This window comes from Rhinatrema bivittatum, chromosome 7 (assembly GCF_901001135.1).
Source record: "Rhinatrema bivittatum chromosome 7, aRhiBiv1.1, whole genome shotgun sequence".
NCBI classification, from domain to species: domain Eukaryota; kingdom Metazoa; phylum Chordata; class Amphibia; order Gymnophiona; family Rhinatrematidae; genus Rhinatrema; species Rhinatrema bivittatum.
The window spans coordinates 31,579,326-31,712,127 of NC_042621.1; the positions used below are offsets into that span (position 1 = coordinate 31,579,326).

The 132,802-nt window shown below is 47.2% G+C and overlaps 1 protein-coding gene across 2 annotated transcripts; it reads left to right on the forward strand.

Moving 5' to 3' along the window:
• Positions 1-33,945: 33,945 nt before the first annotated feature.
• CA7 (carbonic anhydrase 7) lies at positions 33,946-121,489 on the forward strand. 2 transcript variants are annotated; one of them, XM_029610625.1, is made up of 8 exons: positions 33,946-33,985; positions 36,229-36,426; positions 75,183-75,301; positions 92,790-92,885; positions 94,276-94,338; positions 108,686-108,841; positions 120,186-120,319; positions 120,635-121,489. In XM_029610625.1, exons 1-7 carry the CDS (start codon positions 33,946-33,948, stop codon positions 120,312-120,314), a joined length of 801 nt encoding a protein of 266 aa, XP_029466485.1. In that variant the 3' UTR covers positions 120,315-120,319; positions 120,635-121,489. The 2 variants fall into 2 exon arrangements, with proteins under 2 accessions (XP_029466485.1, XP_029466484.1); XM_029610624.1 differs by having other exon boundaries at positions 120,186-121,489.
• The last annotated feature ends 11,313 nt before the right edge of the window (positions 121,490-132,802 follow it).

The window sequence follows — 132,802 nt, forward strand, 5'->3', positions numbered from 1 at the left end:
CACCAGTAGAAACGGTTTAACAAATCTAACGTCCCTATCCAACCAGCATGGCCCCCAGTGAGGGAGTCATGGGCCCAAGCGAGGATTGCTGTCCTGGAGCGACGCGGAACGACACTCTTCCCTTGGGAGGACACCAAGGTTGCAGCAAGGCTGACTTTTTCAGGGTCCAAGATATACTGAGGTGTATCCGGGGTCTCTTCAACCTCAGAAGAGCGTGAGAGCGCGTCAGCTCAAACATTCTTAGAGCCGGGTCTGTAGCTTAAGGTAAAGTCAAATCGATCAAAAAACAGCGACCATCGGGCTTGTCGGATTCAGGCGTTGGGCTTGCTTCAAGAATGCTAGGTTTTTGTGATCAGTGTAAATCATGACTGGGTGGTTGGCTCCCTCCAACCACTGTTTCCATTCTTCCAGGGCAAGTTTCACGGCTAGCAACCCTTTGTCACCTACACAGTAGTTGCTCTCAGCCGGGGAGAATTTCTTTGAGAAATATGAACAGGGTAACAGCTGTCCAAAATCAGAGTACTGGCTCAGGATGGCCCCCATGGCCACATTGGAGGCATCAACCTCCACCACGAAGGGCCGGCTGGGATCCGGATGACGAAGGCAGGTATCTAGTAAGAAGGCTTCCTTGAGGGCCTCAAAAGCTTGGCAGGCAGAGGGAGGCCAATCCACCGCGTTAGCCCCCTTTCGGGTGAGGACAGTTAACGGAGCCACAATACGGGAGTAGTTGGGGATAAAGTGACGGTAGAAATTATAAAAGCTGAGGAAGCGTTGCAACGCTTTAAGACCCCTGGGCCGGGGCCAATTCTTAATAGCCGCCACTTTCTCAGGATCCATTAGAAAGCCTGCTGCAGAGACTATGTAGCCTAAGAACGGCAGGGAGGTCTTCTCAAAACTGCACTTTTCCAGTTTCGCGTATAGGCCATGCTCCCTAAGTATCTGGCGCACTTGGCGGACATGTTGACGATGTAACGGCAGGTCCTGGGAGAAGACTAACACGTCATCGAGGTAAACAATTACACAGGTGTTCAGAAGGTCCCGCAACACCTCATTCATCAGGTGCTGGAACACCGCCGGGGCATTACATAAGCCAAAAGGCATCACGAGGTACTCGTAATGCCCGTCTCGGGTATTAAACGCGGTTTTGCACTCATCTCCGGGACGGATTCTGACCAAATTATAGGCTTCTCGTAAGTCCAACTTTGTGAAAATCTTCACTCCTTGAAGCCGATCAAGGAGCTCCGGGATTAACGGGAGCGGATAGTGGTCTCGCTTGGTAATCGAATTTAGGCCTCATAGTCTATACACGGCCTCAGTGAGCCGTCTTTCTTGCTGACAAAAAAGAAGCCCGCCCCTGCAGGCGACTTGGATGGGCGGATAAACCCCTTGGCCAAATTCTCTGCAATGTACTCGGACATGGCCCGGATCTCAGGTATGGATAAGGGATAAACCCTTCCTCGAGGGGGCACGGTACCAGGTAACAAGTCAATAGCACAGTCATACGGACGATGCTGCGGAAGGATCTCCGCCTTGGTCTTGGAGAATACATCGGTGAAGTCCTCATAAGGTGCAGGGGGACCCACAGCTGAGTGCATCAACGGAAGTGAGGGGGTCCTAGGCACCTTCATACAATTAGCTAGGCAGAAGGGACTCTATTTAACAATCTGTAGCGTATCCCACTGAATCGTGGGCGAGTGTTTCTGTAACCACGGCAACCCTAGCACCACAGGGTGGACAGCCTTATCCAACACTAGGAAGGCTATCTCCTCCAAAAGGATCGCCCCGGTGCGGACCGTAATGGGTGCCGTGGATAGCTGGACAGGACCAGGAAGGAGCGTCCCCTGGATCGAGGTAATTTGTAACGGGACCTCCCGTCTATGCGTAGGGTTCTGCAACTGGGAGACTAAGTCGTGCAGGATGAAATTACCTCCGGCTCCAGAGTCCAGGAACACCATCGTCTCAAAGGAACCTCCGGGGTATTCCAGAGTAACAGGAACAGTGCTTTGAGGAGCTGTAGCACAGCCTAGGAGGAACTCCTCCCAACCTCCTAGGCGTTGGCGTTTTCTGCACGCTCCTGGCAGCGTGCCAAGAAGTGGCCCTTCTGGCCACAATATAAACACAACTTCAATGAACGGCGACGTTGTCTTTTACCAGAGAGAAAGCGGGGCCCATCCCAGCTGCATGGGTTCGCTGGTGGGGACGTCTGGACGAGAGCTCTTAGGAGAGGGCGCAGGTCTCGGCCCATAAGCCGGACTATGACGCGAAGAGCGCTGCTCCTTGGTCCGTTGTTCTAGGCGGCGGTCGATGCGTGCAGCCATCTCGATCAAGGCATGAAGGTCTTCCGGCAAATCTCGAGCCGCAATCTCATCCTTAATGCGACCGGAAAGGCCTTCCAGGAAGATGGCCTTAAGACTACCATCCTGCCAACCTACTTCCTAGGCTAAAGTCCGAAACGCCATTGCATAGTCTGCCAAGGAGCGAGTCCCCTGACGAAGTTGCAGCAGATCAGATGTAGCCGTGGCTACTCAGGCGGGCTCATCAAAGGCCTGGCGAAAGTTCGTGATGAACAATTGTAAATCCGTTAGAGAAGAATCATTGTTTTCCCAAAGGGGAGAAGCCCATATCAAGGCTTTCCCATCGAGCAAGGACAGGATGTATGCCACTTTCACCGCATCCGAGGGAAACTGCCGAGGCAACAAGGAGAACCATACAAAACATTGGTTCAGGAAGCCGCGGCAGGTCCTTAAATCACCAACGTAGCGGGAGGGTGCTGGCAGCTGAGTCACCGACGAATCTTGGCCCTCGGATGCTGGTTCTGGGGCAGAAGAGGCCCGGGCATCCAGTCAGGCCGACAACTCCCCTACCGAACCAGTGAGGACCTCGAGGCATTGTTGCTGATACTGCAGCTGCTGGGCCAACCCTGGCGGGTCCAAAGGAACAGGCGCATCCGCCGAGTCCATGGCCTTGCAATCTGTTGTGGGAGTCTCAGTTTAGTGGACCCTTGGGCCGACCTGCTGGAGACTAGGAAGAGATGGACAATGTCTCTAATGAACAGCGGGCCTGGAGGCAGATGTTCAGGTGGGACGTAAATGCTCTTCACCCTGGAAGCTGGTGCTCCCCCGGGAGGAGCCCGTAGGAGCCCAGCCACTGGGACTTAGGCGGGTTGTGGATCAGGACAGGTAACTGGAACCAGATAAGGACAGTAGTGATACTGTAACTGGGTACAGGTTCTGGAACCAGGCAGCAACTGTAGCAAGACTCGGGTACTGGAATCAGGCAGGAACTGTAGCAAGACTCGGGTACTGGAACCAGGCTGGAACTGTAGCAGGACTCGGGTACTGGAACCAGGCAGAAACTGTAGCAGGACTCGGGTACTGGAACCAGGCAGGAACTGTAGCAAGACTCGGGTACTGGAACCAGGCTGGAACTGTAGCAGGACTCGGGTACTGGAACCAGGCAGGAACTGTAGCAGGACTCGGGTACTGGAACCAGGCAGGAACTGTAGCAAGACTCGGGTACTGGAACCAGGCTGGAACTGTAGCAGGCAGGCAGGAACCAAGCAGGTACTGTAGCAGGAACGGAGCAACGTAGCCAAGCGGGTCACTCCGGGGCACAGCGCAACAGGAAACCGGAATGCTAACCCGTTGCAAGGCAAAGGCTGGATGACCGCGGCCGGCTACCAAGGCCGCGGCGTCTGACGTCAGGAATTGGGCGGAGTCGGCACTGGCGGGAAACGGGCTACAAAGGTGCCCAAGTGGCGCGCGCAAGCGCCTAGGAACAGGGCATCCACCGGAACCTTCCCGGCGGCACTGCCCCAGCGGGGACGCCGCCAAACAGGCCACAGGCCAGGACTCCGGAGGCGGGAGCAGGTCCGGGAATCAAGAGGTAAGGGCCTGGCCGAGGTGCTTGCGGCCAGGACCACAACAATTACATTGATTAGTGATTGCTAGGGCAATAGTTCAGTTAGCAGGCTATAGTGAACACAACATCAATTCTTTTTAGAAATGACCTCCAGTGAGGCAATAGGGACTACTCTGCCTGTTGCTGGTGTCTCTCTTGAAACAAGAATTTTGCAGCATCAGCTTCGAGGTTAATCACCACTCCCAGAAATTGGACAAAAGTACTGTTAAACGAGCAAATAAATCTCATTAAAATATCTGGAATATGGATGAAAAGTTAATTATTCTCCTATCTGGCTGTTAAGAAAAGTAGAGCTGCATCTTCAACTCATGTACTTAGCCATTAACTATATGGGCCAACTAGCGTACCCGGCCACGCGTTGCAGTGGCAGAGTCAGGTTCTTTACCCTCCCTCCTCCTTCCCCTTGCTCATTTACCTCAGTCACTCATCCTCCTCCCCCTTGGTCACTCACCCCCCCTTCCCTCCCCTGTCCCCACTCCAACTCTCTCCCCTCACACTCACCTCTCCTCTCATTCTCCCTCCCCTGACACTTACCTCCCCCCTCATTCTCCCTCCCCTCACTGTCACCTCCCCCTGCCTACTGCCTACCCTTCAGATCAGAAAACCTTTGTCTTTCTATTTCTGTGGGAACCCCCCCACCCCAAACCTCCCCCAATCCCAACCCTTTAAATCAAATAATAACCCCCCACCCTCCTGCCCCCTCCCAAGACCTGGGAAATTAAAATTGTTGGTGCTACCTGTGGTCTGTCCCTGGGCATCTGTGCGCGTTATGCAGCCAAATAGGGGAATGCCTAACCAAATTTGCACTTCCAAATTTGTTTTGTAGTCTGGGGAGGGCTATTTTGGTGCGTTCCCGAGATCGTGCAAGTTTAGTGTATGTATTTGTGTGTGAACCTCCCCGTTCCCCCAAAAAACAACCCTATGAGAAAAGTTCTCTTAAACTAACCACTCCACACTCTCCTGCCCCCCCCTCCCCCAGCCCTGCGAAAAACAGTAGTCCGCCCCCCCAGAGTTGCTGAATGAATGAAACCTGCCCCCCCTCGTGACCCCTCCCCAAGATGTTCGCAATAAATTCATCACCACCCCCTACCCTCCAGACCCCCCCGAGACCTGATAAAAATGTCAGTCGGTGGAGCGGGCATTCAGGAGCAGTCCGGGAGCGATGTATTGGCGTTGGTCCGTCGGCTGCGAGCACTGAAACGGGTTCCGACGGCCCTTTGCCCTTACTATGTCAGTGGGGTGGAGCAATGGCAGCGGTAGGTCCTCTGACATAGTAAGGGCAAAGGTCCGCCGGCTGCCAGTCCTGTAAATGGTGCCAAGGGGCCCTCGCCCTTACTATGTCACATGGGCTACTGCCGCCATTGGTGTCCCCGAGTGGCATAGTAAGGGAAAGGGCCGTCGGCGCCATGTTGATTGCTGGCGGCCGACGGCAGTAGTGCAGGAGATGTGTCCCGGACTGGTCCTGGACCCCCGCTGGAGCCTCCCGGACTTCTGTCAGGTTTTGTGTGTGTTGTGAGGGCCTGGGAAGTAAATAAATTTGGCATGTGTGTGGGGGGCGTGAGGAGGGTGGTGGGTGTATTTTATCTGTAAAGAAAATAGTTATCTTCGAGCAAAAAAAGTGCGCAAATGTGTTAAAATTGAAGTGAAACGTGGACCTGGATTGGCGAAATGATTAGTGTAGCGTCTGTTAATGTAAGGAGTAACAGATGGCACTTACGTCCAGCAGATGTCGTTGTTTTCTGGAAAAAAAATTTTAAACCTATTTTACCTGTCACAGGTGTGACATATCTGTAATTTAAGTACAGAAGAACCTTCCTGTATGCGAAATGAAGGTTGTGTCCAAATTTGAAAGCAATCAGTTCAGTGGTTTTTGAAATTAGCGATTTTGTCCAAACTATTTAACATTTTTATTTATATAGATGGTGATGGCCCCTGTGAGAGGACTGCTTGCTATTTCACATACAAGCTTCCAAAGCTTGTCCTGGTTTCCCCACAACCAGTTGCATTTTCAATATATCCACAATGAATATCCATAAGATACATAAGCATATACTGGATCTTCAGTGCAGGCAAATGTATCTCTTGCACATTCATTGTGAATATCCTGAAAACCCAACTGACTATGTGAGCCACAGAACATGTTTGAGAAGCCCTGGCCTATGGCATTGTAACATGAAATAAACTGGATGGACTAGATGGGCTTTAGAGTCCATATCTTCTCTCATATTCTCTGCTTCCATAATCAAGTGTTCCCATAACTTTTGGAGGGAAAACACCAGCTGCATCTGGAGTACACAGGAACTTCACAGTTCTGCAAAAGCATGGTTAATCCAATAGTCCTAGCAAAGGCATAGCAAGGGTTTCCAGCACCCAGAGGCCAATGCATTTGTGTTGTCTCCCCTGCACCACCCTCCCATTACCCGCCAGCGCATCACCACACAGCACCAGCACATAGGTTCTCCTTTCACTGGGGAGGGTGGGAGCCCCACCAACACATAACCACAGGGTGCCACCATGCAGGGCCAGTGATAACTTTTTTCAGCCCTTTGTAAACTATTACTGTGCTGGCCCCTCCTCATTGTTTTATTTTTAACAGTTAATTTGTATTTTTTTTTCTAATCGGGGGTCAGTGAAAGGGTATTAGGCACCCTAAGTGAATCTTACAGCTTTGTGCCCAGCCTTTCCCCCACCCCACACAATTTCAAATTATGTACTATATAATATAAAATCTTGCATGAAAAAAAACATTGAAAATACAGTCTTTTGAAGTATAAATATCACAACAGTATCTATATTATATTTACATGCATTACTATGGTATCAACCAGAAAACCCTGCATAAAAGCCAAAAAGACCCTTGTAATTCATTTGTTATTAGGACTATTATAACACATGTTGGGTGTGGGTTTGGTCCTTAGAAAGCCATGAGCAAACTAATTGCAATTACAATATAATAAACCTCCCATTCCAAAACAGCACTAACTGCCAGCACTCAAACAGTTGCCATCCTATGAAAAGGTGACCCTGCAAACATTACACTACACCCTAAAACACCAATATACCTCCTATTAGGAAAGCAGAACAAACCAAGCTGCTATAGATCCCTACATAGAAATGACACATTAGCAGAATACTTAACCTCAATCACACATGCAGAACACAGACTCTCACCAAATAAAAAAGTATAGACGTGAACTGTAAACTTTAAAGAAAATGAAACCTTCCTCCTATCCCTTCAACCAAATCCCCAGTAAACTGCTCCTGATGATTCCAGACATCATTTCCAAAACACTGGTGGACATCATAAACTGTTCACTATCTCAGGGAATCTATCCAGATGACCTCAAACTGGCCTCCCTCAAACCACTCCTAAAGAAACCAAATCTGGATTCTAAAGATCCGAACAACTTCCGCCCAATTGCCAACCTTCCCTTCATAGCAAAGATCATGGAAAAATTAGTTAATACACAACTATCGGACTACATCGAGGATCACAAACTTCTATTCCCCTCCCAATACAGTTTCCGAAAAGCATTAAGTACAGAATCCCTTCTCATATCCCTGACAGACTACCTCATCATGGGCCTCGATAAAGGTCAATCCTTCTTACTGATTCTACTGGACCTCTCGGCAGCATTTGACACCGTTAATCACTCCATCCTCCTAAACCAGCTGTCGAACATCTGAATAACAGAAACCGCATTTGCATGGTTTAAAACATTCCTCAACAACAGAGGCTACAAGGTCAGAATTAACAATAAAGAATCACCCCGCTATGACTTATCCATAGGAGTTCCCCAGGGTTCTTCCTTATCCCCCACGCTCTTCAACATTTACCTTCTTCCGCTATGCCAGCTGCTAACCAAACTGAATCTAAAACACTTTCTATACGCTGATGATGTTCAGATCTTGATCCCCATTAAAGAATCCATTACGAAAACACTTGAATACTGGGAAAATTGCCTCCAAGAAATCAACTGCCTCCTCGCCAGCTTAAACCTGATTCTAAATGCATCCAAGACCAAACTCCTGCTCATCTCTCCAGAAAATAGTAATATCACTTCAACTCCACCACCTAACCTACACCCCACCCAAGTGAGAGACTTAGGAGTGATATCTGACAATCGGCTGAATTTAAAATCATTTATCAACCGAACAACCAGGGATTGTTTCCATAAACTCCAGATACTTAAAAGAATAAAACCTCTCTTTCATTCTCAAGATTTCAGAACGGTTCTACAAGCAATTATCTTTTCAAAGATAGATTACTGTAATTCCATCTTATTAGGTCTCCCATCATCTTACACCAAACCGCTTCAGATGGTCCAAAACGCGGCAGCCAGAATACTGACAAACACCAGGAGAAGAGACCACATATCCCTCATCCTAAAAAACCTACACTGGCTGCCAATTCATTTCAGAATTATTCACAAGTCCATCACCATTATATATAAAGCCATCCATCAACATGCTCCACTAGACCTACAAATCCTGCTCAGACAACATACCTCCTCAAGACCCATTAGAGAAGCATACAGAGAATCACTTCATGTACCTCATACAAAAACCTCGCAGTATCTAACATTGAGAGATTGGGCCTTCTCAACAGCTGGACCATCGATATGGAACTCCATTCCGCCTGATCTCCGACAGGAGCCTTGCCTTCCAACTTTTAGAAAAAGGCTTAAGACTTGGCTGTTTAAACAAGTCTTTCCAGACTCCAACTAAATCTCAATTCATCAACATCCATAGTCAGCCACTTCAGAACATTGTAAATAATTCTCCTCTCTTATGTTAAATTCCTATAGTCTTTCCTTCTCTTCCCAGTTTTGTTCATCCTTTGTTTATTGTAACTTCAGTGTTTCCTCTCACTTGTTCCAGTTTCAATTACTGTTTACACCCCCTGTTAATTGTAAACCAGCATGATGTGATTGTATCATGAATGCCGGTATATAGAAATCCTAAATAAATAAATAAAATAAAAGTCAGACTCCATATGTAGTGCACCAATGGAAAAACAGAAACAACTCCATTCCTCAGAAAACATAATTCAATAAAATCAAGAAATATAAAGCATCAATCATAATAGTAAAACCATACTAATAAAAATTAATATTTCAAAACAGTGGATGAACAGAATAACATCCAATAATTAAAAACTCATATTTTTTTAAATTTCCCAAACACCAATACAATATTTCAAAACAGCATTCACATCAAATAACATCTGATTAATTAAAATCAATAAAGATAAAAAAAAGTAATCACTCATTCTTCATACCTGGGAACTTTTGAATTTCAGTCTACCTGAGATTGTCATGGATTAATGGGAGGGGAAGGAAGGTGCTCACAATTTCTCCTCTCTCATATACACACATGTTCATTCTCATGCTCACACAGACATACACAAATGCTCTTTCAAAACTCACACACGGTCATAGACACACACACACACACACACACACACTCTGGCTGGCTCCTTTTCGCTCAGGCACATGCACGCTGGCTCCACTCCTTCTCCTCCACCCACACACACATGCCGGCACCACTTCCTATCCTACACACCAGTGACGTGTGGTGACATTTATAGTAGGGGATTCAGTCTCGCTCCCTCGGCCCTCTTTCCACTTCCAACCCCTGCCCCCCCCAACTCTCAAGTCACCAGCAATCTCGCTCCCTCTGTCCCCTTTCCGCAACATACAAAAGACTGTTGGAAACCATATGGCATTAAAACTTTTATATTATGTATTGGATGTGGGCTTGGCCCTCAAAAAGCCATGAATAAACAATTACAATATAGTAAATCTCCCATACCAAAACAGCACTAACTGCCAGCACTCAAACAGTAAAAACCTTATGTATAAAAATGCAACAATGCAAATGCATCAGTCCTTTAAACACCAATATACCATCTATTTAGTAAACAGAACAAGCCAGGCTGCCTAAAAATACCTGCAAAGTACTAGACTGAGCTTATAAAACTACATAGGCCCCTTTTTCAGATGTCAGATCAGAGATATTCACATCTAAAGACAGGTCCTCTATTGTCTCAGTGACTCACATACATAACTTTGGGATAATACTTACATACAGTAGCTCCAAAAAAAGCTATCACAGCCTGCCAAGAATATTTATTTAGAGGTCTTGTTTACCATCATTCCAAGTGAAAATCACTAGTTCACCACAGTTCATGTAATAAGTAATAAGTAGTAGAACCTTGCTTTCTGTTTACATATCCCATAGTTTACCCCAAGAGACAAATCTGCTATATCATAACAACACTAATTCCCAGGACTCAAACAGCAACAACCCTACCCAGGAAAGAGCACCACTGCAAATATCACATCAATAGAACATTTTAAAACAGTAGATGTATCAAATAACATCTATCAATTACAACTAATAGTGATTTTAAAAATCCTCTGCTCTTCATATCTGGGAATTTTTGATGTCCAGTCACCTTGAGATTGTCCTGGATTAGTTGTGGGGGAGGGTATACAAACTTTATCCTCTTTATCTCCTTCATATACACACTCTGACTCACACACACATACTCAATGGCTCTTTCTTTTTCACAAACACACACATTCCCACATACAAAGGCACTCTCTTCCTCACACATACAAAGGCACTCTCTCACACTCAGTGGCTCTCTCTTCTTCACACACATACACACAAAGGCACACTCTTACACTCAGTGTGGCTCTCTCTTTATTATATACATACACAGACAATCTCATACTCAGTGCCTCTCTCTCACACACACACAGAAACTCTCTCACACTCTGGCTTTTACAAACATAGGCAGTCTTGCACACAAAAGCACTCTCTCACAGTGGCTTTCTCCTTCTCACATACACACATACACTCTCACCCACCCACTCAGGTGCTCGCTTACACTCAGTGGCCCTCTCATCCCCCCAGGCACTCTCTCACATTCAGTAGCTCTCTCTGCCTCACACACACAAATATACATACATAAAAAGGCACTATCTCATACTCCATGGTTCTTTCTTCCTCACACACACATATACACTTCCTCAGGCACTCTCTCATATTCAGTGGCTCTCTCCACACAAACACACACATACTTAGGTACTTTCTCACATTCAATGTCTCTCTCTCCCACACATATACACACACACACATATTCGGGCATTGTCTCACATTCAGTGGTTCTCTGCATACACACACACATACAAACAGACACAGGCACTCTCTCACTGTTACACTTGCTGGTCATGGGAACCCGAGACCAGCATCACTCACCTAACGCTGTACTAGGTTGATCGGGCCAGCACAGGTCTCCTAATTGCAGCTGAGAGCCGCCGCCACTACCATGACCACACTGACCCCGCAGCCCTGAGCCATCAGCCGCCGCCGCAGGATCCCTCTTCTTCGCGTCTGAATGCCGCCAACATTACCCCATCTCCTCACAGCCTGAGCTGCTGGCCCGACGCCACCAACTTCCTCCACCCTGCATCCCCCTAGCATGCGCATGCCTCTCCTTGTTATTTAAAGGGCCCACAGTGGGAAAGTGCCTGTGGCCCTTCTCGATGACATCACCATCAGGGGACTATATTAGGCTGCTTCCAGCCTTTGCCTTGGCAATAGGTCTCCTCTCTTCTGTGAAGTGGATTGCCATCCTGAGTTCATTCCTCGGACTGATCTTGGCCACAACCCTTGCCTGGAAACTTAACCATGAGCCTCGCTGCTTGCCTCGACTCGTACCTGGATCCTGAGTTCAAGCTTCACTGGCTCAGCCTGACTTCAGTCTTCACTACAGCGTCTTCTCTTCCTTCTGGACATCCTTCTCTGTAGAGGCCCCACATAAGTCCAGCCGGCCCTGGCACCCAAGGGCTCAACCTAAGGGGAATGTGAGCTGCTAGTGGTGAAGCTCCAGGGGGGTCTCTGCTTTCCATCAGCCTCACCAACTCCTCCTCGGTCCAAGGGTCCACTAGCATAACACTCACATTCAGTGGCTCTCTCTCCCTCACAGACACATAGAACTCTCTCACACTCGGTGTCTCTCCCTCACACTCAAAAAGGCACTCTCTTACTGGCTTTTACACACAAGCACACTCTCTCACACTCAGTGGCTCTCTCTCCCTCACATACCCACACATACTCAGGTATTCTTTCCAATTTAGTGGCTTTCTGCACACACACAATCTCTTATATTCAGTGGCTCTCTGCATGCGCGTGCACACACACACACACACAAATAGGCACTAGCACTCTCACATTCAGTGGCTCTCTGCATACACACACAGATACTGCACTGGCTCACCTACAGTGGCTCTCTACACACATGCACACACACAGAGGCACTGGCACTCTCTCACATTCAGTTGTTCTCTGCAGACACACACACACACACACACACACATACATACACACACATACACAGGCATTCAATGTCTTGCTGGATCTCAGACACATGTGCTCTCTCACTCACCCACTCACTTGCTCATACAGGTTCAGGGCCTTCTCTCTTCATCATGCCACCGGGTCGCAGATCCTCTCTTATTCAGCCCCCTCAGTGGTCTGCTGGGACTTGACTTCAGACACCAATGAGATGGGCTCCGCTGGTGGCCGCTGAGTTGCAGGGTCTCCTGTCTTTTTCATCCACTGCAGGATGGGCTCTGCAGCTGCACCCTGTCAGATCACAGGCTCTTTGTGGCATGGACCGTAGCAATCATGTTGATGCAACATGAACTCCTGCTGCCATGGGGCCGATCTCATGTTAAGCTGCAAGATTGGCCCCATAGCAGCAGGAGATTATATTGACTTCTGTTGATGGCTGTGGGAGTAAGGAAGTGGCAACTGAATGCAGCATCAGCTCGGGCCGGGGTTTGATTTATTCCTGCCCGACTTGGAAAAAAATACAAAGAAAACCGATCACTGGCTCTTTCTTTATCCACGCGGCCGCCTTCCGCCCACCCTCCACTGCTGGACCCGAAGCCGGACCTAGACGCCGGACCGCCGAGCCTCCTCCGTGCCTGCAGACGCCTCGAGGCCCGCTTCCCTGCGACGACGTCACCTGCAGCGCCAGGTAGGGACGCTTTAAATCCCTGACCTGATCACCGGCTCTTTCTTTATCCATACAGCCACCTTCCGCCCACCCTCCACCGCTGGACCTGAAGCCGGACCCATACACCGGACCGCCGAGCCTCCTCCGTGCCTGCAGACACCCCGAGGCCTGCCTCCCCGCGACGACGTCACCTGCAGCGCTGGGTAGGGACGCTTTAAATCCCTGACCAAATCACCGGCGCCGCGCACCTTTGGCGCGCGATTAAGTGGCAGGCCCCTTAGTGCGCCCCTTCGTGCTCCTCCTTCAGGCTTTTCCTGACTCTCGTCTATCAGCTGCCATGACCGCCGAAACCCACAAACCATAGGAAACTTCCCAACGAAGCAATTCAGCACCTGTGACGGCACTGAAACATACCGGAAAGGACCCCCTCCAGGACCTACTTACGGACCCGACTGCAATGCATCGACCTTGCCTCCTCTAACTCACTGACCCTACAATAGGCTTGCGCAATCCGTTCACACCTGCCAGGTCTCCTGCAGCGTCACCAGAAAGGGGTCAGAGGGAAACTCCTCTTAACAGCGCCCACCGAAGGAGCGCGACAAGGGGGACCCCCCTTTGTGCGCCTCCTCTCCTTCCACTTGCTACTCCCTGTTATTGCTGTTAAGGATAATCTACACTTTGCAGTCTTTACCTGGACTCATTCGGACTCGCCGGACTTTCATTTGCTGTTCTGCTCTCTAGTCTGAACTCTTCGTTGTTTAGAAGTCTCCCTCACCTTGGCACAGACCAAAGGATAATCTGTCACCATAGCTGATAATAATTCCTTTCCCTCAGTTGATTTACAGTCTTGTCCCTCCTGCCCCCACCCCCCGCCCCTTGATTTGACCTCTATTAACCGTATCTCTATCTATCGCTACCTGCACCTCCCTATCCCATTATGGCAAGCTATCCTGTCCCGCGCATTCACTTCCCCATCCGTAAACCCCCCACCTACCCTCCCCTAAATAACCATCCAGCCCCAGATAAGTCCCTTCTCCCCATTCTCCTCTCTCCCCTAACATAATTTCTAGGACTCACCATCTTGTCTATCATCCTTTTCAACGCACAATCACTCTCCAAAAAGACCACAATTCTTAATGATCTTTTAATAGACAATAAGCCAGATATCTGTGCCATCACAGAGACATGGTTTAAGGACTCTGACATTGTCCTCATTAATCAACTACCCACTCAAGAATATGAGATCTACACTATCCCAAGACCCAAGAAACGAGGTGGAGGCCTAATCCTAGCTGTCAAGAAGCACATCAAACTCAAACAAATGAGCATTAACACACCACCCAAACTGGAGATAGGGTTGTTCAAATCCCAAGAGCTGCAACTCTGCCTTGTCTATGCCCCCCCAGGCCTCTTAGAACTCAACCCCTCCCCCCTCATTGAATTCATCTCAGACAATATCAACATAGAAATTCCTGCCATTATCTTAGGTGATTTCAATCTTCACGTACATGCCTCCCCCCTCTCATCGTCCTGCGAAACCTTTCTCAACTCTCTCTACGCTATGGGCTACAATAAACTCATCTCGGCTCCCACTCATAGAGCGGGGCACTCTCTAGATCTCATTTTCATCAACTCCTGCATCCAATCCATCAACACACCATCATGCTCTCCCGTTCCCTGGTCAGACCACTCCCTCATTGAAACCTCACTCTCCATAAAGACACATATTGAGCACAAGCCTGCCACTACCACCATTATATACAGAAAATCTTGCCCCAGCGAAGATTTGATCTCTGCCTTCTCCAAAGCTCTGCCTCACCTTCAATATACCAAGCCTAATACGGCCCTCACGTCATGGAACACTCTTACCCTTGACATTGCTAATGAACTATGCCCTATCACTAAACGGGAACTGAATCCGTCCGCAAAAAACCTAAAACCTTGGTACAACTCCGATTTAAAACAAATTAAAAATACCACTAGACAGAAAGAAAGAGCATGGTGCAAAGACCCTTCCCCACATAAAGCCTCTTCCTTTAAATCTGCCCTACACCAGTACAAACTAGCCACCCTTAATGCCAAACGTGACTTTTTTGCATCCAAAATACATGACTACTCATACAACCCTAAAGCCCTATTTTCCTACGTTGCTGAACTCACTAAATATGCCCCTCCACCAATATCTGATAACGAAGCTAACAGTAAATGTGAAGAATTGGCCCTCTACTTTCACAACAAGATAGCTAACATCCTCCGTAGATTTCCCTCGAACACCCTCCCTTGCTCCTCAGGTCCCTGCCCCACTTCCGTCCCCCTAGATGCCCTCGACCCCACCTCCTCCAAAGAAATTTAATCTATCCTCAAAAAGATTAAACATTTCCACAGACACTATTCCTACTAAGGCCCTCCTTGCAACACCCAATATCATAGCCAAACCTATAGCCGACATTATAAACTGCTCCCTCACCACAGGTATTGTCCCGGACCCCCTTAAACACACAGGGGTAGATTTTAAAAGAAGCGCGATCAGCCTACTTTTGCTTGCGCATCAGACTCAAGCAAAAGTACGCTGGATTTTAGTAGATACGCGCGGAGCCGCGCGTATCCACTAAAATCCCTGGATCGGCGCGCGCAAGGCTATTGATTTTGTATAGCCGGCGCGCGCCGAGCCGCGCTGCCTAACCCGTTCCCTCCAAGGCCGCTCTGAAATCGGAGCGGCCTCGGAGGGAACTTTCCTTTGCACTCCCCTCACCTTCCCCTCCCTTCCCCTACCTAACCCACCTGCCCGGCCCTGTCTAAACCATCCCCTTACCTTTGTCGGGGGATTTACGCCTCCCGGAGGGAGACGTAAATCCCCGCGCGCCAGCGGGCCTCCTGCGCGCCGGGCTGCGACCTGGGGGCGGGTACGGAGGGCGCGGCCACGCCCACGGACCGCCCCGGGCCGTAGCCACGCCCCATACCCGCCCCCAAAACGCTCCCGACACGCCCCCGAAACGCCGCGACGACCGGGCCCGCCCCCGACACGCCCCCGACACGCCCCCCTCCGAAAACCCCGGGACGTACGCGAGTCCCGGGGTCTGCGCGTGCCGGTAGGCCTATGTAAAATAGGCTTACCGGCGCGCAGGGCCCTGCTCGCGTAAATCCGGGCGGATTTACGCGAGCAGGGCTCTTAAAATCCGCCCCACAGTGGTTAAACCATTACTTAAGAAACCATCACTAGACCCTAAGGACCCAGCTAATTTTCGACCCATATCCAATCTCCCTTTCATCTCTAAAATCCTGGAGAAGGTAGTCAACTCCCAGCTCTCGGATCACCTTGAAAACAATAAGATACTACACCCCTCCCAATTCGGTTTCCGTAAACATCTTAATACTGAAACTCTCCTTCTCTCCCTTACCGACTACCTTCTCAGTGGCATGGACCAAGGACACTGCTACATCCTTGCCCTACTGGACATCTCCGCTGCCTTCGATACTATAAGCCACTCCCATCTTCTTTCTCGCCTTTCTGACATTGGTCTCTCTGGCTCAGCTCTCCAGTGGTTCACCTCCTACCTCTCTAACAGACAATTCTCTGTTAAAGTAGGCAATGCTGAATCCACCTCCCACGCACTCTCTCAAGGTGTCCCCCAAGGATCCACTCTCTCATCTACCCTTTTCAATATCTACCTTACGCCACTCTGTCAACTGCTTTCCGACCTTGGCCTCAAATTCTTTCTATACGCTGATGACGTGCAAATCATCATACCCATTCTAGACTCTTTATCTGATGCCCTAAAACTTTGGGAGAACAGCCTTCTCTCTAATCTCCACCTTGCGCTGAACCCTTCCAAAACGGAACTGATTCTCATCTCACAGCACCTACCCCCTAAACCTGCCTTTGCTAATGACCCAATATACAATACCTTCCCCACCCAGCACCATGCCCATAATCTTGGAGTACAGATCGACCAACAATTGAACCTAAAAAAACATATTAATGCAACCCTTAAGGAAGGTTTCTATAAGCTCAATGTCATAAAAAAATTAAAACCACTGCTCCATACCAGTGATTTCCATACTGTGGTTCAGGCTATCCTCTCTTCTAAAATGGACTATTGTAACTCACTCTTCTTAGGCCTCCCCTACTCCACCTTAAAACCCCTCCAAATGCTGCAAAATGCAATTGCCAGAATTGTCTACAATACTCGTAAACATGAACACATCACCCCCATCCTCAAGGATTTACATTGGCTCCCTATCCCCTTTCATATCCTTTACAAAACCCTTAATATTATACACAAAGCCATATACACCCACAACTCTGACTGGCTAGACGAACCATTCCAACATACTCGCTGCATTCACCCCACTAGAACCACCAACAAAAAGACCCTCCATGTCCCCTCCCTAAAAAAGGCACACCTTACATCCACCAGGGAATGTGTCCTTTCAATAGCCGGACCCACACTCTGAAATACACTACCTACAACCCTCAGACTTGAGCCTAGCGCTACTAGATTCAAAACTAATTTGAAGACTTGGCTCTTCAAACAAGCTTACCCACAATAGTTTCCTGCCCTCTTTCTCCTTAACCCTATACAGTCCTTTGTATAAAGATTTTTAGCGTATATTAGTCTGTTACATTGTTACACTATTGTACTACTACTGTTTTATTGTTCCGTTGTTCTTTTGCAAATGTTATGCCTTTTTTTGAACTCAGCAGTCCACTGCTTGCTTTCCTAGTTCCTCATTGCAACTTTGTTCCTTTCATCCCATCCCCGCTACCTGTTATTTGTAAATTTCTCAACCTTTAGTTCTATGTAAACCGATATGATGTTGCTACTAATATCGGTATAAAAAAAGCTTTAAATAAATAAGTAAATAAATAAAAGGAAATAAAGGAAATCGGTCAGGGCTGGGAATTCACTGAATCCCTTGAAGGCCCTGACCGCACAAAACTACTAACTCACATAGATTGACTCCACTCCCTCTCCTCCACACACACACACACTGGCTCCACTCCCTCTCCTCCACACACACACACACACACACACTGGCTCCACTCCCTCTCCTTCACACAAACACACACACACACACTGGCTCCACTCCCTCTCCTATACACACACACTCACACACACACACACACACACTGGCTCCACTCCCTCTCCTACACAAACACACACACACACACTGGCTCCACTCCCTCTCCTAAACACACACACACACTCACACACACACACACACACTGGTTCATCTTCCTCTCCTCCACATACACATGCTGGCTTCATTCCCTCTCCTCCACTCACACACACACTCACTCACAGGCTGGTTCCACTCCCTCTCCTCCATAAACACATACACACACACACACACACACACACACACCCTGGCTCTAGCCCCTCTCTATCAGTTGGGCCGCCAGTGGGATGGGATCCCCTGACAGCTGCATTTCTTCTCCTCTTCTGCCGCCAGGTGGGATGGGATCCTCCAATGGCCATGGGCCTCATCGACCTTTGCCACGGGGCGGGATGGGCTCTGCCAGCAGCTGCGGGTCTCCTCCACCTCTGTCGCAATTGCCTCAGATACAAACTTAATGAATTTTAAAAGCCTGGTGTGCACCCTAACTAGAAGATATAGGCACAAGTTGGACCGGCGCGCACTGAGTGGATGTTAAAAGCTGCCCAAGTACACACATATTTGCCACCATGCGCACAATTAAAAAGTTGCAAAAAAGGGGCGGGGAGTGGGTGTGCTCTGGGTGGGGCATAGGCTTTCCTGGATTTCACATTGAAATCTGCACGTAAATCCTTATGCGCAGAGGCCATGTAACTTTATTTCTGTTATAGATGGTATGTAAGTCATAAAACAAAAAAAAACAAAAACACATCAGTAAGGTTTTAAGGGTCAGGGCTAACATGGGAGAAGGAAGGCTATTAAACTGGGGTTTTTTGGAGGTTCTATTCCTTACCTGGGCGAACTGGGAAAGAACTGGCAAAACTGGTAATGGCGTGGGTGTGTGTGTGTGTATTTTAAAATCTCCCCACTTATGCGGTATAAGCAGCATTTGAGCAAATAGACGCGTATCCACTTAAAATTCTGCACATATGCACGCAGTCAGGCTATTTTATAACATATGCACATATATATGCATATGTTATAAAATGCCCGAGTCCCTGAGTGTGGAGTGACAAACCTGTGCACACCTGTTTAAAAGTACTGTACCTGATTGTGAGCCCTCTGGACCCAGGGAAATACCTTTAGTACCTGAATATAATCCACTTGAAGCACCTGAAGCACAGAATATAAATCAAATAAATAAATATTTAGTTCAGTAAAAAAGTTTCACAACTTGTTTGTTGACCTTTATTATTACATTGTGCCATTCAAGGTCTGTGGGACTTTTGTCCAGTTCTTACATTTGGCATTTTTTGGCAAAAGTCTCACAGTACTTTTTATAGAAATTTTGGTCTTGCGGAAATGGACCCTTGGACTGAGGTGAGGTTGGTGCTACCCACAGGGAGGAGCCCTGCAGGTCCTCACCGTTGGCAGGTGGAGCTGGCTGGAGCAGAGGCCCAACAGGAACTTCACCAATACCAGCCCCTTAGATTGAGCCTTCAGGTGCCAGGGCTGAACTTAGGTGCGGGCCTCTTTGCAGAGATGAATCCATTGCAGAAGAGACATTTGGGCAGTGGGAAGAGAACAAAGTCAATGCAAGCAGAGGTTGGGGAAGGCAGCAGACAGCAGAGACGAGAGCAGACCGAGGTCAGGGCGGGCAGTGTTCAGCAGAATGAGAAGTAAGCAGAGATCACAAGGCAGGCAGAAATCCAACATGGTCGAGAAGAGGTCAGAAGTCAAGCTAGGAATCCAAACGAAAATGAAGCCAGATGTCCAAGCCGAGGTCAAGCCGAAGAGTCAATCTGAGGAAAGGAAAGCAAGGCAGAATAACAGGAAGGTACCGAAGACTAGGGACCACCAGACAAGAACACAGAAACTCTGAAGAAGCAGGAAGTGACCAGGAACACAAAGACGAGGTATTGGAACAGAAGCAGGATCAGGAATCAGGAACGTCATGGCAAACAGGAACTCCAAGGTGTCTGAGGCAGGGCAGAGCAGGCCTTACATAGGAAGAGGCCTGTGAAATCACCCAGGGGTGCCGCGAAGGATTTCCCACTACGGGCTCTTTAAGAGTGCCCTAGTCGTGCGCGCAGCTGAGTGGTGTCCCTAGTGTGGTGCGTCAGGCCTGCACGGCGGCTGGTCACATCTTCAACCGGGGTCCAGCCATGGTATAGGCGGGCCCCTGTGACCTGGGGCTAGAAGTACGAGTGGCTAGTCACAGGATGGACCCGCAACTGGCCAAACGCAACAGTACACCCTCCCCTAAAGTCCCCCCAAGGAGACTGGGTTTCTTGGGGTGTGAAGCGTGGAATGCCCTTAGGAGGTTCTTGTCCATTATGTTTGAGGCAGGCTCCCATGTATTTTCCTCTGGGCCATACCCCTCCCAGGAGATCAGGCATTCCCATCTTTTGTTCCGACACTGTATGTCCAGTATCTCGTTTACTTGATTGACCTGGTTTTCTTCAGTGGATACCTCTTGGAGTCTGGGTACCTTCCAGGATGACCATGTGAGGACTAAGGGCCTGAGGAGGAAGACATGGAAAACATCATGGATTCCCAAAGAAGCAGGTAGGCGCAGTTGATAGGTCACAGGCCCCACCTGATGTGAAACAGGGAAAGGTCTGATGTAGCACGGTATGAGCCTCACGGAAGGCATTCTGAGTCGGATATGGCAGGTACTCAACCAAATCCTGTCCCTAGGTCTAAATTGTGGCGCGGGGTCACTGGTGAGCATCCATTGCCTTTTTGTCTCTTTGTGCAGCCTTCTGAAGCATCTCTTCAGTATGAATCCAGAGTTCCTTGAACTCTTGAGCGGTTTATTGGGCTGCTGGAGAGGGAACAGACAAAGGGACTGGCAGCGGAGGGGAAAGCTATTTCCCGCACACAATCTGAAATGGTGATGTTCCCATGGCAGAGCTAATATGGGAATTGTATGAGAATACCACCGATGGAAAGAGGGTAGCCCAACTGTCCTGGTGTTTGGCATAGGCCCTCAGGAAAACTTTCAAGATCTGGTTAATTCACTCTGACTGGCCGTTGGTTTGAGGGTGGTAGGCAGTAGTTCAATCAAATGTGATGCTGAATTTCCACGAAAGAGAGCACCAGTACTTGGCAGTTTGGTCTGAGACGATATGCTTGGGCAAGTCGTGCAGGCGAAAAATGTGGGTGGTAAACAGCTGAGCCAGTTCAGGTGCTGAGGGAAGGCCAGGAAGGGGAACAAAGTGAGCCATTTTTGAGAATCAGTTGATAACGACCCAAATAGTGCTGCAGCTGTTAGAGGGGGAAGATCCACCACAAAGTCAGTGGACAGATGGGTCCAGGATTCCCTGGGGGCCGGCAATGGTTGTAACAGTCCCCAAGGTCATCCCACCAATGATTTTTGCTGTGCCCAGGTAGGACAAGAGTTCACATAGGCCCTGACATCTCTCTGCATCTGGAGCTACCAGTAATACTGCTGGAGCAGCGCGAGAGTTCGGGCCCGCCCAGGGTGACCTGCAACACAGGAGTTGTGGGACCATTCCAATACCTTCTGTCGGAGCCGGCATGGAACAACTGTCTTTTCTGGAGGGACGGTCACAGAAGTGGCCAAGAGAATCCAGGCCAGATTGATAATGTGCCTGGGGGGATCAGACGTGTCTTCTGCCTCAAAGGATCCAGTGGGAGCACTGAGAGGAGAGGATCACCTTGCTGGTGGCTGAAATAAATCAGTAAGTTTTGCTTGGGAAATTTTTTTTTTAAGTATTGGGGAGAAATAAACTATTGGGGTATATTTTTTTTGTGTGTTTGTGCATTTAAAAACTCAGTAAGGCAGCTAATAAGCAGAAGTTAGTGTGTTTGTATTAAAAAAAAAAAAAAAAAAGGTAGCCAGAAGCTAGAAATAAGCTAGGAGCAGTGTATACCTAAGTAAAAAGGTTGAAAAGTTCAGTTACTCACCTTGGAAAGGTGTTAAGGTAGTGTGATTTGGTTTGATTAGGTATTAACATTTGTTAATCAAGTCACAGTGAGTCACTCAGGCTGACTAACTGAAGTGTTAAGTTGTGTGATTGATTTGATTAGGTACCATCATTTGTTAATCAGGTCAGCAGTGAGTCACTCAGAAAAACTAACTGTAGTGTAAATCTCCAAAGGGATTGTTTTGCACTAATATGCCTTAGAAGCAATGTATATATTGCAAGGGAAGAGCTCAGTAACCGACAATCCAGTGGGAGCACTGAGAGGAGAGGATCACCTGGCTGGTGGCTGAAAGGAATCAGTAAGTTTTGATTGGGAAAATTTTATTGTATTTTTTAAAGTATTGGGGAGAAGTAAACTATTGGGGTATATTATTTAGTGTGTTTGTGTTTTTAATAGTCAGTAAGGCAGCTAACAAACAGAAGAGAAATTAGGGAAGCTAACCAAATTGGTAATGCAGTAATAATGGGAGATTTCAATTACCCAGACACAATGGTGCAGGATAAAACTCTCACTTCCACTGAAAATTGTAAACAGTTACATTTATTCAGAAGAGTTCAAGTGACAGATATTCATTGCGGCAACTCCATCAGTAATACCAAAGATTTCTTAAAGTCCCCCGACACGGTCCCGTGTTTCACGACTGCTGCATCGGGAGGGACCAAGTAACAGTATCAATCTGAAATATAACAAATTGTGTAAGAAGTGGAACAACTGAGGCTACGGTGAAACATACAGTACAAGCACATACCTTTAAAAGTGATCTCTGGAGCGCAAGCGCCCTCAAAGTTGACAGCCATTTAAAGCACATAAAGGCGCGAAAGGGAACCTCTCGCGAGATGCAATCAGATCCAGCTAGTGACAGATCTCTTCTCTCAGTAAAAAAGGTGCCACTCAATCTCTTTATTGAGACCTTTGGGGGAGACAGTGTCAAGGGTGAAAATCCATCTCTGCTCCCTCCGATCCAGTATCCCGGGGAAATCCCCTCCCCGGTAGGGGCGTGGGACCACCTCTAGCACTAGGAAGGAGAGAGCAGAGATGGATGGCCGCATTGTGACCAGTGGGTGACCAGGGGCTCATCCACTCTAAGGGACCTGATGTTCGAACAATGTTCTATTATTCTTGTTTTAATCATGCGAGAAGTTTTACCTATGTACAAGAGGGCGCAGGGGCATTTAATAACATAAATCATCCCTTTTGTTGTACAGTCAGATTGGGAATAAAGTTTAAAAACGCGTCCAGTCAAAGGATGTACAAACTCTGTAAAGGTGTCTGTATGACTGCACATTGTGCAGTGTCCACAGGGTCTGTGCGAGCCCCTCTCACTTAACGGATAAGCTAGGTGGGAGGCTGCCGTATGTACGAGACGATCCCGTAAATTTCTCCCTCGCCTGAATGTAAAGCGAAGGGGGCCTTGAAACAGGTCTGTGAGCGATAGGGCTGACCAATGGCGCCGTATCATATTCGCTATCATTCTTCCTACAATTGAAAAGGGCAAAATACAATTATTTGCCGTGTCCCCTGAGCTGGGAGGTGGTGTAAAAAGCCATTCCCGGTGTGTGTATAAAGCCCGTTTAAATGCCTTCTTTATTACCCGTGCTGGATAACCTCGATCCAGAAAACGGGCAGTCATAGTCTGGGCTTGAATGATAAATTCAGCTCGAGTGGTACACAAGCGACGTAGCCTTAGAAATTGGCCCGTGGGTATATTGTCTCGAAGGGCCCTAGGATGACAGCTATGGTAGGATAACAGAGTGTTGTGGTCAGCTGCCTTTCGGAACAGCGTAGTCTCAAAGTGATCTCCTGCCCAGGAAATCAAAATGTCTAGAAAGGATATCTGCGTGGGGTGAATACAGAAGTTGAACTGAATGTTGGAATTTAAAGAGTTGACCCAATCCAAAAACATAAAAAACAATGTCAGAACCAGTCCAAACAACAAATACATCGTCGATGTAGCGCAACCAGAGGTGAATGAATTGCGACCAGTCTGATGGGTAAATGTGTGTCGTTTCAAAATTGTCCATATACAAACATGCTAAACTGGGGGCCATAGTGGCCCCCATTGCAGTCCCCTTTATCTGTTGATACACAGTGTCTTGAAACTGAAAGAAATTCTTTGTCAAAGCTAATTCAGATAGCTGGGTAAGGAATGACGTGGGGATACGCCGTGGTAATGGACGTGTGTCTAGAATCTTTTCAATGACCAAAAGGGCCTCACTTTGCGGAATGTTTGAATAAAGTGAGACTACATCTAAAGTTACCAGAAATATTTTAGGCAGAGGGACTTCCAATTGAGATAATATAGAAATTAAATGGGATGAATCCCTAACATAAGAGCGGATGTTAGGCACAAAAGGTTTAAGGAAAACATCAACGAATTGAGACAAAGGCTCAAGCAGGGAGCCAATGCCTGAGACTATGGGGCGACCGGGGGGCTGGACTAATGTCTTGTGGATCTTGGGAAGTGTATAGAATAGAGGCATAATGGGGTGGGTTGTGACCAGAAATTTAGCTTCCTTACTGGTAATAATATGACCATCTAAAGCTTGTTGGACAAGTTGTTTAACGTCCTGCAATAGGGGTTCGGTAGGATCCTGAGAGAGAGGAGTATAAAAGGAAGTATCACCAAGCTGTCTCAGTGCCTCAACCTCATAATCTGTTTTATCCTGGATCACAATTCCTCCCCCCTTATCAGCTGGCTTTATAACTATAGACCCATCTTTAATAAGGTCCCCAAGGGCTGTGGCCTCATCTTTAGATAGGTTATAACGTATATATTGTTTCTGCGAGAATATATCAGAAGCATCTTTACACACTAAACGTTCAAAGGCCCCCAAAGCCACATCCCCTAAGCCCGGGGGAGTCCATTTGGATTTTACATGGACCACCGACATGTCAGAAGATGGTGGAAAATCTGCAAAAAACAACTTTAATTTAAGCCGCCGGAAAAACCGGTGCAGGTGTACATGTAAATCGAAATTATCCCCCTTACTTGTGAGGACAAATGATAGTCCCTTGTGCAACACACTCAATTCAAGTACAGTCAATGGGCGTGAAGAAAGGTTGAACACAGTTTCCAAACTCACTGCCAAAGATCCGCTTGAGAGCGAGGTGTGCGGGACGGTCGTGATAGGTTCTGTGAAGATGTGACCCCTCGGGGTCATAAGTTGCGAGTGTCTCGCTGCGTTTGGCCGGAATCTAAAAAAGACGCGGCTATGGAGGAATAACGAGAAGAGGCAGATGCAGGTAATGTTGAAGATGAGTCGTCCTGTGGAGCCACGCAGGTACGCTGCGGGCTGATTTGAAATCAGTAAAATATAGTAAATTCCAGTGGGACGAGGCGGATTATAAAACAGGGTATGTTTACAAATGGATGGCACAAAAGCCATCCAAAAAGGTGACTTTTGCAGAAAGTTCATCCTCCTCGCGGCGCTTCAACTGCCCTGGATTCCACACACTCTTTAGTACCGCAGCGTACCCGCGTGGCTCCACAGGACGACTCATCTTCAACATTACCTGCATCTGCCTCTGTAACTGTTTACAATTTTCAGTGGAAGTGAGAGTTTTATCCTGCACCATTGTGTCTGAGTACTTGAGGATGTGCAAGGTTTATGCTTCAGTGGATTATCAGATTTCAATTACCCCAATATTGACTGGGTAAATGTATCATCGGGGCATGCTAGAGAGATAAAGTTCCTGGATGGAATAAATGACAGTTTTATGGAGCAATTGGTTCAGGAACTGATGAGAGAGGGAGCAATTGTAGATCTAATTCTCAGTGGAGTACAGGATTTGGTGAGAGAGGTAACGGTGGTGGGGCCGCTTGGCAATAGTGATCATAATATGATCAAATTTGAATTAATGACTGGAAGGGGGCCAGTAAGCAAATCCAGGGCTCTAGTGCTAAACTTTCAAAAGGGAAACTTTGATAAAATGAGAAAAATAGTTAGAAAAATACTGAAAGGAGCAGCTACAAAGGTAAAAAGTGTGCAAGAGGCGTGGATTTTGTTAAAAAATACCATCCTAGAAGCACAGTCTAGATGTATTTCACAAATTAAGAAAGGTGGAAGGAAGGCAAAACGATTACCAGCATGGTTAAAAGGTGAGTGAAAGAGGCTATTTTAGCCAAAAGATCTTCATTCAAAAATTGAAAGAAGGATCCAACAGAAGAAAATAGGATAAAGCATAAGCGTTGGCAAATTGAATTAAGACAGTGATAAGACAGGCTAAAAGAGAATCTGAAAAGAAGTTGGCCATAGAGGCAAAATCTCACAGTACAAACGTTTTTAAATATATTCAAAACAGAAAGCCTGCAAGGGAGTCAGTTGGACTGTTAAAAGATCCATGGATTAAAGGGGCACTTAGAGAAGATAAGACCATCTCAGAAAGATTAAACAATTTCTTTGCTTTGGTGTTTACTGAAGAGGATGTTGGGGAAATACCCATTCCAGAGAAGGTTTTCATGGGGTAGGATTCAGATGAACTAAACCAAATCACGGTGAACTTAGAAGATGTGGTAGGCCTGATTGACAAACTGAAGAGTAGTAAATCACCTGGACTGGATGGTATACACCCCAGGTTTCTGAAGGAACTAAAAAATGAAATTTCAGATCTATTAGTAAAAATTTGTAACCTATCATTAAAATCATCCATTGTACCTGAAGACTGGAAGGTGGCTAATGTAATCCCAATATTTAAAAAGGGCTCCAGGGGCGATCCGGAAAACTACAGACCAGTTAGCCTGACTTCAGTGCCTGGAAAAATAGTGGAAAGTGTTCTAAATGTCAAAATCACAGAACATATAGAAAGACATGGTTTAATGGAACAAAGTCAGCATGGCTTTATCCAAGGCAAGTCTTGCCTCACAAATCTGCTTCACTTTTTTGAAGGAGTTAATAAACATGTGGATAAAGGTGAATCGGTAGATGTAGTGTATTTGGATTTTCAGAAGGCATTTGGCAAAGTTCCTCATGAGAGGCTTCTAGGAAAAGTAAAAAGTCATGGGATAGGTGGCGATGTCCTTTCATGGATTACAAACTGGCTAAAAGACAGGACACAGAAATTAGGATTAAATGGACAATTTTCTAAATGGAGAGGAGTTGGCAGTAAGAACATAAGAAAATGCCATACTGGCATACTGGCATCTCTTTGTGCAGCCTTCTGAAGCATCTCTTCAGTATGAATCCAGAGTTCCTTGAACTCTTGAGCGGTTTATTGGGCTGATGGAGAGGGAACAGACAAAGGGACTGGCAGCGGAGGGGAAAGCTATTTCCCGCACACAATCTGAAATGGTGATGTTCCCATGGCAGAGCCCAGGATGCTGGGCTTGATGGACCAAGGGTCCATCAAGCCCAGCATCCTGTTTCCAACAGTGGCCAATCCAGGACCTAAGAACCTGGCAAGTACCCAAAAACTAAGTCTATTCCATGTAACCATTGCTAATGGCAGTGGCTATTCTCTAAGTGAACTTAATAGCAGGTAATGGACTTCTCCTCCAATAACTTATCCAATCCTTTTTAAACACAGCTATACTAACTGCACTAACCACTTCCTCTGGCAACAAATTCCAGAGTTTAATTGTGCGTTGAGTAAAAAAGAACTTTCTCCGATTAGTTTTAAATGTGCCCCATGCTAACTTCATGGAGTGCCCCCTAGTCTTTCTATTATCCGAAAGAGTAAATAACCGATTCACATCTACCCATTCTAGACCTCTCATAATTTTAAACATCTCTATCATATCCCCCCTCAGCCGTCTCTTCTCCAAGCTGAAAAGTCCTAACCTCTTTAGTCTTTCTTCATAGGGGAGCTGTTCCATTCCCCTTATCATTTTGGTTGCCCTTCTCTGTACCTTCTGCATCGCAATTATATCTTTTTTGAGATGCGGTCACCAGAATTGTACACAGTATTCAAGGTGCGGTCTCACCATGGAGCGATACAGAGGCATTATGACATTTTCTGTTTTATTCACCATTCCCTTTCTAATAATTCCCAACATTCTGTTTGCTTTTTAGGCTGCCGCAGCACACTGAACCAACAATTTCAATGTGTTATCCACTATGTCGCCTAGATCTCTTTCTTGGGTTGTAGCACCTAATATGGAACCCAACATTGTGTAATTATAGCATGGGTTATTTTTCCCTATATGCATCACCTTGCACTTATCCAAATTAAATTTCATCTCCCATTTGGATGCCCAATTTTCCAGTCTCACTAGGTCTTCCTGCAATTTATCACAATCTGCTTGTGATTTAACTACTCTGAACAATTTTGTGTCATCTGCAAATTTGATTATCTCACTCGTCGCATTTCTTTCCAGATCATTTATAAATATATTGAAAAGTATGAGTCCCAATACAGATCCCTGAGGCACTCCACTGTCCACTCTCTTCCACTGAGAAAATTGTCCATTTAATCCTACTCTCTGTTTCCTGTCTTTTAGCCAGTTTGCAATCCACGAAAGGACATCGCCACCTATCCCATGACTTTTTACTTTTCCTAAAAGCCTCTCATGAGGAACTTTGTCAAACGCCTTCTGAAAATCCAAGTATACTACATCTACCGGTACACCTTTATCCACATGTTTATTAACTCCTTCAAAAAAGTGAAGCAGATTTGTGAGGTAAGACTTGCCTTGGGTAAAGCCATGCTTTCTTTGTTCCATTAAACCATGTCTTACTATATGTTCTGTGATTTTGATGTTTAGAACACTTTCCACTATTTTTCCTGGCACTGAAGTCAGGCTACCCGGTCTGTAGTTTCCCGGATCACCCCTGGAGCCCTTTTTAAATATTGGGGTTACATTTGCTATCCTCCCGTCTTCAGGTACAATGGATGATTTTAATGATAGGTTACAAATTTTTACTAATAGGTCTGAAATTTCATTTTTTAGTTCCTTCAGAACTCTGGGGTGTATACCATCCGGTCCAGGTGATTTACTACTCTTCAGTTTGTCAATCAGGCCTACCACATCTTCTAGGTTCACTGTGATTTGATTCTGTCCATCTGAATCATTACCCATGAAAACCTTCTTCATTATGGGTATCTCCCCAACATCCTCTTCAGTAAACACCAAAGCAAAGAAATCATTTAATATTTCCGCAATGGCCTTATCTTCTCTAAGTGCCCCTTTAACCCCTCGATCATCTAACGGTCAAACTGACTCCCTCATAGGCTTTCTGCTTCGGATATATTTAAAAAAGTTTTCACTGTGAGTTTTTGCTTCTACAGCCAACTTCTTTTCAAATTCTCTCTTAGCCTGTCTTATCAATGGCTTACATTTAACTTGCCAATGTTTATGCTTTATCCTATTTTCTTCTGTTGGTTCCTTCTTCCAATTTTTGAATGAAGATCTTTTGGCTAAAATAGCTTCTTTCAGCTCCCCTTTTAACCATGCCGGTAATCGTTTTGCCTTCTTTCCACCTTTCTTAATGTGTGGAATACATCTGGACTGGGCTTCTAGAATGGTATTTTTTAACAATGACCACGTCTCTTGGACATTTTTTACTTTTGTAGCTGCTCCTTTCAGTTTTTTTCTAACAATTTTTCTCATTTTATCAAAGTTTCCCTTTTGAAAGTTTAGCACGAGAGCCTTGGATTTGCACACTGTTCTTCTTCCAGTCATTAAATCAAATTTGATCATATTATGATCACTATTGCCAAGCGGCCCCACCACCGTTACCTCTCTCACCAAGTCCTGTGCTCCACTGAGAAGTAGATCTAAAATTGCTCCCTCTCTCGTCGGTTCCTGAACCAATTGCTCCATAAAGCTATCGTTTATTCCATCCAGGAATGTTATCTCTCTAGCGTGTCCCCATGATACATTTACCCAGTCAATATTGGGGTAATTGAAATCTCCCATTATTACTGCACTACCAATTTGGTTAGCTTCCCTAATTTCTCTTACCATTTCACTGTCCGTCTCACCATCTTGACCAGGTGGACGGTAGTATACCCCTATCACTATAGTCTTCCCCGGCACACAAGGGATTTCTACCCATAAAGATTCAATTTTGTATTTAGTCTCATGCAGGATGTTTATCCTGTTGGACTCTATGCCATCCCAGACATAAAGCACCACACCTCCTCCCGGGTGCTCCTCTCTGTCATTGCGATATAATTTGTACCCCAGAATAGCACTTTCCCATTGGTTATCCTCTTTCCACCATGTCTCTGAGATGCCAATTAAGTCTATGTCATCATTCACTGCTATACATTCTAATTCTCCCATCTTACTTCTTAGACTTCTGGCATTAGCATACAAACATTTCACAGTTTGTTTTTTGTTTGTATTTTCATTCTGCTTTTTAATTGATAGGGATAAGTTAGCATTTTTTAGCTCAGGTGAGTTTTTAGTTACAGGCACTTGGACTATTTTTCTAATTATTGGAACCTCACTGTTGGGATGCCCTAATTCTAATGCATCATTAGTATCCTTTGAAGATACTTCTCTCCGAACCATGCGCTGCTGAGCGACTGTCGGCTTTCCCCTTTGTTCTAGTTTAAAAGCTGCTTCAGGCAGCAAAACACTGCATGGAGCGGCAGTAGCCACAGAGGCATTCACGGAGCGGGATGCCAGTGGCCAGTGGTTGGTGTTCCGCCTTCACGGAGGGCTGCCATCTCCAAAAAAACTAAAACAAGAAACAAACAAACAAAGCAGGGGTGGGTAGGAGTATGGGGCAGGGGTGTGGCCTGCTTGTTGCAGCGGTTGCTACCCCTGTTTGAGCTGGATGTTCACTGGGATGCAGATACAGCGCTGCTCTCTGCATGGTGGAGGGGTGGAAGGGAGTTGGGGCCAGAGGGTACTGGAAGCCAATAGTGATGGGTGGGAGGGAGAAAAAGGGTGGAGGGAGAAAAAGGGTGGGAAAATAAATAAATAAATAAATAAATAAATAAATGAATGGATGAACTGCGTGGCTTGCTGGGCAGACTGGATGGGCCGTTTGGTCTTCTTCTGCCGTCATCTCTATGTTTCTATGTTTTTAAAGGTTAGCGCCAGCAGTCTGGATCCACCCTGGTTAAGGTGGAGCCCAATCCCTTCAGAAGAGACTCCCCCTTCCCCAAAAGGTTCCCCAGTTCCTAACAAAACTGAATCCCTCTTCCTTGCACCATCATCTCATCCACGCATTGAGATTCCGGAGCTCTGCCTGCCTCTGGTGACCTGCGCATGGAACAGGGAGCATTTCAGAGAATGCTACCCTGGAGGTTCTGGATTTAAGCTTTGTACCTAAGAGCCTAAATTTGGCTTCCAGAACCTCCCTCCCACATTTTCCTATGTCGTTGGTGCCCACATGTACCACTACAGCCGGCTCCTCCCAAGCACTGTCTAAAATCCTATCTAGGTGACACGTGAGGTCCGCCACCTTCGCACCAGGTAGGCATGTTACCAGGCGATCCTCATGCCCACCAGCCACTCAGCTATCTATATTCCTAATAATCGAATCACCAACTATTACGGCCAACCTAATCCTTCCCTCCTGGGCAGTAGGCCTTGGGGAGATATCCTCAGTGCGAAAGGACAATGCATCACCTGGAGAGCAGGTCCTTGCTACAGGATCCTTTCCTGCTGCACCTGGTTGGTGCTCTCCCATCATGAGACCTTCTTCCTCCAAGGCAGCACCAGGGCTGCCAGTCTGAAGTTGGGACTTGACTACTATGTCCCTGAAGGTCTCATCTATATACCTTTCTGTCTGCCTCAGCTCCTCCAGGTCTGCCACTCTAGCCTCCAGAGATCGGACTCATTCTCTGAGAGCCAGGAGCTCTTTGCATCGCATGCACATGTACAACTTCTCACCGGTGGGTAAAAAATCATACAGGTGACACTCTATGCAAAAGACTGGGAAGCCTCCCTCTTGCTGCTGGACTGCTGCCTTCATCTCAATTTTGATCAGTTCCTAGTTAAGTTTTAGGTTGCTATGGGAGTAGGAATGTGTCTAACGTCCTTTAAATGTATTAGTGAATTCACTATGTGTCTGGTAGTGGCCTACCGGGGTCTGATCGAATTCTCAATAAACTATTTGTTGATGGTTTTTTTGGGGTTTTTTTTTGTGAAAGTGGCACCTGCCTATAAATTAAGGGATGAGCTAGGGGTGGGTGGGCGAGTGGTGGGAGGGTTGGGAAATCCAAACAGTCTAACTTCAGTTAGTCAGCCAGAGTGACTCACTGCTCTCTTGATTAACAAATTTTGGTCCCTATTCAAACACAATCACACTACCTCAACATCTTTCCAAGGTGAGTAACTGAGCTGAACTATTCAACTTTTTTCTTAGGTATACACTGCTCCTAGCTTATTTCTAGCTTCTGGCTACTTTTTGGGGGTTTTTTCTTTGTGGGTTTTTTTTTTTCAATACACTCAGTTTGTATTAAATACAAACACTCAGTTCTTTAAAAGTCTGCAGAACACTCAGTTCTGCAGACTTTTAAAAATAAACACACTACCTACTGCTTACTAGCTACCTTATTGACTATTTAAAAATACAAACAGTCTAACTTGATTATTCACTGCCTCGGGGATCTGTACTGGGACCCATGTTTTTCAATATATTTATAAATAATCTGGAAAGGAATATGACAAGTGAGGTAATCAAATTTGCAGATGATACAAAATTATTCAGAGTAACTAAATCACAAGCGGATTGTGATAAATTGCAGGAAGACCTTGTGAGACTGGAAAATTGGGCATCCAAATGGCAGATGAAATTTAATGTGGATAAATGCAAGGTGATGCATATAGGGAAAAATAACCCATGCTATAGTTACTAGAGATATGATTCGACTGAACCTTTTGGTTCGGCCTTCGTTATCGACCCACCACAGGAAATTTTGTTTCCTGCAGTTTGGCCCGATGTTTTTTCAGCTGGCCCGAACCGAAAAAACCCCAACACCCCAACCCTTCAGATTTAATTAATTACAATCCCCCACCCTCCCGACGCCCCCAAAACTTGCCTAAAGTCCCTGGTGGTCCAGTGGGGGGCCCGGGAGCGGTCTCCCGCTCCCGGGCCATCGGCTCCCAGTAAACAAAATGGCACCGGTGGCCCTTTGCCCTTACCATGTGACAGGGGCTATTGGGTCCATTGTCCGGCCTCTGTCACTTGGTAGGAGCAATGGACAGACGGCGCCATCTTGAAAAATGGTGCGAGCCATCCACCAAAAAAATAAGAAAACCACACAAAATTTCATGGCTTTTCCTATTGTTTCGGGGACGCCCCGAACCGCGACAAAATAGGAAATATCATCTATATTTCCTATTTTGTTGCAAAAGAATGCACATCCCTAATAGTTACACAATGTTAGGTTCCTTATTAGGGGCTACCACCCAAGAAAGAAATCTAAGCATCATAGTGGACAACACATTGAAATCGTGAGTTCAGTGCTCCCTTCCCTATTTTTCTGCACCCTGACGTCTTACTCCAGTGAAGAGGTATCTACTGACTCTTTACGATCTGAATCAGTTCTCATTTACCGTCTCACATTTATCATGGTGGACCAGCTGGGCTTCCTTATAACTCCCTTTTTATGAGGAGGGGGAGAGGGGCACAAGTTCTACTCCCTTTCCTGAATTCATAGGAGCCTTTAAAGAACTTTGATGACAAGAGACCAGCTCCTCTGTGCTGCAAAACCAAATCAAATAATTCGCAGGGTTTGGAAGGTGCACATGATCATTAGGATGATTTTCCAGAAGCCAAAGATGCTCTGCAGTGCTTCCCAGAGGCAATGCCACCTATGAGAGGAACTCCCCTGTGCCTCGGCTGCTGCTGCTGCCGGTGCGCTAGATCCCCGACACAGGCGGTAGGAGCTGAGCCGATCCCTCTCTGGGCGGGGGAGGAACAGAACGGAAGACTTTTCCTTCCTGGCGGTCCCTTTAAGAGGCTGACGGGCCATTATAAAGGCAGGTAGAGCTGCAGCCTCGCAGCCTTCCTAGCCCAGATCTGAGCTCCAGCCGCATCATGACCGGGCAGCACTGCTGGGGATACGGAGAAGACGATGGTAAGGACCCCCTTCGATCTCTCCCCGTCCTCGGGGGCCGGAGTGCTGATGGATGAGCCAGCAGCCAGCCTGCAACACCTTGGACGGGAGAAGTGACTCTTCTAGCAGTACCTTTAGCCTCAAAAGCTTTTCCGTGTCCCCCGCCCCCAAAGAAAGATTAATCAGGATTAATTGGTTTGCTTTCTAGGAGATGATTTGGATAGAGGATACATGTACCAGAAAGCTGCGTGTAGATATCCCATTTCATTGAAAAAAAAATCTATCTGCATCCTGATTACGAGTCCTCTGGATCCAGACGGTGAGGTTAGAAACGTCCCCCTGGCTGTCTGTCACTGTGGGAGAATTTGAACCCAGTTTCCCACATTCAGATTGTTGAGCTACTCCCGGAATAGTAACAAAAATGTGGGGTTTTGGGGTCAGAATGGGGGGGAGGGGTGGAAATCACCTGAGACCCTGCTCTATCTGGCGTTTTAAATGCCATTAGTGGGATTCTGGACTGATCATGTGTGTCCCATCAGGAACTCTGGACGCAGTTTATAAGAAAGATTAGAAGTGGAGGCAATTTAATACTTGACAGAAGAGAGTTCGGGCTTTGCGTGTTTGGTGGGGGAGAGGAGTCAGATTCTGTGCTCTATGTCATTCATTTTTCCTATAGCAGAAAAGAAGAATCTTTCACTTAAATCACAATCTCAGCTATACTTGATCTAATTCTTTTTTTTAAATTAATTTGGCCCTTAAAGACATTTTGCATTAGGAAACCATGTACTTGTAGATAATCTTTTATGGAGTGGACTAGTCTAGTGGTTAGAGCAATGGGCTATGCCCCAAGAAACCAGCGTTTGAGTCCTGCTGTTGCTCCTTGTGACTTAGATTGTAAACCCTCTGGGGATAGGGAAATACCTACAGTACCTCAATATAATCCACTTTGAAGTAGTGCAAAAAGCAGAATATAAATCTAAATAAATACAAATGGTAACATAAACAAAAAAAGAACCACAATTGTGAAAAGATCATTTGCATCTTCTGGCCATAGAGCAGCACATATAGACAAATGGTTACATGACAGCACAAGTCTGAAAGGCACAGACAGCAGCAACCCTCCCGTCAAGGCATTGACCATAAGTATTCACAATTCAATCCCTTGTATTCCTTGGCTTGTGCTTCCGGCAGGAGAGAGGGGTGTGGAGATGGGATGGAGGGGAGGTTGCTAGCTCCTTTCCTACTGGTGTTTATATATCTTTGTGCAGTCTTCAGAACCACAAAGCTAACCTCCTTCTGTGATGGGCCATAAGCATGACCTGAGTGAATTCTCTCTAATATAAATTCTAAAGGTGGTCTTATTCAGGAACCGCAGGTAATAAATCCAAAGAAAGAAAGAATTGAATTCTGCATGTTTAGGAAAGCTGCACAGATGATCAGTAGCTTGGGTTGAAGCCTGAAAGATTGGTGCAACTGCTCACAAATTACAAACGTGTGCTAATTCAACTTTTATTTACATCTGTAGCTGATCTAAAATCTTCAATACTGTACAATAAATAAATAAAACAATCTATAATTCCTGCTCAAAGGAAAGATTCTTACCTACCAATAAGTTATTATTTCATCAAGTGGAGTATGAAATGTTTAAAATCTGGGACAGAAAGAAATTTCCAGGTTACATTTGTCATAAAATTCTACACACTACATCCTGGACATAATAATATTTTGTCTTCTTAGATAATCAGTTTCATTAGAGATGTCCCAATTTCCCAATTCAAATTCTTGAGCAACTACAAGATCCCTCTCTGGCGGCTCATGAGATGCAGTTTAAAACAGGAATATTATGCTAAAAATGCCACTTTTCTGCATGGTGCCATGCCAATTTCATTCCTAGTGCTGCATTACGTTATCTTTACAGCGATGCTTTATTCTGGCCACGTCCCTTTTCCTGAAATAAAATCCCATTTCCCTGCAGCCAATTATAACTAATAGTTCAGGTGCCCAGGATGCTGCTGGCAGAGGTTTATGATAAGGCATTCAGATTTACCAACTTCTGGTGAGGATGGCTAAAAAAGGAGGAACTTCAATCAAAAAAGGAACTTCACATGCTGCTTTCCTCTCAAGAGGAAGATAGGAGTCAGAAATAGAAAAGGATTTTCTCTTTCTAAATGCTAATTGATGTGTTTTTCATAACCCAGATGCTTGAATCTATTTTCTGCATGCAAAAGTGAACTCACTGCATTCTCCTTTCTCTCCGCTGAAAGGTCCATCTGAGTGGTACAAGTCATTTCCTATTGCCCAAGGAGATCGCCAGTCTCCTATTGATATTGTTTCTTCTCAAACAACTTATAACCCCAACTTGAAACCCCTGGTGATTTCCTATGAGCTATGCACATCTCTTAGCATCTCCAACAACGGCCATTCTGTTATGGTGGACTTTGAAGACCATGATGACAAGACAGGTAATATTAATTCACTGCAAATGATTGCTTTGATTATGCAAACCTTTGGTTGGGAGGAAGGATTGAGGTTAAAGGTAGGAGACTGTACAAAACCTTTCTTTCATTCAAAGTAAATTCTCTAAGAATTGTAGACTATTCAAGGTTTTGTTGTGCAGTGGCAGCTGCAATCACACCACCAACAAGGAGGCAGGAAGAGCAAAGCTGTTTTCCTCAGCATAGCCAAAAAATTGCTAGCTCCTCTGGTGCACTGCAGAGGAGCCCTCACTATGTCCTGGAATCTAAGAGAGGGGATGAGGAAGAGTGGCAAGTAGACTGTGGTGCTCTGCTGACCCATAAGTTCATGCTTAGGGAACTTTCAATGCCACCACCTAAGTTGCTCCAAGATACTGTGCTTGGGAGGCAGAGTCTACTGCAGGTCCAGACATCTTGTCCAATGCCAGATTACCCAATAGGCACAGATTAGGGGTCCCCTGCCCTTTTAGGTTGATGGTTACATAGTTTATATAAGTCAGTCTACAGGGGCAGGGACCCTCTGAAGTCTTGGTATCTAGGGCCCCAGAGGGTCTTAATCTGCCACTGGTCTTGTTTTCCTCTCCTCTGATGATCTCTCTTTTGCCTCCCAAGCATTGCTGCTCTCTTCTTTACCCTCAGGTCTATTTCAAATGCTCTTTCCTCCCCTCTCTCTCCAGTTCTAGGGGTCTCCCTCCCCAATTCCGGTATTCTCTCCCATTCCACTGGTTGCTGTTGTACCACCTATTTGTTGAGCCCTCCCCACCCTGATAGCGTTCTTTTTACTAGAATTTTTCCAGAAGCAACAAAGGTTGTTCATCATATATTCTGTGAGGACACAACAAACAGCCCTGGTTTACAGTACAATATTTGCAAGATGGCAATGAGCAATGTCATTTGCATGAGAAGCCACCTGCACGTAAAACAGCAAAGCATATTACAGGAACACTTGCTGAACTCCACTGGCTTCCAATTGAACAAAGAATACAATATAAAGCACTTTGTATAATCCATAAACTAATCCACGATGATAAAGCCGACTGGCTTAACACGGCACTGCGCGTGCATGTACCACAAAGAAACCTGAGATCTGCAAATAAAGCTCTACTAACTGTCCCCTCTGTCAAATCAGCAAATCTCACGCAAGTAAGGGAAGGAGAACTGTCACTGGCTGGTCCTGTACTCTGGAATACCATGCCACTCGAAATAAGACTACAGACAAATCTGAAATTATTCAAAACTAATCTGAAAACCTGGCTTTTTAAACAAGCATTTTATAAAGATAAAGAAAAGGAGAAAAACAGTTGAGCGATAAGGATGCACCAAGCTAGAAGTTTTTAGTAACCTACATAAGCATATTAATGTTAAAATCAAACTGCCTAATTTGTTCCTAACAATCAGGTTTAACTTACACACCTAGTTATTATTTTAAATTGTTACCGTACTATGATGGCACAAGAGGAATTTGTAATCTATACCACCCATATTTCTCTTTATCGTGCCCTTCTGTAAACCATTGTGATGGTATTTAACTTAACGACGGTATAGAAAAATGTTTAATAAAAAATAAAATAAATACTGTACAAGAACTGACTAACACCAACTAGTCTATACCTACATCACTTTAAGGAACACTTATTTTTCAGGGTGACAATCTGGGATAGAGTTTTGTTTTTGTTTTGTGGATGATTGTATTTGAGATGCTTGCTTTGGTTTTGTAATTTTTAAAATTTTTTGACAGTGGGCTCCCTATCATAGTTATGGCATGAGCAATGCCTAAATAGGGGTTGGCACAATGGCCCCATGGCAGAGCTTTACAAGAGATATGGGACTGATTACCTTGTGCTTGCTGGTGGATGTGGCTGGTGTGGTGACAATATGTACAGCCCCTAGGGCAGAAGGGAGTTCCAGTTATTGAACAAGGGTGGCATCTGTTGGCCGGACCTGGGTTGCAAATCTACTAGATTTTGGAGGGACTGTTATATAAGCTATGTAAGCATCAACCTAAAAGGGCTAGGGACCCCTAATCTGTGCCTATTGGGTAATCCAAGCACAATATCTTGGAGCAACTGAGGTGGTGGATTGAAGGTTCCCTAAGCATGACCTTATGTAGTCAATATGGTAACTAGACTAGATGGGAGGGGGTTTAAAATTGTAGGAAACCCCTATAGTTGTTGTGAATGAAGGCTCTTGGCACATGGCACCATAGCCTTGGTAGAGACTGGATCCAATTGAGCTAGAAGCCCAAAGAAGCAGGAGGAAACAACTGGGTGGAAACAAATTCTTTATCCCCTCCCCCCTTCAAAAGAACCAAGTAGAATGCAGAGGATGAGCTGCTGCTTTCAGAAAAGCTTTGGTTTAGGCTGTAAAATATACATTTAAAAAATTCAAAATTGAAACTAAATAAATCAATGTTGTATTGGAGATATCTGCTTTATAATCAGCCCCAGAATAGGAAACATTTTGTTTGATGACTACCTTTTAACTTCATGTAGTGATGTGCTGGAGGAAGTTCCTAGTGGCTGTAAGGACAGTGGACCCTTATGTTGTGGCACGGTTGAGCAACCTAGTAGGCGAACCTACTAGGCCTATGCCAGCAGCTGGCAAATTCACCCTGGTCTGGGACTAGGCTGAAGCTTCACCTATACCAGCCCTGTTCCCTGCAGGTTGAGCCTTTGGGTGCCAGGGGCTGGGAGGACTTAAGCAAGGGTCCCACAGAGCATATAGGGTGAGATAGTCCAGAGCAAGGCTAAGATTTGGACAGGTTGTGACAAGACAATTACCAGGAGCTAGCTGGAGGTCAAAGCAGGCAGCAAGCAGAGTGTAGACAGAGCTCATAGCTGAGTTAAGAGGCAGGCGGCAGGCAAGGGAAATCTGGGTCCAAAGCAGTCCAAAACTGCCCAAGGCAGAAGTCAATACTGAATAGAGAAGGACTGGGTCATCCCAGTCCCCCTTCATTCCAATCCTGAAGAAGAACTGGGATGAAGGGGGACCAAGGTCAGAGCAGGCTGGACCGGGCAAGACAGGCTGACCAAGGCAGGACAGGCTGTGTTGTGGGAGTCTTAGTTTAGTGGACCCTTGGGCCGACCTGCTGGAGACGGGGAATAGATGGTCAATGTCTCTAATGAATAGCAGGCCGAGAGGCAGATGTTCAGGCGGGACTTAGATGCTCTTCACCCTGGAAGCTGGTACTCCCCGGGAGGAGCCCGTAGGAGCCCAACCGCTGGGAATTAGGTGGCTTCACCCTTGGAAGCTGAAGCCCCCCCGGGAGGAGCCCGTAGGGGCCTGGCCGCTGGGACTTAGGCGGGTTGTGGATCAGGACAGGTAACTGGAACCAGACTAAGACAGTAGCAATACTGTAACTGGGTTCAGGTTCTGGAACCAGGCAGAAACTGTAGCAAGACCCGTGTACTGGAACCAGGCAGGAACTGTAGCAAGACTCGGGTACTGGAACCAGGCAGGAACTGTAGCAAGACTTGGGTACTGGAACCAGGCCGGGACTGTAGCAGGTAAACAGGAACCCAGCCGGTACTGTAGCTGGCAGGCAGGAACCAAGCAGGCACTGTAACAAGCAGACAGGAACCAAGCAGGTACTGTAGCAGGCAGGCAGGAACCAAGCAGGTACCGTAGCAGGCAGGCAGGCAGGCAGGAACCAAGCAGGTACTGTAGCAGGAACGGAGCGACGAAGCCAAGCGGGTCACTCCGGGGCACAGCGCAACAGGAAACCGGAAAGCTAACCCGTTGCAAGGCAAGAACTGGACGGCTGCGGCTGGCTTATCAAGGCCGCGGTGACTGACGTCAGGAATTGGCGGAGTCACCACTGGCGGGAAACGGGCTAGAAAGGCGCCCAAGTGGTGCGCACGCGCGCCTAGGAGCAGGGCATCCTCAGGCACCATCGCGGCGGTGCAGCCCCAGCGGGGACGCCACCAAACAGGCCGCAAGCCAGGGCTCCGGATGCGGGAGCAGATCCGGGAACAAGGAGGTAAGGGCCTGGTCGCGGTGCTCGCAGCCAGGACCGCAACAGTACCTCCCCTCTTACGCCCCCTCTTAGCCGGTCCAGGTTTACTTGTGTGATCCAGATGGAACTGCCGTAATAAGTCCTTGTCGAGGATATTACGGGCCGGTTCCCATGAGTTATCCTCGGGTCCGCAACCCTCCCAGGCAAACAAGTATTCCCATCGGCAACCCTCCCAGGCAAACAAGTATTCCCATCGGCGTTGGTGAAACCGGCTTCCCGATGAGCGGCTTTTGAACAGCACAAGTAGGGCATGAGCCCACAAAGGCTTGGACGTCCTGTCTCACCGTTGGCCACCAGTAGAAACGGTTTAACAAGTCTAAAGTCCCTTTCCAACCAGCATGACCCCCCATGAGGGAGTCATGGGCCCAAGCGAGAACTGCTCTCTGGGAGCAACGCAGAACGACGGTCTTCCCTTGGGAGGACACCAAGGTTGCAGCAAGGCTTACTTTCATGGGATCCAAGATATACTGAGGTGTGTCAGGAGTCTCTTCGACCTCAGAAGAGCACGAAAGCGTGTCAGCTCGAACATTCTTAGAGCCAGGTCGATAGCATAAGGTAAAGTCAAACCAATCAAAAAACAGCGACCACCGGGCCTGTCTTGGATTCAGGCGTTGCGCTTGCTTCAAGAATACTAGGTTTTTGTGATCAGTGTAAATCGTAACCGGATGGTTGGCTCCCTCCAACCACTATCTCCATTCCTCCAGGGCAAGTTTCACGGCTAGCAACTCTTTGTCACCAACACAGTAGTTGCTCTCTGCTGGGGAGAATTTCCTTGAGAAATAACAGTGCAACAGCTGTCCAGAATCAGAGTACTGGCTTAGTACGGCCCCTACGGCCACATTGGAGGCATCAACCTCCACCACGAAGGGCCGGCTGGGATCCGGATGATGAAGGCAGGTGTCTAATAAGAAGGCTTCTTTGAGGGCCTCAAAAGCTTGGCAGGCAGAAGTTGGCCAATCCACCGCGTTAGCCCCCTTTCGAGTGAGGGCAGTTAATGGAGCCACAATACGAGAGTAATTGGGAATAAAGTGACAGTAGAAATTGGAGAAGACGAGGAAGCGTTGCAACGCTTTAAGACCCCTCGGCCGGGGCCAATTCTTAATAGCCGCCACTTTCTCAGGATCCATTTGAAAGCCTGCTGCAGAGACTATGTAGCCTAGGAACGGCAGGGAGGTCTTCTCAAAGCTGCACTTTTCCAGTTTCGCATACAGGCCATGCTCCCTAAGTATCTGGAGCACTTGACGGACATGCTGACGGTGTGATGGCAGGTCCTGGGAGTAGACTAGCACGTCGTCAAGATAAACAATTACGCAAGTGTTCAGAAGGTCCCGTAACACCTCATTCATCAGGTGCTGGAACACCGCCAGGGCATTACATAAGCCGAAAGGCATCACGAGGTACTCGTAATGCCTGTCTCGGGTATTAAACGCGGTCTTCCACACATCTCCGGGACAGATTCTGACCAAATTGTATGCTCCCTCACAAGTCCAACTTTGTGAAAATCTTCACTCCTTGAAGCCGATCAAGGAGCTCCGGGATTAGTGGGAGCGGGTAGCGGTCTCGCTTGGTAATCGAATTTAGGCCTTGATAGTCTATACATGGCCTCAGTGAGCCATTTTTCTTGCTGACAAAAAGAAGCCTGTCCCTGCAGGCTACTTGGATGGGCAGATAAATCCCTTGGCCAAATTCTTGCAATGTCCTCGGACATGGCCCGAGTCTCAGGTATAGATAAGGGATAAACCCTTCCTCGCGGGGCATAGTACCAGGTAGCAAGTCAATAACACAGTCATACGGACGATGCTGCGGAAGGATCTCCGCCTTGGTCTTGGAGATTACATCCGTGAAGTCCTCATAAGGTGCAGGGGGACCCACGGCAGTGTGCATCAACGGAAGTGCGGGAGTCTTAGGCACTTTCATATTATTAGCCAGGCAGAAGGGACTCCACTTAACAATCTGTAGCATATCCCACTGAATCGTGGGCGAGTGTTTCTGTAACCACGGCAACCCTAGCACCAAAGGGTGGACAGCCTTATCCAACACTAGGAAGGCTATCTCCTCCGAATGGATCGCCCCGGCGCGGACCGTAATGGGTGCCGTGGACATCTGGACGGGACCAGGAAGGAGTGTCCCCTGGATAGAGGTAATTCGTAATGGGACCTCCAGTCTATGTGTAGGAATCCGCAACTGGGAGACTAGATCGTGCAGGATGAAATTACCTCCGGCTCTGGAATCCAGGAATGCCATTCTCTCAAAGGATCCTCTGGGGTATTCCAGAGTAACAGGAACTGTACATTGAGGAGCTGTAGCACAGCCTAGGAGGAGCTCCTCCCGACCTCCTAGGCTTTGGCGTTTTCCGCACGCTCCTGGCAGCGTGCCAAGAAGTGGCCCTTCTGGCCACAATATAAACACAACTTCAACGAACGGCGATGTTGTCGTTCTTCAGCAGAAAGCGGGGCCCGTCCCAGCTGCATGGGTTCGCAGGTGGGAGCGTCTGGACGAGAACTCTTAGGAGAGGGCGCAGGTCTTGGCCCACGAGCCGGACTGTGGTGAGAGCAGCGCTGCTCCTTGGCCCATTGCTGTAGGCGGCGGTCAATGCGAGCAGCCATCTCAATCAAGGCGTTGAGGTCCTCCGGCAGATCTCGAGCCGCAATCTCATCCTTAATGCGTCCGGAGAGGCCTTCCAGGAAGATGGCCTTAAGACTACCATCTTGCCAACCTACTTCCTGGGCTAAAGTCCGAAACTCCATTGCGTAATCTGCCAAGGAGCGTGCCCCCTGACGAAGTTGCAGCAGATCAGACATAGCCGTGGCTACTCGGGCAGGCTCATCAAAGGCCTGGCGAAAGTTTGTGATGAACAGTTGTAAATCCGTTAGTGAAGAATCATTGTTTTCCCAAAGAGGAGAAGCCCATATCAAGGTTTTCCCATCGAGCAAGGACAAGATATATGCCACTTTCAACGCATCTGAGGGAAACTGCCGGGGCAACAGGGAGAACCGTACAAAACATTGGTTCAGGAAGCCGCGGCAGGTCCTTAAATCACCAGCGTAGCAGGAGGGTGCCGGTAACTGAGTCACGGAAGAGCCGTGATCCTCGGGGGCCCTGCCAGTGGGAGGCAAGGACTCCAGGTGCGAGGATAGCCATTCCACCGTGGCTGCCAAAGTATCAATGTAGCTCTGGTGCTGTAGCATCTGCCAGGCCATCCCGGGCAGATCCGAGGGAGCGGGTGCATCCACTGAGTCCGTGGCCTTGCAATATGTTGTGGGAGTCTCAGTTTAGTGGACCCTTGGGCCGACTTCCTGGAGATGGGGAATAGATGGTCAATGTCTCTAATGAATAGCAGGCCGGGAGGCAGATGTTCAGGCGGGACTTAGATGCTTTTCACCCTGGAAGCTGGTACTCCCCCGGGAGGAGCCCGTAGGAGCCCAACCGCTGGGACTTAGGTGGCTTCACCCTTGGAAGCCGAAGCCCCCCCCCCCTCCCCCCCGGGAGAAGCCCATAGGGGCCCAGCCACTGGGACTTAGGCAGGTTGTGGATCAGGACAGGTAACTGGAACCAGACTAAGACAGTAGCAATACTGTAACTGGGTTTGGGTTCTGGAACCAGGCAGGAACTGTAGCAAGACTTGGGTACTGGAACCAGGCCAGGACAGAGCAGGTAAACAGGAACCCAGCCGGTACTGTAGCTGGCAGGCAGGAACCAAGCAGGTACCGTAGCAGGCAGGCAGGAACCAAGCAGGTACTGTAGCAGGAACGGAACGACGAAGCCAAGCGGGTCACTCTGGGGCACAGCGCAACAGGAAACCGGAAAACTAACCTATTGCAAGGCACGAACTGGACGGCCGCGGCCGGCTTATCAAGGCCGCAGCGTCTGACGTCAGGAATTGGGTGGAGTCACCACTGGCGGGAAACGGGCTAGAAAGGCGCCCAAGTGGCGCGCACGCACGCCTAGGAGCAGGACGTCCTCAGGCACCTTCGCGGCGGCGCAGCCCCAGCGGGGACGCTGCCAAACAGGCCGCAAGCCAGGGCTCCGCAGGCGGGAGCAGGTCCGGGAACAAGGAGGTAAGGGCCTGGTCGCGGTGCTCGTGGCCAGGACCGCAACAGGCTGGGCAATGCGGGCAAGGCAAGGCAGACTGGACAACACAGGCAAGGCACAGCAGACAGGAACAAAAGCAGCATTAGAAATCACAGCAGAATAAGGAACCAACTCAGGAGCAGCACGTACTGCGTCCGAGCAGGGAGACCTGTTACAGAAGCAATCCTGTGGGGTATGGCTGGGTCTTTTATACCCAGCAGCGTGATGTCATCACTGAGCACCAACAGCCGGGTTTCCCATTGCAGGGATTTCATAAGGCATTGTACCATGTATGCGCATGCCTATGGGAGGCCCAGGAGCAGCATTGCCAATGGTATCAAGCCAGCATGCCTGACTCTTCGGAAGCCTTCGGTGCTATCAGTCATGGGACGACCCTGTGACCGGCAAACATTACAGTGACTCTTGGGAATCTCTTGTTGAATTTTTTTATGAAAATATAGATCAAGGGAAGAAGCGATGGTGGGACCCAGCTGTCAATACATCTCTAGATTCATATAAAGTCAAACTGTACAGGAATACTTCCTATATATATTGTGATGGATTAAGTGGGGATTGGGGGTAGGGGTGATGGATGGGACAATCACCTGGGATGAAGCCTTGAGGGGGCACACATAGGGTTAGATTAAGTGTAATGATAAGCAGTATTTACTTTTCAATGGGAATAGGGGTTTATTTATGGCCAGGGAACCTCCCTGGGCTTCAAGGCACCCTTAATCCATCTCTAAATATAAAATACCTCAACCAGCAAGGAATCTGTATAAAAAAAAATCTTTTTCCAAGTCCAAAATGGCCACTAAAACTTAGCACTTGGTCTGCCTCCAAATGATTACTCTTCAAGCAGCTTGGAATGCATAAACGTATTGGTTTAGAAAAGTTGCTGAAGAAAGATAGTGTGAAGTGTTGGTCCTCCATACTTCCTGGAAGTGCTAGACACTGATGCTCAAGCTTGTCAAGGCCTATGGAAGCCACTCTTGCACTGCTGACATAGGAAGTTTGTGATTTCAATGTAAAGGGAAGGCACAGACGGTCATCGTGTCATGATCACACAGCAGTGCAAGAGTAGCTTCCTTAGGCCTTGACAAGCTTTAGCATCAGTCTCTAGCACTTTTCCAGGGAAGCATGGATGACCAACACGACACACTATCTTTCTTCAGCAAACTTTCTAAACCAATACATTTATGCATTTGAGAGGAGGAGGACAATTGCTGAGCTATTAACAGTCAGCATCTGTGGCACCCGAGTGTCGTTCCCCCCCCCAATACCCCTCATGAACACAGTACAGGAGCAGTACTAAGTTGGAGCGTGCTTGGGAAAAAATTAATTTCATGTTATTATGTTATTTTCATGTTGGATTTATGATGTTTCTATCATTTTGTTATTCCATTTCTATCGTTTCATTATCTTCTTTATATTGTTTCATTTGTTTTGTTTTAATGCATTCTATTTCTTTTTTTTATAAATGTTTTATTGGATTTTAACAGACAAAAGAACTGACTTTACAATGACAAATCATAATAGCAAGTAACACCCCTAACCCTCCCACCTAAACCCTGAGTATTCCCACTCACCTTCCCATACATCCAGGAGCTGCAGAAAGTAACACATAGGTAGCATCCTTAAAGGAAAACAATAATCAGTTAACTAGCAGATGGCTTAGAGGTATCCACTGGCAGATCATACATGTACCTTCTCTGCCATGCAACTGGAAGTTGTTTAATAAATGGTTCCCAAAACCTAGGAAAGGCAGATTGCCTGCCCCTCTTCATCATAGTCCAGGACCGATAGTCCAAATTCAAGAGATCCATCATTTCTGCAAACCAGAAGTCATAAGAACATAAGAACATGCCATACTGGGTCAGACCAAGGGTCCATCAAGCCCAGCATCCTGTTACCAACAGTGGCCAATCCAGGCCATAAGAACCTGGCAAGTACCCAAAAACTAAGTCTATCCCATGCTACTGTTGCTAATAATAGTAGTGGCTATTTTCTAAGTCAACTTAATTAATAGCAGGTAATGGACTTCTCCTCCAAGAACTTATCCAATCCTTTTTTTAAACACAGCTACACTAACTGCACTAACAACATCCTCTGGCAACAAATTCCAGAGTTTAATTGTGCGTTGAGTGAAAAAGAATTTTCTCCGATTAGTTTTAAATGTGCCACATGCTAACTTCATGGAATGCCCCCTAGTCTTTCTATTATCCGAAAGAGTAAATAACTGATTCACATTAACCCGTTCTAGATCTCTCATGATTTTAAACACCTCTTTTAGATCCCCCCCTCAGCCGACTCTTCTCCAAGCTGAAAGTCCTAACCCCTTTAGTCTTTCCTCACAGGGGAGCTGTTCCATTCCCCTTATCATTTTGGTCACCCTTCTCTGTACTTTCTCCATCGTAACTATATCTTTTTTGAGATGCAGCTGTTGCGGTCCCGGTCACGGCACTCGCGACCGGGACTTTACCTCGTTCCTTCGGGCTCCGAGCTGGGGGGCTCCGCGGCGGGTCTCCAGGCTCCGACCCCGACTTTTGGGCGACAGCCGCGCGGCATGGGCAGGCCGGTAAGGCCTAGCTTCGGCGGCGCCTCCACGAGGGAGACGCCGTCGACCCACTGTAGCTAGCCCCTCCTTCCTTAGGCGTGCGTGCGCATGAAAGGCCGGGATTTAAAGGGCCTTTCCCGCCTTTGGGCGCCCCGCCTCCTCCAGTGATGTCAGACGCCGGCAGATATTTAAAGCCGGCGTCTGCGCTAGTTCAATGCCTTGCAACAAGGTTGCTTCGGATCCTCGTTGCTGTGTGCCTCTGGAGTTCCTGCCTGTGGTTGTTCCAGTCCAGATCCTTGGTTCCTGTTCTAGTCGCCTGCTTCAGTTCCAGTCTCAGTCTTGGGTTCCGGTTCCAGTCCTGGTTCGTAGGATCTGTCTTCGGTTCCAGTTCTGTTCCTGTTCCAGGTCTTCTGCCTACCTCGGTTGCTTCTTCGGTTCTGACCTCGGCCTGCTCCCGCCGCCTCCCGTCTGCTACCTGCCTTGACCTCGGATCATCTCATCAGATTTCGCCTCTACGCCTAAGTCCCTGCGGCCCAGACTCCTACGGGCTCCTCCCGGGGGGGTCTCGGGTCTCCAGGGTGAGTCATCTTCTCTTCTCGCCTAAGTCCCAGCGGCCCGGCTCCTACGGGCTCCTCCTGGGGGGAGCAAGGGCTTCCAGGGTGAAGAGTCTTCCCACCAGTCCGCCCAGTATCCGCCTCCCGGCTTCTTTCCCAGCACGGAGACTGTACCCTTTCTCTCCTTCAGGCCGGCCCAAGAGTCCACTAAACCTCCTCAACAGTTTGCAAGGCCATGGACTCGGCGGATTTGTCAGGTCTTCAGGCCATCCCTGGAATGGCCCAGCGGTTACAACAACAGCAGCATTGCTTGGATGTCCTCGCCGCGACAGTAGAGCGGCTGGCTATCCACCTGGACGCCACCAGCCTCCAGTGATAAACATTGGCTCAACTACCCAGTTGCCGGCTCCGTCACACTACGCTGGAGAAGCTAAGACCTGCCCAAGGTTTCCTGAACCAATGTTTTATACGGTTTCTCTCTGCTCCCTCAGCAGTTTCCTCCTCCTGATACGTGAAGGTGGCGTATATCCTGTCATTGCTGGATGGGAAGGCACTAATTTGGGCATCTCCACTCTGGGAATGAAATGACCCCTTGCTTGATAACTTGCCGCAGTTCATCACCAATTTCAAACAAGCCTTTGATGAGCCGGCTCGGCTATGCCACGCCCACCTCTGAACTACTGCAATTATGCCAGGGTTCCCGCCCTTTAGCTGATTATGCCACGGACTTCCGCACGCTTGCTCTAGAGGTAGGGGTGGGCGTGACGACAGCCTCCGGGCTGTATTCCTGGAGGGGACTGGCCGGGCATATCAAAGACAAGACTTTAGCCGCCCACGATCTCCCAGAGGACCTCAACGGCCTCATAGAGGTGGCGGATCGCATTGACCGCTGTCTCCAGCAGAGGGCAGAGAACTACGACCGGCTCGACACACCCTGTCTCTTGCTCCAGTGTTTCCAGACCACTATCTTCGAGCTCCCCCTCCAGGGGCAAGCACGCCCCGACTCTGCCACTGAGGACCAATGCAGTGGGACACACCCCATTCACCGCAGAGGAGAGACAGCATCGCCGACTCTGGGCCTTTGTCTTTACTGCGCCAGAAAGGCCATTTCCTCGTTCGCTGCAAGAACGGTCAGAAAAATGCCAGAACCTAGGAGGTCGTGAGGAGCTACTCCTAGGTTGTGCCAGCACTGCTCCTCAATGTACCCGTACCCATCACACTGGAATACCCGGGTGGATCACTGGAGAACCACTCCTTCTTGGGATTCGGGAGCCGGGGACAACTTCATTCTGGAGGAGTTGGTACGTCAGCTACAGAATCCCTCTCTGCCTCGAGAAGTGCCTCTGCGGATTCACCTCACCCGGGGAACACTCCTTCCGGGAAAGATCTCTGCTTCCCGGTACCCGTAACCTTATGCAGCGGGGCGATCCACTCGGAGGAGATTGCCTTTCTTGTTCTGGAGAAAGCCGTCCACCCCGTGGTGCTAGGATGCCATAGTTACAGAAGCACTCTCCGATTATCCAATGGGACACATTACAGATCGTAAAGTGGAGCTCTTTCTGCTTCTCTAACTGCTTAAGGGTTCCGAGAGCGCCGTCCTTCCTCTCTTGCATACCACCCTCGCTTACCCACGCTGTATGCCGAGTTCTCCGACGTATTTTCCAAGACAAAGGCGGAGATCCTACCTCAGCACTGGCCGTTCGATTTGCCATTGAGCTCTTGCCAGGCACGACACCCCCTCGGCGAAGGGTATACCCTTTATCTCTACCAGAAACTCAGGCAATGTCCGAATACATTTCAGAGAACCTGGCAAAGGGATTCATCCGACCTTCTAAATCCCCAGCAGGAGCGGGCTTCTTTTTTGTAGGAAAAAAAGACGGATCGCTAAGACCATGCATTGACTATCGGGGTCTCAATGCCATCACCAAACGGGATCGTTATCCACTCCCACTGATTTCCGAAACTCCTGAATAGTTTACAGGGAGCCAGGTTCTTCACAAATTGGATTTGCGGGGCACATATAATCTTGTTCGCATTTGACCAGGGGACGAATGGAAAACTGCCTTTAACACCAGGGATGGGCACTATGAGTACCTCGTCATGCCCTTCGGATTATGCAATGCCCCGGCAGTATTCCAACACCTCATGAACGAGGTACTTCGTGATTTACTAATACTCTTCTGTCATCATGTATCTGGACGATGTGTTAATCTACGCTCGTGACCTGCCTTCACATCGTCAGCATGTCCGACAGTGTTACAAATACTCAGGGACAATGGATATACGCGAAGTTGGAGAAGCGTTGCTTTGAGAAAGATTCTCTTCCATTTCTGGGATACATAGTTTTTGCCACTGGATTCCAGATGGATCCTGAGAAGGTGGCTGCCATCAGAGACTGGCCTCGGCCAAGAGGCTTAAAAGCATTACAGCACTTCCTCGGCTTCGCAAATTTCTATAGACATTTCATCCCCCTACTCTCGCATAGTGGCTCCGCTCACCGCTCTCACTCGGAAAGGAGCTGACACAGTGGAGTGGCCGGACTCAGCCTGCCGGGCATTTGAAATCCTCAAGGAGGCATTTCTACAGGATACTTGTCTCCGTCATCCTGACCCCTCCGTCCATTTGTAGTGGAGGTGGACGCATCTAACGTCGCTGTGGGGGGCTGTGCTGAGCCAATATACTGACTCCGGTCAACTCCTACCCTGCTCATATTTCTCCAGGAAATTCTCTGCTGCCGAGAATAATTACAGTATCGGGGATAAGGAGTTATTAGCCATCAAGCTCGCCTTTGAGGAGTAGAGACAGTGGTTGGAGGGAGCCACCCATCTGGTTACGGTATATACAGACCATAAAAACTTGGAGTTCCTGTGCCAAACACAATACCTGAATCCAAGATAGGCTCGCTGGTCCTTGTTTTTCAATCGTTTCAATTTCACACTCCGTTACCAGCCTGCCTCCAAGAATGTGCGAGCAGACGCACTGTCTCGCACAACAGAACTGGAGGAGAAGGAGGATCAGCCACAATATATTTTGGACCCCGCAAAGATCAATCTTTCCGGGACCACTGTATGTTCGCTAGGAAAGACGGTGGTTCCCCGACTTTCTCGGAGGGGGGTCTTGATCTGGGCCCACAACTCTCTCACTGGGGGTCACGCCAGCCGTGAGAGAACCCTTGACTTGGTAAATCGCTTCTACTGGTGGCCAACCATGAGGCAGGACATCCGCACCTTCGTGGACTCCTGTCCCACCTTTGCTATTCAGAAGCCACGAACTGGGAAGCCCTGGGGGTCTACTCCAACCGTTGCCTATTCCAGTGGAATCCTGGACCACATCGCCACCGATTTTGTGGTGGACGTTCCAGCCTCAGAAGGGAATACAGTCATCTGACCAGTTCTCCAAAATGGCCCACTTCGTGCCACTGCCCAAGTTACCTGTGGCTCCTGAACTAGCGTGCTTGTTCACACAACATATCTTCAGAATCCACGGTCTTCCACAGAACATCGTCTCTGATCGCGGGCCCCAGTTTACCGCCCAGTACTGGAGGGCCTTATGTAAGAAATTTAATTTGCAACTCAACCTGTCCACTGCCTTTCACCCTCAAAGCAACGGGCAGACGGAACACAAACTGCTCCCTGAAGACATTTCTGCGCTCCTTTGTCAACGAGAGACAGAATAATTGGGCAGAATTGTTACAGTGGGCTGAGTTCTCATATAACAACCATACCCATTCAGCCACAGGAAGTTCACCCTTTTTGACCGTTTATGAGAAGCAGTTGCGGCCGCCTCTACCGCTGCCGACTCCTAGGGCACTTCCAGCAGTTCAAGCGTCCGCCCAGCAGCTACAATCTCTTTGGACATCCATCCAGGGGAGACTTGCCAAGGCAGCCAGGGCCATGAAAAGATGGGCAGATCATCACCGGCGATCAGCACCCACCTTCCTTCCTGGAGATCGGTGTGGCTCAGCACAAAAAACATTCAGCTCCGGATTCCATCCCGAATGCTGGCCCCGAAATACTGTGGTCCTTTACGCATTGCCGAACGTGTGGGGGCCGTCTCTTACCGGCTACGTCTACCCTCCTCGATGCATATACATAATGTATTCCATGTTTCCCTGTTAAAACCTCTCATCCTCTCCAGGTATCATCGCCAAGCTCCTGATTCCATGGACCCCTCTGTACCCGATGAACCTACCTATCAAGTGCGGGAGGTTCTGGATGTCCGGTTCCATCTCCGACGGTGGGAGTACCTACTTGCCTGGGAGGGTTGTGGTCCTGAGGACAACATATGGGAGCCAGCCCGTAACATCCTGGATAAGGATCTACTGCGCCAATTTCATCGTCAGCATCCCAGTAAACCTGGGCCTTCTAAGAGGGAGCGTAAGAGGAGGGATACTGTTGCGGTCCCGGTCGCGGCACTCGCAACCGGGACCTTACCTCGTTCCTTCGGGCTCCGGGCTGAGGGGCTCCGTGGCGGGTCTCCAGGCTCCGGCTCTGACTTTTGGGCGACAGCTGCGTGGCACGGGCAGACCGGCAAAGCCTAGCTTCTGTGGCATCTCCACGAGGGAGACGCCATCGACCCGCTGTAGCTAGCCCCTCCCTCCTTAGGCACACGCGTGCGTGAAATGCCAGGATTTAAAGGGCCTTTTCCGCCTTTGGGCGCCCCACCTCCTCCAGTGACGTCAGACGCCGGCAGATATTTAAAGCCGGCGTCTGCTCTAGTTCAATGCCTTGCAACAAGGTTGCTTCGGATCCTCGTTGCTGTGTGCCTCTGGAGTTCCTGCCTGTGGTTGTTCCAGTCCAGATCCTTGGTTCCTGTTCCAGTCGCCTGCTTCAGTTCCAGTCTCGGTCTTGGGTTCCGGTTCCAGTCCTGGTTCGTGGGATCTGTCTTTGGTTCCAGTTCTTCTCCTGTTCCAGGTCTTCTGCCTACCTCGGTTTGCTTCTTTGGTTCTGACCTCGGCCTGCTCCCACCATCTCCCGTCTGCTACCTGCCTTGACCTCGGATCGTCTCATCGGATTTCCCCTCTTCGCCTAAGTCCCAGCGGCCCGGCTCCTACGGGCTCCTCCTGGGGGAGCGCGGGCTTCCAGGGTGAAGAGTCTTCCCACCAGTCTGCCCAGTATCCGCCTCCCGGCCTCTTTCCTAGCACAGAGACTGTTCCCTTTCTCTCCGTCAGGCCGGCCCAGAGTCCACTAAACCTCCTCAACAGCAGCGACCAGAATTGTACACAGTATTCAAGGTGAGGTCTCACCATGGAGCGATACAGAGGCAGTATGACATTTTCCGTTTTATTCACCATTCCCTTTCTAATAATTCCCAACATTCTGTTTGCTTTTTTGATTGCTGCAGCACACTGAACCGACAATTTCAATGTGTTATCCACTATGACGCCTAGATCTCTTTCTTGGGTGGTAGCTCCTAATATGGAACTTAACATTGTGTAGCTATAGCATGGGTTATTTTTCCCCTATATGCATCACCTTGCTTGCACTTATCTACATTAAACTTCATCTGCCATTTGGATGCCCAATTTTCCAGTCTCAGAAGGTCTTCCTGCAATTTATCACAATCTGCTTGTGATTTAACTACTCTAAACAATTTTGTATCATCTGCAAATTTGATTACCTCACTTGTCATATTTCTTTCCAGATCATTTATAAATATATTGAAAAGTACAGGTCCCAATACAGATCCCTGAGGCACTCCACAGCCCACTCCCTTCCACTGAGAAAATTGTCCATTTCATCCTACTCTTTATTTCCTGTCTTTTAGCCAGTTTGTAAGCCATGAAAGGATCCAGTTAAGCAAGATACATTTCCAAGCAATACAAGGCCCCTTGGTCAAGAGTTTGCAAGCAGTAATACTACAACTCACTTCATTTGTAAAGATTCCCAAGACAGAAATAGAAGCATGCACAGGGACCATATACCCCAACAATGTAGACAAATACTTCAGTACAGATTCCCAAAACTATAAATTGGAGGACACTTCCAGAGTCCATGACTTAAAGATGCATGGGCCTCAGAACATTTAAGACACTGAGGAGAAGAACTAAGTTTAATCTGAAATGCCCTATTAAGAGAGATAATTACCTGTGTATCACCCATAAATTCTGTTCCTGCAACCCAACCAAAGGAATGGATTTGTAAAAATCAGCAATTCCATCTAAAAAATCCTCATCCTCAAGCTCCAACCCCAAGTCCAAATTCTATAACTCTGCTAATACTCCAAACATTTTATAAGAGGTAATGGAGTGCAAAACTTATATAGGCTATCAAGGACAGCTTCCATCCCCGAAATAAAGACAAAAGCCTTTGAAATGAGCCCGATAAACAAGGGGTCTTATAAGGCCCACAATATTTGGAACTGAAACTCACAATTTGGAAATAGTAAAAGATTTGACTGGGCTCAAAACTAAATAACTCTTGGCATCTTGGAATGGATAAGCTTGCTGGCATTGATAGTCAATAAAATCGTGAAATGTATTATGACCCACATGAGTCAACTGTACAAAAAAATCTACTATCCTTCAAGGCAAAAACTATGGATTATCATACAAGAGTAACCATTGAGAGATCTTCCATGAGAGTGACATCCTCCGCCTTATGGCTTTCCACCCAAATTGCATATATTTCACCAAGATATTTTGGGACAAATGAACTGGAAGGTCCTTGGAACTCGCGTGGAACAGAAACCAAAAATCATAAGGAGAGGCCACACATTGCTCCGCATGTACGTCCACAAAACAGTGACTACCCAGAAGCAAATCACACCCTTAATGAACAAATTGCAACAGAAACAGAACTGACATTAGAAACATCCCCAAGAGTCAGCATAGTAAATATCAGAGACCAGAAATACGATGAAAATCCTGAAAATGACCACATATGTGAGTATGCTAATCCACATCATATGGTCCCCACGGCGAATGAGGGTTTTCAGCAATCCCACAATCCAAACTACAAGAAAACAGCCAGTCTGTCCAGGTGAAAAGGAGAATAAAAAACCCGAACACCATATCTGACCCAGATCTTTAAAAGAGCTGGGTATAATAGTGAAAATTAGAGTTGCCAGTTTACCAGGTCTGAGTAGATTGGCATAAAAGCCCCCCACAGCGAAGAACACTTTGGGTGAAAAAATCTTGAAAAATCATAACATTCCCTCATAGCTCAGATCCCACTTCCGATGATATGCTTTATAAGGAGTACTTTGTAGGTATAAATGAGAAATTTTGCCACCACTACCCTTGGTTTTTTTATTGCCTGCTGCTGCTACACCCACATGGTGCGCACACTCAACTTTAAGACAGCTTACCAAGGCCAGCAGACCAAATTTCAAAGACAGCCAGTTCTCAAGAATTTCTTGCAGCTGAGCATCTGAAATCTGTTCTGAAAACCCCATAAATAAGACGTTAGACCTCCAAGATCTATTTTCCAGGTCATCTAATTTTGCATTCTGTGAGGTCACCAACTTTTCCAACGAGGCGGGTTTTATCTGAAGGACCGTGGTATCGTCTTCTACCACGCTCACCCAGCCCTCTACTGTGTCTAGCCGAGAGACAGGTTGAGGCTTTAACCTCTGCCATCTGAGCAGAGAGCTCATCAAATCAAGAATTTAATGCAGCAACACAACTGCCACGGTCAGGTTCGTCAGCATAGAATCGCTCGAAGCAATAGAGGGAACTGGGTCAGGGCATGGTGGCCATTTTACCTTCTGGTGCACTCAACTTCTCCCTCTCCTTTCTAGTGAGCTGCGTTGATATCCCACAGTTAAACTCCACAAACAAATCTGGCTCACCCACTTTAAAAGGAAGGTAAATGGAGGGTGTAAAACAGGAGAGAAGGGCTCCATTATCCCGATGTTATGGGATACACAGGCGGAAGGCACCTGGAGCTCAAGGCAGAACGTCCTCCCCGCTCATCGCATCACATGATCTCGCGTTCTATATTTTTACAACTCATATGCTTTATTAAAAGTACATAGTATAATGCCATAACGACACAAAAGGACATTTTATTCTTTTTTTAATCATTTCAGATGAGAAATGACACAAAATGGCATAATCAAAATTGTTGATAATTTCATGTCTTTTTAAAATGCCAGTGCCTCCCTAGCACTGAATCTAGGTAGCTATTATGCTGCAATTTACAGAAATGTACCTCTATCCCCCTCTTTTGTAATCATTTCCTTGCTCAGGTTATCTTCCTAGTAACCAATATTCCTCCTTGCACTTATAGGATTGTGCGTGGTCTATAATTATAGGAGAAGCCTTGAAGTGAGCTGGAGCTTAACCATTTCACGGGGGAGAGGGGGCGATAGAAATAATTTCATCATTTTCAAAGGGAAGGAGGGTTATGTTATCACCCCATGTGTCTCTCCCCCACTAATAACTCTCCTAGAAGGGTCCCAAGAGAAGTCAGAGTATATTTTTGCACATCCACAAATACCCACACACCCTAGTCGTGCAGAACAAATTTTTATCATGTTTGGGGGTGCACAAGCATCATGACTGAAGAACATTTTGGGGGATCCATGGACTCTACTCCAGAAATGCACATGCACAATTAAGCCACCTAATAACATGCCGGCTTTACCTCCAACCCACACTAATTTTTCAGTATGACACAGATGGTCTACGAAGATAATCAGATTTTGAAGGGGCAATCCACATGTTCCTTGTGTTTGACCCACACTGGGTTTTGAGGAGATGTCAAGGGAGCCAAGAGGAATCAGACACAGGTATTTTTTTTCTGGCTCTACATAGGAGTGTGCATGCATTTCAGAAAGCAGGCTCTATTACTTCTACGTGGAACACCTAGTTAATGTACAAAATTAGTGAACATAGTTATCTCGTGATCTCTGACCTCTCTCCACTTACTTCTGCTGACTTCTAAGCAAGAGTGCTTGAAAAAAGTGTTCATTTGGACAGATCAAGTCCTATCTCATTTTGTCACTTCATACTTAGACAATCTGCTCAACAAAGTACAGAATACATTTTTTGATACATGTTGACAGCTATTTTTGAAATGGAAAAAAAATTCAGATTTTGTACTAAACAATCCAGTGGTGTTGGCACAGCAACCAATAAAATACTGCTTTTTTTTTGTAGCTAGACATGTGAATATAATGATGCAAATCTATTGCAACTGCCATTGTTGGGCACAAAATTCACATATTCTGCCAATGGACTTGAGGTCATGTGTGCTCATTGGGACCAATATTTTTGTCTAGCTTCCATTTAAAGGTATTCTGGTGGCCTTACATTTTCCATTATACTGAATGACCCAGAATCTTTGCCAATGAACTACTTATGGATGATAATTGTGAACAGGTGACCTGAGGTCAGTTGGCTGCCACCATGTCAAAGGAGAGTGCACTATTTGTTTATAAGAGCATATGAATGGATTATTTTTAAGCTTTTATGGCTCAGGTCAGGTATAGGGTCTGTGATATGAGCTGAGGATATTCTCTTTATAGTCTTTTGACTGAGATTGGGAGCCTATAGAATATGGTGGAGATAAAACCCTATCACCCAGTTCCTCTAGGGACATGATTACATTTTGCCCATAGCCAAACCAAGAAGATTAAACCTCCTGTGAAAAAAACCCCAGCGTTTACATTTTCACATGCACACACTTCAGTAAAACTGAACAAACTATGGTTTTTGCATCCTTCTTTTTCTTCCAGGCCTCACCAGGTTACATACAGACACTACTATATGAAAAGATTCTAGATATAAACATATTTTGTAATGCAGCTACTTGCCCAGTCTTCTTCTTGTACTCTATAATCAGCAAGGGGATTTTGTTCAGTGACTATGGGACCCATCCTCACTGAAGATCATGTGCGTGTCTGTGTCCGACAAAAACTCCAATGAAAGAATATTACCTAAAGATTTTGTTTTCCTGAGAGAACAAAATGAAAGAAATCTGAAATACATTCCTGCAATATGTTAAATTCGGAGGCCTTGCTGTGGCTTGAAAGTTGCATTTTTAACTATAAAACTTTTAGCAGTTTGAGTACTATATTACACCTGTCAATTGTAGTGGAAATCCAACATCACAAACCAAAGAACCAGTTATGGGACAAAACCAGGATTTGGAATAAAGAACGGTCACCTGGCCCAGAGTTTCCTGCTCCTGTCCTGGGTGATCCCTTCGCTCATCAGGTTGTTAGGATATCTATAATGAATATGCATGAGATCAATTTGCATATGCAGTCTCCACTCTATGCAAATGTATCTTATGCATATTCACTGTGGATATCCTGAAAACCCAAATGGTTATATGGTGCCCAGGACACATTTAGGAGCCACTGACTTAATCTTCTGCCTGTGCCCTCCCACTTAATAAACCTCCCCTGCTGTGCTCATTTTTCCCCTGTGCATTTTTTTGGATTCTGGAAAGGAGATGTTTTTTCATGCAGCAGAAACAGATGAAGCTAAAACAGAAAAAAATTTATCTGGTTAATAATAAGACGTTCATGAAATGGAAGATGGATGGTTTGTTAAAATGCCATCGTTGAATACACATGGAGAAGGCCAGGGCTACTGACTTTTAAATTTGTGGCAAGGTGCAAACACCCAGCTAAATGGAAAGATCTTTCAAAATCAAGTGAGCAAATTTTTGAAAGCAGGGACTGTTCAAATCCTAGCTTTTTGTGTTTTCTATAGGTTGGGGAGGTATTGTATGCAGGAAAGAGGGAATTTTTCAGAAGTGAAACAGATAGGGCTGTCTGCTAGTTTCACTGCTATAGGGTTACTCAGGTTGTAAGGCATGAATAGATAATTATATGCATCTTAATGAATAGAGTCCACTGAATGTTGGAACATACTGTACGTTCTGACAAAGCCGGGTTCAGTGGCAGGTGTTTGTATTACTTTCAGGGAAATACTGACAACGTATAATGAATGCATTTGTTCAAAGCAGCTCTGCGTTCCTTTTGGCATGGTAGGGCTTGATCCACCCAAAATCTTCCTGGCTTCTGGTAGGCACATGTAACGGACAATATAGTTCCGTTACCGGTAAGCCCTGATAGGACAGTTAGAGAGATTATTCAGAGGCGGGTCAATTCGGTACTGCCCCTCCTTTTGAGGGTGCTGGGATGGTTGTCCCACTCTATGGGTTTATAAGCAACTCTCTATAGTGAGCCTGGGGTGTGGCTTGTTTTCTGAAGTTAGAGAAGGTGTGTAATAGTTTTCTTGAGTTGGATTTTTTGGGCTTTCTCTGGGGCTACAGCAAACCCTGCTGGGAGTCTGCGAGACAGGTCAGCGGTCTGCCCTGCTTATCCACTCCCTGGTGGGTAGAGTCAGTATCCAGGGGAAGTTTTGGGCTTTTTATAGATTTTAAGTGGAAGGAAGCCTGGTGAGACCCTGCGCACCACCTGGATTCAGGGAATGGGGAGCCCTCTTTTGGGGGCTGTGTAGGTTAGGGAAGACCTGCCACTCTACATCCTCAGCGAAGAAGGAGGAAAGTGATGAACTGGTGCTAGGACCTTCAAATGTTTGCATCATATTTTGGAAGAAGAATTTAATTAAACGATCTGGGAGGTAGTTTTGACTGCCCTTCCTACCCATCAGCAAGACCCTCAGAGCTGCTTATTCTCAGCTTGGATTCCTCCCATCAGGGATCCCAAGAGAAAGAAAAGTAAAGAACTAACTGTGAGAAACAAGACATTTAAGATCATTGAGGACATGTATCTAGTCTACAGTCTTCATGCCCCTGGGGAGAGAGAGGAACTTACTCTCTGTGCAGTGAGTGACTGTTTGCCATCGTCACCAGATTTGGAAGGGGTTTTCTTTATTTCAACAAGGATTCCCTGCCCATCCGGGGATTCCACTTGTCCACGCTTTGGATGGTGGATGGTCCAGTATTCTGGTATTCAAGACCTATGCACAGATTGAAGGAAGAAACTGTAATTTCAATGCCACTGTGCTGCTGAGGACTCTGTTAAGTGTGCCATTTGCCAATTCTGCTTCACCTTTAGTATTTTAATTTGGACAGAAACAAACATTTCCAGTGTTTTATTGGCATGTATGCACACTGAACAAAAGGGAAAGAGAGTTAAAGAGAACTACCCTTAGTACTTGGGGCTCTGAAAGGGAAACCTTTCCCCCATCCAACCAAGGATCCAGGCCCTGGAAGTAAAAGTCTGTGGTCAAGCGAGTCTGGTGAGGTTCCAGCCCCAAAGAGACAGTAAAAATGTTTTATGGCCCTGCACCTGGGGATGGGGTTACACTAATATCAAGAAAAAACCCCAAGTACTCACTGTTTTAAAAGGAGATGGATATCTGAGAGAGGTTTGTCAAAAAACCAAGAGGAAATATTTGTTAATGCATGACAACAAAAGATCCTTGGAGCCCAGGAAGTGGGCAGATGTTCAATTTTTACCCTCCACACTGCCCACTGCCACCGAGTCTTTGAAATTCATAAGCACATTCATGAGCAGTCCAGATGCCTGAATATATTTATTTCCTGCTATAGGCCTGTGCAAGTCCAGATCGTATCACTGCCACAACCTCACTGCTCCCATCCCTTCTTACTAGAGCAATTTTTTTACAACTTTATATGCATTGGAAAATTAAGAAAGCTAAGTGGAATGAATCCTCTTCCCTTATCACATAACATTTTAAATGAAAAAAACAAACATTTTAAACACTGGCTGACCATTGAGTTTATCACACTCACCTTTTCCCTATCCTACCTATAACATGCAAGCCATCTCTCTTACCCTATTCTGAACCTAATGTACTCGTAGCTTGATTTTTTCTCTCACTTTCACACACTCAGTCACACCTCACAGTCTCACTTGTACTCCATGCACGTTCTACATACATGTAAGTTTTCTTCAAATTTACGTCATATCTACTCGAACGCACAGCACATTTTCCTGAGACCCCAAACTGTAAGGATATTAAAAGATACACTGTATTGGTGTACTGTACTGCTAAATTGATAAATTTGACTCATTAGAACATAAAAACTGTCATACTAGGTCAGACCAAGGGTCCATCAAGGCCAGTATCCTGTTTCGAACAGTGGTCAATTCAGATCACAAGTACCTGGCAGAATCCCATATAGTAGATACATTCCATGCTGCTTACGCCTTGGGATAAGCAGTGGTTTTCCTTGTCCAAACCGTTTGTAAACCCAGCTATGTTAACTGTCTTTACCACATCCTTCAATAATGAATTCCAGAGTTTAACTGTGCATTGAATGAAAAAGTATTTTCTCAGATTTGTTTTAATTGTGCTACTTATTAACTTCATAGATTATCCCCTATTCTTTTTATTTTTTTGACAGAATAAACAACTGATTCACATTCCACTCCATTCATTTGGCCTTCCTTTCACCTTTTTAATGCGTGGAATACATCTGATCTAAGCTTCCAAGATAGTATTTTTAAAAATGTCCAAGACTGATGTAAACTCTTAGAGGTAGATCTTAAAAAAGTACGCGCGCGCGTACTTTTGTTCACGCAACCGGCGCAAACAAAAGTATGCCGGATTTTATAAAATACGCGTGTAGCTGCGCATATCTTATAAAATTTGGGGTCAGCGCGCGCAACGCTGCACAAAATCGGCAGCCTGCGCGCGCCGAGCCGCACAGCCTGCCTCTATTCCCTCCGAGGCCGCTCCGAAATCAGAGCGGCCTCGAAGGGAACTTTCCTTCCGCGTCCCCCCACCTTCCCCTACCTTCCCCTATCTAACACACCCCCCAGCCCTACCTAAATCCCCCCCCACCTTTGTTGTGCAAGTTACGCCTGCTTGAGGCAAGCGTAACTTGTGCTCGCCGCCTCGGCATCCCCCAGCATCCCCCAGCACTGTGGCCTGGGCTGGGGGACTCGGGACTGCCCTCCCGGCCCGCCCCCGAACCGTCACCACGCCCCCGGACACACCCCCGGCCTGCCGACATGCCCCCAGACATGCCCCCTCCCGCCCCTTTTACGAAGCCCCGGGACTTACACGCGTCCCGGGGCTTTGCGCCTGCCAGCGGCCTATGCAAAATAGGCGCGCCGGCACGCGAGTGCCCTGCTCACGTAAATCCGCACATACTTTACATTCTAACTCTCTCATTTTATTTTTTACAGACATAGCAAGATATATTTTTTGTTTGGATATACAAACTGCCTTGCAGTTGACAGGGATAATTTGAATCATTTGTAACGCCATCTGCTCTTTAATTAAAGTCACCTGAACTTGCCTTTATTGGGATGCTCTAACTTTTCTGTGTTGTTAGTATCTTTCAAAGCTACCACACTCCGAACCATGTGCTGCTGAGAAACTGTTGGCTTTTCCCCATGTACTGGTTTAAAAACATTAGCACCAGCAGCCTAGTTCCACCCTGGTTAAAGTGGAGCTCATCCTTTTGGAATAGGCTCCCCCTTCCCCAGAATGGTCCCAAGCTCCTAACAAGCCCCTCTTCCCTGCACCATCGTCTCATCCACGTATTGAGACTCTGAAGCTCTGCCTGCCTCTGGGCTCCTGCACAGGGGAGCATTTCTGAGAATCCCACCCTGGAGGTTCTAGATTTCAACTATCAACCTAACAGGCTAAATCTGTTTTCCAGAACATTCCTCCCACTCCTTCCTCTGTCATTGGTACCCACATGTTCCATGACAGCTGGCTACTCCCCAGCACTCTATAATCCTATCTAGACATGTGAGTTCTGCCAGGGCCGGTGCTAGCTTTTTCACTGCCCTGTGCGAATAAGTAGCACGCTGTCCCTCCCCTCCCCCCCCCCCCCCCCCCCATGATTCATTCATCTCCCTCCAACAATCCAAACCCTAAAATCTGACATTCCTCTTCACCCGGGTCGACTCCCTCTCCTCTGTAATCCATGGCCAATGCAACAGCACTAGATGCCCTAGCACCCCCTTCTCCACTCTGGCCCTCTACAAACACACAATTACAAATTATGCATCTATAATAGCAGATTTTTCATTTAAATAACATTCAGTCTTTTGAGGCGAAAATATGCTACATCCACAACGCATGTTGAATGTGGGCTCGACCCCCCCCCCCAAAAAAAAAACCATGAGCAAACAACTAAATACAGCAAAACCTCCCGTACCAAACAGCACCAACTGCCACCCATGAAAAAAGTAACACTGCAAATACACCAGCTCCCAAAATAGCAATACACCTCCCACCAGGAAAACGAAACAAGCCAGGCTGCCCCACACAGAAGCCACACACCAGCAGAACATTTCACATTTGCCACACATGCAAAATACTGACAGACCCCCACCAAATACAGAAAAGTGACCACAAAGTAGAAATAGAAATGTGCAGACAAAAACCGAATTGGACATTGTAACAAGCCAGACCCTGTCCACAGCGCAAAAATGCAAAAACAGAAACATCACCATTCCCCACAAAGCAACAAACACAAAATCAAGAAATAGAAACATCAATCATAATAGTACAACCATACCAATAACAAAAATAAATATTTCAAGACAGCTGAAGAATAAACATCCAATATTTAAAAACTCATTCAAATTGCATTTTTTAATATCCCAAACACCAGTAAAACACCTCAAAACAGCAGACACATCATAACCAAACAAGATCAACAACCAAACAACAACCAAAACCAAACAGGATAAAAAAAAAAATCCTACTCTCCATACCTGGGGATTAGTGCTGGAGGGAGGGCACACAAACCCTCTCCCTTCTCTCTCTCTCACATATGCACACACACTCTCCCTCACCCACACATGCGTATACACACGGACTTCATCTTTGCTTTTCTTCCAATTGCTCCTTTGGGAGCTGTGGCCCATCTCTTCTCTTTGGCCTCTATCGGGTCAGGATCACAAGGTGGCCTCCACTCCACTTCAGCTGCTGGTGGGATGCGGTCCACCAGCAGCCCAATGCATCTTCTCCACTTAGGCCATCGGTGGACGGACGGAGTCCACCAGGCAGACCGTGGCCTCACTACCTTAGCTCCTTTCTCCACCTCTCACCCCCTACCCTACCACCCCAGCTCCTCCTCCCCTCTCCCCCACCACTCCTCCTCCTTACCTCACCCCCTCTCTCCCTCGCTCCTCCCCCACCCCATCCTCTCCCTCTCACCTCCTGCTATCTGATGATTCCCCTTTCTCACCTTATTTCCTCATTACCTCAGCTTCCTCCCCTTTTTCCCTCTCTCCCTCCCTCTCCCCCCTCCTTCCCTCCATCCTTTGCTATTTGTTCCCCTTCCTATGCTTTTATCACCTTCCTCCTCCCCCCCTCCCCCCTCCCCCTCCCCACGCTCCCCTCCCACTCTCCACCCAGTCCCACCTAGGTTCTTCCTTCTCCCACTCCAAGTGCAGGGACTCCCTAACACAGTCTACTAATGTCGGGCTAATGTCGGGCTTCTCCCTCATCCAGCAAGAGCAGGCAGTAGGAGCAGGGGTAGCACCTGAGTAACACCGCCCCCCCCCCCCCCCCCCACTGCTGCAGAGCCAGTCTTGTGGTAGGAGCTTCAGAATCTCATTGCTCCTCTCTCAAGACTGACCCCGCAACAGCAGGAGATGACACCACCCAAATGCTGCCACTGCTCGCTCAGAGGATTTGCTTTTATTCCCCTACATTGGATCAGGCAGGGGTTTGGTAAGTCTGCTATGTATCCTACAGCTTTTCTTTTTCACTTCGGCTGCCCACGGGTGGAGTGCTCTGGGCAGCCCCGCGGCCTCCACTCCATCTCAGCCACCAGTGGACCCAGGCTGCCGCCTCCTCGAAGCCGCTGCCCTGTGCAAGTGCACGACTTGCACAGTACGTTGCACCGGTCTGAGTTCTGCCACCTTCCCGCCAGTAGGAATGTTACTTAGTGATCCTTGCATCTACCAGCCACCTGGCTAGCTACATTCCTAATGATCAAATCACCAGTTATGTTAGCCACCCTAACCCTTCCCTCCTGGGCACAAGCCCTTGGATTCCCATCCTTGGTGTGAGAGGATAATATATCACTTGGAAAGCTATAGGATCACTTCTTTCCATACCAAGATGATGATCTCCTTCCAGATGACCTTGCTTCTCCAAGACAGCACAGGGGCTGCCAGACTGGAGTTGGGACTTGACTACAAGGGGACAACAGTTAATCTATTGATAAGGGCTGGGTTCCTCCTTTGTTTATCAATTCTCTGATCAATTTTTGTTTTGAAAAATGTTCCTTCTGGCCTCTTAATTGGGGTAACAGTGGGAGAGAAAGAAGACACTAAAAATTTACCCAGCGTTCTCTATCCATGCAAGCACTACCAGTACTGTCATTTTACAACCACATAAGCTAATGTATGCACACATGTAACCCATATATCACACTACACATGCAACATCTGCTGAATGGATGATGTAATCAAGTTTCCTGAGACCTGACTGATCTTTTTTCCTTGCCATCCAGATATACTGTGGCATTCACAGTGGTTTTCTGACATTATTTGATATCCAAGGAAATAATATCATATTTCCTCCTGTATTTAGTTTGGTGGTGTGCAGCAGCAGACAAAATCTCAGAGAGCCCTCCCTTCATCGCAGACTCATATATCTCAGATTCTGGAAGAACGCAAAGAGACAAGAGATAGGAGCTACGAGCATGAAGTCAGTAATTTAAGGGGCTGATTGTTGCGGCTCCGACCACTTCTCCCACGACCGGTGTCGGGTCCTCTTACCTTTGCCCAGGTCTGCGGGAAGAGACCCCAAACTCCCAGTCGAGTAAGCCACGGCTGCGGCATCTCCACGTGGGAGACGCCGCCGGGGCCCTCACGAACTCCGTCCTCAGCGCCAAGCACTCGCGGGATTAGCGCTTTTGAAGGTCCAGCACCCGGGGAGATGAGACCGCCCCCGGGATGACGTCAAACGCCGGCTGAGCATAAAGGTTGGGCCCCGGCTTCAGTACCTCGCCTGGCAACGAGGTTCCTCTGCTGAGACTCGAGTTGCTTCTGTTCCTGCCTGCTGCCGATTCCTGGTTCTTGACTCCGGTTGCCCTCGACACTGCTGTTCGCTGCCTGCCTCGACCTCAGACCTGCTACTGACTTCTCTGCTTCGCTTACTCCCGCCTGCTGCCGCCTCCTGGTTCTTGACTCCGGCTTGCCCCTGACACTGCTGTTCGCTGCCTGCCTCGACCTCAGACCTGCTACTGACTTCTCTGCTTTGCTTACTCCTGCCTGCTGCCGCTTCCTGGTTCTTGACTCCGGTTTGCCCCTGACACTGCTGTTCGCTGCCTGCCTCGACCTCGGACCTGCTACTGACCCCTCTGCCTCACTACTTCCTGCTTGCTGCTGACTCCTGGTTCCAGCCCCCAGCCCAGCCTAGTAGTCCCAGTAGTCTTAATCCCTACGGGCCCCTCCTGGGGGGATGCAAGGCTCTGGGTGAAGAGAACACCTCCCAGGTCAGCAAGCCCCGGGAACCCAGGCCCCTACGGGCACCTCCTGGGGGGAGTCCCCGGGTGAAGACCCCGCCTCCCGGCCTGGTAAGTCCCAGTGGCCCTGATCCCTACGGGCTCCTCCTGGGGGGATCCTGGGCTCTGGGTGAAGCCATCGCCTGACCACCTGCTAGTCGCCGTGTTCATACTGGAGACAAGCGGTGACCATCACCCAACTTCCTGCTCCCATGCGATACGCGGGGGACCATAAGACCTGCCGAGGTTTCTTAAACCAATGCTACGTCCGGTTTACGCTCCTACCGGCCCAGTTTCCGTCGGACTCCGTAAAAGTAGCCTACATTTTCTCACTCCTTGATGGGGAAGCGCTGGATTGGGCCTCTCCCATGTGGGAGCGACAGGACCCCCTACTGCTTAACCTTGAGCAGTTTGTCCTTAACTTTCGGCAAGCATTCGATGAGCTAGCTCGCCAGACCACAGCTACCTCTGACCTTCTGCAGCTAAAACAAGGTTCCCGCTCCTTAGCGGATTACGCCATCGAATTCCGCACCCTCGCCATGGAGGTGGGTTGGCGAGAGGATTGCTTAAGAAGTATCTTCCTAGAAGGGCTGGCTGGCCGCATTAAGGATGAACTGGCCGCCCGGGACATTCCAGACGACCTGAATGACCAGATTGATGTGGCCGGTCGAATTGACCGAAGGCTTCAGCAATGGGCTAAAGAGGGTCGCACACTACGCAGGCCAACCCCCTCGGTTCCAGCGTCCTCCAGACCGCCGCCGTCCTTGGTCCAGACCAGGGCGCCTTCCCCTACTTCCTCGCCGGACGCACCCATGCAGATAGGGCATGCACCTCTGACTGCAGAAGAAAGGAGACGCCGCCACATTCTCAGCTTGTGTCTTTACTGTGGCAACAAGGGGCACTTCTTGGCACAGTGCAAGGAACAGCCGGAAAACGGTCGAACCTAGGAGGTTCCGAGGAGCTACTCCTAGGTTATGCTGGCTCAGCTCCTCAGTGTAAAGTTCCAGTCTCCATCAAATACCCAGGAGGGTACTTCCACACCTTGGCCCTCATTGACTCCGAAGCGGAGGGCAATTTCATCGTAGCAGACTTGGTGCACCAACTACGCTTAACTACTAGACCACGGCGCCCCCCTCTGCGCGTCGCTTCCATCCGGGGCACTATGCTACCAGGGACAATCTCGGAGTCCACCAATCCCGTGACGCTTCAAACCGGAGTGTTCCACTCTGAGGAGATATCCTTCTTAGTGCTAGACAGAGCCGTGCATTCGGTGGTGTTGGGATTACCCTGGCTCCAGGGCCACTCCCCAGTAATCAACTGGGAGTCCCTCCAGCTGACGCAGTGGAGTTCCTTCTGTTTTTCCCATTGTCTCAGATTGCTGCAACCTCCTCAACTTGCTTTGCTTGCGGCTGCCGTTTTACCGCCTGCACCATATAGAGACTTTGCTGAAGTGTTCTCCAAAGAAAAGGCGGAGATCCTGCCCCGACACCGGCCTTTCGACTGTGCAATAGAGTTGCTGCCGGGCACCAGTCCCCCTCATGGCCGTGTGTATCCACTGTCCCTACCGGAGACTCAAGCCATGTCAGAGTACATCTCTGAAAACCTCGCCAAGGGATTTATCCGTCCCTCTCGCTCGCCCGCTGGAGCGGGGTTCTTCTTTGTGGGCAAAAAGGACGGCTCACTCCGTCCTTGTATTGACTACTGAGGGCTGAATGCCATCACCAAAAGAGATCGATACCCACTCCCGCTAATTCCAGAGCTCCTGGACTTGCTGCAGGGAGCCAAGCTATTTACCAAGCTCGACCTCCGAGGAGCCTATAATCTAGTACGCATCCGTCCAGGCTACGAGTGGAAGGCGGCCTTTAACATCAGGGATGGGCACTATGAATATCTAGTAATGCCCTTTGGCCTTTGTAACGCCCTGGCCGTCTTCCAAAACCTTATGAACGAGGTCCTGAGGGAAATGCTAAACTCGTACGTCATAGTGTATCTAGATGACGTACTGATTTATTCCAAGGACTTGGAGACTCATAGACGACATGTCAGACGCGTCCTGCAGGTCCTGAAGGATAACCATCTCTATGCAAAACTTGAAAAGTGCATGTTCGAGTGTGAATCTCTGCCATTCCTGGGGTACATCGTCTCGTCTTCTGGATTCCGCTGGACCCAGAAAAGTGTCGGCAATCACCGAATGGCCCCGTCCCACGGGACTAAAAGCCCTGCAGAGATTCCTAGGATTTGCTAACTTTTACAGACACTTTATCCCCCATTACTCACACAAGATGGCACCTCTCACTGCGCTGACTCGCAAGGGAGCCGACGCCAAAACCTGGCCTGACACAGCCGTTCAGGCCTTTGAAGAACTAAAACAGGCCTTCTTAGTGGACACCTGCCTGTGCCACCCGGACCCGCTACGTCCCTTCGTGGTCGAAGTGGACGCCTCTAACCTCGCGGTAGGGGCTATCCTCAGCCAGCACTTGCCATCAGGACAGCTGCTCCCCTGCTCGTTCTACTCCAAAAAGTTCTCGCCTGCCGAGTGCAACTATAGCATCGGGGATAAGGAACTGCTTGCCATCAAGCTTGCCTTTGAGGAATGGAGGCAATGGCTGGAGGGGGCGGTCCACCTGATAACAGTCTATACAGACCATAAAAACCTCGAATTCCTCACCCACGCACAACAGTTGAATCCCAGGCAGGCCAGATGGTCGCTGTTCTTCAGTCGATTCAATTTCATTCTCCGCTACCGTCCAGCTTCAAAGAACGTCAGAGCTGACGCTCTGTCCCAGACCTTGAGCTCAGGGGAGGATGAAGACCTCCCTCAATACATCCTAGATCCTGCTAAAGTTCACCTAGCCGCAGTCACGGTCAGGTCCCAAGAACGAACCGTGGTTTCCCGATGCCTGCGGAGAAAAGTGTTACAGTGGGCTCACGATTCGCTCACTGGAGGACATGCTGGTCGGGAGTGAACTCTGGAACTGCTAAACCGTTATTACTGGTGGCCTAATGTGCGACGAGATGTCCAAACCTACGTAAGCTCCTGCCCCACGTGCGCCAAGCAGAAACCTAAGGTCGGGACACCCTGGGGTCTACTGCAGCCTCTTTCCGTACCCACGGAACCTTGGACTCACATAGCCACGGATTTTGTAGTGGATCTGCTGCCGTCCCTAGGGAAGACCGTGATCTCGGTCACTGTGGATCGCTTCTCTAAAATGTCCCACTTCGTGCCCTTGCCCAAGTTACCGTCCGCTTCAGAATTAGCCCTACTGTTTGCTCAACACATCTTCCGGCTCCATGGGCTTCCCAAGACATAGTTTCGGATCGGGGGCAGCAGTTTACAGCCTGCTACTGGAAAGCCCTGTGCAAGTGCTTTAAGGTCCAGCTCAGCTTCTCCATAGCCTTCCACCCTCAGAGCAATGGCCAAGCGGAGCGAATTAACCGTTCTCTAAAGAAGTTCCTCCGGGCGTTTGTGAATGAAAAACAGGACAATTGGGCCGAGCTTCTCCCCTGGGCAGAATTCGCTTATAACAATCAAGCCAACGCTGCCACTGGAAGTTCGCCGTTCCATATCGTCTACGGAAAGCAGCTAAAACCCCCATTGCCGCTATCTATGCCGGCCGCCTCTCCTGCAGCACACCTGTCCGCGCAGAGGCTTCAGGGACTTTGGAAGATCATTCAAAGTAAGCTTGCCTCCTCCGCTGACACAGCCAAGAAACATGCCGACCAGCATCGTCGGAGAGCCCCAGTATTCCTCCCTGGAGAGCGTGTCTGGCTCAGCACCAAGAACATCCGCCTGAAGCTGGCTTCTAGAAGATTGGCTCCCAAGTTTTGCGGCCCGTTTCGGGTGGCCGAAAGAGTGGGTCTGGTCTCTTACCGGTTGCGACTTCCGTCCACGATGCGCATTCACGACATCTTCCACGTCTCTCTCCTCAAACCACTGGTCCTCTCCCGCTTCCACCGCAAACCCCCTGTGGAGACTGCCACACCCACAGCTGAGGATCCCACCTACCAGGTACGGGAAGTGGTGGACGTGCGCTTCTTCAACCGTCGCTGGGAGTACCTCCTTGCCTGGGAGGGTTGCGGGGACGAAGATAACACATGGGAACCTGCCCGCAACATTTTGGACAAGTCTCTCCTCCGCCAGTTTCACCTAGATCACCCAGAAAACCCAGTCCTCTAAAGAGGGGGCGTAAAGGGGGGGGGGGGGGGCTGTTGCGGCTCCGACCGCCTCTCCCACGACCGGGGTCAGGTCCTCTTACCTTTGCCCAGGTCCGCGGGAAGAGACCCCAAACACCCAGTTGAGTAGGCCGCATGGCTGCGGCATCTCCACGTGGGAGACGCTGCCGGGGCCCTCACGAACTCCGTCCTCAGCGCTGACCCCGCGCGCGCGCGGGGTTAGCGCTTTTGAAGGTCCAGCACCCGGGGAGACGGGACCGCCCCCGGGATGACGTCAGACGCTGGCCGAGCATAAAGGTCGGGCCCTGGCTTAAGTACCTCGCCTTGCAACGAGGTTCCTCTGCTGAGACTCGAGTTGCTTCTGTTCCTGCCTGCTGCCAATTCCTGGTTCTTGACTCCAGTTGCCTTCGACACTGCTGTTCGCTGCCTGCCTCGACCTTGGACCTCCTACTGACTTCTCTGCTTCGCTTACTCCTGCCTGCTGCCGCTTCCTGGTTCTTGACTCTGGTTTGCCCCTGACACTGCTGTTCGCTGCCTGCCTCGACCTCGGACCTGCTACTGACCCCTCTGCCTCGCTACTGCTTGCTTGCTGTTGACTCCTGGTTCCAGGCCCCAGCCCAGCCTAGTAGTCCCAGTAGTCTCGATCCCTACGGGCCCCTCCTGGGGGTATCCAAGGCTCTGGGTGAAGAGAACACCTCCCAGTTCAGCAAGCCCCGGGAACCCAGGCTCCTACGGGCACCTCCTGGGGGGGTCCCCGGGTGAAGACCCCGCCTCCCGGCCTGGTAAGTCCCAGTGGCCCTGATCCCTACGGGCTCCTCCTGGGGGGATCCTGGGCTCTGAGTGAAGCCATCGCCTGACCACCTGCTAGTCCGCCTCCCGGCCTTCCAAGAGGATCTCCCTCTCCTAGCTGGTCCAAGGGTCCACCACTCCTCCTGAATGTAACACTGATGTCATAAAGTACCCCCAGCCTAGTGCACAGCTTAATGAATGGTTGGACGTGCGTCTATAACCCCCGACGCAATAAGGGGATCGGCGCATTCAAAATGTCCAAACTTGCATGGAGCTAATAGCGCTCATCACATGTAAATTCCATATAGATAAGGCTATTACCCCGCAATGCAATAAATTACTGCTCACTCAACGCGCCCTTGTTAATGTTGCATTGAGTGGCATTAACCTTGCCACGTGTCAAGGGCTCACAAAAAAAACAACAAAAATTTCTGCTTTCTGTGGTGCCTCCTACATAATATCACAATGATAGTAAGTCAGAGGAACCATAGAAAGCTGTAGGATGACAAAAATGAAAAGGAGAAAAAATGAAAAGGGTAAAAAAAAAATTCTGGGCGCACAATATACACAGGCAATATACACGCTCTAGGCCAGGGGTGGGCAAGTCTGGTCCTCGAGGGCTGCAAACCAGTCGGGTTTTCAGGATACCCCTAATGAATATGCATGAAATAGATTTGCATACAACTGAGGCAGTGTGTATGCAGGTCTCTCTCATGCATATTCATTAAGGATATCCTGAAAACCCGACTGGTTTGCAGCCCTCGAGGACCGGAATTGCCCACCCCTGCTCTAGGCTGTGTATATTGTGCATGTATACTGTGCCAGTAGCAGGATAAAACGGATGCTCGTAATGAATGTCTGCCATGTTTCCTGGGCACCCAATGCCAAGAATGCACTAGGGATGCACAATTTTCCTTAGCGCATCCTTTTTAGTGTGGCAGCTCATTTACCTATTGCATCGGGCACCCAAGAGAGGTGACATTGCTTTCGTTAAAAAATGAGTACCCAGTTTGGATGCACGGTTTTTACGCGTACTTTATTGCATTGACCCCCCAAAGCACATAATTCCCTTCAGAACGCAATTTTGTATCTTGTTCAAGGAGCACGGCAGTATCCAAATGGGGAAAATACTTTCTTTATACAATTAAAGGTTCGCCAATCTCAGATGTAGAATTTGTATGTAAAACTTGTTTCAAAGGGCTACTCTGTAGAGTAAAACATATATTTTATAATACCCATCTTAACTTTTACTCCAGAAGAAAGTAGTTATTTATTTATTTAAGGTTTTTCTTTACCGACATTCGTCAAGGACTTCATGCCGCTTTACATTGAAACAATAGTAACAACATGGAAAAGTCAGTTACAAAAAACAGGGCGCAGGAAACTGGGAAATGCAAAAGTAAAATGCATAAAAGTGAGGAGGATAGGCATAAATAAGATATCATAAAACTAATACAAAGGCATTTAATGACAGAATGTAACAGTAGAAAACTATATACAAATCATGTTTCAATGTCTTAGGAAGCGTAAAGCAGAGGAATATGACAGAAAAGGTGGGAGTTCAATGATTTCATGCAAGGAAACTAAAATTGGTGGGAAGTACAGCGTGTGGGATGGTAATCCAAGGGAAGATTAAGATACGCGGGGATTAGGGGTAGGCTTGCTTAAATAGCCATGTTTTTAATTTTTTTTTTAATTTCTGTGCGCACTGCTCCTGTCTGAGTTCAGGTGGCATGGAGTTCCAGGCATAAGGACCAGCAATGGATATAGCATGCTCTTTGGTGGAGTTGAGGTGTAAGAGTTTTGGAGAGGGAGTATGGAGGGTACCTTTATAAGATGATCTGATAGGTCTATTGGATGTGTGGAGGTGGATCGAGTTTTTCAACCAGTGCATGTTCTGGTTGTGGAGGGTTTTATGTATGATAGTGAGTGTTTTGTATGTTATACGGTGGTAGATGGGGAGCCAATGAAGATCTTTGAGTATGTGGGTGATGTGGTCGAATTTGCATGAGTTGGTGTGTATTCTGGCAGCGTCATTCTGAAGTAATTGAAGGGGTTTAATCGTGGCTTTGGGTAAGCCAAGGAGGAGGGAATTACAATAGTCTATTTTGGAGAGAATAGAGGATTGAAATACTGTCCTGAAGTCACTAAGGTGGAGGAGTGGTCTGAGTTTTATTAAAGTGTTAAGTTTAAAGTAGCAATCTTTCATAGTCGAGCCAATGAATTTTTGGAGGTATAGGTGATTATCGATTATGATGCCTAAATCTCGTGCATGCTGTGAGAAGGAGAGGTTTTGGGGGAGTTCTAATGGTGTGATGAGGTGGTGAGATTATGAGTAGTTGCGTTTTGGAGGAGTTGAGGGCTAGGTTAAGGCAGGTGAGGAGGCTATTTATCGATGATCGTGCGTTTTCCCATCTTTCAAGGGTGGAGGCTAGGGAGTCAGTGATGGGGATGAGTATTTGAACATCATCTGCATAAATGAAGTGGGTGAGGTAAGGTTAGAGAGGAGTTGGCAGAGGGGAAGTAGATATATATTGAAGAGGGTCGAGGACAGTGAGGATCCTTGGGGTTCGCCTCTGTGGAGGTGGATGGGTTTAGATTCATTGTCATCTATTTTAACTTTGTAGAGTCTATTGGTGTGATACAATTTAAACCATAGGAGGGGGGTGTCAGAAATACCAATTTCATTGAGACGTGTTAGGGGTATGTTGTGGTTTACCGTGTCAAAGGCCGCAGAAATGTCAAGTAGTGCCAGTAAGTATGAGTGACCTTTGTCAAAGCCTTGTAGAATGGTGTCTGTGAGGGAGAGTAGGAGGGTTTCCATGTTGTATAGTTTTTGGAATCCGTAAGTATTAACTAAGGATTCTATTGTGCAAAAATAAAATTAACAATTTGGTGGTATGCAGCTTATCCAAGCAAATAAATGAAGAGGGTTTGTTCCAGTTAGTCTCCTTGTTTTTCCAAAGTGAAAAAGTGGGAGTTGGGAACCTAGTGGTTGAAGTAATGGACAGAGCTTTCGTTATTGCCTTTCCCCCTACCAAAGGCACTTTGGGGCTGGGGATTCATTCGGTCTGTAGGTAACTTGTTGTAGGACATCATATAAGTGCCACAATGAATGGATACAAATAAATATAGCAAGTTAGAAAGCCTGGCAAGCATGTTTTGCAGTTTCTTCCCTGAATGCTTTCATCAAAGCATCCCAGAAAATAAGCGCAGCCAGCTCTGGTGCAGATTGCTGTGGAATAAATTTTCTGTGCCAGGAGCACAGTATAGGAGGGAAACTGGGAAGAGGAACACTGCCATGTCCCAGATATTGCTGACCAATTCAGAGGGAAATAAAGTAACTTGTTCAAAGTCGCCAAGAACCAGAATGAAACCAGGGTAGGGTGTTCTCACACTGCAAACCTATTTCATTCTTCTGTTGTTGTGGGTAGAGGGAGGGTGGAGTAAATTCTAGAGGAGAAAAGGGAAAAAAAAGTTTCTTTACACGCTCAAAACCTTATGTGGGGTGGAAGCATCGCTGCTGCCTATGAGGTGGGGGACTCAGACCTATGATTTGAAGACAAAGGATATGGGTTATCATTTAACCACTATGGTTCTAAGGTTTCTGGCCAGCCTGGGAAATTCTCTGCAGAGAACATTCCAAATCTCAGAGTACCAATCTGTAGTTCTGCTCTTGACGTGCAAGTGGTTCTTGGAGGGGATAACTACCAATTCATAGTGCTAGCTTCACCGTTAGCACAAAAAAATGCAGTAATTCAGAGATGAGTTGCTTGTCTCTGGAAATACCGCTTGCTGCTTAATACATCTTTAGAGCAGTGGTTCCAAACCCCTGCCCTGGAGGCACATCTAACCCGTCTGGTTTTCAGGATATCTTTAATGAATATGCATGACAGATGCTTGAATGGACTGGGCTCACAATGCATGCCACCTTATCTCATGCATATTCAGTATTTGTGTCCTGAAAACCAGACAGGTTATTTTGCCTCCAGGACAAGGTATTGGGAGCCATTGTTCTAGTCCATGGACCTCTCTATACCAAGATCACAATGTAAATGGAACACATGCTGCTTACTATGTCTTGTATCAAGGTTTCTCCAGGTCATAATTACATACAAAAGCCTGTTACCTGGTAAGTTACATTACAACACTGTCAGTGTACTAGGGCCTCTAAAAGGAGGAGAAAATAAAACCAGACATGTCCTTTGCAGTGATCAGTGGGGGTCCACTTGAAGCTCCCTACAGACTCAAGCAGTTCCATTTCCACTGGGGCACGAAGCAGAACCAGGGATCGGAGCACACAGTCGATGGCAAGTCATTCCCTTGTGAGGTGAGAATATTCCTCCCCCATCCCCCCAACCCTGATAGTCCCAGCATTCCCCTGCTTTCAGCTTTTATATTTAAAGACTCACAGACCTTCTGTGCTAATTATGACACCATTGACAACACCCTTCTATCTCCTGAACTTATACCCCTTGTAAAAGAATGGCAGATCATTCTTAAGTATATGTCACCCTGCTCCTGTTTCAAGGTCAAGTTGGGCCATGTTGACAGAGCTCCAGCACTGTAGGTCTTCTCATCATGACCTCAATGTTCTGGTTGTGGACCCCTGGGCCGAGGGGGAGTTGGCAGCAAATGGCAGGTCCCCACCATCAGCAGGCGAGGCCGCAGAGGAACAGAGACCCTGCTGGAGCTTCACCACTACCAGACCACATTCCCCTCAGGTTGAGCCCTTGGGTACCAGGGCTGGCTGGAATTACGTGGCATCTTTGGAAATCCCAATGGAGTGGTGACGCTGGTAGGAGCCAGGTGCAGGGTCAGGATACAGAAGAGGGTTGGAGTATAAGCACGGGTAAATGCAGGTGGCGAATCTCACAGTTGGATATTCAGGCAGCGAATCTTGTGGTCAGGATACAGGCTGTGGTTGTGGCAGGTGCGTATCTTGTAAGCGGATATCCAGGCTGTGGTTGTGACAGGCAGCGAATCTCGTGGTCATATCCAGGCAAAGGTCAGGGTCCAAAGGCAGTCCAAACACAGAATGGGTCAAGAGCTTGGGAACACCCTCCAAGGAATAGGAGCAAGAGCCAAGAAGCCAAGGCAAGGGCTGCAGGCCAGACCTTGCCTTAAATGAGAAAAGATGCTGATAGCAGGAAGGAGGGGCCATGACAATTTCCTGCTGCAGTCCCTTTAAATCTCAGGAGGCAGTGCGTATGAGTACCTAAGGGGATCCAAGAGAGACAGGAGCCCGGGGCAGTGTGTGGCCGCGAGCCGGGATGGAGCAGCAATGGAGAGGCTGGCCGTGGCTGCCCGGCTGGGAGCCTGAGAGGAGGAGCTGCGTCGGCAGCAGCTTCATGCCATCACCAAAGTTACAGGACCCACCTGGTAAGTATGAGAGGCTGGTCACGGGAAGCTGTGACTGGCAAACATAACAGTATCCCCTCCTTTAAGCCCCCGTCCTAAGGGGTCTAGGTTTCCTGGGGTGATCCGCATGGAACTGCCTAATTAGACTCTTGTCAAGGATGTTGGAGGATGGTTCCCAGGAATTCTCCTCTGGGCCGAATCCTTCCCAGGATAGCAAGTATTCCCATCTGCGACTTCATTTCCTGACATCAAGATCCTCGCAAACTTGGTATGTGGTCTCATCTTTAGCAGCAAGTTGAGGAGGCTCCGGGGTTCTCTGGGAGGGCCAGGAGAATACAATTATTTATTATTTATTTATTTCTTTTGTATACCGACATTCGATCGAGATATCACATCGGTTTCCAGGTAACAGGTTGAATAGGGCGAGATCTGCCCTATTTTACATTTAACAAGATAACAATTGATTAAACTATTGAAGTAAAAAACATTGTAACATATGAATACAAATGAATGGGAGTATAATTTGTAGCATCTAACCTATATACAATATATACAGTTTGAATTGGTTACGATTACGATTAGTTCTGGTGGGAATAGGGGGGGAAAAGGAGGGGGTGGTTGTGAGGGGGGTGATATGCGGTAGTGCATGTAAGGGTCAAGTGGGCAGGTTTTCAAGAACATGCAGTTGAAGGGGTTGGGAATCCGGAGGGAAGGCTTTCAAGAACAGCCATGTTTTTAGCTGTTTTTTGAAGACTTGTGGTGAGGGTTCGTGTCTGAGATGAGTGGGGAGGGAGTTCCATAGGGTAGGGCCAGCTATTGTAATGGCTCGTTTGCGAGTTGCATTGAGGTGAGCATTTTTGAGATTTGGGATGGAGAGGAGACCTGTGTTGGAGGATCTGAGGTTCCTTTGTGTGGTGTATGGTTGGATAGTGTTGTTTAGCCAGACCATTTTGCTATTGTTTATTTTTTTGTGTATAAGGGTGAGGGTTTTATACTGTATTCTTTGTGTGATGGGCAGCCAGTGGAGGTCTTTGAGAGTGGGTGTGATGTGGGAGGATTTTCTGTGGTTGGTGATAATTCTGGCGGCAGCATTTTGTAGGACTTGGAGGGGTTTGATGTGGATTTCTGGTAGTCCAATGAGGAGGGAGTTGCAGTAGTCGAGTTTTGAGAAAATAATTGATTGAAGTACTGTTCGGAAATCGTGCGGTTGGAGGAGGGGTTTGAGTTTTTTAAGTGTTTGAAGCTTGAAAAATCCATCTTTGATTGTATTGGAGATGTGCCGTTTAAAGTTGAGTTGGCTGTCGATTGTTACTCCTAGGTTTTTTGTGGATGGTGTGAGTGAGGTTCTTGATAAGTTTGGTGTCCCAGGGTTGTTTGAGGGGGTGCTCGTGAGAGGAGAAGGGGGACGGTCGTCATGGATGTGAATGATTTCTGTTTTGGCTTGGTTAAGGCAGAGGGATAGTTGGGATAGCAGTTGTGATAGTTTTGAACTGAGTTTGTTCCATCTTTCCATGGTGAGTTCAATGGACTTGGTTATGGGGAGTAGAATTTGTATGTCGTCTGCATAGACAAAGTAGGTGAGGTTGGCATCTGAGAGGTATTTGCATAGTGGGAGGAGGTAGATGTTGAAGAGGGTTGAAGATAGTGAAGAACCTTGAGGGACTCCATGTGTGAGGGGCACTTGGGAGGATTCAGATGAGTTTGTCTTGACAATGAAGGATCTGTTAGTGAGGTAGGATTTGAACCAATTGAGATTTTAGAAGGGAGACATTGAAGGAATTGTATACCTTCAGAGGCAGGTAGGCGGAGCTGATAAGTTACGGGCCCTAATTGTCGGAGTACAGGGAAGGGACCAATGTAACGCGAAGCCAGGTGCATAGATGAGATCCTCAGGCGAATGTGACAGGTGCTAAGCCACACTTTTTCTCCTCATTGGAATTGAGGTGCTGGTCTTCGATGGTAGTCAGCAAATTTCTTGGCCGTCAGGGCTGCCTCCCGGATCATCCGTTGAGTGTGAATCCATAGTTCTTTCAACTTTACGGCCTTCACCTGGGTGGCAGGAGATGGGATGGACAAGGAAAGCGGTAAGGGCGGGAGCGGCTGCATCCTGTAGACGATTTGGAAGGGTGATGCTCCAGTAGCAGTACATGGATATGAGTTATGTGAAAACTCTGCCCAGGGGAGTAGATTGGCCCAATTGTCCTGACGAGCATTGACATAAGTTCTTAAAAATTGTTTCAGGGTGTGATTAGTCCGCTCCGCTTGGCCATTCATTTGGGGGTGATAGGCAGTCGTGAAATCCAGAACGATGTGGAATTTTTTTGAGAGGTTCTGCCAGTACCTAACGGTAAACTAGGGACCCTGGTCGGAAATGATGTGTTGAGGCAGCCCATGTAGATGAAAAATGTGTTGCACGAATAACTGCGCCAGTTGGGAAGCTGAGGGAAGACTAGGCAGTGCTGTAAAATGTGCCATCTTAGAAAAGAGTCAACTACCACTCAAATGGGAAGATCCACAATGAAGTCCATGGAAACGTGTGCCCAAGGTTCTTCAGGGGCAGGTAATAGATGCAATAGGCCCCATGGTTTTTCCACTGGAGTCTTCTGCTGGGCGCAGATGGGGCAAGAGTCTACATAAGCCCAGATGTCCTTATGCATCTTGGGCCACCAGTAGAACTGTTGGAGAAGGGCCTGCGTCCGAGCCCCTCTGGGGTGGCCTGTGATGTGGGAATCATGAGCCCAGCCTAAAACCTTGTTACGAAGTCTTCTGGGAACAACCATCTTACCTGTCGGCATGGTCTGGGTGGCAGAGAGGATGACTCGGGCTGGATCTACGATATGCAGTATGGGTTCAACATGATCCTCCGGAGAGAAAGAATGGGAGAGCGCATCTGCCATGAGGTTCTTGGCAGCAGGTCGATAACAGAGCTTGAAATCAAATCGTGTGAAAAAGAGCACCCAACAGGCTTGGTGGGGGTTGAGATGCTGCACCTGTTGGAGGTGTACAAGGTTTTTATGGTCCGTGTAAACCGTAATACCATGTTGTGCCCTCTCAAGCCATTGATGCCACTCTTTGAATGCAAGTTTTATGGCCAAGAGTTCTTTGTCGCCTATGGCATAATTCTGTTCTGCCGGGGAAAACTTCCTCGAGAAGAAGGAGTAGGGGGTGTAGGGTTCCTGATGAGTCGTGTTGGCTGAGCACCACCCCTACCCCCTCGGAGGAAGCATCAAATTCCACTGTAAACGGAAGCCTGGGATCTGGGTGCCGGAGGCATAGCTTCTGTAAGAAGACCCCTTTGAAAGCTTGAAAGGCTTCTACTGCCTCGGCAGGCCAGTTTTTTATGTTGGCCCCCTTGCGAGTCAGGGCCGTGAGAGGTGCGGCCAACTTGGAGTAGTTCCGGATAAAACTGCAATAATAATTCACAAAGCTAAGGAACCATTGAAGAACTCGTAAACTGCTGGGTTGTGGCCAATCCTGGATACACTTAAGTTTAGCTGGGTCCATCAGGAAACCGCGGTTGGAGACTTTGTAGCCTAGAAAAGGCAGGGACTCCTTTTCAAATACGCACTTTTCCAGCTTTGCGTACAGGCGATTCTCCCTTAGGCATTGTGGCACTTGGGCAACATGTTGGTGATGGGCATGCAGATTTTTGGAATATACCAAGATGTTGTCGAGATACACGACAACGCAATTGTAGAGGAGATCGCGGAAGACCTCATTCATGAGATTTTGGAAGACAGCAGGAGCATTGGTAAGTCCAAACGGCATGACCAAGTACTTGTAGTGGCCGTCCCGAGTGTTAAACGCCATCTTCTATTCGTCACCCTTCCGTATACAAATCAAATTGTAGGCCCCCTGGAGGACCAGTTTTGAGAAGACCCTCGCCCCTTGAAGGCGGTCAAACAGTTTAGCTATGAGAGGAAGCCAGTAACGATCTTTCACGGTGATGACATTCAGGCCTCGAAAGTCGATACAAGGGCACAGGGTTCCATCCTTACCAACAAAGAAAAAGCCGGCCCCGGCTGGGGAGGTGGATCGTCGGATGAACTCCTTTTGCAGATTCTCCCGGATATATTCAGACATGGTGTGGGTGTCTGGTAAGGATAGGTAGTAAACCCTTCCTCGAGGAGGTGTGGAGCCAGGTACCAGATTAATGGCATGTTGCATCCGTCGGTCGTAGATGGCTGCAACTGCTCTGCAATACCTCTTTTCTTCCCTTTTCCTCCTCCTTGGGCAAGATGGCTGCCTCCAGTGCCAAGTACCGAGGGCGTAGGCATCTCCAGCTTAGCATGGGCATTCCAGTCCGCCATGCTTACTCCCGTGGCCTCCTAGGGCGCGCGCACATCTCCTACGCTCAAATACACGTCAGAGCGGGAACCTCGGGGGCGTCCCCACCGCATGACATCAATACCTCCGGGTATTTAAATCCTCCACTTCGCTACCACCTTTGAGTTAGCAAGGACTTTGGTTTAAGCTACTCTGACCGCTCTAAGCTGCACGCTTAGACGCCGCTCTACACTCCAAGTACCTCGCTCCTCTAGAAGCTCTAGACACCCGCTCCTCAGGGTCTCTCACTTCCATCACCCTTCGGGGCCTCTACTAACTGAGACAAGTGCTCTTCAGGGGTCTCTCTCTCTCTCTTATTCTTTTCAGGATCTCTGGACTACCAGGTACTCGCTCCTTGAGGCCCTTCCAGTCTATGTATCCTGTACCATGGACCTTCGGTCCCACCATCTCACTACCAGGAAGAAGCCTACACTCCTGTGAGTACTTCTATGATCCGGTGCTCCAACTCCACCCACCAGGCTTGGCGTTGCCCGCACTATGGGTCCCTACCTCTATTGAACATCTGGGTGAGATTCTACATCTGAGACTGTTGAATGTATTGGCACCTCGCGGACCTCAGTGCCTTACCTTCCTGCTTCATACCATCTATCTACAGCAGTACAATAAAGCCTTCCATTCATTCTGTGTCTGCTATCTGAGTTTAGCCTATCGCTGTGGTTCCCCACGGGGCCCCTCCCTGTGGGTGGAGTTATCTCCACAGCGACCAAGGGTCCACAGTGCCACAAACACAGCAGATTGCTAACTCCATGGACTCAGCTCAGCTCGCAGCCCTGCAGGCCATCCCTGGCCTAGCCCAGCGGATCACGGAACATCAAAAGTCTTTGGAGAGCCTAGCTATTGCCTTCAATCAGTTACACACTCAACTGAATTATTCAGCTCTTCCTGTGAAGGAATTGCTGTCCCCAGTGGTAACCCTCAAGACCACTGTACCTTTATCCACACCTACCCACTTTACGGGTGAAGCCAAGATGAGCAGAGGGTTTGTTAATCAATGCAGCATGTATTTTTCATTACAGCCTACCCTCTTTCCCACTGAAGCTTCCAAGACCACCTACATCCTATTGTTCCTAAAAGGACGAGCCCTGGCCTGGGTTTCACCGTTATGGGAACATGAAGATCCTATCCTGAACGACTTACCAGGATTTCTGAAACGTTTTAAGTTTGTTTTTGATGACCCGGCTCGCCAGAATGTCACTGGATCTGCTTTGCTCAGTCTTCAGCAAGGTAATAAGCCGCTTACAGACTTTGCAATTGAATTTAAGACTTTAGCATCCGAATTACATTGGGACCCTGGATGCTTACGTGCTATATTCATGGAGGGCCTCAACTCTTGCTTAAAGGATGAGTTAGTGGCTCGTGATTTGCCTGATACCCTTGAGTCTCTGATGGAATTGGCTGGGAGAATTGACCGCCGCATCCGCGACCGAACTCTGGAGGCAAAGGGTCCATGAAAGTCTACGGTGGGGGCTAACCATCTTAAACCTGTGCCGATTGCTTCTAGCTTACCGTCTGCATCTTTAGAGGAAGAAGAAGAGCCTATGCAGTTAGGCCGTAGCCACTTGACTTCCAAGGAGAGACGTTTTCGCAAGCACATGGGGTTATGCATGTATTGTGGCCAATCGGGCCACACCGTCCAGGCCTGTCCCATCTGTCCTCGAAACTGACGGGCCTAGGATCTGCAGGAGGACTCCTCCTGGGCCTCACCTCTCCTACTCCTCCATTATCCTTACCAGTATCTCTGCTTTGCGGAGGTCTTGAATTTCAGACTCTCACTCTCATTGACTCCAGTGCAGGAGGTAATTTTATTCTGAAGCGCTTAGTTGAACATCTACGGATTCCTACCACACCAATAGCTAAATCTCTGCTATTGTCCTCTATCCATGGAGAACCACTTCCTACCATTGACCACCCAGGCCATTGGCCTGTGCACTGGAGCTATACATTCAGAATACATTTCATTTCTAGTATTGGAAAAAGCCATGCATCTGGTGTTATTGGGGCTGCCTTGGCTTCAAGACCATATGCCACAATTTAATTGGGCCACATTGGAACTGTCCTCCTGGGGACCAGACTGTCATGGTCTGTGTCTTGCGGAAGTTTTGCTGCTCATTTGCATGCCCACCACTCCATCATTACCTGGCTTACCTCCACAATATGCCTCCTTCCAGGATGTTTTCTCAAAACAAGCAGCTGATGTTCTTCCATGGCACAGAGTGTTTGACTGTGCCATAAATCTGAAACCTAATTCAGAACCTCCCAAAGGAAGAGTTTATTCTCTGTCAGTAGCTGAAACTAAAGCAATGTCTACCTACATCCAAGAAAATCTACAAAAGGGATTCATCAGACCCTCCAAATCTCCTGCCGATGTAGGATTCTTTTTCGTAGGGAAGAAAGATGGCACCTTACGCCCCTGCATCGACTACAGGGGTCTGAATGAGATTGTTAAGATATTGAGGTGTTTGGTGGATTCTCAGGGGCAACAGTGATGGTATCTCCTACGGTGGCAGCAGAGAGTAGATTTGATAGCAACAGTCTGTGATCCTTGGCGTAGGAGACCCATCCCACAATGGGTCCAAATGTCCAGTAAGGCACTGTAGGAGAGACAGACTGGCAGATGTTATAACACACTCCTTGGTAGCTGAGTAGATAGAGTTCCCAATGAGCAGTAGTGAGAGGATAGGTATTAATAGTCTGTAATCCTCGACAGAGGAGACCCGTTCCACAATGGTGGTGTAGGGCCCGATGCAGATGAGCAGTGAGGAGAAGTTGTACTCACTCTCTGTAGCTGATAGATAGTGTTCCAGCAGATTGAAGAATTGGTAGCAGGCACCAGGATAGACACACAGGCCCTCGAGGAGCGAGTACCTGTATTTAGGATAGGCACCTGGAAATAAGCAAAGGGCCCCCGAGGAGCAGGTACCCAGGTTAGTAGAACCCCAGAGGGTGAAAGTGGCTTCCAGCAGAGTAGAAGTGGCAGAGCAGCTTCAGACCGGAGCGAATCCAATCTGTTGCTAACTCGGCGAGAGTCAGCAAATGGGCAACCTTTTGAATACGGAAACAGTGATGTCACTCGAGGGGAACGCCCTCGAGGTTTGCGCCAACACTGCTACAATGCTACAAGACGTGAGGCGTGCACACATACCCTAGGAGACCTCAGGTCAACATGGTGGGACGCCATGCCAGAGCTGCTCTGGGGAAGCCGGAGGGTGCGGCAAGCAGACGCTACGGACGCCATTCTCCCGAGGCTGGCGGAGAAGGCTGAAATAGCGGTGAGGCATGTCAGGTGAAGCCATCTGAGACCAACGGACGCAACAGTGTTTACCATCAAGGGCAGGTACCCGCTGCCCTTAATTTCTGAACTGTTCGATAGGCTCCAAGGAGCCAAAATAGTCTCCAAATTAGACCTTAAGGGAGCTTACAACTTGGTGTGTATTCGAGAAGGAGACGAATGGAAGACTGCTTTTAACACCCATGATGGACACTTTGAATACCTCGTCATGCCCTTTGGTTTAAGTAACGCACCTGCAGTCTTTCAAAATATGATGAACGACATCTTAAGGGACTTATTTTATCAATGTGTGGTAGTACGATGATATACTGATCTTTTCTCAAGATCTGCAAACTCATCAGTCCAAGAAAGTCCTAAGACGCCTGCGTGAGTACCACTTATACGCAAAGCTTGAAAAGTGCGAATTCCACAAAGAGTCTGTACCCTTCCCGGGATACATTGTTTTTAAGAACGGGTTTCAAATGAACCCTAAGAAATTAGAAAGTATGCAGGACTGGCCTCAACCTACAGGCCTGAAGGCACTGCGTCACTTCTTGGGCTTCACCAATTACTACCAGTCCTTTATTAAAAACTACTCGTCATTGACAGTCCCTCTAACCGCTATGACCAAGAAGGGAGCCAACCCTGCCAATTGGTCTCCAGAAGCCATATCAGCCTTTCTGATGCTCAAAGAGGCTTTTCAGAAGAAGCCATGTCTCCGCCACCCTGACCCACACCGTCCTTTCATCGTGGAGGTCGACGCATGAGACGTTGGTGTGGGGGCGGTTCTAAGTCAGTACAGTGAATCCAATGTGCTCCATCCTTGCTCCTTCTTCTCAAGGCGATTCTCGCCTGCCAAGAGAAAATATGGTATAGGAGACAAGTAGTTACTCGCAATCAAGCTGGCATTTGAAGAATAGTGTCCTTGGCTAGAAGGCGCACAACACCAAATTGTAGTGTACACCAATCACAAGAATCTGGAGTACCTTCGACATGCTCAACAACTCAATCACCGTCAAGCAAGATGGTCTCTGTTTTTCAACAGATTTGACTTCCTTCTGAAGTATCGTCCAGGAGAGAAGAACACTCGGGCTGATGCCCTTTCATGATCCTTCTTCCCTCAGGATGAGTCGGATGAACCCCGTCATATTATTGATATGACGGTACCCACCGGGAAGACGGTGGTCACCAGAAATTTAAGGAAAAAGCTGTTGAAGTGGGCACATGATTCCCGTCTGGCAGGCCATCCGGGACAGAGTCATACCCTAGCTATGTTACAAAGATACTATTGGTGGCCAACCATGAAAAAGGACGTATAAGCTTATGTGGGTTCCTGCGCTGTTTGTGCCAAGCAAAAACCACCACCCAGGCATCCTTGGGGCTTATTAAGCCTCTACCATCGCTGGATGAACCATGGATGCATATAGCAACCGATTTCGTTGTGGACCTGCCATCATCCAATGGATATAACACCATTTGGGTCACGGTTGACCGCTTCTCCAAACTGCACATTTTTGTAGCGCTACCAGGATTACCCTCGGCTACAGAATTAGCAAAACTCTTTATTAAACACATCTTCCACCTTCATGGGATACCTAAGCGTATCCTATCCGACATAGGAGTGCAATTTACTGCAAAGTTTTGGAGAGCATTATGTCAAAAATTTGACATCGCCTTGGATTTAACCTCTGCCTACCATCCTCAATCTAACGGTCAGACTGAGAGGATGAATAGAACGCTGAAACAATTTCTGCGATCCTATGTCAATTCTAGACAGAATGACTGGGCTGAATTACTGCCTTGGGCAGAATTTGCCATCAATTTGCATCCTGCTACCGCAACGGGGGTCTCCCCCCTTCCAGCTTGTCTACGGAAGACAACCACTGCCTCCTCTGCCAATTCCATCGACAGTGGCCTATCCTGCTGCTCAGTCTACTACAGCAGAATTAACCCAACTAAGGAGTCAAACAAAGGAGCTTCTCCTTAAAGCAGGACAAAAAGCAAAAAGAACCTATGATGCTCATCATCAAAAGGCACCACAGTTTCAGCCCGGAGACAAAGTCTGGTTAAGCTTCCTTTCGCAAGATTTGCACCTCGCTATGTGGGACCCTTTGCCATCCTTCGGCGATTAGGAAATCTGACGTACAGTATAAAACTGCCTCCATCAATGAAGATGCATAATGCATTTCATGTATCTGTTGTGATCCCTCCTGCTGCTGCGCTACAGGAGACATCTTACCTTCTCTTCTGGAGGCCGCTCCGAAGCCAGGGCCTCGCCTGTGAACTATCCAGGACTTGTTCCAGGGCCTGGGAGGCCTAGCTGTTCCTGAGGCCTGCCTGTGGCTTGCTTGGCTCTGCTTGGACTTCCTGGTTCGGCCACGCCCTTCTCCCTAGGGGCCGGCCCGCGGCACTCCACCTCAGTTATAGGGCCGGTGAGCGGCGGTCCAGGTGAACTCCTCCAGGGAGTTGCCTGCATACAACAGTATATAAGGACTTTCACTTCAGTTCCTGTTTGCCTTTTGGATTGGGTTCCACAGTTGTCTGTGTCTTCAGACCAGTCCACGTCCTCCGTGGTCTTCGCTTGTCTTGACGGCTCCCTGTCCTGTGTCTCTGCCTGTTGTCTTGATGTTTGTTCCGGATGTTCCTGATGTTTGTTCCTGTTCCAATTCCTGATGTTCCTGCTTGCTTTAGGCTGCCAGGAGTGCAGCAACCTGCTTTAGGCTGCCAGGAGTGCAACAACCTGCCTTAGACTGCCAGGAGTGCAGTAACCCTCTTCTTCCCTGTGCTCGTCCCGCTCCTGCGGCTGTAGGACAGGGTGGTCCGTGACCAGTCCAGCAGTGCTGGCTGTGTAGGGCACCCTGAGAGACAGTGCCAATGTCTTCCTTCCCAGCTCCCGTCTGTGATGTCTTCGCTTCAGTCCTTGTCTGTGATGTCTTCGCTTCAGCCCTCGTCTATGATGTCTTCAGTGTTCTAAGGACTCTGTCTGCCCTCGTCCTCTGTCCGGCCTGCTGCCCATTGCCGTTACCCAGTGGCAGGTCTGAAAGGGCTTGGAACAGTCGGAGGACCGTTCATCAATCAACATTGCGTTGTTGGTTGTCTTGGGCGTGCAGGTCCGGCTGAGGGTCAGACCCTGTTCTCTATTCCTGCTTCAGTTCCTGCCTGGTTCTCCATGCTCGCACCGGCTCACCTCCCACGGTGTGGCTTGGGGCTCCTCCCTGGGTCTCGCCGTGGCCCAAGGGCTCACTACACCTGCTTTAGAGGCGACCGCGCTCCTAGCAGAACCCAAAGGCCTCCACCTGGTACACCCACAAAAACCCAGACCACCTGGAAGAGGTCTTGGAGGGGGCCCTTTGAAGTGGGGTACTGTTGCGTCCGTCGGTCACAGACAGCTGCGACCGCTCTGCCTTACCTCTTTTCTTCCCTTTTCCTCCTCCTTGGGCAAGATGGCTGCCTCCGGTGTCAAGTGCTGAGGGCCTTGGCGTCTCGGCATGGGCATTCCAGTCTACCATGCTTACTCCCGTGGCCTCCTCAGGGCACGCACGTGCACATCTCCTACGCTCAAATACACATCATGGCGGGAACCTCAGGGGCGTCCCCATCGCATGACATCAATACCTCTGGGTATTTAAAGCCTTCGCTTCACTACCACCTTTGCATTAGCAAGGACTAAGGTTTAAGCTACTCTGACCACTCTAAGCTGCACGCTTAGACGCCGCTCTACACTCCAAGGCCCTCGCTCCTCTAGAAGCTCTAGACACCCGCTCCTTGGGGTCTCTCACTTCCATCACCCTTCAGGGCCTCTACTAACTGAGACAACTGCTCCTTGGGGGTCTCTCTCTCTTTTTCTTTTCAGGATCTCCGGACTACCAGTCACTCACTCCTCGAGGGCCTACCAGTCTATGTGTCCTGTACCACGGACCTTCGGTCCCACCATCTCACTACCAGGAAGAAGCCTACACTCCTGTGAGTACCTCTACGATCTAGTGCTCCAAGTCCACCCACCAGGCTCGGCGTTGCCTGCACCGCGGGTCCCCACCTCTATTGAATATCTGGGTGAGATTCTACATCTGAGACTGTTGAACGTATTGGCACCTCATGGACCTCAGTGCCTTACCTTCCTGCTTCATACCATCTATCTACAGCAGTACAATAAAGCCTTCCATTCATTCCGTGTCTGCTATCTAAGTTTAGCCTATCGCTGTGGTTCCCCACGGGGCCCCTCCCCATGGGCAGAGTCATCTCCACAGCAACCAAGAGTCCACAATGCCACAATGCCACAAACACAACATGGCGCAGTCAAAGTCCCGGTGTGAAGGCAGAGTATCGGCTGCCCTTTTAGAGAACACATCTGTGAATTGGCCATATTGTGGAGGCAGTCCTTCTAGGACCAGAGTAATAGAACAACAGGACGTATCCATGACTTTTTCCAAGAAGGTCCTTTGGCAAACAGAGCCCCATTGGGTTAACTGTAACGCGGTCCAGTCGAAGTGGGGGTTGTGCTGTTGGAACCAAGGTATGCCAAGCATCACTGGATGGATGGCCTTTGGAATGACGTAGAAAGAGAGGCGTTCCAGATGGTGCGGATCAATACGGCATTCCAGTGGGATGGTGAGGCGCATGATCCTCCCCGGAAGGGGATCCCCAAGGATAGAGGAAAGGGTCAAGGGAATCGGACATGGATAGGTTGGAATTCCGAAGATGGGGGAGGCTGCAAGGTGGGTGAAGGGTGTCGGGAGAGGCTGGGAGCCGCTATACCCCTCCTTGGGCCCTGTAGCTCGTGCACCCTCTCCTGCAGGTGGTGGTCTATCCTGCCCACCATCTCAATGAGGGCATCCAGGGAGGTGGGAAGCTCTCGGGTCGCCAACTCGTCTTTGATTTTCGGGGATAATCTGTCCAGGAAAATAGATCTAAGGCAGGCTTCCTCCCAATGGAATTCAGTAGCCAGTGTTCTAAATTCGATGGTGTAGTCTTTCAGCGAACATCCTCCCTGGCAGATATGCAGAATTTCGGTGCCTGCAGCTGCCAGTTATCCTGGCTTCTCAAACACCATCCTGAACAAGTCTAGGAACTGGGGAAGATCCTGAAGAATGGGATCAGAGCACTCCCACAAAGGGGACGCCCAGGCCAGGGCCTTGCCCTCAAATAAGGACAAAATGAATGTGGTTTTGGTAGTGCTGTCTGGGAATAGTGCAGACTGGAGGCAGAAGTGCGTATTGTACTGATTAAGGAACCCACGACACTGTTGGGGGTCACCAGCGTAATGAGGAGGAGCAGGCAGCGGAATAACTGGGCAAGAAGATGGTGGCGCCATTGGAGGGCTCGGTGGGGATGGAGGTGCTGTACTTGCTATGGCCACCAATTCTAGGTGGGCTTTGAGGCATTCCATGGAAGCCACCAGTGTCTCCAGGACCTCTGCTATTCTAGGATCTTCTGAGCCAAGCCTGGAATGGCTTGCAGGGCAGAGGCCTCCGCTGGATCCATGGCCTTGGCTTACTTTTCTGGTTGTGGACCCCTGGGCCGAGGGGGAGTTGGCGCCACCTGTGGGGATGGACCCTACAGGTCCCCACCGTCAGCAGGCGAGGCCGCAGAGGAGCATAGACCCCACTGGAGCTTCACCACTACCAGCCCACGTTCCCCTCAGGTTGAGCCCTTGGGTACTGGGGCTGGCTGGACTTGCGTGGGGTCTCTGGAAGTACCAATGGAGTGGTGATGCTGGTAAGAACCAGGTGTAGGGTCCGGACACAGAAGAGGGTTGGAGTACAAGCATGGGTAGATGCAGACGGCAAATCTCGCGGTTGGATATTCAGGCTGTGGTCTTGGCAGGCGGCGAATCTCGTGGTCTGGATACAGGCTGTGGTCGTGGCAGGTGGTGAATCTCATGGTCTGGATACAGGCTGTGGTCGTGGCAGGTGGCGAATCTCGTGGTCGTATCCAGGCAAACATCAGGGTCCAAAGGCAGTCCAAACACAGAACGGGTCAAGAGCTCGGGAACACCCTCTGAGGAGGAACAAGAGCAAGAGCCAAGAAGCCAAGGCAAGGAAATGGGAAAAGACGCTAATAGCAGGAAGGAGGGGCCATGGCAATTTGCTGCTGTGGTCCCTCTAAATCTCAGGAGATGGTGCGCACACGTGCCTCAGGGGAACCAAGAGAGAGAGGAGCCCGAGGCAGTGTGCGGCCATGCGCCAAGAGTAAGCAGCACCGGAGAGGCCGGCTGTGGCCAGAGAGGAGGAGCTGCATCGGCAGTGGCTTCCCACCTCCACCAAAATTCCAGGGCCCACCCGAGCCGTGCCACAGCACAGGTAAGTATGAGAGGCCGGTTGCGGGGGGGCCATGCTATTACCTTTACTTATTATGTTTTCTGAATTCTATGCATGCTATCAAAATGATTACCAGGATGGAAACCGGCTATCTCATAAAGATTTCCTGTTTCAATCCAGATCAGTCAGCTATTATAATTCTATTGGAATTGACGTCCCTAAGAATCCAGTCCTGGGCTTGCCACTTTCATGCATCTGGAGGACTAGTCTAGTGGTTAGAGCAAACCAGGGAATTCAGGGTTCAAGTCCCACATCTCCCACTGACACTCACTGTGAGCTTGGACACGTCACTTCACCCTCCATTGCCTCAAGCACGAACTTAGAGTCTCATTTACTTAGCTGCAGTATTTTTTTCCCTGAAGGGAATATACCACTGGACTTACAAAGCAGCGGTACTTGGCACGGCCACTTTATGAATCCCCTGGTATTTTCCCTGGTGGGAAAATACCATGGGATTGTGGGGGCCAAATATTTTACTCAAAGCGGTGGGGCCTGCCCCAGAACTTTTAACTTTAAAAAATCTAAATTTTTCATTATGACCATCTCCAGAGCTCATGTTGACAATGACGGGTAAGATCAGAGTACGCCCTCTGACAACCTAAGACAGTCGCATGGCCCTGAGGGTGATGATTGTCACAATCATCAAGAGGGAAATGAGGATTTAAGTTAGTTGTTAATTGCTGTTTTTAAGAAAAACTGCCCCATGTTGACTAGTAACTGAAATACAAGGTCATGGTCAAGCCCAGAGACAGAAAAGACGAAAATAGAAGCTGTGCAATAGTGTGTTAATCTGCAGAGGGGTGCAGGGGTCTATGGAGCCGATAGGCTCCTGTAAGATAGAGCCCCAGGAGCATGGGGACATGCATTAGCACCCCCTTGCTCCCAGAGAAAGTTAGCTACAAATCTTGAATTATAGCTAACTTCAACTAACACAGCTTGTAAGTTTTGAAGCAAGCTGCATTACTTGATTTGCATGGTTAAGGCTATTAATGAGCTAATTAGCATGCTTTTAATGTACAGTAAATGACCTAATAATGCCCTTAGATTGAAAGCCATTTTAGACCTAGATTCATTAAGCTGCAAAGATTTATTGCGGAACTGGACTCTGATTCCTCCAGGTTAAAGCACCTATTAAGCTTTTAACCTGTACGCTCTATGGTTACACTTTATATTTTTCCTGCCTTATCTTCTTTCCAGCTTGTTGCAAGCTTCCAAGTTTCTCTTTCCCTGTTGATTGTAACTTTTTGACTTATTCGTACCTATTGTTTATCTTTGTTTACTTGAATTGTTTACTCCAGTTATACCCTTGTTAAATGTAAACCGATCCGATATGGTTATTTACTATGAAGGTCGGTATAAAAAACTGTTAAATAAATAAAATAAATAAATTATTACGGGACGGGGAGTGGGGGTGTCCCCGTGATACTGGGGCCCTTCGCCCGCAAAAACATCACGGCTCTATGGCGCGTTCGTTTGTCTCACAGCCAAACACCGCAGGGCAAAAGAACGCACCTAGTGGCCCTTTAACGCAATTGTGATCCTAACCTCAAGGGACTGCCATCCTCTTAAAGGGCCACTGTCCTCCAAAAACAAAATCTCACGACCACATGGGGAGGTTGAGTGGAGGTCAGTGCTGACCACCAGCTCAACTCAGAGCCGCCAGTTGAGGTGGCCATGACTCCCCCAAAGTGTTAAAATAATTAAAATGTTACCACGTGGTGACAATCCCGGCCCCTCCAACCCCCTTACCCCCAAGTCATCAATAAAACATAGGGTCCTGGCCTCCTCTCCCATACTACCCGCCACCCCTGAAAGATAAAAAAATATTAAGATCCCGCCTCCAACCCCTCACTACCATGGCTCAGGACCCTTTTATTTAGCTCGAGGGGAGGGGGGTGTCCAGGACCCAGGACCCTATGTTTTATTGATGACTTGGGAGTGGAGGGTGGCTAGCATCATCGCCTTGTGGCAACATTTTAACTATGTTTACACTTTGGGGGATTTGGGGGCCTCCTTGACTGGCGGCTCCAGGGTCAGACAAGAGTCAGAACTAACCCCTGCTCAAATTTCCTGTTTGACAGTGTGATTTTTTTTCCCCGTCTCTTTAAATGTGAGACGGGACCCTCAGGTCCTGGGCCGCCTGCATCACATTTATCGTTTTTCAAAAGGGTGTAGGTAGTTTATCGCGGAAGACCACCTTCTCAGTTAACCTCCATACAATATTTGCATTAGACTGTGTAGTAATGACCTTCTTTGCATGCATTTGCATTATTCATTGTAATAGGGGAGGTAACCTGGGTGGGGTGATGCAAAATATTGTGTATATCACACAACATCACTGTGATAGTGCTCTGTCGCATGATATACACTGTTTAACACACATTAGAGCACTACCGTGGCTTGACACATTCCCAGTTAGTTAGGAACCTATCAACTATTCATAATTTGTAACTCGTCTTGAACTTAAATTTGGAAATCTAAAATCCAGATCTCTCATTTCTTGTAATTTTTAATTCTCTGTGAAGCTCCACTTGGTTCATTGGAATGCCAAAAAGTACTCTTCATTTGGCGAAGCTGCAGGAGCACCAGATGGCTTGGCTGTAATTGGAATTTTCTTGGATGTGAGTGTGCAATTAGAATTACTACTTTTATTTCAATTTTGTGTGCATTTAAATGTGCATTGCCACATTGTTGCAATCATATACATTTGAGCACAGCTTGATGAATAACCTATTTTAACAGAGTGTGAAAAATGATACCGGTGGTTGCTTATTTGTAGCAATTTATTTTCACAGCGTTTTTGTCATCCATGTAGTATACTGTAAGTGCCGGGAAATGAAACCACCGCAGCCAACGGAGTGAAAATAAATTGCTACAAATAGGCAACCACCGGTATCATTTTTTACACTCTGTTAAAACAGGCTATTCATCAAGCTGTGCTCAAAAATATATGATTGCAACAAGCAGACCACCTTGCATATAGCAGTACCATCATAGCCCCTGAAGCAGCTCAAAATAGAGCGAAACTCGGCCTGTCGGGCTTTTTATGACAGTTTGTGGTAATAAAGAATCCTTGGTGTTTACCAATCTTCTTCTTCTGTTGCTACTTGAAATATTGGATCAGTTTCCGGTTTATTTCTTTAAATGTGCATGAAATGGAGAAAAATCTGTTAGATATAGAAGTAGAACCAGGAAAGCGGAATAGAATTTTAATTTCAATAATATTTCAACACATTTTAGACAGAGGGAGGATGAAGTGCAAAAGAAGTGAAGCAATATTAAGGCTGGCTTTGGTGCCAGAGGGATGGGGGAAATCTTCTGGAGAACTGCAGTCTGCAGTGCCCCGTTAAAGCCACAGTGGCACCCTCCATTACTGGGGGAGGCCTACCTGGCTGCTGCCACCCCTCCCCCTCCCACAGAAGTGCTGTGATTGTTGGCACTCCATTTTAATCACGGTGGTGCCCTCTGCATTTGCACATGCCTAAAGTCGACCCTGAGCAGTATTTACCGAGCAGTATTTACCGCTGTGCCAACAAAGGGCACTGGGGGGAATGGAAGCAGGAGGATAGGGTCACATGTGTCATGTGTGTGTCATGGACTCTGTTTCCGTTATAATTCCATGAACTACTTGAAAACACTGAAGGCATCCAATTCTCTTTGAACAAGTTCTTTACTTAACATGGAGCATGCCTACTTCCATTTGAGCCTCTCTCCATCCCTTAGATTAGCTGTGATATCCTGAAGAATCCCATCCTGGTTATGCCGCTTTGCATGCATGGAGGTATAGCTCTAACTTCTCTACAGAAAGTAGAACCATGTCTGAGAGTTAATTTGGGATTCATAGCACAGGTTTCAGACTGTGCATTTCCCAATGCATGTCCTCGGAAAACAGTAAAACTGGAAGGAGTCTGTCCTCTGTGATTTGGACACAGGGCTGTTCTGATATTCGGCACATGATCAGTTGCAAATCATTCCAATAGTAACATTTTTTTAAACAACTTTCTATTTCAGACTGCAGATGAGCACCCTGACATGAACAGACTGACAGATGCCTTGTATATGGTGAAATTCAAAGTGAGTTTATTTGTTGCTCTTTGGTGCACTCTGCTTTCTGCTCTTACAGCAGAAAGCATTGTTTGGGTGCATTTCGAAGCTGTTTTACCTTGATTATTTCACACCTGGGTTACCTTTCCTTGGTCTTTTTGAAAAAAGCGCTCCATTAAATATCAACAAAAAAGAACCAGAGTTAAAGCAGAATTTGTTAAATAAAGTTATTTCTCCAGGATTCCTGCATCTGGAGATCTACAAACAGGTAAAAGATCTGCCAGGCCCAGATCTCAGCTAAAGCAAATGCAATCTGTGTCAGCTGAAGGCACTAAAACAAACTCTGTAGGGGCTGAACAAATGGCCAGTGTTTGCTTTAAGGTAAAATGATTCAGTTTGCAGCTAAATCTTTTTTCATTCTGATGTTGAATTCATTCCCTAGGAAATAATAGTATTTTCAAGAGTTTTTAAAGCTCCTACTCCTACTTAACCATGCCCAGCTGAGCTGGTCCTCCTATGAAAGAAGCTAGTCCTTCTCCCCACTTTCAGAGTCCTTCCCTCCCTCTCAATCCTGCTTGTTTACCCAGCCGTCCTTCCTGTATCACTCTCTTCTCCTGTCTCCTTCTCCTTTCTGTTGCGAGCACAGAGGTACGGTTGCTTGCTCAGAGAGATTGTGAGCCCTTGGGCCTTGGCGCGGCTCAGGGAGGAGCCCCAAGACACACACTGTGGGAGGTGAGAGTTTCAAGCATGGGCTGGAGCTGGAACAAAGCTGGACCAGGATCAAGACTTGGAACATCAGGAACTGGAACAAGGAAGGCTCAGCACTCCACTGGACCTGGAGTTTAGGTCTCTTCAGCTTGGAGAAGAAACGGCTGAGGGGAGATGTGATAGAGGTCTATAAAATAGTGGAGTGGAATGAGTAAATGTTAATCAGTTGTTTACTTTGTCAAAGAGTACAAAGACCAGGGGACACACAATGAAGATACTAGGTGATACAAGCTCTGGAATTAGTTGCCAGAGGATGTGATTGTTATGGCTGCTGGCTGCGGCCAGCCGCAGCAGGCTCAACTCACGTCATGTCATGCTTGCGGTGGTGGCCAGTCGCTGCCGCCATGTTCCTTCTGGCTCTTAGTGTTCCATGTGGCAGCTGGGATGCCGCCGACCAGCGTTCTGATCCTGGGCCTCCATTGGCCCAGGATCAGAACGCCATCTGTCCTCCCTTTCAAGGGCCAATGGCGGTAACTTCAGGATCGTCCCCTGCTGATGACATCACTGGCCTGGGATATTTAAGCCTTACCTCCAGCCACCACTAACCAACTTGGCAACGAGTTCCATGGTTCCTTTTGATGCCAGTTCCTTTCCTACGGACCTGTTGTTCCTGCTCTTCGGATCTCAGTGCTACTTCACCGGGACATTCTCTCAGCGCTTCCCACTCCTCGGGGCCAGGCTCAGCGCTACTTCACCGGGACATTCTTTCAGCGCTTCCCGCTCCTCGGGGCCTGGCTCAGCGCCTCTACTTTTGAGTCCCTACCACAGTGCCCTCTGCTCCTTGGAATCCCACGGCACTTCTACATTAAGGATCTTGCTCCAGAGCTTTTACTCATCTAAGACCTGTCTCAGCGCTGTGACTCTAATGGACTGTTTCTCGGCGTCCCCGCTTCTTGGGGCACTCCCCAGCGCTTCTACTACAAAAGGTCCTGTCACCACGTTGCCGTGTCTTGAGCAGTACCGCTGCGCTGCTGCTCTCCTGGCACCTGCTGCAGTGGGTTCCCCACTCTAGCCCTTATTCAGCATACCCCAATTCGAGTCTCCGCACCTGCACCTCTTCACCTCCAGGCCACTCCCACGTGGTCCTGCTTTCCACTATGCAGAGCTGCAGTGGCCGGGTACCCCTCGAGATTCTCCTTCTCCCTTCGAGAGTGCTCCTGTCTCGGACTGTCCCTAACTTCTATGACACTCTCTGCACCCAGTCATCTACCCTCTCCGGGACCAGCCACACAGAGGTGCACTGAAGTCCGGCCAGCTCTGGCACCCGAGGGCTCATCCTGCAGGGAGCGAGGGTTGGTACAGGCAAAGTTCCAGCTTGCCTCTGTTCCCGGCTAGCCTCGCCTCCCGTCGGTGGAGACCTGTGGGGCCCAACCCTTCAGGAAGCAACAACCCCACCTCAGGCCAAGGGTCCACAATTCCTAACAGTGGTAAAATCTATTATATAGTTGCATTTATAAAAGCTTTGAATAAGTTCCTGGAGGAAAAGTCCATAAACCGTTATTAAGGTGGAGTTCCATGCTGTTTATCCCAGAGATACGCAGCATGGAATCGTTCTTATGACCTGGAATTGCCATGGCCACTGTTGAAGACAGGAAATCGGGCTTGATGGACCTTTGAGCTGATCCAGTATGGCAAGTCTTATGCTTTTATGTTCTGTTTTTCCATTATTTCACTGGTTTGTTGCAGTTTCCAGTTCAGTTTCTGTTTTCACGATTACATTTATACTTTATGATCTCTTTATTCTGCATTTGATGAGGGTCTATCTATTCTGTGTGTGTGTGCTTGTGTGCGTGGGACTTCTGTGTAGGGAAATATAGCAGCGTGGCTTGTTCTGTTTACCTAAGAGGAGGTGTATTGCTGTTTTAGGGCCTGGTGTAATATTTGCAGTATTGCCTTTTCTTAGGTAGGGTTGCTACTGTTTTGGAATGGGAGTTAGTGTTGCGGTTTTGGCCGCGAGCACCGCGGCCAGGCCCTTACCTCCAGGCTCCCGGACCTGCTCCCGCTTCCAGAGACCTGGGTTGCGGACTGTTTGGCGGTGTCCCCGATGGGGCTGCGCTGCCTCAAGGTCTCCCTTGGATGCCCGGCTCCTTGGCCCACGCGCGCGCGCTACTTGGGCACTTTTCTAGGCCGTTTCCCGCCAGTGGTGACTCCGCCCAACTCCTGACATCAGATGCCGCGGCATTCATAAGCCGGCCGCGGCCATCCAGTCTTTGCCTTGCAACGGGTTAGTCTCCCGGTTTCCTGTTGCGCTGTGCCCCGGAGTGACTCGCTTTGCTTCGTCGCTCCGTTCCTGCTACAGTACCTGCCTAGTTCCTGCCTGCCTGCTACAGTACCTGCTTGGTTCCTGCCTCCCTGCTACAGTACCTGGTTGGTTCCTGCTTGCCTGCTATAGTACCTGCTTGGTTCCAGCCTGCCTGCTACAGTTCCTGCCTGGTTCCAGTACCCGGATCCTGCTACAGTTCTTGCCTGGTTCCAGTACCCGAATCCTGCTACAGTTCTTGCCTGGTTCTAGTACTCGTATCCTGCTACAGTTCCTGCTTAGTTCTAGTACCCGAGTCTTGTTACAGTTCCTGCCTGGTTCCAGAACCCGAGCCCAGTTACAGTATTGCTACTGTCCTAGTCTGGTTCCAGTTACCTGTCCTGATCCACAACCCTCCTAAGTCCCAGCGGCTGGGCCCCTATGGGCTCCTCCCGGGGGGGCTTCGGCTTCCAAGGGTGAAGTCACCTAAGTCCCAGTGGTTGGGCTCCTACGGGCTCCTCCTGGGGGAGTACCAGCTTCCAGGGTGAAGAGCATCTACGTCCTGCCTGAACATCTGCCTCCCAGCCTGCTATTCATTAGAGACATTGACCACCTTTCCCAGTCTCCAGCAGGTCGGCCCAAGGGTCCACTAAACAAAGACACCATAACAGATTGCAAGGCCATGGACTTGGCGGATGCACCTGTTCCCTTGGACCTGCCGGGGTTGGCCCAGCAGCTGCAGTTTCAGCAACAGTACCTCGAGGTCCTTACCGGTTCGGTAGGGGAGTTGACCGCCGCCTACAACAACGGGCCAAGGAGGAACGCTCCTCTCGCCATAGTCCGGCTCGTGGGCTGAGACCTGTGCCCTCGCCCAAGATTTCTCATCCAGAAGCTCCCACCTGCGAACCTATGCAGCTGGGATGGGCCCCGCTTTCTGCTGAAGAAAGACAACGTCACCGTTCATTGAAGTTGTGCTTGTATTGTGGCCAGAAGGGCCACTTCTTGGCATGCTGCCAGGAGCATGCGGAAAATGCCAAAGCCTGGGAAGTCAGGAGGAGCTCCTCCTAGGCTGTGCTACAGCTCCTCAATGTATTGTTCCCGTTACCTTGGAATATTCCAGAGGCTCCTTTGAGACGATGGTGTTCCTGTATTCCAGAGCCGGATGTAATTTCATCCTGCAGGACTTAGTCTCCCAGTTGCGAATCCCTACGCATAGACAGGAGGTCCCGTTACGAATTAACTCTATCCAGGGGACGCTTCTTCCAGGACCTGTCCAGATGTCCACAGCACCCATTACGGTCTGCACCGGGGCGATCCATTCTGAGGAGATAGCCTTCCTAGTGTTGGAGAAGGCTGTTCACCCTGTGGTGCTAGGGTTGCCGTGGTTACAGAAGCACTCGCCCACGATTCAGTGGGATACGCTACAGATTGTCAAATGGAGTCCTTTTTGCCTAGCTAATTGTATGAAAGTGCCTAAGACTCCCGCACTTCCCTTGATGCACTCTGCCGTGGGTCCACCTGCACCTTATGAGAACTTTACGGATGTATTCTCCAAGACCAAGGCGGAGATCCTTCCGCAGCATCGTCTGTATGACTGTACTATAGACTTGCTACCTGGTACTATGCCCCCCCCGAGGAAGGGTTTATCCCTTATCCATACCTGAGACCCGGGCCATGTCCGAGTACATTGCGGAGAATCTGGCCAAGGGCTTTATCTGCCCGTCTAAGTCGCCTGCAGGGGCAGGTTTCTTTTTTGTCAGCAAGAAAGACAGCTCACTGAAGCCGTGCATAGACTATCGAGGCCTAAATTCTATTACCAAGCGAGACCGCTACCCACTCCATTAATCCCGGAGCTCCTTGATCGGCTTCAAAGAGCGAAGATTTTCACAAAGTTGGACTTGCTAGGAGCGTACAATTTAGTCAGAATTCGTCCCGGAGATGAGTGGAAAACTGCGTTTAATACTCGAGACGGGCATTACGAGTACCTCGTGATGCCTTTCGGCTTATGTAATGCTCCGGTGGTGTTCCAGCACCTGATGAATGAGGTGTTGCGTGACCTTCTGAACACCTGTGTAATTGTTTACCTCGACGATGTGTTAATCTACTCCCAGGATCTGTCGTCACACCGTCAGCGTGTCCGTCAAGTGCTCCAGATACTTAGGGAGCATGGTCTGTACGCAAAGCTGGAAAAATGTAGCTTTGAGAAGACGTCCCTGCCGTTCCTAGGCTACATAGTCTCTGCAGTTGGCTTTCAAATGAATCCTGAGAAAGTGGCGGCTATTAAGAATTGGTCCCGGCCAAGGGGTCTTAAAGCGTTGCAACGCTTCCTCAGCTTTTCCAATTTCTACTGTCACTTTATTCCCAATTACTCTCGTATTGTGGCACTGTTAACTGCCCTCACCTGAAAGAGGGCTAACGCGGTGGATTGACCTGCTTCTGCCTGTCAAGCTTTTGAGGCCCTTAAAGAAGCCTTCCTGTTAGACACCTGCCTTCGCCATCCGGATCCCAGTCGGCCCTTTGTGGTGGAAGTTGATGCCTCCAATGTGGCCTTAGGGGCCGTACTGAGTCAGTTCTCTGATTCTGGACAGCTGTTGCCCTGTTCATACTTCTCTAGGACATTCTCCCCAGCAGAGAGCAACTACTGTGTTGGTGAGAAAGAGTTGCTAGCTGTGAAACTTGCCCTGGAGGAATGGAGACAGTGGTTGGAAGGAGCCAACCATCCGGTTACGATTTACACCGATCACAAAAACCTAGCATTCTTGAAGCAAGCCCAATGCCTGAATCCAAGACAAGCCCGGTGGTCGCTGTTTTTTGACCGGTTTGACTTTACGTTACACTACCGACCCGGCTCAAAGAATGTTCGAGCTGATGCTCTATCGCGCTCCTCTGAGGTCGAAGAGACTCCTGATACACCCCAATATATCTTGGACCCTGAGAAAGTAAGTCTTGCTGCAACCTCAGTGGCCTCCCAAGAGAAGACCGTTGTTCCACGTCACTTCCGGAGAGCAGTTCTCGCTTGGGCCCATGACTCCCTCACTGGGGGCCATGCTGGTTGGAAAGGGACTTTAGACTTGTTAAACCATTTCTACTGGTGGCCAACGGTGAGACAGGATGTCCAAGCCTTTGTGGGCTCATGCCCTACTTGTGCTATTCAAAAGCCGCTCATCGGGAAGCCCAGGGGCCTGTTGCAACCATTGCCCATCCCGGTGGAGCCTTGGACACACATCTCCACCAATTTCGTCGTGGACCTTCCTGCCTCAGGAGGTAATTCGGTCATTTGGGTAACCATGGATCGATTTTCCAAGATGGCGCACTTTGTCCCTTTGCCTAAGCTACCTTCTGCACCTGACCTGGCCGGCCTGTTCGCCCAGCATATCCTTAGACTTCACGGTCTCCTGCAGGATATAGTCTCCAATCGAGGACCACAGTTTACAGCTCGTTATTGGAAAGCCCTATGCAAACGCTTCAATGTGCAACTTAGTCCTTCGTCAGCGTTCCGTCCTCAAAGTAATGGGCAAATGGAACGAACCAATCGAACCTTGAAGACTTCTTCGTGCCTTCGTGAACGAACGACAAGATAATTGGGCTAAGCTACTCCCGTGGGCAGAGTTCTTGTATAATAATCACACGCATGCTGCTACTGGAAGTTCGCCGTTCCTCGGTAAGCAACTTCGTCCGCCCTTACCTTCACCTGAGCCTAGTGCACTATCGGCAGTGCAACTCTCAGCTCGTCAGCTTCGTTCCTTGTGGATCTCTATCCAGGAAAAGATCCGTAAAGCCGCCCTGTCTGCTAAGAAGTGGGCAGATAGGCATCGTCAGCCAGCACCCATCTTCCTCCCAGGAGACCGTGTCTGGCTTAGCACCAGAAATCTACAGCTATGTATCCCGTCTAGAAGACTAGCTCCGAAATTCTGTGGGCCTTTTCAAGTCGCTGAACGAGTGGGAGCAGTCTCATACCGCCTGCGCCTACCCTCCTCCATGCGCATACATGAAGTGTTCCATGTGTCATTGCTGAAGCCTCTTGTGTTATCCAGGTACCATTCCCGGGCTCCTGAACCATCGGATCCTTCAGTACCGGACGAGGTCACGTATCAAGTGCGTGAAGTTTTGGATGTCCGGTTTCATCAACGCCGATGGGAATACTTGCTTGCCTGGGAGGGTTGCGGACCCGAGGATAATTCTTGGGAACTGGCCTGTAACATCCTCGACAAGGACTTATTACGGCAGTTCCATCTGGACCACCCAAGTAAACCCGGAACGGCTAAGAGGGGGCATAAGAGGGGAGGTACTGTTGCGGTTCTGGCCACGAGCACTGCGGCCAGGCCCTTACCTCCAGGCTTCCAGACCTGCTCCCGCTTCCAGAGGCCTGGGTTGCGGACTGTTTGGCGGCGTCCCCGATGGGGCTGCGCCGCTGCGAGGTCTCCCTTGGACGCCTGGCTCCTAGGCGTGCACGCGCGCCACTTGGGCGCTTTTCTAGGCCATTTCCCGCCAGTGGTGACTCCACCCAACTCCTGACATCAGACGCCGCGGCCTTCATAAGCCGGCCACGGCCATCCAGTCTTTGCCTTGCAACGGGTTAGCCTCCCGGTTTCCTGTTGCGCTGTGCCCCGGAGTGACTCGCTTTGCTTTGTCGTTCCGTTCCTGCTACAGTACTTGCCTGGTTCCCGCCTGCCTGCTACAGTACCTGCCTGGTTCCCGTCTGCCTGCTACAGTACCTGCTTGGTTCCTGCTTGCTTGCTACAGTACCTGCTTGGTTCCCGCCTACCTGCTACAGTACCTGGTTGGTTCCTGTTTGCCTGCTATAGTACCTGCTTGGTTCCAGCCTGCCTGCTACAGTTCCTGCCTGGTTCCAGTACCCGAGTCCTGCTACAGTTCCTGCCTGGTTCCATTACCTGAGTCTTGCTACAGTTCCTGCCTGGTTCCAGAACACGAGCCCAGTTACAGTATTGCTACTGTCCTAGTCTGGTTCCAGTTACCTGTCCTGATCCACAACCCGCCTAAGTCCCAATGGCCGGGCCCCTACGTGCTCCTCCCAGGGGGGCTTCGGCTTCCAAGGGTGAAGCCACCTAAGTCCCAGCGGTTGGGCTCCTATGGGCTCGTCCCGGGGAAGTACCAGCTTCCAGGGTGAAGAGCATCTACGTCCTGCATGAACATCTGCCTCCCGGCCTGCTATTCATTAGAGACATTGATCACCTTTCCCAGTCTCCAGCAGGTCGGCCCAAGGGTCCACTAAACAGAGACTCCCATAACAGTTCTTTTTTGGTATGGGAGGTTTACTATATTGTAATCATAATTCAGTTTATTAATGGCTTTCTGAAGGCCAATTTTGGCTTTTTTTTTAACGGGATTTCTTGTTGGAATCACAGCAGTGCATTTATATATATAATATACATGTTGTAAGTGATATTTTACCTTAGACTATACTTTTGAATACCTTTTCTCATGTAAAATCTTATTATAATGCATAATTGTATTTGTGTGTGTGGCACAAAGCTGTACGGTTCGCCTAGGGCACCTAATACCCTTAGCCTTGATATAAAATCCTGGGACCCAGTTCAAAGTCCATGACTGGAACATGTTTCCCACACAATTTTCTTATTCTTTATTGTTTTTTAGTATTTACATGTCAATAGCTGGATTTTGCTGGCTGATTTGAATTTTTCTGGTGCATAATTAATTCCCTTATATGTAAGACATATCCACCAGCCTTGAGGCTTTGTCAAAACATTTAGTGGTTGGGGTTGGGGCTGAAACATTTAATGATTTCAAAATTCAAGAATGTGCTTTCAGGTATATTTTGAGAGTAGATTACTACAATTTTCCATCAAGATAGTCCACAAGATAACCTATCCCCCTCCATGCAAATGAACTGCTTGTCCACTATTGGCACTATGGGGACAAAGTGTCCCAGATTTGCCCACCAGAAATCTGGTTGCATTACTCTAACCTCACCGCACTTGTTCAGATAAAAAAGGTTATTGTAAGGGAAAAAAGAGAAGCCCATGAATGGCTCCATTAAAATCCATGGGGGTTTGGCCAGGCAGTAGGGGTGGGGGAAAGCTAAATAATTGTTTGCAAAAGGCAGCAAAACAGGTAGCACCAGCCCTTCCCTTGAGAGCCTAAGACCGGTTGTTCTACAAATTTCCTTTCATGTTATCTAGAGCTTTATCAATAGATGGTTTATAATGACAGAAGAAAGAGGAACCCATGAGACTTTAAAAGCTAAAGCATAGTCCGCTCCATGTCAATCCAGTAAAATATATCAGCTCTAAGAGATCCTGTGTTAACATTTCAGTGTTACATGTCAACTGAACTCTATTTGAAATTATCCCTGTTAACAGTCATAAACTATTGCTTTCTGATGGGAAAAATATTATATTGTAGGCAACAATGTTTCTTAGAACATAAGAACTTGCCATACTGGGTCAGACCAAGGGTCCATCAAGCCCAGTATCCTGTTTCCAACAGTGGCCAAGCCAGGTCACAAGTACCTGGCAGGATCCCAAGGGGTAGATAGATATCAAGCTGCTTATCCCAAGAAAAAGCAGTGGATTTCTCCAACTCCACTTTTCCTCTAGGAACTTGTCCAAACCTTTTTTTAACATCTATACTAATAGCTTTCACCACATCCTCTGACAATGAATTCCAGAGCTTAATTATGTGTTGAGTAAAAAAATATTTTCTCTTTATAGTTTTAAATGTATTACCTAGTAACTTCATTGTGTGTCCCCTGGTCTTTGTACCTTTTGAAAGAGTATCATTTATTTATTTTTTATTTATCTAAAAAGTTTTGTATACCGCAGATTGGACAATGACATGACCGTCTAAGCGGTTTACAACTAAAACATACATAGTTAGAAATAACAATTTAAGGGGGGGGGGGGGGCGCTCTTGAGCAGCAACGAAGATGGCTGCTTAACTTAAGAGCTCTGCCAGATATCGCTACTATATTATAGAAACCCGCCGAGATTACTGTTATAATTCACCAGCATTCTATATTTCCTGCATTCTGAAGATGTCCACTGCTAAATCGGGGAAGATTGAGGCAGCCTTCGTCGCGGCAGCTGGCTCAAAAAGAGCAAAACAAGACCCACCTACCCCGGAGAAGGCAGCTATGCCAAAAGCAATGGCATCTGTAGACTTAGTTCTGCTTGAACTAAAGCAGCTTAAGGATATGCTGCAGTTAAATATCGATGCCACCACAGCAATCCGGGGCGACTTGCAAACTGTGACCCAGCAAATGCTAACTTTCAGGTATGGCTTGACGACGTAGAAGCTCAAACCTCGTCGCTCCTACTTACTACTTACTTACTTGCCCCGTATGAACAGCGATTTAGAGCAATTACAGCGCGACGTTGAAGACCTATCAAATAGAAATCGCCAAAACAACTTGCGTCTCCTGGGAGTTCCTGAAGGAGCTGAGGGTGCAGATCTGATCGCCTTTCTCTACAACTTCATCCCAACCTGTTTCAAGATCAAATTCGATCAGCCTTTCGAAATTGAAAGGGCACACAGGTTCCAAACAGGCCTATACATGACTCTCCGCACCCGCGGCCTATCATTTTTAAGGTATTGCATTATCCGCAGGCACTCTTTATTTTAGCGGCAGCTAAAAATCAATCACCTTCTCAGTATCAAGGGAGCAACGTTCTCCTGGTCCCGGATTTTGCTAAAGCTACAGCGGCGAAACGGAAACATTTCTTAGCTTTGCGTCTGCGGCTACGATCCCTGGGCACACAATATGGCCTTCTATAGACAATTATGATGCCTATTCTTGAATGGTGACTCCTAATGTGGAACCTTGCATTTTGTAGCTATAAATTGGGTTACTCGTCCCTAAATACATCACTTTGTACTTGTCCACATTAAATTTCATTTGCCATTTGCATGCCCAGTCTCCCAGTTTTGCAAAGTCCTCTTGCAATTTCTCACAATCCTCTTGTAATGTAACAACTTTGAATAATTTTGTATTATTGAAAAATTTGATCACTTCACTTATTCTTCCCATTTCCAGATCATTTATAAATATATTAAAAAGCAGTAGACCTAGAACAGATCCCTGGGGCACTCCACTATTCACCTTTTTCCATTGGGAAAATTTACCATTTAGCTCTACTCTCTGTTTTCTATATTTTTACCAGTTGGCAATCCACAATAGGACACTGACTCCTATCCCATGATTTTTTTTTATTTCCTAAGAAGTCTCTCATGAGGGACTTTGTCAAATGCTTTCTGAAATCCAGATATATAATATCAACTAGCTCACCTTTATCCATAAATTTATTTATGGCCTCAAAAAATATGTAGCAAATTTGTGAGGCAAGACTTCCGTTGGCTAAATCCATGTTGGCTTTGTCCTATTAAACTATGCCTATCTGTATGTTAGCAGTTTTGCTCTTTATGATCGTTTCTACCATTTTGTCTGGCACGGACATCAAACTCACTGGTCTGTAGTTTCCTGGATCACCCCTTGATACTTTTTAAAAAATTGGCATTACATTTTCAACCCTCCAGTCTTCAGGTACTATACAGGATGTTACTGATAATTTAAAAATTTCCAGTAGTATGTCCAAAATTTCATTTCTTGAAAACTGGTAAATGCAGCATGGAGTCCCATAGAGCAGTGGAGAAGCATAACAGCATGACCAACAATACAGCCCATGTAACCTGAAGCTTAAATATTTGCTTTATTGTTTCTTTATGCAGCTGAGTGTACCTGAATATAATATCTCTGCATTTTCTTATTAATAGCTGTTTTCTGTTCTGTTTCCCACCCTATTGTATAGAAATACAACTAGAACCAAACATCTTAGTGGAAAATGAAGGTGCTCATGAAGCCAGCAGTAGTGTGCAGGCTCAAAAATTTTGTTTCTTTTTTTCATTTTTGGAGGTTTTTAATTTAATCCAAAAATAATTTTGTTAAATGTTTATTAAATTTTAGTACCTTTACCAAAATGAAATAAGCATTTTAAACACCTTCCCCCCCCCCAAAAAAAAACAGAAAAACCCGCTTGGGAACCCTCAGTACCCTGCTAGGACCGGGAAGCACCCTGTCTCCCACTTACCACTATTAAGCTGGACTTGGGGAAATCCACTGCTTATCCTTGGGATGATAAGCAGCATGGAATCTATCTACCCCTTGGGATCCTGCCAGGAACTTGTGACCTGGATTGGCCACTGTTGGAAACATGATGCTGGGCTTGATGGACCTTTGGCGTCCACTGCAAAGTAAAAGGGGCAGGAGGGATGCCTATTCACCTCCTACCCTCTCTATGTTCTCTTCAAAATAGTACTGCGTGGTTCTGAGGCTGGTGCCATGGTGACATCATTTTTTTCATTTTTGGAGCCAGTGCCATTTTTTTGTATGGCTGCATAGGAAAATTGGTGCTGGCTGGCCCTGAGACTGGTGCCATTTTAAAGTCTCTAAAATTGCCAGTCTCAGGGCCAACTGGTGCTATATTGAAGACAATCTGATGGGATGAGTGCGCATCCCTCCTGCCTCTTTTATTTCGCAGTGGACCCCACAGGAGGGGTAAGTCAGGATCGGTGTGGTTCCCGGCCCAAAATGCTTTCGGGAGGAGGGGAAGGGTCAGAGGAGACAGTGGGGCAGGCTCACTGGGCATAAGAACATAAGAAAATGCCATACTGGGTCAGACCAAGGGTCCATCAAGCCCAGCATCCTGTTTCCAACAGTGGCCAATCCAGGCCATAAGAACCTGGCAAGTACCCCAAAACTAAGTCTTTTCCAAGTTACCATTGCTAATGGCAGTGGCTATTATCTAAATGAACTTAATAGCAGGTAATGGACTTCTCCTCCAAGAACTTATCCAATCCTTTTTTAAACACAGCTATACTAACTGCACTAACCACATACTCTGGCAACAAATTCCAGAGTTTAATTGTGCGTTGAGTAAAAAAGAACTTTCTCCGATTAGTTTTAAATGTGCCCCATGCTAACTTCATGGAGTGCCCCCTAGTCTTTCTATTATCCGAAAGAGTAAATAACCGATTCACATCTACCCGTTCTAGACCTCTCATAATTTTAAACATCTCTATCATATCCCCCCTCAGCCGTCTCTTCTCCAAGCTGAAAAGTCTTAACCTCTTTAGTCTTTCCTCATAGGGGAGTTATTCCATTCCCCTTATCATTTTGGTAGCCCTTCTCTGTACCTTCTCCATCCAATTATATCTTTTTTGAGATGCGGCGACCAGAATTGTACACAGTATTCAAGGTGCGGTCTCACCATGGAGCGATACAGAGGCATTATGACATTTTCCGTTTTATTCACCATTCCCTTTCTAATAATTCCCAACATTCTGTTTGCTTTTTTGACTGCCGCAGCACACTGAACCAACGATTTCAATGTGTTATCCACTATGACGCCTAGATCTCTTTCTTGGGTTGTAGCACCTAATATGAAACCCAACATTGTGTAATTATAGCATGGGTTATTTTTCCCTATATGCATCACCTTGCACTTATCCACATTAAATTTCATCTGCCATTTGGATGCCCAATTTTCCAGTCTCACTAGGTCTTCCTGCAATTTATCACAATCTGCTTGTGATTTAACTACTCTGAACAATTTTGTGTCATCTGCAAGTTTGATTATCTCACTGCGAGGCAGGCTGTGGTCAGTGGAGGTTTTTTTCAAAACAAAATCAAAGAAACCCAACAAATATTAATTGTTTTTTCTCTCTCGTTTTTGCATTGAAATGAAATGAAACAAAATAGGAAATTTAATTTATTCAAGCAAATGCACATTCCTAGTAGCCAGGTCTGTCTGGCAGGCTGTGATGATAGAATTAATTAGCAGCTTGTTTTGTCTGGTGGTCTGCAAGTACAGTAAACACCGGAAGTCCTAGTGAAACCACAGGTGCTCACAAAGCCAGTTCAGTCTGGCAGGCTACGTGCACCTTGTGTTGAGTGGGTCTGCGCTGTGGGTTACTGATGGTGGGGTGCCATCTGGAAAGGCCTCAGGGATTGGACAGGCCGAATGTCTGAATAATAGCCATGCTGGTGTTGGAGGCTGTTTGGATTATTGTGAGATCTTGTGTTTGGACAAAACAAGAGAGGAGGAAGAGTACTGGGTGTGAACTAATAAACGGAATCCTGCATGCTTAGCTACCAGGAGAAAGAAGTACAGTGGAGGAAGATGAGAAAAACAGTCTTGGACAAGGATTGATATCCTACAAGCAATCACACTGTGGCTGGCAGCTGGGATATATCCGTGGCAGTGTAGACAGGAATAACTGGGTAGATTGATGAAGCAATTGCTTTTTTTGTTTGTTTGTTATCATCTATTTAGTTTCTGTGTTATTCTGCAGTAACTGTGAAACATTCAAATCTGATTTGTAATTGTATTTCAGGGAACTAAGGCCCAGTTTGAAAACTTTAACCCCACATGCCTCCTGCCATCTGAACAAGATTATTGGACATATCCTGGTTCCCTGACAACACCCCCTCTGAATGAAAGTGTTCTCTGGATAGTACTGAAAAACCCCATTTACGTTTCTGAGAAGCAGGTAAAATAACACTTCCATGCTTTCCATATTGTCAACATTCCATCTAACCATTACAGAGTAATCCACCTCATGAATTTATACAAACACACACTACATACTGTCCTATCCCAACCATCCCCTCCACCTCCAGACACATACACAAGGACTGCCCTACCATAGCTATCCCCTCCACCTCCCTCACCCCTATGCCCTGACAGGGAATGTCCTACCCTATACTATCAGCTTAGGGACAGGGTTTTTGTTGAATGATTTGTGTTTCAAAAGCCATAAAGAAGCAACTGTCATTCACAGCCTGAGGGACTGGATTTGTTTACATTAAACAATGACTCTTGTTGCCTCACCCTCTCTTTTATCATTCAGAATATCCTTTGTAGTTGTGCTGTAGCCTTTCAACATTCTCCCAGAGCAGGTAAATTCAATAGACCAGGAGTGGCCACCTCCTGTCCTCAGGAGTTACCAACAGGTCTGGTTTTTACGAAAAGCACAATAAATTTGCATGAGATGGATTTGCATGCACTGTCTTCATTGTATGGAAGTAACTCTCATGAATATTCATTGTGAATATGCTGAAAACCTGGCTTGTTTGTGGCTCCTGTGGACTGGCATTGGCCAGCCCTGCAGTAGATGAATCCATGGTACTTGGGGAGTTATTGTTGGGCAACAGTTCATGCTTAGCAGTCTGACATTTATGAGCTCTGCGGTCCATGGAAATCTCTTTGAAAACTAACAGTAGGTGCAATTATTTGAGTGGCAGAAGTAGCTGGAAGAAGGATTCCCTGCTTTTGTCCTGCCAGATCATGCAGATCAGCTCTCTTGGCTGATGATCACAGGCAGCACACACATGCTGTTTCCAGCAGATTTTAAGAGGTTAATAGGAATTGTTGCATTATAATTATACTTAAAATTATAATTTTTCCTGGAAGGGTAAAAAATATGTATTTTCTTGCTAAAACCTCAAGTGCTTCTGTTATAAGGGAAGTTATCTTTTAATGCAAAGATGTGGGAGGCTGATCAAATGATGAACTTCCAATAATATTTTAGAAAATGTAAAGACATTTATTTGGTTTAAATGAAAATAGTGCTTACAGTGATCTCTGTAGCAATATAAAAGTATCAACATGCTAATCTCAGGGTAACCAAAACCCAAAAGTTCCCAGGTGTTTCAGCCATCACAGCAGGAATCTCTGACTGGGGTCCATTTTAACTGATGATAACCACAGAGCCCAATATATGAAAAACCTAGGCTTTTGAATTTAAAAATGTTCTCAGCCTCAGTTGCTAGACATTAAGGGCTAGATTTTCAAAGTCCTGCGCATGCGTCCATGTGCATGTGGTTCCCAGAATTGCCACACGCACATTATAAAATATGATTCCCGTGCACACATGCGTGCCGGATTTTAATATCTGCATGCGCAAGTGGGGGATTTTAAAAAACAATGTGCGGCGACGCAAGTAGGCCTTTTCCAGTTCCCTCCCAGTCTGCTCCAATTAAGGAGTGGACTGGAAGGGAACTTTCCTATCCCCTTTACTACACTTCCTACCTTGTCCTCTCTCCTCCCTGACCCCAATCCCTATCTAGCCTAATTTTCTTTGTTTTTCAACTTACTTCCTACTCTTCAAAGAAGTAAGTTCTGCGCACCGACCCGCCCAGACCCTGCCCCCCACCCTGCTCCCAGCCTGCCCAGACCCTGCCCCCGGCCTGCCCTGCCCCTTTTGACTTACTGGCACTTCTGCACATACCGGCAGATACACGTGTGGCCAGGCTGTTTCTAAAATGCGCTCAGCGTACACATGGCCGGGCCACGTGCGTATCTGCCAGGATTTGCGCGTGCGGCCTTTTGAAAATTTGGGCTTTAGGGACTATAAATTACAAGGTGTCTAAATTTAGGGGCTTAAAAAAAGGGGATGGGACCAAGGCAGGGGACTGAATTTATAGTCTTGATGTTAATTTCCAGCCCTGGGGGCCTAAGTAAGATCATCCCTTTTCTTACAGTTATGTGCCTATATTCAAAGACATTTTGTAGGCAGCTATACAGTTTGAATATAGGTTCCTAACTTACCTGAGGATATTCAAGCACTCAGCGTTCTTTGAATATCGGGCTCCACAAGGTTTAACATAGAAATGACGGCAGAAAAAGACCAATTGGCCCATCCAGTCTGCCCAGCAAGCTCCCACACTTATTTTCCCATACTTATCTGTTTCATCAACCACCAAGTTCAGGGCCCTTGTTGGTAACTGTTTGATTCAAATTTCCTGCCCTCCCATGTCATTGATGCAGAGAGTAATGTTGGCGTTGCATCAAAGGTGAGCATAAGGCTTAATGGTTAAGGGTAGTAACCGCCGCATCAAGCAAGTTACCCAGATGCTTATTTACCCCGACTGCACAGATCAATGCCTTGTTGGATGTAGTCTGAATGTAAATCCTGTTTTTCACATTTTCCCCTGCCGTTGAAGTAGAGAGCAACGCCGTATATGCATTCAAAGTGATGTATCAGGCTTAATTGGTTTAGGGTAGTAACTGCCATAATAAGCAAGCTACACCCATGCTTAATTGTTTAACCAGATTGTGAAGTTCAGTCCTTGTTGGTTGTTGTCTGAAAGCAAATCCTCTTTTTCCACATTTCTGGCAGGGGGAAATGTGGAAAAGAGGATTTACATTCAGACTACATCCAACAAGGCATTGATCTGTGCAGAAGCAGAGAGCAATGTTGGAGTTGCATTAACTGTGCGAAGGCTTATTGAGTAAGGGTAGTAATCACCAGGTACTAGCCTCCACTCCAGAATCCACCCCCCTGGCTCTTCTCTTCATTCCCATCCTCTAGCCTTTATGGATCCACAGTGTTTATCCCATGCCTCCTTGAAATTCTTCACAGTTTTAGTCTTCACCACTTCTTCCGGAAGAGCATTCCAGGCATCCACCACCCTCTCCATGAAGAACTACTTCCTGACATTGGTTCTGAGTCTTCCTCCCTGGAGCTTCAAATCATGGCCCCTAGTTCTGCTCATTTTTTTCCAACGTAAAAAGTTTATTGTTGACCATGGATCATTAAAACCTTTCAAGTATCTGAAAGTCTGTATCATATCACCCCTGCTCCTCCTCTCCTCCAGGGTGTACATATTTAGGTTCTTTAATCTCTCCTCATAAGTCATTTTATGTAGACCATCCACCTTTTTGGTCGCCCTTTTCTGGACCGCCTCCATCCTGTCTCTGTCCCTTTGGAGATGCGGTCTCCAGAACTGAACACAGTACTCCAAGTGAGGCCTCACCAAGGCTCTGTACAAGGGGATCATCACTTCCTTTCTCTTACTATCATTTTATTCACAAGCCTCCTGTGCGGTACCATATCAAAAGCTTTGCTGAAATCCAAGTAGATGACATTGAGCACTCTTCCTTGATCTAATTCCCTAGTCACCCAGTTAAAAAAGTCAATCAAATTTGTCTGACAGGACCTTCCCCTGGTGAATCCATGCTGCCTCTGGTCCAGCAATTCTTCTGAATGTAGATAGTTCACTATTCTTTCTTTCAACATTGACTCCATTACTTTTCCCACCACCGAGGTGAGGCTAACCGGCCTGTAGTTTCCAGCCTCCTCTCTGCTCCCACTCTTGTGAAGCGGGACCACCACCGCTCTTCTCCAATCACTTGGCACCACTCCCGTTTCTAGAGATCTATTGATAAGGTCACACAGAGGACCCACCAGCACATCTCTGAGTTCCCTCAGTATCCTGGGATGAACCTCATCAGGCCCCATGGCTTTGTCCACTTTCAGTTTCCCCAGCTCTTTCCATACATTCTCTACTGTAAACAGAGTTACATCTACTCCACTCCCCTCCAGTTTCTTGTTAACTAGCGACGGTCCTTCTCCAGGGTCCTCTTTAGTGAACACCGAACTGAAGTATTCATTTAATATTTCTGCCATTTCTTCGTCTCTTTCCACACATTGATCCTTTTCACCTTTCAATTTCACTATACCACTTTGAACTTTTCTCCTTTCTCTGATGTACACCTCCAAGCCACCCCTAATATCCAACTACACCATGGTTAACTAATCTCCAACATGGTTAACTATTCTCCTACTACTCCATGGTTAACCTTATCTTCTATCGTTTACCTGTGTGAATTATAACCTGTCCTCTCTCTTCCTTCTCAGCCAAGTTCTTATCACCTTGTTATATGTAACTGTCTTTTCCGCACCATTGTTATAGTTATGTTTACTATGCACCCCTGTTTTATGTGAACCAGCACGATGTGACTGCTGTCTCGAATGCGGGTATATAAAAATCTGAAATAAATAAATAAATAAATAAAATGTATCTGAAAAATGTTTTGTCACCTCGCTTTACCTCTTTGGCAATCCTTTCTTCCACCTGGACATTAGAGACATTATCTCCATTAGTGAGCACTAAATCGAGTATAGCTCCCTCCCTCGTGGGTTCCATTACCATTTGTTTGAGCAGAGTCCCTTGCAGGGCATCAACTATTTATCTACTATTGTTAGATTATGCAGAAGGGATTCTCCAGTCTACATCCGGCAGATTAAAGTCTCCAACAATCACCACTTTTCCCTTCTTTCCCATCTTTTGGATGTCTTCAACCAGATCTCTGTCAAACTCTTCCTTTTGATTTGGAGGCCTGTAAACCACTCCAATAAAAATGGATGCCCCATCATCTTTTTATAGGTCGGCTCATAGTGCTTCTTCTTTGCCCCATCTTCCTTGCAGTTCAGATGCTTGGATATTGTTTCTGACATAAAGAGCCACTCCTCACCCTTTCCTGTCCTCTCTGTCCTTAACAAGTTATAGCCTGGTATTGCCGTATCCCAATCATGAGATTCTGTGAACCACGTCTCCGTGACAACAACAACGTCCAAGTCCGTCTCCACCATTAGGGCTTGCAGATCTGGGATTTTATTGCCCAAACTATGAGCATTTGTGCTCATAGCTTTCCAGCTTTTCTTGTTCAGGTTACTGCTTTTCCTGGACTCCTTTTGTGACTTATTTAGTTGAGTTTTGTTATCCATTTCACCCTTTTCCTTTGCATTTGTGTTTGGGGGGGTGACATTCTAATTTCTTACTGCTACCCCCAGCATCTAGTTTAAATGCCTTATGACATAGGATTTGAATTTATCTCTTAGGATCTTTTTTTCCTGCCACAGACAGATTTAATGGTCCCAAAAAACACGAAGGTAAGTGATCTAAAAAAGTGATCTAAAAAAGCCGTCAGGAATACAATAAGGAATAGATGCCACGGTCTTTTTCAAAACTTTATTGAAGTGGAGACGTCTCTAAAATATTACAGCCCAAATGTAAGCCATCTTTGACAAAGAGATTTTTACTGTTCCATAGATGACCCCAGCCCCCAATAAATCCAAAACTTTGTTCCTTACACCAGGATTTGAGCCATACATTGAAGTTATTAATATGGCTTAGCCTCTCCTTCCCCTTTTCATGAACCGGTAACACTTCTGAAAAGGCAATGGTTGTCGCCATGTGACTAATCTGCTTCCCTAGAGACTGGAAATCTCTCTGTACTGCTTGGATGCTGTTTCTAGCAAGATCGTTGGCTCCCAGATGGATGATGATATCAACTTTAAAGTCTTTGCTTTCTTCTTTGATCACATTGACTATTTGAATAGCATTTCTGTTGGCCGATGATCCTGGGAGGCTTTTAACTGTAGTGTTTCCCTCGCTGAGAGTTTCCAGATTAGTGCCTCTGATGACAGAGTCACCCAGCACAATGAGCTTTTTCCTTTGGTTACTGATCATTTTATGGAATTTCTGTATGCATTGGGTTTCTTCTTTCTTTTCGGATAACACTTCAATCTCTTTCTCAAGAACTTCTTCAGTATTTAATACAGAGAAGACATTTTGTAAGAACATATGACCATAAGAACATGCCATACTGGGTCAGATCAAGAGTCCATTAAGCCCAGCATCCTGTTTCCAACAGTGGCCAATCTAGGCCATAAGAACCTGGCAAGTACCCAAAATCTAAGTCTATTCCATGCTACTGTTGCTAGTAATAACAGTGGCTATTTTCTAAGTCAACTTAATTAATAGCAGGTAATGGACTTTTCCTCCAAGAACTTATCCAATCCTTTTTTAAACACAGCTACACTAATTGCACTAACCACATCCTCTGGCAACAAATTCCAGAGATTAATTGTGAGTTTAGTGAAAAAGAACTTTCTCCAATTAGTTTTAAATATGCTACATGCTAACTTCATGGAGTGCCCCCTAGTCTTTCTATTTTCTGAAAGAGTAAATAACTGATTCACATTAACCCATTCTAGACCTCTCATGATTTTAAACACTTCTATCATATCCCCCCTCAGCAGTCTCTTCTCCAAGCTGAAAAGTTCTAACCTCTTTAGTCTTTCCTCATAGGGGAGATGTACCATGCTCTTTATCATTTTGGTCGCCCTTCTCTGTACCTTCTCCATCGCAACTATATCTTTTTTGAGATGAGGAAACCAGAATTGTACACAGTATTCAAGGTGCGGTCTCACCATGGAGCGATCTAGAGGCATTATGACATTTTCCGTTTTATTCACCATTTTCTTTCTAATAATTCCCAACATTCTGTTTGCTTTTTTGACTGCTGCAGCACACTGAACCGATGATTTCAATGTGTTGTCCACTATGATGCCTATATCTCTTTCTTGGGTGGTAGCTCCTAATATGGAACCTAACATTGTGTAACTATATCATGGGTTATTTTTCAATATATGCATCACCTTGCACTTATCCACATTAAATTTCATCTGCCATTTGGATGCCCAATTTTCCAGTCTCAGAAGGTCTTCCTACAATTTATCACAATCTGCTTGTGATTTAACTACTCTGAATAATTTTGTATCATCTGCAAATTTGATTACCTCACTTGTCATATTTCTTTCCAGATCATTTATAAATATATTGAAAAGTACGGTTCCCAATACAGATCCCTGAGGCACTTTACTGCCCACTCCCTTCCAGTGTGAAAATTGTCCATTTAATCCTACTCTGTTTCTTTTTAACCAGTTTGTAATCCACGAAAGAACATCGCCACCTATCCCATGACTTCTTACTTTTCCTAGAAGCCTCTCATGAGGAACTTTGTCAAACGCCTTTTGAAAATCCAAATATACTACATCTACCGGTTCACCTTTATCTACATGTTTATTAACTCCTTCAAAAAAGTGAAGCAGATTTGTGAGGCAAGACTTGCCTTGGGTAAAACCATGCTGACTTTGTTCCATTAAACCATGTCTTTCTATATTTTCTGTGATTCTGATATTTAGAACACTTTCCACTATTTATCCTGGCAATGAAGTCAGGCTAACCTGTCTGTAGTTTCCCGGATCTCTCCTGGAGCCCTTTTTAAATATTTGGGTTACATTAGCCATCCTCCAGTCTTCAGGTACAATGGATGATTTTAATGATAGGTTACAAATTTTTACTAATATATCTGAGTTCCTTCAGAACCCTGGGGTGTATACTATCCGGTCCAGGTGATTTACTACTCTTCAGTTTGTCAATCAGGCCTACCACATCTTCTAGGTTCGCCGTGATTTGGTTCAGTCCATCTGAATCATTACCCATGAAAACCTTCTCTGATACGGGTATCTCCTCAACATCCTCTTAAGTAAACACTAAAGCAAAATTATAATTTAACCCTTCTGCGATGGCCTTATCTTCTCTAATTGCCCCTTTAAACCCTCGATCATCTAACGGTTCAACTGACTCCCTCACAGGCTTTCTGCTTTGGATATATTTTTAAAAGTTTTTACTGTGAGTTTTTGCCTCTACGGCCAACTTCTTTTCAAATTCTCTCTTAGCCTGTCATATCAATGTCTTACATTTAACTTGCCAACGCTTATGCATTATCCTATTTTCTTCTGTTGGATCCTTCTTCCAATTTTTGAATGAAGATCTTTTGGCTAAAATAGCTTCTTTCACCTCCCCTTTTAACCATGCCGGTGATCGTTTTGCCTTCTTTCCACCTTTCTTAATGTTAGCGTTTCCAGCCGTGGTCGCCCGCGCTGGCCTCGGCTCACCTGTGCCAGGACCCTCGGCAGAGCCGCGGTAGCAGCGGGAAAACATCCCCGGAATAAAGCCCGGACCTCACCGAGCTGAACGGGCCCTCCCGGGTAGGTCGGCACCAGAGGTGCGCGTGCCGACCTACTCTCGCGGCCGTCAGGCCATGCAGCTCTTCTGGACGCCAGCAGGACGGCCCTCCCCTAGGCACGCGGCCACGCCTCCTCCCTACTCTTAAAGGGTCCTGATCACTAATTCCCTGTAGCTGCCTTATTGACCTGGGGAGTATTTAGGGAGGCTTCCTCTTCTTGTCCGGTAGTGGTCCACAAAGCGGCATAGGCTATGAACCCAGGCCAAGATGGAGAGGCCAATAGATCCGGTAATGGTCAGCGATGCGGGGTAGGCCGATGATCTATGGAGAGAGAGATGAGACAATGCAGAGACAGAACAGGAGCGACAGTACTCACTCTGATGCTGGCAGTTGTAGTAAGAGAGAACTCTGAGGAGCGGAGGTCCCAGACGAAATAAGGCCCCCGAGGAGCGGGTACCTTAAGCGTCCTTGGAATTAGTAGGCAACCCTGGAGGGTAGATAGGAGCGAGACAAGGCCTCCGAGGAGCAGATACCTTAGGCATCCTTGTTGGTAGCAGTTAACCCCGGAGGGTGTAGAGAAGCGAGGCAAGGCCCCGTGGAGCAGGAAGCTAAGTCATCCTGAAGCGAGAGTACACAGAGCGGGAGCGTCTGCTAACGTAGAGAGATCAGCATGGAGGATTCCTTGCTAACTCGTAGTTAGAATCGTGGTTAGTGTTTAAATACCAGCGCTAGTCATGTCATGCGGTGGGGACGCCCCCGAGGTTCCCTCCATGATGCACGTAAAGGACGGGGCTGCGCGCGCGCGCATGCCCTAGGTGATTCCTGGAGAAAAATGGCGAACGCAATCTCCCATGCCGGACTGGGGATGCCGGAGGGTTCAGCGCAGAGAGGCAGAGGCAGCCATCTTCCCAAAAGGAATTGAATCAGGCAGAAACAAGATGAGCAATAGAGGGCGCAGCCGTCTGCGACTGACGGGTGCAAAAGTTAGCTTCCCTAATTTCTCTTAGCATTTCACTGTCTGTCTCACCATCTTGACCAGGTGGACGGTAGTATACCCCTATCACTATTGTCTTCCCCAACACACAAGGGATTTCTACCCATAAAGATTCGATAGTGCATTTAGTCTCATGCAGGATGTTTATCCTGTTGGACTCTGTGCCATCCCGGACATAAAGCGCCACACCGCCTCCTGGGTGCTCCTCTCTGTCATTGCGATATAATTTGTACCCCGGTATAACACTGTCCCATTGGTTATCCTCCTTCCACCATGTCTCTGAGATGCCAGTTAAGTCTATGTCATCATTCACTGCTATACATTCTAATTCTCCCATCTTACTTCTTAGACTTCTGGCATTAGCATACAAAAATTTCAAAGTCTGTTTTTTGTTTGTATTTTTTCTGCTTTTTAATTGGTAAATTTATTTGATGGCAACACCTAAGGAAATACCAATTTACTAATTTATCTTGTTGCCACTTAAGGGGTAGATTTTCAAAGGGTTACGCACGTAGGTTATGCACGTAACCTCCGAAAACCTACCCCAAACCCCTCTTGCGCGTGCCGAGCCTATCTTGCATAGGCTCAGCGGCGCGTAAATCCCGGGGCTTTCCTGGGGGGCGTGTCAGGGGCATGTCACGGCGGCACGTCATCGGGGGCGTTCCGGGGCCATGGCAGGCGTAACTTTCGCGATAAAGGTAGGGGGAGGAATTAGTTAGGGCCGGGGAGCAGGTTAGTTAGGGGAAGGGAGGGGAAGGTGCGGGGGGGGGGGGGTGGGGGGTGGAAGGAAAGTTCCCTCTGAGGCTGCTCCGATTTCAGAGCGGCCTTGGAGGGAACGGAGGCAACGGAGGCAGGCTGTGCGCTGACCCCGGATTTTAAAAGATACGCACGGCGTACTTTTATAAAATCTACCCCTATGTATTTAGGCAGACTAAATCAGAAAAACAAACCTAGGGGTGGGTGGGCAGAGGGGCAGGGTGGGAGGGAGTTAAACAGTTAACCCTTGGTCAAGGTTGTTCTCAGGACTCTATCTGCAATTGAGTTTGAAAAGTCCCTCCCCCTGATTGGTTTACTAAGTTAAACTTTTACTTAGCTGGACACAAGAAGCTTTAGTGCTTCCTGTCTCCTCGGTGAGCAGAGACCACAATGGATCTGATTGACCCCTGCTGGCTCTGAGTCAGCAGCCCCCAAGCTAGGTAGAGCAGGACACTTTCTGGTATTTTTTTGCCTTTGCTTTAAATGAACCCTCAGCAAATTTATGCCCCAATATTAATATCTAAACAGAGATTATTAATGACAGCTAAATTCAAATATAGAGAGAGATTTTATCTAATTTAAAGCTAGATTGGTTTTTTTTTTGTTTTTTTCTTGAATCTTAAAGAAACCCAACAGCAAATTAATATACAATGGGGCTGGAATTACGCGCGCAGGGGGGTTAAGTGCGCTGAGCCTATTTTAGATAGGCTCGGCGACGTGCGTAAGACCTGGGACGCGCGTATGTCCCGGGGCTTTGAAAAAGGGGTGGGAAGGGGGCGGGGGCGTGAGTGAGGCGCCGGTCCGGGGGTGGGACCGAGGCCTCCAGCACGGCGGCCATGCTGGGGGATTGTGCGCTGGCAGCTGGCTGGCACACGCAAGTAACGCCTGCCAGAGGCAGGCGTAAATAAGACCCGATGGCTTTCCCCGTTCCCTCTGAGGCCGCTCCGATTTCGGAGCGGCCTCAGAGGGAACGGGGAAAGCCATCGGAACTCCCCTAGGGCTCGGCGTGCGCAAGTGCACAAGTGTGCACCCCCTTGCGCGCGCCGACCCCGGATTTTATAACATGCGCACAGCTACGCATGCATGTTATAAAATTGGGCGTAGATTTGTGTGTGCCGGGTTGCGCGCACAAATCTACGCCCGCGCGTAGATACTAAAATCTGGCCCAATATCAATATCTAGAAAGAGAAAGAGATTATAATGGAAGCACAGATAGCAATATATTATACACAGAAGCCTTCTAAAATAATTATAAATTAATAAAAACAGTTATTCCTTAGCTGCACACTGGAAACAGTCTGCCTCCTCACTGAGCACAGCCTTCTTGTCTTCAGATTTAATTTTGGAAATATACGAGCAACAGTTTAATTGTATTAATATTTCATCAGTTTAGTCTAGATCGTTTTAATGGTTTGAACTAGGGGTAATGGAATTAACTCTAGTGCAAAGTAGCATGTTTAAGAGTAATTTTGTGTATTTACAGATGGAGAAATTCCGAAAGACCATGTTTTTTACAGGTGAGGAGGAGGATGCAAGGATTCATATGGTGAACAACTTTCGCCCCCCTCAGCCTCTTAAAGGAAGATCAGTTCAAGCTTCCTTCCAGTCCTAATGGAGGTAAACAACAAGAGGATTGTAAGAAAAGTGTTTCTTTCCAACTCAGCAATGATTGAGCAAGCATCCAGCTCAGTAGATGTCTACACTGAGAATCCAAACAGCCATTCTCCAGTGAAAGGTTTCAAATGATTTTTGTGCACCAAATGTCAACTGTAGACCTTTCAGTAACAATTTGTATAAAACCAGTCCCATTTTACTTATCACAAGTCATATTTCAGTATCAATATCAGACAAAGCACAGGATCTCATGGACTATTATCAGGTGCCCTGAAGTGTACCGTTGTTTAATGATCTCTTGTTTTTTTTATTCTGAAGTTGAAAAGGCTTTCAAGTTATCCTTCCAGTATGCAAAGAAATAAAGAATGGAAAGATTAGAAAAGCTGCCTACAAACTACATCACTCCTAGAGCAAGAAAAAACAATTCAGAAAAAAATTCTCTATCCAGCAGTGCTTTATTTGAACAACACGTTTTGAATGTGTAATAAATGTACTCTTTGCTCCTAAGAATAAGAAATGTTTGCAACCTTGCATGCTCGAGCTCTTGGGCATTATTATGAGTGTAGAAAGGTCAATCTAAATGAAGAAAAAGCTAGATTGAATTAAAATAGGGATCCTAATGGAAATATTTTGATTTTCTATTTAAGTAAATGCAGTTTTAGAGATGTTTGATAATCAGCCTAAGGGAGGTAATGACTGTGCATGATTTATTATGAAAAAATAAAACAATATTGTACTTTTAATGTGCTTTTCTAATCAGTGATGTATTATCAGGAGATCTAATTATGATCTAATTTATGCAGTTGAGCAACTGCATAAAAAAAGTATAATTTAAAAAAAGATGGACTCTGGCCTAGATGAGATTCTAGAAAGTTCTAGTCTGTTAACTGGGACATTGAAACCAAGGATGTAATGAATCCAAATGCAGTGCTTAGTAAATTTTCTGCCTGGAAATTTTCAAAGTGACTTTTAGTATCATATAGGGATTTTTTCATTTTGTTTTTATTTTTAGCACTCATTATTTTCCAATAGCACTCACCAATCCCTTCATCCTCAGCTAATTATACCATAAGCAAACTTTTAGATAAAGCTCCTTCTTGGAATCCTGTTCATCCCTCCTACTCCCTCAGACCTCCCTACCCCCTTGATTTTACATGATTGGGTCCAAATGGAATAAGAGCAATCCTCTAGTTGTTCCTGCCTCTCCAATGTTGTATTTCAAAATGACAATGATTAATATCCTACAGGCATCATACTAGTACAGTATTAAGGATGTTTAAACTAGATGTGCATTTGTTTGAAATGAATGTGTAAAATGCAACAAATGAGTCCATTTTTGTTACAAATGGAGGGTACCCATGAATGAAATTAAAATTTCTGTCTCATTCGTTTCTTTCCTATTACAGTCTATGGCCCATTCTAGTCTATGGCTGTGCATAGCAAACAACAGGTGCAGGAAAGCTGTAACTGCTAACTATAGTTGCCTAGCTATCTTGCCCCAGATGTGCAACCAAGGGTGTCTTTTTGACACTTTGCCAACCTGCCATATCTCTGATGTACCACCTTGGGGTTCTTGCTGCCACTCTGATTAGCTGTCATGCCACAGATGTACCACTTTGAGGGTCTTGCTCCATCCTGCAGCTCTCAGCCATCTATTTGCCTAAACACTGGGCCTTTCCCAGCAACCCTTTTTAACCTTCCTGAGAACCAGTCTGAATCTTTGGAGGCATGGCTTTGTTCCTGGTTAACAACTGGTCTCTGACTACCTCATTTTAAACCATTCTGTGGCCGCATCAGCAGGGCATTAGCCCTTGTGAAAGCTCATAATGAAGACAAAAAATATACATATATACTCTATAGAAATACTCTTAGTTGGTAACTTTAAAACAAGTGCATGGGCGCCCATAGATATGTGTATATGGGCCACGGAAGATGCACTGAATTAATTAATTAATTAATTAATTTTTAGTTTAGTCTGTTTTTCGACACTTCAAAGAAGTGTCCTTGCGATAATTTTCGCAATGCGCACTACCTTGTGTTATTTAACATATTGCAAACAACAGAAAATGTTCAGTGATGTCATGTCAACTTTGCTATTCGTACCCCTGTCTGTATATGTAAATCCACCACCCCCAAACCTACCCCCTCTTACAATGGTATAAATAGAGAATGACATATTGATTTCTATACAGAGTCTCTCTTTCTCCTCTCTTTCTCTCTCTATTTGTGTGATAAAAACCTTATCCCAGGACAAGCAGGATGCTAGTCCTCACATATGGGTGACGTCACTGACGGAGCCCTATTGCGGGAAAAACTTCTGTCAAAGTTTCCAGAAACTTTTGACTGGCTGCCTGAGGCTACTGAGCATGCCCGGCATGCCATGATATTCCCTGCCACAGGGGTCTCACTTCAGTCTTCTTTTTTCCACGCTGCACTCAGCATCGCAGAGACAGGAGCCCTGTGAGAATCTCTCACTAATTCTGACTGGAAAAGTCATATTTTTTCTCAAAATTCCCCATTGGGGTCTCACTAAATTCATTCTTCACTGGACGGTGACAGAAAACAATAATTTGGAAAATTTCTTTTCTCAGGATTTCTCTTTCTCTCACCTCATCGATGGCTGTCGATCACAGACATGGCTTCAGGTTTTAAAAAGTGTCCAGCTTGCAACCGAACCATGTCTAAAACAGATCCTCACATAGAATGTGTAATCTGTTTGGGAGAGAAACATGAAATTACTTCATGTGAGAAGTGACAGGAAATGACCCCGAAGGGCAGAAAACTGAGACAGGAGAAAATGTTTCAGCTTTTTCATCTTAAATCACTGCCTTCACCGTCTACCTCAACAAAGTCATCACCAACGGGGGTCACTAAGAAAATTCTCTTTAAAAAACGGAGAATAGAAGAATCGGGCGATGCTCCGTCACCAGTACCATCAACCAGGTCAGTGTTGGAATCGAGGCCTAAGCATAAGCACCGACGGCATCAATCCTCGGTGTTGTCGTCGCTCCCTCCCCCAGAGGAACCGACTACGAAGCGGCACAAGCCGTCCAATCCCCCGCTGACTTCCGCATCATCGGTTCCGGTGCCTCCTCCATCGGTATCGCCGTCGACATCGATTGCCCAAGTTTTACCATCGGCACCAGACTTACTAAGTCTAATCAAACGGATGGTCACCGAAGCCTTTCAGGCACAGATACCGGCGTCATCGCCGATGCCGACTCTTCAGTCGATGCCGGTGGAAGCACCGATGCCGGCCATTACGCCGATGCCGGCCACCGCGCTGATGCCGGCTGTTATGCCGATGCCGACAGATACGTCGATGCCGGAAACTCCGCCAGCACCGTCAATGTCGATGGCTATAACGATTCCATTGATGCAATCTTCGATGCCAAAGGCACCGATGTTTACGGAGATGCTACCTTCGATGTCTTCATCACATCTCCAAGTTCCATCGACTAAAGTGGCCACAATTTCATCGATGCCCTCAGTTCCAGACCAATTGTCGACGTTTTCTTTTCTTCAAACATCGACTTTGGCTGCCTCGTCTGCCCTACAACCAAAATTGGTTTACACAACGGCACCTACTTCATACCTTTCTCAAAGGGCATCGACAACAAGACTCAAGGCATCCATGAAAATGAAACATACAATGCAAAAGCATCCATCGGCCTCTTCTGACACTTTCGGTGCACAGTCGCATCTACATGACATCCTAACCAAAAGGTATGAAGACCTATTAGCTTCCTTACCTGCTAATCCAGTACAGGAGGAGCAAGATGATATTTTCTCTGATCATACTCAGCCTGGACCCTCAGGTGTTTCTCAGCTTCCTAAGCCTACACCTATTCAACAACCTTCTGCATATGATACCTGGTCAGATACTTCATCAGAGTTCTCATCGGAGGAATTCATGTCTGATCCCTCGCCGCCTCAAGCTAAGAAACAATCCCCGCCAGAGGATTTTTCATTTTCTACCTTCATCCAAGAAATGGCAGATTCTATACTATTCAAACTGCAGACAGATAGCGATGACAGACAACAAACTCTAGAAATACTTCAGTTTGTTGATCCTCCCAAACATACTCTCGCCATCCCTATTCACGAAGTTCTGCTGCAGTTACAGCAACGCATCTGGGAACATCCATGCACTGTTCCTGCAATAAACAAAAGGATAGATACTACATACCTCGTGCAGTCTGCACCAGGCTACCAAAAACCTCAGCTGCCCCACCATTCGGTGGTCGTAGAATCTGCACAGAAGCGTTCCAGGCGATCTCGGACCCATTCCTCCATTCCTCCCAGGAAGGACAATCGATTCCTTGATCAAATGGGTCGAAAAATCTATCAGGGAGCCATGCTCTCTTCTAGGATCTCAGCATACCATCTCTATATGACACAACACCAGAGAAACCTCTGGAAGCAAATAGAAGAGTTCATACCATCCCTACCTGCGCAGTACCAAGAAGCAGCGCAGAATATTATTACCAAAGGTTTAGATACCGGCAAACACGAGGTGAGAGCCGCCGCTTATGATGCCTACGAAACGGCCTCAAGAATTGCTGCTTCAGGAGTTACTGCTCGGAGGTGGGCTTGGCTCAAAGCATCTGACTTATGGCCAGAGGTGCAAGACAAACTTGTTGACCTCCCTTGCCTGGGTGATAATCTTTTTGGCACTAAAGTGCAGGACGCAGTATCCCAACTACGCGAGCATACGGAGACTCTGAGGCAATTATCCTCTCTTCCGCATGATACACATGCTACTCGCAGACCTCCTAGACGGGACACCAGATGGCCATTTTATCGACAAAGGAGATATTATCCTCCATCATCCAGGCCACAGCCTTCGAGGTCTCAACAGCGACCACAACAGAGGCACCAAAGAACACCCAAACCTCAACCTCCTTCCCAAACTGGACCTGCAACTGGATTTTGAGGTCACGTCCAGAGAGCAAAGCCTCTATTCCAATCCCTATACCACGCTACCCGTGGGAGGAAGACTGTCCAAATTTTACACCACTTCGACATCCATAACATCAGACCAATGGGTCCTCTCAATTATACACAGAGGTTATCAACTCAATTTCACAACCATTCCTCCAGATTGTCCACCTCGTCATTACCATCTCAGCAAAGCTCATTTGCTTCACTTACAAACGGAATTATTCACCCTTCTGAAAGTGAGGGCTATAGAACCGGTGCCCTGGTCTCAGCAGGGCGGAGGATTCTACTCCCGTTACTTCCTCATTCCAAAGAAAACCGGAGGCCTACGACCCATCCTAGATCTCAGGAATCTCAACAAATTTCTAAAAAAAGAAAAGTTCAGGATGGTTTCTCTAGATACCATGCTTCCACTTCTACAAAAAGGGGATTGGCTTTGCTCTCTGGATCTTCAAGACGCTTACGCTCACATTCCAATTTTTCCTCCTCATCGCAAATACCTACGCTTCATGGTAGGTCATCAACATCTACAATACAAAGTCCTCCCATTCGGACTTGCATCGGCTCCCAGAGTATTCACAAAGTGTCTAGCAGTACTTGCAGGTCACTTGCACAAGGAAAGTGTCCATGTATTTCCATATCTAGACGACTGGCTCATCAGAAGTCATTCTCAACAAGGAGATTTAAATTCTCTCAATCGAACGATTGCTCTCCTTCACTCCACGGGATTTCTCATAAACTATCAAAAATCCCACCTAACACCGTTGCACCTACTTCAATTCATAGGTGCAGACTTGGACACTATCCTATCAAGAGCCTTTCTACCCAAGGATCGAGCAGAGACATTATCCCTGTTGGCAAGCTCGCTTCGCTCAAAGAAACAGGCAACAGCTCATCATTTTCTAACCTTACTAGGCCACATGGCCTCCACAGTTCATGTCACTCCTATGGCAAGGCTCGCCATGAGAGTAACCCAATGGACATTGCGATCACAATGGATTCAAGCCATTCAACCACTACATTATCCAATTCAAGTAACCCACCAGCTACATTCCTCTCTCCTTTGGTGGGCAAACAAGGACAATTTGTGCAAGGGCCTACCCTTCCAACAACCAGTCCCACAGATAGCATTAACTACAGATGCATCCACCTTGGGTTGGGGAGCTCACATAGACAATCTCCAAACTCAAGGGACTTGGACAAAACTCGAAGCAACATTTCAAATCAATTTTCTGGAACTTCGAGCTATACGTTATGCGCTGCATGCATTCAAAGACTGCCTTTCACACAAAACTGTTCTCATCCAAACGGACAACACAGTAACCATGTGGTACATCAACAAACAAGGAGGTACGAGCTCATATCTCCTTTGTCAAGAGGCTGCACAGATTTGGGCCTGGGCCCTGAATCACTCAATGTTCCTCCGGGCCTCTTATCTGCCAGGCATTCACAATGTAGTGGCAGATCTACTCAGTCGTCAGTTCCAACCACACGAGTGGTCCCTGGATCCCTCAGTAGTGACCAGGATATTTCAACGGTGGGGACAACCGACGATAGACCTCTTTGCGTCACATCTGAATCACAAAGTGGACAACTTCTGTTCTCTACACAAACAGAAGAACCAGCCAGCCAAGGACGACTTTGCTCGCCCTTGGAACTCAGACCTACTATATGCGTACCCTCCGATACCGCTAATAACCAAGACTCTAGTAAAGCTACAACAGGACAAGGGATCCATGATACTCATAGCCCCATATTGGCCTCGACAAGTCTGGTTTCCCACACTTCTAGACCTCTCAGTCAGGGATCCCATTCGCCTGGGAGTAACTCCCACTCTCATAACTCAGGATCAGGGTCGGTTGCGCCATCCCAACCTTCAATCTCTATCCCTGACAGCATGGATGTTGAAAGCTTGATTTTACAACCACTCAATCTTTCAAGAAATGTCTCTCAAGTGCTTCTGGCTTCCTGTAAACCTTCCACACGAAAGAACTATTCTTCCAAATGGAAAAGATTTACTATGTGGTGCAGTCAAATGAAGATAGACCCTTTCACCTGCTCCACAACCTCTCTCTTAGACTTCTTATACCTACTTTCAGACTCTGGTCTCCAGACGACATCAGTGCAATCTCAGCTTACCATAACAAGGTTGGAGATGCACCCATATCCACACAACCTCTCATCAGCAGGTTTATGCGAGGTTTAACTCATCTTAAACCACCAATTCGACCACCAGTCACAGAATGAGATCTGAATTTGGTACTAACTAGACTCATGCGTTCTCCTTTCGAACCCATAGATTCTTGTGATTTAAAATTCCTCACATGGAAGACTATCTTCCTCATAGCTATTACTTCAGCTAGGAGGGTTAGTGAGTTACAAGCACTTGTCACGTACGAACCCTACACAAAATTCCTGCATGATAGAGTGGTTCTCCGTACACATCCAAAATTCCTTCCTAAGGTAGTTACGGAATTTCACTTGAACCAATCCATAGTTTTACCCACATTTTTTCCAAGGCCTCATTCTCACCAAGGAGAAACAGCCTTATATACCTTGGACTGTAAACGTGCTCTTTCATTTTATTTAAACCGCACTGCGGTCCACAGGAAATCCAATCAACTCTTTGTTTCTTATGATCCAAACAAACCTGGTAAAGCAGTGGGTAAACATACTCTATCCAATTGGCTAGCAGATTGCATACAGTTTTGCTATGAAAAAGCAGGCCTTCCTCTCCAAGGGCGAGTAAAGGCACACTCAGTAAGAGCAATGTCCACTTCAATAGCACACTATCGTTCAGTGCCAATCATTGACATATGTAAAGCAGCAACATGGAGTTCTCTTCACACCTTTGCAGCTCCTTACTGTTTGGACAAACAAGGACGACAAGATTCAGCCTATGGACAATCTGTCTTAAAGAACCTGTTTCCTTCTACAACCAACCTGCTTTAATCTTCGGCTGACTCATTTCAACAGCAATACTCCACTGTTGTCTCAATACAAAATGACTCAGCCTCTAGCTTGCTAATCACCCATATGTGAGGACTAGCATCCTGCTTGTCCTGGGATAAAGCAAAATTGCTTACCTTGTAATAGGTGTTATCCCAGGACAGCAGGATGTAGTCCTCACGAAACCCACCCGCCACTCCGCGGAGTTGGGACACATTTTTCTTATTTATTTATTTTTGCTAAAGCTTATTGCTATATAAGAGACTGAAGTGAGACCCCTGTGGCAGGGAATATCATGGCATGCCGGGCATGCTCAGTAGCTTCAGGCAGCCAGTCAAAAGTTTCTGGAAACTTTGACAGACATTTTTCCCGCAATAGGGCTCTGTCAGTGACGTCACCCATATGTGAGGACTATATCCTGCTGTCCTGGGATAACACCTATTACAAGGTAAGCAATTTTGCTTTTTCATCACTAAGGTGGGCACAACACTGAAAAAAAAGGCACGTTTGTATCTGTGCGCATTTTATAAAATAGGCCTGGCACGTCTATGTGTGCTTCTAATTTTAAGCATGTATGCACACAGCAAGGAAATGTTGGCATTTAAATGCACAAGTGAGGGAATTTTATAACATTCGCGTGTCCAGGAAATGCCAGTTGAACCAGTTCCCCTACCTGTTTGCCCCCTCTACATCTATGTCCTCAAGACCACTAGTTATTTAGCCTGCACTCACTCACCCCAGTTGAGCAATACCCCTCAGGCAGTTCATAAATGGCTAGAAATAGTTTTATTCAGACTTATACCTCAAGAATAGCAGAAGTAACTTTGAGCTGAAATGGACCTGGACGCGTGCACATGCATTTAGCTACATACACACACATCACTTGGCCCCACCCCAGAACACCCATGCCTCACCCACATTCTTCCCCTTTTTTCCCTCATGCAAAATATCTATGCATCGATACTTTTGTGAGAATGTGTCAATTTTATAAAATCGGCCAGGCACGCTTAAGTGATACATGCACGTGCATCTCCGAGTTTTGCTGCATATCGCTTTTAAAATTCACCTATGTGTTAGAACAAAGAAATGCAGGCACAACAGAAAATATGCACAGGAGAGGCCTTATTCATATTCTGAATGTGTGAAAGCTTTCAATAGGAAGAGAGAAGTAATGCAACACCAGAAAATCAACAACAGTAAGAAACTATGTTCAGCTACAGAATATGGGAAAATCCTAAAGCAAATCTCACAAAATGGAAATTCACACCTATGAGAGACCATTATCATGTTCTGATTGTGACAGAAGTTTCAATCAGGAAGAAAATTTCACAAGAAACCCAAAATTCCACCCAGCTGCAAAATCAGTTTTAAGCAAGGAATGTAATAAAAGATTATGTAACAAAATGATATGGATCATTCTCTTGTACTAAATCTGACAAGTGGCAAGTTTTTCAACAAAAAGACATACATCTCCCATGCCACTCTGCCTTGCTGCTATATCCCTTATCCTACACCTTAGGAGTTTTTCTTCCACTTAGTATTGTTGCCATAACCAGACTTTTCATCTTGAAGGTCTTGCTGCCACTCTATCTTCTGATGAACCATCTTGGGGATCTTGCCCAGCTGCCACACTCTAGATTTTACACCTATGGGGTCTTTCTGCCACTCAACCTGGCTGCCACTCCCCAGACTCTACAACTTGGGGGTCTTGCTGCCACTCTGCCTTTCTGCTAGACCTCTCTTGCCTGCCACTCAGCCTTGTTACCATACCAAGATTTTACACCTTGGGTTTCTTTCTGCCACTCTACCTTGCTGTTGTACTTCAGACTCTACATTGTGGAGTGTTCTTGCTACTGTGGGTGGCTGCTTTGTACCTCACATGATGTTTTGGAGTATTCTTTTTATGCTCCTTTGTTCTTCTATCAGTACCCGGGTTTTGGGGTTTTTTTGCCACCTTTGCTGCTTCATTCCCCCTTCTTGGTACCTTAGAATGTCCATGCCACTCTTGGTGCCACTTTGCCCCTCTTGTGCTGCCTTTGGGGGTTCATGTGCCCTCTTTTGAATTCTTGGGGTGTTCTTGACAGTTTTGATGCTACTTTGCTCCTCTGTCATTGCTTTAGAGAATTCCTGCCACTGCTGGCACTCTTTTGCGCCTTTTCGGTGCCTTAGGCAATTCATGCAACTTTTAATGCTACTTTGCCACAGTCTTGGTGCCTTAATCTTCTTTTCCTCATTATTATGATGTTGTCTACCCACAGATATATTTAGAATTGATTAGAAAACCCCAATTGTGAAGCTCAAAATAGGCTTCATTGTTTCCCCACTGAAACAAAAAAAATGTTTTCACTTGAAATTAATGAAACAAAGGAAAACAAATAAACAAACTAAAACAAAAATGTTGTCTCTGTATATGCCTAGTTTGCATGTCACTGACCCTTTTAAATATACAGTAAGCAGGTGAGCAGAGAAGTTGTTTTGATAAAGTTACCTAGATAACTTCAGCTGACTATTCAGTGACAGATATCCAGATAACATTCGGGCCGATACAGTAAAGTGCACTCCGATGGAGCGCACTGTTAGCCTGGGTTTGGACGTGCGTTTTCGACGCGCTAGCTTTACCCCTTATGTTGATGGGCCTATTAAACATTCCCGCGTGGTACAGAAAGCAAAATGTGCAGCAAAGCCACACATTTTACTTTCAAAAATTAAGCCTGCCCAAAGGCAGGTGCTAATTTCGGCCGGCACCGGGGAAGTGTACAGAAAAGCAGAAAAAACTGCTTTTCTGTACACCCTCCGACTTAATATCATAGCGATATTAAATCGGAGGCCCCCCCAAAAAATATTAAAAATTAAAAAAAAAATGTTTTAAATGTGCCTGCAGCCCGCGGGTCGGAAGACGGATGCTCAATTATGCCAGCGTCCATTTTCCAAACAAGTGGCTGTCAGCGGGCTCGAGAACCAATGCCGGAAATATTGAGCGTCGGCTGTCAAACCTGCTGACAGCCACTGCTTCTGTCACTAGCTTATTGAATATTTGAACAAAACAACAATAGCAGCGAATGGCCTCCTCCCTTCCACCCCTAGGATAAATAAATGTAATGTGGGCTGTATGCCCACCATCCGCCACTGTTTTCAAATCCTAATGTTGCTGAGTGACATTGATTTTCCCCACTGCCACCATTTCCTATCTTAAAAAATTTGTGCACAAAAATCCCCCCCACCCTCAAACTCCCAAAACTGAATTCTAAAATGGGGATTTGTTCCTTCACTGACCAATCTTAACTGAAGTGAAATGAATAAATTAATACGAAATGCTGGTAGCTGTTAGAGCTATTGAGACTTAATATTTAGCAGAGCAGAGGGAGATACGTTACTCCTCTTTGCTCTGATTTAGTGACCGATTTGGAGGGGGGGGAGTGGGCTGGGGGATTTTTACCCACACATTTTTAAGGTAAGGAATAGGGGAAGCATTACAATTTGAAAACATTTTGGGAAACGGGAAAAGGGTCACTGCTCACCCCATGCTGTGGGAGGTGACACGCTCGGTATAATAAATCACGCCACTGGATTCTACCTCTGTTTTAGTGACGAAAAGGTTTTTTTTTATATGTATTGATCTATAACAAAATCTCAAGGAATACCTAATACAGATAGATTAGGAGCTACAATAGAAATAATATTTCAGAGCATATGCAAAACCACAAGCTTATAACATTTAACCCCAAATTCAAGCCCACAAATACAAGGTTGCAATACATACTACAATGTTAAGAAACTAAATAAAAAAGCAAATTCCTAACGGTGGCCCAAACATACATAGGAATGAAGTGAAATATAGGGCGAAGAATCAGGCTAAGAAGAAGGTGAGTGCATGATAATCAATAGATAACTAGCCCATAGAAACAGCTTTCTCATTCAAAAATGTCAACTGACTTGCTCAACAATAATGTAAGAAAGATTATTGAGCTTAATTAAGCATTTCCAGGGAAATTTCAAGAAGAATAAGGCTTCTCATCAATAAGAATTGCTTTCTCTTCCATTGAGTCACTTCAGCAATATTAAATTTTAACCCAGTAAGGATTTACCCACTTAACGTTTAAATTGCTTAGCGAGGCAGGAAATTCAAACCTTGAGGGTTGTCCAGCTAGCTTCAAAAGCTGGATCAACCCTTTTGAACATCAACTTCATAACTGATTCCTTCAGCAGTGTGAAAAATGCCATCTCATGGGGACTGTTAGCATTACTGTTTCATAATAAGATTTAGGATTGATGATGGGCATTCAAGCTTTAAAAAAAAAAAAAAATCTTATTGCAAACTGTTCAAACTGACAAAACTGCTTCCTCCCTCTGCTGCCTTCTCCGTCCATAGCAATCATAGCACAACCAGAAAATACTCAGGAGTTTCCATTAAGCCAGCAGGCCTAGGAAGCCCATTTCTGCCAAATTACTTTGTGCTTCTCTGGGTTGCTCATGTCTTCCAGTGATTTTAGAAAGGTTGCAACTATAAGGTCGGCGACTGAAAATAGTATTGTCATATTTCAGCGTGTCTTAAAAAAAAAAATAGTGCCCTCAGGGCCATGCTAGGATGTTCAAGGG

What these genes read in the sequence shown, in the direction of transcription:
- CA7 (XM_029610624.1), top strand. Translation starts at nt 33,946, where the DNA reads ATGACCGGGCAGCACTGCTGGGGATACGGAGAAGACGATG. An exon ending in GGGATACGGAGAAGACGATG is followed by an intron (nt 33,986 to 36,228) that starts GTAAGGACCCCC and finishes CTCCGCTGAAAG; the next exon opens with GTCCATCTGAGTGGTACAAG. An exon ending in TGTATATGGTGAAATTCAAA is followed by an intron (nt 94,339 to 108,685) that starts GTGAGTTTATTT and finishes ATTGTATTTCAG; the next exon opens with GGAACTAAGGCCCAGTTTGA.